General features: G+C 46.2%; 10 protein-coding genes, 1 long non-coding RNA gene and 1 other non-coding gene across 18 annotated transcripts; 7 read left to right on the top strand and 5 right to left on the bottom strand.

The window, feature by feature from the left end:
* Positions 1-23,224: 23,224 nt before the first annotated feature.
* Positions 23,225-31,921, top strand: LOC106866241. Of its 2 annotated transcripts, none has more exons than XR_001406328.2 (4): positions 23,225-23,997; positions 24,084-24,173; positions 31,438-31,492; positions 31,587-31,921. It is a non-coding gene; the product is annotated as an uncharacterized LOC106866241 (long non-coding RNA). The 2 variants fall into 2 exon arrangements; XR_001406327.2 differs by having other exon boundaries at positions 31,402-31,492.
* Positions 31,922-33,108: 1,187 nt separating this feature from the next.
* Positions 33,109-35,794, bottom strand: LOC104582673 (protein FAR1-RELATED SEQUENCE 5). The gene is made up of 2 exons (XM_010233124.3): positions 35,652-35,794; positions 33,109-35,318 (listed from the first exon to the last, which is right to left on the bottom strand). Exon 2 carries the CDS (start codon positions 35,299-35,301, stop codon positions 34,084-34,086), a length of 1,218 nt encoding a protein of 405 aa, XP_010231426.1. The 5' UTR covers positions 35,302-35,318; positions 35,652-35,794; the 3' UTR covers positions 33,109-34,083.
* A 26,850-nt stretch (positions 35,795-62,644) lies between these two features.
* On the bottom strand, positions 62,645-69,795 carry LOC100830204 (UPF0261 protein RA0729). The gene is made up of 9 exons (XM_003568472.2): positions 69,573-69,795; positions 68,194-68,844; positions 67,764-67,970; positions 66,732-66,947; positions 66,427-66,649; positions 63,738-63,985; positions 63,477-63,655; positions 63,055-63,308; positions 62,645-62,954 (listed from the first exon to the last, which is right to left on the bottom strand). Exons 1-9 carry the CDS (start codon positions 69,684-69,686, stop codon positions 62,803-62,805), a joined length of 2,244 nt encoding a protein of 747 aa, XP_003568520.1. The 5' UTR covers positions 69,687-69,795; the 3' UTR covers positions 62,645-62,802.
* An 8,822-nt stretch (positions 69,796-78,617) lies between these two features.
* Positions 78,618-79,124, top strand: LOC104583169. Its single transcript, XM_010234935.1, has one exon. It carries the CDS (start codon positions 78,618-78,620, stop codon positions 79,122-79,124), a length of 507 nt encoding a protein of 168 aa, XP_010233237.1.
* A 4,052-nt stretch (positions 79,125-83,176) lies between these two features.
* LOC100829901 (preprotein translocase subunit SCY2, chloroplastic) lies at positions 83,177-109,006 on the top strand. 3 transcript variants are annotated; one of them, XM_003568471.4, is made up of 15 exons: positions 83,177-83,338; positions 83,435-83,567; positions 96,720-97,393; positions 97,500-97,588; positions 98,008-98,087; positions 98,196-98,285; positions 98,948-99,039; positions 100,767-100,850; positions 101,581-101,722; positions 102,578-102,697; positions 102,764-102,893; positions 106,999-107,122; positions 107,375-107,481; positions 108,298-108,432; positions 108,589-109,006. In XM_003568471.4, exons 2-14 carry the CDS (start codon positions 83,437-83,439, stop codon positions 108,385-108,387), a joined length of 1,953 nt encoding a protein of 650 aa, XP_003568519.2. In that variant the 5' UTR covers positions 83,177-83,338; positions 83,435-83,436; the 3' UTR covers positions 108,388-108,432; positions 108,589-109,006. The 3 variants fall into 3 exon arrangements, with proteins under 3 accessions (XP_003568519.2, XP_014755286.1, XP_014755285.1); XM_014899800.2 differs by lacking the exons at positions 83,177-83,338; positions 83,435-83,567 and having other exon boundaries at positions 96,828-97,393; positions 101,578-101,722; positions 108,560-109,006; XM_014899799.2 differs by lacking the exons at positions 83,177-83,338; positions 83,435-83,567 and having other exon boundaries at positions 96,829-97,393; positions 101,578-101,722.
* LOC100827263 (MADS-box protein JOINTLESS-like) lies at positions 84,466-85,529 on the bottom strand. Its single transcript, NM_001317867.1, has 2 exons — positions 85,039-85,529; positions 84,466-84,919 (listed from the first exon to the last, which is right to left on the bottom strand). Exons 1-2 carry the CDS (start codon positions 85,527-85,529, stop codon positions 84,466-84,468), a joined length of 945 nt encoding a protein of 314 aa, NP_001304796.1.
* On the bottom strand, positions 86,705-88,007 carry LOC104582672. The gene is made up of 4 exons (XM_010233122.2): positions 87,918-88,007; positions 87,585-87,814; positions 87,402-87,474; positions 86,705-87,247 (listed from the first exon to the last, which is right to left on the bottom strand). Exons 1-4 carry the CDS (start codon positions 87,948-87,950, stop codon positions 87,104-87,106), a joined length of 480 nt encoding a protein of 159 aa, XP_010231424.1. The 5' UTR covers positions 87,951-88,007; the 3' UTR covers positions 86,705-87,103.
* A 148-nt stretch (positions 109,007-109,154) lies between the features above and the next one.
* Positions 109,155-110,466, top strand: LOC106866275 (chromatin assembly factor 1 subunit FSM-like). The gene is made up of 2 exons (XM_014899802.2): positions 109,155-109,724; positions 109,897-110,466. The coding sequence occupies exons 1-2, from the start codon at positions 109,569-109,571 to the stop codon at positions 110,092-110,094; spliced, it is 354 nt and encodes a 117-aa protein (XP_014755288.1). The 5' UTR covers positions 109,155-109,568; the 3' UTR covers positions 110,095-110,466.
* Positions 110,467-112,817: 2,351 nt separating this feature from the next.
* Positions 112,818-124,119, top strand: LOC100829592 (mitochondrial proton/calcium exchanger protein). Of its 2 annotated transcripts, none has more exons than XM_003568470.4 (15): positions 112,818-112,974; positions 114,210-114,863; positions 114,982-115,294; positions 115,610-115,756; positions 115,859-115,947; positions 116,031-116,123; positions 116,834-116,960; positions 117,335-117,399; positions 117,488-117,659; positions 120,794-121,009; positions 121,094-121,141; positions 121,265-121,411; positions 122,370-122,452; positions 123,404-123,519; positions 123,618-124,119. In XM_003568470.4, exons 2-15 carry the CDS (start codon positions 114,271-114,273, stop codon positions 123,701-123,703), a joined length of 2,295 nt encoding a protein of 764 aa, XP_003568518.1. In that variant the 5' UTR covers positions 112,818-112,974; positions 114,210-114,270; the 3' UTR covers positions 123,704-124,119. The 2 variants fall into 2 exon arrangements, with proteins under 2 accessions (XP_003568518.1, XP_010231423.1); XM_010233121.3 differs by having other exon boundaries at positions 112,851-112,980.
* Positions 124,120-126,807: 2,688 nt separating this feature from the next.
* MIR1135 (microRNA MIR1135) lies at positions 126,808-126,945 on the bottom strand. Its single transcript, NR_126836.1, has one exon. It is a non-coding gene; the product is annotated as a microRNA MIR1135 (primary transcript).
* Positions 126,946-128,719: 1,774 nt separating this feature from the next.
* Positions 128,720-135,975, top strand: LOC100829291 (probable E3 ubiquitin-protein ligase LUL4). Of its 3 annotated transcripts, none has more exons than XM_014899532.2 (4): positions 128,720-129,371; positions 130,274-130,766; positions 130,866-130,993; positions 132,670-133,065. In XM_014899532.2, exons 1-3 carry the CDS (start codon positions 128,914-128,916, stop codon positions 130,977-130,979), a joined length of 1,065 nt encoding a protein of 354 aa, XP_014755018.1. In that variant the 5' UTR covers positions 128,720-128,913; the 3' UTR covers positions 130,980-130,993; positions 132,670-133,065. The 3 variants fall into 3 exon arrangements, with proteins under 3 accessions (XP_014755018.1, XP_014755021.1, XP_014755020.1); XM_014899535.2 differs by lacking the exons at positions 128,720-129,371; positions 130,274-130,766 and adding exons at positions 134,917-135,062; positions 135,286-135,975 and having other exon boundaries at positions 130,970-130,993; positions 132,670-133,710; XM_014899534.2 differs by lacking the exons at positions 128,720-129,371; positions 130,274-130,766 and adding exons at positions 134,917-135,062; positions 135,283-135,975 and having other exon boundaries at positions 130,970-130,993; positions 132,670-133,710.
* Positions 135,976-137,723: 1,748 nt separating this feature from the next.
* On the top strand, positions 137,724-140,712 carry LOC100828992. Its single transcript, XM_003568468.3, has 2 exons — positions 137,724-138,015; positions 139,996-140,712. The coding sequence occupies exons 1-2, from the start codon at positions 137,884-137,886 to the stop codon at positions 140,347-140,349; spliced, it is 486 nt and encodes a 161-aa protein (XP_003568516.1). The 5' UTR covers positions 137,724-137,883; the 3' UTR covers positions 140,350-140,712.
* Positions 140,713-141,128: the final 416 nt, after the last annotated feature.

Genomic DNA, 141,128 nt, shown 5'->3' with positions numbered 1-141,128 from the left:
GGTTTTTCCACCTCAGTGCTAGTCATCGGCGGTGGAAGAATTTTGTGACGCAGTTGACTTCGGAAGGGGCTGTTTTGACGAAACATGCGGACAAGGCCAATGCTGCAGATTATTTCTTTGAAAATCTGCTGGGCACGGGAGTGGTGAGGCAGTTTGGCCTTAAAGTTGATACTCTGAACATTGGAACCTTGGATCTGAGATCTCTGGAGGAGGACTTTTCCTGCGAGGAAGTCTGGGAGGCTATCAAGTCCTTGCCGCAAGATAGGAGCCTTGGGCCAGACGGTTTTACTGGGAAATTCTTTTCTTCTTGCTGGCAGATTATTTGTGGTGATGTTATGGACTGCTTTCAGGCGTTAACTCGCCTGGATGCAAGGGGACTAGGGGCTGTTAACCAAGCTTTAATCTGCCTTCTGCCCAAGCGACCGGATGCTAAGGAACTCAAGGACTTTCGGCCTGTAAGTCTGATTCACAGTTTGGGGAAGTTGATTGCGAAGGTTCTAGCTTCCTGACTTGCTCCTAAACTCCCTGATCTTGTGGGGGCCCACCAAAGCGCTTTCGTGAAGGGACGATGCTTGCATGATAATTTTCTAATGGTGCAAGGTGCCGCGAGGAGGCTTCATTCCAACCGACATGCTTCCATCCTCCTGAAGTTAGATATCACCAAGGCATTTGATTCTCTTAATTGGGGCTTCCTGTTCGAAGTTCTTATTAAGAGGGGTTTCGGAAGGAAGTGGATGTCTTGGATTGGAGGCTTGTTGGGCTCAGCCGCGACTATGGTGTTGATGAATGTCATTCCGGGGAGGCTCATCTTCATCAAACGTGGATTGAGGCAAGGGGATCCACTATCCCCAATGCTGTTTGTGGTGGCGATGGATGTGCCTAATGACCTCTTGATGCATGCTTCAAACTTAGGCGTTCTCTCTGATTGTGGTCTAAGGAATCGTACTTCCATTTTCGCGGACGATGTGGTGATGTTTCTGAACCCTAGGCAGGAGGACCTCCAGGCTTGCTCTGCGTTGCTTGCCGATTTTGGCGAGGCTTCAGGACTTCATGTAAATCTGGCTAAGTGTTCGGCGCACCCTATTCGGTGTTCGTCTGATCAGTTAGAGGTGGTGGCGAGTGAGATGTAGTGTCAGGTTGCCGGCTTTCCTTGCACATATCTTGGGCTCCCCCTTGGCTTGTGGAAGGTTTCGGCAACGCAACTTCAGGGGCTAGTCGACAAGGTCGGGAACAAGCTTCAAGGTTGGCGAGCTTCTTTGCTTTCCACCGACGGTCGTCTCACTCTGGTGAAGTCCACTCTCTGTGCACTTCTTGTCTACTCCATGATTTCCTTGGATCTTCCTGTTAAAACCACGTATCTGTCGAGGGTTCTTATGGAAAGGGAGAAAGGAGGCTAAGGGGGGACATTGCTTGGTTGCTTGGAGTTTTGTCTGTATGCCTAAATGGTTGGGTGGTTTGGGCATTCCAAATCTTTGCCTTCTGAATATTGCGCTAAGGACGAGATGGGGCTGGCTTCAGAAAACTGAGCGCTGGAGACCGTGGGCCGATCTTGGTATACAAATCTCAAATGCTTCACGTGATCTCTTTGATGCTGCTATCATGGTGCAGATTGGTGATGGTAAGGGAGCTTTATTTTGGGATGACCCTTGGTTGAACGGCGTCAGACCGCGGGACTTCGGCGCCTTTAATCTATAATGCTTGCGGCAACAACTTCAGGACCATGTCGGTCGCTACTGGTCTGCAGAACCAGGCCTGGGCGAGAGGTGTTAACCTCAACCTCGACGAGGCGGGTCTCTGGCAATTTCTGCTGCTTTGTGACTCGCTTCAGGGAGTGACGTTGGGAGAGGAACAGGATATGTTCCGTTGGAAGTGGTCTAGGTCTGGCATCTTCTCGACAAAGTCAGCCCATAAGGCTTTCTTTGAAGGACGAGAGGAAATGGCAGCAGTGGACCTCATGTGGAACTCCGATGCGCCGGCAAAGTGCAAATTTTTCATGTGGCTAGCGTGTCGAAATAGATGTTGGACGGCGGACAGGCTGGAGCGACGGGGGATGGATATCCAGACAGTTGTCCCTTGTGTGATCAAGAGCCGGAGACGATTTCACATTTGCTACTCGGATGTGTGGTGGCAGGACAGATTTGGTGGGAGATCCTTTGCAGATGGGGTGCTATTCAGTGGCTGCCGGATGAGCACTCCACCATCGCCGAGTGGTGGGAAGATATCCATTTGTGAGGGAAGGCCAGGCGAAACCTTGCGACAAGCGTTACATTGGTTCTTTGGGCGATTTGGAAGCATAGAAACATGATCGTTTTTGAAGGCGATTCTCCTAACTATAATAGAGTTCTTTCGAACATTAGTGAGGAAGGTAGAGCTTGGAGCGATGCGGGGCTACTTGGGGAGAGCTTCGGTTGTTTCCCTACGGTGGATCATGTTGATGTAACGGGAGTGGGTTGAGTTGTATTTTCCGCCCAAAAATCCAGCAAGGATGAAAAAGAAAAAAGCAGTGCATCTCTTAGAGATACCATACAGCTAGCTAGCTAGAGGGGATGACGTCATCCTCGCTCTCGCTCCTTGGCGATTGTGATGGCGATTTCCGGGCGAATGGACTTCTCCACAGAGAGATCTCGATTTGTCAGATCTCTTCAAAGGGGAAGTCACCTGGAGATCACTGCATGATCATCGGGAGTGTTTTGGTTGGGGCGGCGGCCCTCGGCGGTGCTTTCGAGATAGATCTGGAGGTCAAAAAGTTGGAGGACCAAAAGGCGGTGGTGGGGATGGGGGATCTGCATCGACCACGTGTTGCGGTTCGATGGCGATCCTTCCTTTTAGAGGCGGGGTTTTTTAGGTAGTATCTGGTAAGACCGCTCCCTCTTCGTTGTGGTTTTCAGATCTGAGTCGACCGACACCTAGAAGGAGAAGGAAACACCTTGGGGTGGAGAGCGATTCCATAGATTTGAGGGCGAGGTGGCGGAGGGGGAAAGTTCGGGGGTGTGCCTAGGGTTGGTTGATTTACTCACTGGTGCAGTGCTCGACTCTGCTCATGGCGTGGAGAGGTAACTACGGTGGTGGTGGTTTTGGGCGGTTTGGTGATGGTAGAGGGCATGGGATGGATGGAGGTTGGCAGAATTGGCAGGAGGGACAGGGCAGGGGTTGGCAAGGCCCGCCGTAGTTTTGGGGCAGAGATTATGCAGGAGGACCGCAGTTCTATCCTTCGGGTGGCCAAGAGATGTTGCCCCAGATGCAGTTTCAGAACCAGATGCAAGGTATGTTTCAAGGAGGGATAAGGCCTGTAGCTTTCAGGGTCAGTTGCCGTCGGCCGGGTCACAACCGTCTTCGGTGGGGGGACAGACGACGACGACGACGGGGCAGTCATCTCAGGAAAAGGGGGGCGGCTTCGAGCTGATACATCGGCGGCAGCCAAGATGTCTGATAATTCCATGTCTTCGGTACAGAATCAGAATCTACCTGCTAAGAAGATGATATGTCAGAAGTGTGATGTTGAGGGGCATGTTAGCGAAGACTGCAAAGTAGAAGTTGTATGTGATGTGTGTGGGAAATCCAGTCATGCGACGTACAAGTGTGTTTGGCCATTCCAGCCGAAGCCTATGGCTCGATTAGTGCGTTATTCTGCTGATGGTTTAATTGTCTTTCAGGCTCAGAATTTGAGGAAGGGGAGTGGAGGACATGTGCTTTGTTTTCTAGCAATTCTGGTTATGGAAAAGGGGAAGTTGACTGCAGATCAGGCTGCTGCAGGGCTTGCTGATACTTATCTTTGGAATTGGGAGTGGCAAGTGAAAGATCTGGGCAATGGTAGGATGACGGTAAGATTCCCATCTGCAGCAAGGGTTGAGGAATCTAGATGCTATCCTGCCTTTCTACTAAAGGGACAGAAGCTCTAGTTTCAGTCAAAAGATGGTCATCTGAAGCAATTGTTAAAGAAAAACTTCACTCCCTTTGGGTTAGGGTGGGTGGTGTTCCTGATAACAGTGGCGGGCTTTGTGAGGTGGGCTCAATGCTGGGTGTTGTGGTGGAAGTTGGTATGGGCATTTTCAGGCACTAGTATAGAAAAGCCCATTACTGTCGGACGAAAAATGATATTAGTGGCGGGCGACCCACCTGTCAATGATGAGTACCGACCCATCATTGGCTGTCAAGTAGCACGACCGACACTGATACGATTTTGACAATTCAAAAAAAATAAGCAGGCCAATGGCCTGCACATTTCCATCGCTCCCGAATCTACAAATCCCAAATCATCTAAACAAAAAAAACAAATCCCAAATTACAGATCGCATCAACGATACAATAGGAAAAATCGCAAAAGAAAATCGCCGACGCTCCTCGATCTGCTTCTACACAACGACAGGGAAGTTGGCGCCGGGGCTGCAGGGGTCGGATCTATCGGCGGCGAAGCCCGCAACGGCGGCGGAACGAGGCAGCCCACCAACAATCTGTGAGACGGTGAGAGAGAGATAGAATGAGAGATGGAGAGAGAGGAGATGCATTTCGGAGAGAGTTAAGCGGTTTCTGGCGGATGCCGTGTCTTTTCTTCCCCCGTCTAGGCGACTCCGAAAAACTCCATTCTCGAGGCCTCCGCCGCCGGTGAACCTTTGCCGCCGGTCTCGCCCGACTCAGCCCACGCTCTCCACTCCTCGTCACCATGAACTTACCTCACTCAGCACAACAACATTCCACTCCTCCGCCTCAAGACCCACATATCCCAGCCTCCACAATGGATCCACTGTATCCACCCGATGCAGACCTCCCTCCCATTCTATCTGCCCCATTCCGCAATCACTCTCAAGAACAAGATCCTCTTCAGGGTGTTACGAAGCTCCGACAAGCCGGAGATATGCTGGCGCAGGTCAGCATCCAAGAACAGCCTACCGTAGGAGGAAAGAGGATCAATCAGAAAACAGAGCAAGAGATGGTGGAGCAGATTCAATATGCAGAGCAGCATAGACATGTGAAATTTGCCCAAGATACAAGATTTCAGGTAGATAATACAGATAATACTGGAGAAGAAGAGCAGTCCCCTGAAGCAACTCCAAGCTATGCTCAACAGGTGCAAGATCTTAACCTTATTGCAGTAATGCAGAGTTTACAAATAGCTGTACCGGAGGATCCAGAAATCCCATATCAAGGAGATGTAAGTACCCAACCTGAGAAGAACTCGCCCTATCAGCTACTCATGAAAGTTGGATGTTCAAGTGGAACTCCTAGAAACCTTCCTCTGCAGCCCCTTAATGAAGCAATGGCAACAGCTTGGGGAAAAAATTATTGGGTGATTGATCAGGTGAAACATGCCATGTACAAGGCCTACTTTAGAAATGAAGAAGCTATGGATTCAGTTATCAGAAGGTAGCCTTGGTCGCTTGATAAGGATAACCTGTTGATTGAGTGGATCACCCAAGGAATCCAAACAAAGATGTAGATGAGTACAAGTTTAACACCATCTATGTGCCTATTAGAGTTTTTGGTGTGCCTGAAAGATTTAGAGTGCAACATATGATGAGATATGTCATAGAAAAAATAGCACAAACTTCAGATATCCATTCCCCTCCAGAGATATCTATGAAGATTACAAGTGATTTTGTGGAAGCTTATGCTAAAATGGATATCAGGATGCCAGTCAAAGATAAAGTGAAGTACTTTGTTGGACCGAATGAATATATACTCTTGTATATCAACTATGGTAAAATTAAGAGAATCTGTACTTTTTGCAGCGTCATGTTTCACACCGTGGATTTCTATCCTAACAGAAGAAAACTCATCCATGACCTTATTAGCATTGGAGCCATTGGACTGTGGACTTCACAGGTTTCTAAGATCCCTGAAATAGCTTTCGAGCAATCAAACGTAATGGGAGGATTGTCATCAGAATTTAGAAGATACATGAAAGTGGATAGATCTATAGAGTCAACACTGCTACCGCTGTCGAAATATACTTTGGCTGATAGCAGCTCAAGCCACAAAATGATAGAAGGGAGGGAAAATCAATCTCAAAAAGGCTCAATACAAATCAGAGCTAACCTTCTTGCTTCTGCTTCTAAGCCCCAAGAAGGCCTGCCTGGAAGACATAGTTTACTTGGGCCACCACTCTCTATACAAAATACTATTCAAGTTCAGTCTCAATCTCAACACATTAATGAGCCTCTTCAGCTTTCAGAGTTTAATAAACAAAAGCAGATAGAACACTCCACACAGGCCACGGTCAAGAGGCATCAGATGTCAGGTTCCATGATCTCTCAGCACAGACACAAGAGGCAAGCTACAGAAGACCCACCTAGAGAAAAAGATCTAAACGATTTTGGCGATCAAGAACAAGTCCGATTCAGATCGATGCCTCCCTCGTCTCCACAGTACTCTGGAACTGCATCATCACACCCTCGCTCATCAGACAGGACTGCTGCTTACCAACTTCCAAAAGCAAGATATGGCAGTGATGAACTTAGTTCTTTGGACCTTGGAATTGGTTTTCAAGTTGGTAAAAATACTTATCAAAAGGGGCAAGGTTGCAGGCACTACTCAGTTAAAAGAAGCCATCAACATTCCAGGGAAAGGAAGACATACCATCCCAGGAGCCACACTCGTTGGGATGACATGCCAGATCGAAGGAAACATCATGGCTCTTATACTGGAGTTTCTAATCATATCGCTGACAGCCACTTTGCAGGAGCTTTACAACAGGTTCAGCAATTAGCTTCTCAATTGCGGGCTGGCCACAATGATGGAATTGACCCCATACCTGATAGGCACACCACTCATACTGCTCCTAGTTCACCGGCTAAGCTTCAAAGTATACAAGATCCCAATCAGTATAGGGAATGGCTGGAAAATGTGGCTGCATCAACAATGGGTGCTACATCACAGAATGATCAACACTGGGGTTTGCAACCTACTCATTTGGGCTTGGATGACAATCACAACATTGTTGAAACAAACAACGAAACTACAATGAAAGCTTCCACTTCAGCCAGGGATTTAGACAATACTCATACAGATCACATGGAAGGTGTTGAGCAAGTTATGGAACCTAAGGACGGACGGGCAGCGGCGCCAGCCTCTAAGGCGCCACTGGCGCCATGAGTCTTATATCATGGAACTGTCGAGGAGTGGGCAAGAGCCTCGACAGTAACAAAATGGTCTATCTTGCCAGGTTGATCCATTCAACGAATTCCAAGGTAATCTTCCTCTCTGAGACCAAATCATCTAAATTTTCTAAGGTTCAATTGACTAATCGGTTTAATATTGATAATAGCTATGTGGTTCCCCCTAAGGGGCGTTCTGGAGGGCTGTGGCTTTTGTGGGATAGCGACATCGACTTGAACATCATCTCCACTTCTCGTAGTTTAATCTTAGCTTCTCTTGTTAATACCGCTACCAATGAAGCTTTCAACCTAGTTTGTATGTATGGCGATCCAACCCACTCTATGACCAAGGAACTGTGGAATGAGGTTTCCTCTTTTGCTTGTGTAAATATGGGAAAACCTTTGCTTTGTATGGGTGACTTTAATAGCATGATGTACCCCTGTGACAAAAGTAATGCAAGTTGTGTTAATCATGGTCGCATGCGCTCTTTCTGTAGTTATGTTAAAAAATTGTGGTTTGATCGATTTGGGTTTTAGTGGTCCGGCCTACACTTGGACTAATAGGAGATTTTCCACTTCCCCTCTTTATGAAAGATTGGATAGATTCTTTGCGAACCCTGAATGGTCTGACATGTTTCCCAATGCGAATGTTTACAATTTACCTATTATGCTTAGTGATCATGCTCCCGTGCTTGCGGTGCTTCACTCTAAATTTAAAAAAACCTAATTACCAATTTAAATTTGAGAACTGGTGGTTGCTAGAGGAAGATTTTCAGGAAACTGCGATTCAAGCTTGGAGAAGTTCTCAGAATCAATCTTTCCCTTCAAGAACTAAACACTTAACAGGAGCTCTTAAGATATGGCGCAAAAAGAAGAAGCCTTTGCAACAGGAGTTACAAGACCTTGAACAAAAAATATCAGAGATTCAAGCACAGCCTATTCAGGTACAAGATCATGTTACAGAAGAGAACCTAATTATTAGGTATGAAGGTACGATGACTAAACTTACTCAATACTACAAGCAGAGAGCTAAAAAGCATTGGGCGACTCAAGGTGATCATAATACTAAATACTTCCATACTTCTGTTCTCAAAAGAAGAATAAAAAATAGAATTGTTTCTCTAAAAAAGTCCAATGATCAAATCACGCTAGATCCAGAGGAAATTGCTGACGGTTTTATTTCTTACTTTAAGAATATTTTCAAGTTGACTACTCAGGTCAATGTACACACCATGCAAGATCGTCCTGGAAGCATCACCGATGAATTCACCAACTCAGTCCCTCAAAAGGAGGAAATTTGGGAAATCCTCAGGAACATGAGAAGTGATGCTTCTCCGGGCCCTGACGGGCTTAATGCTGCTTTCTATAAGGCTGCGTGGAGTTGGATTGGAGATGATATCACCAAATTGGTTCAGAATTTCTACTATTATGGTACGTTGCCTCCTCAACTTAATGAAACTTCCATTGCTCTTGTTCCTAAGAAAAATATTTCCATCCAACCTCAGGACTTCAGGCCCATAAGCCTTTGTAATGTCATATATAAAATTATCGCGAAAACTCTTGCTAACTGTATCAAGCCTCATCTTCCCAACAAAATCCTAGATACTCAACAGGCTTTTATTGAAGGGAGAAGAGTAGCTAACAATGTCATAATTGCCCAAGAAATAACTCACTCTTTTAGTCTGTCCTCTTGGAAGCAGCAAGCTTTCATGCTTAAAATTGATCTTGCGAAAGCCTTTGATAGAGTTGAGTGGAGTTTTCTCATGAATGCTCTCCATAAGCAAGGTTTCTCTGATCATTTCACTGATTTAATCAAAGCTTGCATCTCTAATTCTAAATTTGATGTGCTTATTAATGGCAATCTTCATGGGAGCTTCAAAGCTTCTAGAGGCATCAGACAAGGATGTTCTCTTTCTCCTTACTTATTCATTATTGCTATCAATGAGTTAGCTACATGCTTGCAGGAGGAGTTGCAAAAAAGAAATTTGAACGGCATTGTGCTTGGGCCAAACTCGCCTCCTGTTTACTCTCTCATGTTTGCAGATGACTTAATAGTCTGTGGACAAACCACAAGGGAAGAAGCAACGACCATTTGGAGCACTTTGCAACATTTTTGTTCTCTTTCAGGTCAAACTCCTAATCGGGCCAAGTCTTCGGTTTTGTTTAGTAAGAATGTGGTGGATGCGCAGAGGGACATCATCAAAGGTATTTTTAGAGTGGTAGATATGAAACCTGAATCCTTCCATTTAGGCCATCCTCTTATATTGCCTGCCAAAAATAGAGCTACTGCTTATGATTTTGTCTTAAACAAGTTAAAAAGTAAACTTAATGGTTACAAAGCTAACAAGATTTCTTATGCGGGCAGACTTGTTCTAATCAAATCAGTTTTAGCCACTCTTCCTGTGTACTATATGTCTAATATTTGTTTTCCAAGAAAATGTTGGCTAGAATGAATGCTGTGATAAGAGACTTCTGGTGGACTGGTGTTCAAGCGGAGAATCAAAAGAAGCCCCTCTACCTCAAGGCTTGGGCTGAGATTTGTAAATCCAAAAAAGAAAGTGGTCTAGGAATTAGAAATTTAGAAGCTCTCAACAAAGCTATTCTAGTTAATTCTGCTTGGAAAATTTTCACCACTAATCATAGCACTACAGCAAGGATCTTAAAATCTAAATATTTTCCCTATACCTCTTTCTGGAAAGCGCCCACTAATATTCCTAAGTCCGCTTTCTGGTCTTCAATTCTTAAGGTGAGGGAACCTCTTATCAATGCTGTTACTTTGCAAATATCCAAAGGTAATACTTGCATTTGGTCTAGTCCTTGGTGTCCTTTTTGGAATAACATTCACGATAGTCTTTTTATCCAGAATTATGGTTTCCTTTATCCTGCTACGATTAAAGATCTTTGGATTCCTAATACAAAAGTTTGGAATATGCAACTTTTAGTTACTCTCTTTGGTCAACAAAAAGCTAATATTGTTTCCCAGATTCCTATAAATGCTAGTGACAATGAAGACATCTTAATCTGGAAACACACACCTTCAGGAATTTGTACTTCAAAGAGTGCTTACCAGATTTTTAGTCCAGGCTTTCATGGCCTTAATGCAGGTCCTCATCAAATCCTCTCCGAAAAATCAAGACATATCATTCACGCGATTTGGTTAAACAAGGATATGCCTCCAAGAGTCCAAGTTTTTGGCTGGAGGCTTATGAGACAGGCCATTTCTTCAGGATGTAGAGCTGCAGCAAGATCTTTTCACATTGATAAAAAATGTTGCAGGTGTGGAGCCGATGAAAACGACTTCCATTTGTTTTTCTCTCGTCATTTTGTTCATGCAGTTTGGTTTGCGTCGCCGTTGGGTTTGAGAATGGAAGGTTTGATTGCTCAAGGTGTGCATGAAATTGAAGATGCTCTGCACATCATCATGATGACCTACAAAACAGAGCACTCCATTCCCCTTGTTTTAAATATTCTTTGGTCTATTTGGAAGGTGAGGAATGACCTCCTGTTCAACAAGATTAATAGCTCTCCTATGCAGATTCTTTATGCAGCAAAAGCCTTAACTTATGTAGGTCAAGAGAATCATAAAGAAAGAGGAGATGGACATGCTCAGTTGAGGCATAACACGGAACCAAGTCATAGCAACTTCACCATTTCATCTCCCCTTGACAGTAGCAGAATATCTTCAGGGCCTACCTTCTTCACGAATGATTCCTCGAAGAATACTTCTACAAATGTGTCTCCAATTTCCTTTCAGCTTCACAAGTGTCGCATGGCTGAAGGACCTAACATTTTTACTGATGCTTCTTGGAAGCCCCCAGCTTCAAATGTGTCTCCAAATGTGTCTTTTCTTGCAGGTACAAAGAGTAAAGCAAGCATTGGCATCTTTATGCATCGGATTGGAGAACAAAAGTATTCTGTTTTTGTGGAGGCTTCCTCATTTGCAGGTTCAGCACTTGAAGCGGAGGCTCAAGCTCTGGAGCTAGCAACACAGATTGGAACAGCCATGGGAGTACATCAACCTAATTTCTTAACTGCCAGCAATGTTCTTGCTGAAGCTGTGGTAAAGAGAGACCCAATCAAGCATCCAGGACATTGGTCTATAAGGCCAAATCTACACCAGATTCTCTCCTATATTCAAAACTTGGATGCAAGAGTTATCAAAATTAGAAGAGAAAACAACAAGATAGCTCATAGGCAAGCTCAGGATGCTTACAAGCTCCATAATGTTCAAGCTTGCTTTTATAGTTGTGCAGGGTTAGCACATAATCCATCATCTTGCCCTGTAAAAGCTGTTATCAGCTCTCTAAATGTGCAGGTTTGCACATTATTGTTAGTGTCATGTTTATGAAGTAATAAAATCTCCTTTCGCCAAAAAAAAGAGAGATGGAGAGAGAGAGAGATAGAATGAGAGATGGAGAGAGAGAGAGATAGAATGAGAGATGGAGAGAGAGAGAGAGACATACCTGCGGCGGCGGGAGAGGCAGAATCCGGACGCCGGGGAGATCGACCTGGCCGAATCAGGCATTGATGGCGGGGGGCGGTAGCACCTGCAGGAGAGAGAGAGAGAGAGAGAGAGAGGTTGCATGAGGGGAGGGGAGGTGAGTGGACGCGTCGCGCGGCCGGCGGATCCAGTGCGGGAACGACGGACCCGGCTGCGGACTGGGTCGGGGACGGCGTACCCTACACAGCGGGGTGGGGTGAGAGGGAGAGGTGTGGTGCGGCAGTTGATGGAGGAAGAAAGGAGGTGGGGGCGGGGGCGGCGGCCTGGTGATGGAGCGAGGAGGGAGGGCGGCGGGGCACGCAGCCGGTGGCCGGCAGTGGCCGCCGCTGCATCTCGGCGGGGCAGGTGGTGCGGGGGAGAGAGAGGAGAGCCCAAGCGGGAGAAGAGAGCATAGGGAGAGGAGAAGTGTGGCGGCGGCGGCAGGGAAGGATAAGAATGGGGGAAATTAGCTTAGCTTAGGTTTTATATAGGGCAAGGCACCCGAATGGGCTGTTGGGCCCAAAAACAACTATTGATCTTAAATACTCACTCCGTCCAACAAAGAATGTCTCAACTTTGACTAAATTTGAATGCATCTATTAACTAACTCATGTCTATATACATCCAAATTTTGACAAACTTGAGACATCTCTTGTTGGACGGAGGTAGTATGATATTTTCATTTCGAAATTGCAAAATAATATTTTAAAACTTAGCATTTATAAATCTCTTTGGCAATATTTTTTGTCATGACAAGATGCACTATTGGGCAAAAATGGATACATTAACATGACTATGACGTAGAATTGGACAAACTTTGGTCATTTGGCTTAAAATATAAACTTCAACTATGGGAAATAACCAGTTTGAACTACATAGGTCAATTTTGAAATGTTAACATCTGATATTATTGTTCCACTATATTAAGAAAGAAAAGGTAAAACTTTAGCAAAAAGAATCACATTTTTCTGATATTTTATGAATTAGTTATGATTTTTTTCAATCTTCAAAGGTCTCCAGGGGTCATCAGTGGCGGACCTAAATGTAAAGCCCGCCACTGATGTGTGTTTTTGTGTCGGATCACGGGTCTCCGGCACCGGGGATGCTGGGCACCCCCTTGTTGTTCGGTGAGGGGCGAGGCGAGCGCTCCGGCGATCGCCGGCGTGACGTAAGACACGAAGTGTCGACACTTGGATTTACCCAGGTTCGGGCCACCCGGAGGTGTAACACCGTACGTCCTGCTTAGAGTCGTATTCACGAAATGTGTGTTTTCTTAAAGATTGCCCCGGGGAGTTCCCGGGTGAGCTACTTGATCTTCTAAGGGATTCTACTATGAATGGGAGCACTACTGCCTGCCACTAGCTGTGGTTCCAACCTTTTGACCGATGGCATTGGTCCTCCTTTTATAGTTAAGGGGATAGCACAGGTGCCGATGCTTGCAGCGTTACCCGTTTAATGCAGCGCCCAGGCCACTGTGCATTGTAAACAAAGCAGCTCTTAGGGTAGCTGCTCTAGACTTGTTGGGCAAGACTAGCCCTGCCGATGTGACTCATGTCGGTGCATTTAATGCACTGCACCCGCTGTGTGGTCTTGTCTCTGCTGTTCCGTCGGCCCCACCTGCAACCCCCGAAGCCCCGGTACCCGAAGGCTCCCCGGTACCGTTGCCCAGCAAGTTGCGGGGGAGCGAACTGATAGCTTCCCGGGTTCGCCCCTCCCGAGAAGCCAGCCTAGCGGGATCTTATCAGTTGCGACCCACGCGTCCCGTGCCAGTGGGGCCCCGTGGGCCAGTGGTAAGACATTTTGTGATTTTTGGAATTTTTTGCATTTGGCCGTTAGTGGCAGGCTTTCCGTGCCCGTCACTAATGAGGGTTTATTCAGTGACGGGCGTGGTACACCCGCCAGTGATGAGGGGTCATGAGTGATGGGTTTTGTGCGCCCGTCACTGATGAGGGGTCATCAGTGGTGGGCGTGATACGCCCGTTACTGATGAGGTTCATCAGTGGCGGGCGGATAAGGCCCGTCACTGATGACCCGTCACATATGTTGTGTTTTGTAGTAGTGAGGAGACAAGATATTGTCAGGATTCTTGTGGGAGTGAATGATGTGAAACTCATTCCACCAGTGGCTGAACTAGTAGTTGAGTTACTTCTGTTAGATATCTTTTTTGAAGTAGAGAAAGTGCTTGAGGGTGGTGGGTACTTTGCTGCTGGTTTGAAAAGAGGTGATGGTGCTAATGATGATCAGCTCGACAAGGATAAGGTGGACCTAGGCAATGGTGGAGGAGGACATAAGCAAGTCTCTAACACTGTCATGGCCTTAGGGGAAGCATCATCCTGAGGGGGACCGGGAGACTTTGGGAGAATGGTGCGGTTGGAAGTGGAAAGAAAAGTGTCTCTTATTCTGCAAGTCAGAGAGGAAGCTGCGTTAAGAGAGAGACTCCTGTTGCATCAGAGAGGTTTTGCAGTGGGTGTGGGTGTTGAGGCTGGAGGCAACAGTGGAACTGGCAATAACTTTTCGGTATCTGAGGACTCTCTTGGTGACAAGGAGCTTGGGGACCAGGTTAAGATAATGCTGAAGTTTCAGAGGAGTCTTTTTCAACTAGAGTTCAAGGTATTCAAAATAGACCTTTGATCCTTCCCACTATGTCCATTGAAGAGGATGGAGAGATGAAGGGCTTGAAGATATCTGATAAGACTGGGGGCTCGGTGTGATCAGAGGTTTGTGGTGGTGGGATTGGAATGGATAAGGAGGCTGCTTTGAGGATAAGTTTGTGGTTGGAGACTCAAGGGGTGCCTGATGATCGTGTGGAAGATAGAGCTGTTCACAACACCAAAGTGAAGAATCTAGAAATTCCAAAAGGTACTTCTACAATCCCTTCTGTTCTTTCTTCTTCCATAGATGAGTTGCTTGGGGTAGCGAAACAGTTAGATGTTTCGTTTGGGGAACCTAATGCTGATGTCTCTTCTTTAGCTGTTATTAGGCAGTTAGAACAAAGTAGATTACATATGTATGTTAAACTTAATGCTAAGACTGTTCCATTTACTCCTCCTGATATAGCATTAGAGCAGATTGTGGCTGCAACTGAATGCTTTTAGGAACCAGTGGAATCAGTAGATGATTTGTCCTTGGATGATGATGATATGGATTTGTCCCCTAGAATTTTTCTGAGAAATGAGAGAAAGAAGAAAAAGAATGACTCACCTGAATGCTTCAGTGTGAAGCCTGTTGCTAAAGTAGGGAGGCGCATAGCTAAAAAACTGTAATTATGAAGGGTCTTGTATAGAACTGTCATGGAATTGGGGGCTCTCACAAGAGGAAGTTTGTTAAGGAATTGATTAGTGAGCATAAATTAGATTTTGTAGGTCGGCAAGAAACTATTAAGGCTGATTCTCTGCCTCTTTCCTGAATTCTATCCAAGGGGGAGCACATTTTGTTAGGGACTAGTTGCCACCTCAGGGTAGATCAGGTTGGATTTTATTTGGGATTAGATCTGTAGAATTTGATTTAATTGAGGTAGTTAAAGGGGATTGTATTCTTAAGGCTGAAGTCTTTCATAAAATGAGCCAAACATTATTGTATGTGCTTATTGTATATGGGAATGCTCAACCTGAAGGCAAAGAGAGCTTTTTACTTGAATTAGTTACTTTCTGTAGAAGGTTCCAGGGACCTTACCTTGTTGGTGGGGATTTCAATATTATTAGGAATGCCAATGAAAGAAATATACCTGGAGGAATAGGTAGATGTACTAATTTGTTTAATGTTGTTATTGAAAGTCTAGGTCTGCTTGAATTAGAGTTAGGAAATAGACTGTACACTTGGGCTAATGATCATGAAGATCATTTGTTTCAAAAATTGGATAGATTTTTAATGAGTAATCATTGGGGTGCCCTTTATCCTCTAGCTACGGTGGCAGCACTGGAGAGGGGGATTTTCTGATGATGCTCCTCTGTTATTAGATTCTGGACATCTAGTAGTTGCTAATCCTCCTTTTAAGGGTGGATTTAGAGACTCTAGTGCGGAACATTAATGTTGGGGACTTGAGTAGTAATGATGAGTGACAATTTAGACATAAACTGATGAGGAAAAAGTTGAAGGTTTGGAATAGGAATGTAGAAAAGTGCCTATAGAAAGGAGAAGAAAGAGTTGTTGCCGCAAATTGATACTATTGATAAAGCTTGTGAAATTTGGGGTTTACATGCTGCTGAGTGGGCATAGAGGGAGGCCTTCTTAAGCAGAGATTGAAAACTATTGTGAGAGAAGATGATGTTAATGGTGGCAGAGAGCTAGGGAGCAGAACTTGTTATTTGGAGATGGGAACACTAAGTTCTTTATGGCCAAAGCAAGTAGTAGAATGCGGCAAAATAGAATAGTGGGTTTAATGGATGGAGAGAATTTGATATCTGAGGAGAAAGCTCTCACTAAACACATAACTGACTTTTATAAGCAGTTATTTGGTAGTGGGGCTAAATCCAACATTTCTATGTCTTTTAATTTTAACAGACTAGTCAGTGCTGAGGAAAATAGAATGCTATTGCAAGAGTTCTCTTTGGATGAAATTGAAAAAGTAATCTTTTCCATGGAGAAGAACAAGGCGCCAGGGCGAGATGGGTTCCCTGTGGAGTTCTATCAAAGGTTCTGGCACACTGTTAAGTTCTCCATTAAGAGATTGTTTGATGATTTGGTGGTAGAGAAGTTGGATGTAACTAGATTGAACTATGGGGTGATAACTTTGATTCCTAAGATGAAGCTGATGTGATTCAAAAATTTCGCCCTATTTGTCTTCTTACTGTTATTCTGAAAGTGTCGACTAAGGCTGGTAATGGGAGGTTAGCTAGTTTGGCTGATGAGATTATAGACAGTGCTCAGACTGCTTTTATTCAAATTAGATATATCTTAGATGGTGTGCTGATTATTCATGAGATTCTGAATGAGGTCTAATAGCTCTGATATTGTTTTTAAGGTAGACTTTGAGAAGGCTTATGATAAAGTCAACTGGAATTTCCTCAGATCTGTGATGCAACAAAAAGTTTTTCACGGAACTGGATAAATTGCATGATGAACTTTGTCAGTGGGGGTAGAGTTGTTGTTAAAGTAAATGACAAGATAGGACCTTTCTTTAAAACTTATCAAGGGGTTAGGCAACGGGACCCTTTGTCTCCTTTAATTTTCTATTTAATCTAGCTATTGATGCTCTTGCTGCTTTAGTTCATAAGGCTCAGCAGCAGGGAATGGTTAAAGGACTTGCTTCACGCTTAGTGCCAGGGGGGTGTGCCATTCTGCAATATGCAGATGACACAATTTTTCTCTTGGAACCTGATTTGGTGACAACAAGGAATTTAAAGCTCGTGTTATGCCTCTTTGAGCAGATGTCAGGGCTCAAAATTAACTTCCACAAAAGTGATTTATATTGCTTTGGAGTTGCACATAGTTTAGGTGGTAGAATAGAGGAGATTTTTACTTGTAAGCAGGGGGATTTCCCTTTTAGATACTTGAGGGGTTCCTCTTCATTTCAGACGTTTAGCTAAGAAAGACTGGAAATATGTTGAAGACGGAGTGGAAGGTTTGACTTGGTAGTTGGCAAGGCAAGTTGTTTTCTAGTGGTGGTAGGCTGGTTTTAATTAAGGGTTTTTTATTTCTGTGGCTCTCTTTCCTTAGCTGTACTCAGTTATACCCGAGGCTAGAAACAGTCATCGCTGCTACACTTGTTCGTTTTGCGATTTCTCGCAAATGCCCTCACGGAGCACCTGCTAACGGTCAAGCCCCTTTGACCGTTTGGTTCTGACGGGTGGGCCGCGGGGAGTGCTGACAGGTGGGCCTGGAGCCGCGTTACTGGCATGTGGGGCTGCGAGGAGATAGTGCGAGCGGGCAGGTCTTAACGGGTCTGGTTACCTTACATGCTGGCCATGTCCTGACAGGTGGGGTCGATCCACTTAACTTACATGTGGGGCTCCAAAAAAAATGATAGGTGGGTCCGTCGCCTATCTCTCTCATCCCTTTCCCAAATACGCCGCCGCCCCCGCCAACTACGCCTCCGTGCTCGTCCTGGCTACGACGCCGCTAGATACGCCTCCGTGGGCTTGCTAGCAAGACTTGCAAAAGGAAGCATGTGTCTCTCATCCCTTTCCCAAATACGCCACCGCCCTTGCCAAATACGCCTCCATGCTCGCCCTGGCAACGACGCCGCCAGAGACGTCTCCGTGGGCTCGCCGGCGAGACTTGCGAAGGGAAGCCTATCTCTCCCATCCATTTCCCAAATACGCCGCCGCCCCCGCCAAATACGCTTCTGTGCTCGCCCTGGCAACGGGGCCGCCAGATACGCCTCCGTGGGCTCATCGACGAGACTTGCGAAGGGAAGCGGCGTCTACATAGCCTAATCGAAGAAAGCAAATTCTACCAGAGGCTACACTTGTTATGGAAGCGATCACATCACACGCAGTTCAATAAAGCGGTTCATCATCATCGAACAATTCATCATCATAGAACATGCAGTGCAAATTCTAACAATTAACGACATTCATATAAAACGATGCGGCCGATCACTCCTGGCCGCCGGCTTCCTCCACCGCTGCCACGCCAGGCTCGGCAGGTGCCACCTCCGACACGACGGACGGGATGCCGTGCATCTGGCCGGCGTGGGGGGAACGTGTTCGCCATGTTCGTGTACACGTTGTACAGCGTGAATGCGATAAACTCGCATCTACACCAGTACACGCGGCCAAGGAGGTACTCGGCATCGTGGCTGTTGGTGAGGTGCACTACGATGGCCGTGTCGACGCCATCCTCTCCGAGCTGCTCCACGCGGTACATTGGAGGGCCTACGGCCTCCCGATGTAAGAAACCGGTGAGGAGGGAGTCCCTGACCAGCGCCATCGGGCTCCTGCTGCGTGACATCGCCCACACCTGGAGCGTACGGTCCACAAGCACGCCCGGTGGGAACAACCGCTCCTCCGTGAGGGGCGGTGCGGCCTTGGAACGCCAGTGCCCGTCGATTAACCGCACAGAAGAAGTGGAGAGAGGTCAAGATGTGTACAAGAAGGAGAAGAATAGAAAGAAGTAGTTCCATGGCGCCGGGTTAAATAGCGATGGTAAGGGGAAGGGGAGTGGTTTCCGGTGATGAGTGTTGGGTGGTGGGCTTTGAAAGCGGTTTGCATGAATGCTCGGGGACTACGCCGGAGCGGTTTGACTTGCGGAGGCATGCGCGGCGGCCTTGCATGGGAAACTGGCGTGCGTGGGCAGTTGCAGGGACTTGCATGGGAAACTGATGTGTTCCAGCACGTGCTCTGGCCTTCAATATTCCTTAATTAATAGGGAGCTTGACTTGCGGAGGCGTGCGGAAGTCTCTCGAAAGAACTCTGTGCCTATATATTCCGTGCCATCATTACGGCCTTACATCTAGCCTTCTTCCCTCATACCAAAGATCCAACGACATGGCGCGGTGGTCTGGGGACTCCTTCCAGTGCTCCTCCATTGAAGCACCGAATAGGGAGCTCGACGAAGAGAGTCCGTACCGACGGACGACATTCTTGACTTCATCGGACGAAGATGAAGTCTGTAGTAGGCGGCGCTGCACTGGCCGCCGTGGTCGTGGACACCGCCGGTCTCCACCACCGCGTCGAACTTTGACGCTGCCTCCGCCTCCACCTAAGTCTAGCGTCAAGCGAGGCGGCCGTAAAAGGAAGGCAGTGTCTCCATCGCCGGCCCAGCCTGCTCCTCCGCCGGTGGTACGTCAACCGGCCCCGCAACCTGCAACACAGCCACCGCCTCCTCCACCGCCGGAGCCTCCAGCAGCTCCTATGACCCTGCCGTCGCGCCGTGCGTCGCCGCCCCCGCGGTCGCCACCGCCACCGCCACCCTCGCACCTCCGCCGCCGCCGCCGACGGTACAAGTCTCCGTGGAAGTGCTCCGATCGTTGATCGGTACACTGGAGACATGTACCAAGGCCTTGGAGAAGATCACCAGGAGCGTGGAATAAAATTCCATATGTATTTTTCTTTTTAGATATATTTCTATATGTAATGCTGGAGAGATGAACTATGTATGTATGTATGTATGTATGTATGTATGTATGTATGTATGTATGTATGTATGTATGTATGTATGTATGTATGTATGTATGTATGTATGTATGTATGTATGTATGTATGTATGTATGTATGTATGTATGTATGTATTTTCAAGATCCATTCGAATTTTTATATGACCCGCAAGAATCGTTGATAATGCAATAACACTGAAAATAATAATGCAAAAACAGTGAAAATAATAATACAACAAACACTGAAGAGGCACTGACATGTGAGGTTGTCAGGCATGAGGCCCACCTGCCAGTGACCAAACTGCAGGGTAACGTACGTCAGGGGATCCATGCTCGAACCGGCCATAACTATCATTCGAGTGCCTGGCTTACATCAATGGCGGGCTTTTCTTGACCCGCCACTGATAGAGTTTCATCCAATTTTCAAGTGTTGGGTCCATAACGTTTGTAAATAAAGGTTTAGAACATATAAGAATTTTTGTGAGGTAACCTTACATGTTATTTGTTCTTCTCAAAGAATTTCAGAATCAATTTTACTATATTTCATACATATTTTGGATTTTCAGCACATTTCGGCATTAAATGAAAAATCACTTTTTTCAATACATTTACGACAAGAAATTAATTTAAGAAAGGTCCATTGGACCCATTGTGACCTATTAGAACGCAAACACATAGGTTTCAATGAAAATTAAATGTTTTATACCTTGATTATTGTGATTTACACTTAACTCAATAGTATAATAATGTTAATAATATGAAATATTTGTCCGAAAATTATGATTTTCTACAAGTGTCAATATTTAATGATACATTCATCACGTAAAAAAAATCAGAGCATTATCTAAATTTCACAATGTACTTCATGTACATTGCACCACATCTCCCTGAGGTGTTTCTGAAACACCTCAGGGAGATGTTGGAGAAATGAACTCATTTTGACATTTGGATTTAAAACTTTGTCCAAATCTTGTAAAATTTGGCACACTAAGCACATTTGGTATGTATCGCATGTATGCAAAAGCATTTTCAATTTGGACGTGTTTTCATATTTTCTGAATTTCAAATTCAGTTAAATTTGTTGTGTTTGGGCCAAAATGATACGACATACATGATTTGAAGTTGTGGAACAGCTATTGGAAGTATGCAAACATTGTTAGTATTTGACTCCTCGAAGAAAAGTTCAAAAAAACTCTTTACTTTTGCAGATGTGAATGGATTTTAGTGGATTTAAATCCTGGTTAACGCTAAGTCAATTTCTCAAATGGGTTTGAAATTTCACCGGTGTTCTTAACTTTTGATGTACTTTCTATTGGTGCAATCAGAAAAGAATTTGGAGAATGTCGAATCTTAGGGGTTCTTCCAACTGCAGCCATTTTGGTGTGCTGGGATAGCGAAATGTGGCTATTTTTTTCCTGGTCAACTAAAGTCAACCTTCACAAAACAAGTTGAAATTTGATCATCTTGCGTAACTTTCCATTCGGATTCCATTTGTGTAGTCAGAAATCAATTTGGAGGAAGTAAAATTGCGAAAGAAATTCATTGAAAATGATAAGTGCCGATAACAGTGTATGCCCAGGTTCAGATAAAGAGCCACAACCTGCTCTTGATCAGTACAAATAGGTAGTTTTCGAACAACATACATCAAAATCAACATGGATTAAACATAACACAACATCAACATGGATTAACCCTCCTTTTGGAGGACCTGAGCCATCTATAGCGCCAGCAAAACAGGGGAACTCATGGAGGCGAGTGAGATCTCCTCGCAGTATTTCAGAACCACCATAGTCCAGATAAGCTTCATCATCTGAAGAAGAATCAGAGTAGTCCCTATTGTTGTGGTCAGAACCATGAGTAAGAAGATGAAACCTATCGACCACTTCATGGACGTGGACGATGACCCCGAACGACACAGCACGTCTGGTTTCGGGTTCCGACCCCGCTACAATTGAATCATCAATGAGCTCATCAGCATATTCAGGAGCTGGTTGTGTGGCCGAACAAGGCACTTTCATCAGTAACCGCTTCGGGATGGCACAAGGATCACGCATCCATGTCCTGAGCTTCACGCAGCGCGGATCAGTCCTAAGCAGAATTGCCACGAACTCGCCTCCTAGCTGATTAATCAAATTCTTCACAAATTTAAGCTCTTGCGCATCCTCCATCAATCCATCCAAGCTAAGAACACAGCTAAAAGGCAGTTTTGATTCCTCTCCACGGAAGATGGAGCTCCAGGGGCGAAACGAGATGTCACCGTTAGGGCACCTGATGCACATCAATTGCATCACCGCTGCCGTGCAATCATCACTCGAATCAAAGCGAATCATAAAGTTGCTGGGCGCAGTACATACCGTGATGCGCACTCCCTTTTTGAAGTTGCAGCGCTGTTTGAGAGCTGCCATGACCTCTTCAGCCAAAGTGGCCGGCGGATTGAGTGCTGATCCTATATGGATGGTAGCAACGATGGATTTACCTCGCAGCCTCGCTGCCTTCTCTTCCATTCCAGAGATGCGGGAAATCACTATCTCGGCCACAACGGGCCGGATATCAGGCTCCCCGCGGCAAAATATCTCCTCCTCGAATCGGCGACAGCGACCGACGTTGTGGTACGGAGGTGGGTTAGTGCTCGCCATCGCCGCCTCCCATTCGTTTCTACACACCTACTAGCCGCAGCGCCGCCGTCCTCCGCCGATTTAGGGTTCTGGTCAGGATTTGGGTGAGAGTAAAGGAGAGCAAGTAGGCTCCACATGTAAGGAAAGATGACACTGGCCCCGCCTGTCATCTGAAGCCTCGTCCCACCTGTCATCCTTTGGCTCGGCCCACCTGTTATCCTCTGACCTGGCCCCAGCGGTCCGCCTTTCCTCGGCCCACCTGTCATTAACGATGACCGCCCCACCTATCAGGACGCACGGATGTGGCCCGCATGTAAGGTAACCAGACCCATTAAAACTGCGCGCTTGCACTGTCTCCTCGCAGCCCCACACGCCAGAAACGCGGCTCCGGCCCCACCTGTCAGCACTCCCCGCGGCCCACCCGTCGGAAGCAAACGGTCAAAGGGGCTTGTCCGTTAGCAGGTGCTCCGTGAGGGCATTTGCGAGGAATCAGAAAGCGAACAGGTCTAGAAGCGAGCATAGTTTTGAGGCCTGGGTATTCTTGAGTACAGCTAAGGGACGAAGGGCACAGAAATAAAAAACCCTTTAATTAATTCCTGTCTTAGTTCTATCCCTTTGTTTATGTTGTCGTTTTTAGAAATGCCTAAGGGTGTAGTTAAGACTTTAGATTTGTATAGAAAAATAATGTTTTGGCAAGAGGGAGATGGAAAGAGGAAAATGCATCTGGTTAATTGGCCAGCAATATGTCAGCCAAAAGGTCAGGGGGGCATAGGGATAGCTGACTTGGATGTTATGAATATTTGTTGAGCTCTTTTACGGTATCCCGGATTTAATATGAACCGTTTATTTGTCCCGATCTAATGACTATCATTGCTTGGTACTTCATCTCAATCCCACGGAGTACTGGGTGGAAAAACCAGGGAGTACCCCGAATTGGATGGCAAACTTGTAATTACGTTTGAACCTGACGTCCTTGTGATTTTGATTTGCAATTAAGAAAAAAAAAAGAAAAATGGTTATTCGGTCTTCCTTCTCGATCTCGATCTGGCGGAGGGGACGAGGGGCGGCCGCGCCGGCTGAGGGATGGAGGGGCGAGGGGCGGCCGCCAGAGCTCGATGTCGCCCCGCTCCTCCATGCCGCGCCTTTCCCCGCCCCCGACGAGCCGCAGCGAGTGCTCCCAGAGCTCCGCCTGCACCCCTGCCCGACCTGCCCGCCGCCGTGCTCGAAGAAGATGGCCGGCTCTGCCGAGTGCCGCTGGCTGCCCCATGCTCCGCCCCGACGAAGCCTCCCGCCATGGCCTTCGTCTCAGGGCTGTCGTCTCCATGGCCGTGGTCTGCATCGAGCCTGCCATGCCCTCCCCGCGCCGCACCAGATGCCGCCTAGCCCCCAGCAGCTAACCTCGCCCTCCACGCCGTCCGGCGTCGCCGCTTCCTCTGCCCCGCCCTTGCACGCGCCGCCCGCTGATCTGCTGCCCGTGCCCCACGCCCGCCCATGGTCTTCTTGGATGTGGATCGGGATGTGCAGGAGCGCGAGCATGGCGGCGGCGTGGGCGCGGCCCGTGGACTCGGCGGTGAGGTGCGTACCGAGCCAGAGCCGCTTGCTTGCCGTGTGCGCCCGGGACGCGCACCTCGCACACCCAACGGCCCGCGGCGCCGCGGTGGCGCACGCAGCGGTACACCGGGTGGCGCGTCTCCTTGAACTTGGTGCGCCCCGCCGGGTGCTTCGACCACACCGCTAAGCCTTCTTGCCTGCCGTCGTCGTGCGACGAGGAAGAAGGTGAGCTGTCTGGGATTGCTCGCTCGCCACTTCGGTGCATGAGGTGAGAGTGTATGTTCTTAGTCTGATGGTTAGGTGAAATGCAGGAAGTTCGCAGTATACGAAATGAGTGATGGGCTGTGACCTGTAAGGACCGTGAAGGTGACAAGTCTTTTTGCGCTGGCTTCTTGAAACAGGTTAGCTAATATTGGATCATGTCACTTCTGTACAAATATGGCATTCCTTCTGTGATCATGGTCATTATCTGCAATTGGTTAATTTTAAAGTAGCGTGTATGTGTTGCCGCATGACATTTGTTGGTATGGAAGTAATTTCTTATGCCCTTTGTATTTGAAACTGAGATTCTATGAGGTGCAGAGTATGTCAAATTTCCTAGAATTTTGGTGTATGCATAATTAATGTCCTGATTAAGCAAGGTCAGAAGATGGAAAACGAAATCTGGTCCATAGTTTGAGAAATATAATGCATCCACTGTCAGTTCTGACTTCGTTGCAGAGTGAAATATGACCATACTCACTGAACTCCCATTCTATAATTTGATACCATGGACTAAATTTTAGTCAGCAAAATTTGGATGGCATGAATTAAGTTAGCTCAATATCCTGGTCACCACGTGTAAAACCAGATTGAAAAATTCTCACCACGTGGCATGAATTAAGTTAGCTTCTCCAAGTGGAAAGAATGAACTTGTGAAGCACTAGACCGAAATATTGCACAACTTTATGCACATGATTAGATGAAAATGACAAAGATATGAAAATAATACTGTAACACCAGCAGGCAATGATTCGAAATGTTTAGGTCTACATTGAAGAATAATTATGGAGTCTAACAGCACCGGACAAATATGATAAAAGAAGGAGACGAACTATATTTATGGCCTAACAGAAATATAGGACTACTTGCTATAACAGACGCATATCTATGATTCAGAACTATCACTGCAGACTGGAATTTCTTCTTCACTTTCTCGCATTTGCATATCCCTGATCTTGATTTTGTTCAGCACACTGTAGAGGATGTCACATGGTAGCTGCCTCCTGAAAATTTCCATATCTTTCTGCATATGTATAGTAAAGTAGTTAAACATGGATCCAAGGATGAAATTTACAGTGCATGGAGGAATAATATTTGAATCTTCACCTGTGAAAATCTCTTGGACAGCTTGGATCCCGACCATAGTTGTATGTACTTGATGACAAAAAGGCCACATGATGTCCTGAATGAATTAATTAGGATTTTATTCGTTGAATCTATAAAAAGAAGATTAGACATTGGCGATGAATGTACATACCCGTCTTTCTGCCTTGGCACATGGTTGATATTTACGTGCTCCCATGAATTAACATTTAAGTCTGGCCACCTATTAAATCTGTCCACTTCCTTGGAACTATCTTTGGCCATCCTTAAATACATCTTCATCCCTTCCAGCTGATAATGGTTTGTTCAAGTGGTTAATGTACAATGTTAAGTGTGTGTGTGGGTGGGGTGGGGGGGGGGGCAAATAATAAGTTTACAGTATCTCGTAGTTCCTTATTTGGGCCATGACCTTTTATTGAGTTCAGTATCTGAATTTGTCTTCTTCGTGCATTCACGACCGCTAGGTACCAATGTAACCCCGCGTTAAGAGGCAGGAATATCTGCATGAAGATTGACGTGAGTCTCGAGAGGAAATAAATATATATATATATATATATAGACACATAAATATGTATGGAATAGGAATTCTGTTGTACCATGTCATGCAACAGCCATTCAATTGCCAAATCTATATAGCGGCGTCTTTCAGTCCGTCCCATGGATGAGTCATAATGTTTTTTATCTGAAGACAGTTTTCGCACAATATGAGTAATCTCCACGAGGACTCTTCCGTCATCCCTTTCATCGATCATGTTCTGAGACCGATGATGAAAGATGGCCACATCAATGATCTAGTATTTGATGCAAGACAATACAAGTTAGAATATGTCATAATCCAGAATTAAGAAAAAAAATATACAACTCTTACGTCGTCACCCAGATATTTCTTCACAGAATCTGTTGGATAATGTACAGTTAGGCATTCTAGTAATTTCTTTGTAATTGTGACACTCTCTATGATGGCCAAAGCCCGGGTATCTCTTTGCTTGTTTACCCAAGAAAGTGTCTCATCCACATCATCTGCATTACGGATATGAAGAACAATTACAAGTTATAGAATGTGTTATGATTTGAAACAAGGTATTTGCCAGATAGTAGTACACACCATTTTTTTCCTTTTCTTTGCGGCGTTCCTTCTTGGCGTGATCATAGTAGCAAAATTCTGTTTTTTTGAAGGACGATGTTGATTTCCTCCCTGATGGGCCACGCAGCCGCTTGGCAATACTGTTGCCTTTGCCTTCACCATCTTCGTCCCTTTCCTCGTCGTCATCTTTGTCCGTCTCATCATGGATATTCGTGCTGTGAGGACCTGTGTGCCATTTACACTCGTCCCCGACTTGACAATATGTTTTCTATAATACAATAGAATCGCAGGTTAATCTGTAACATATGGAAACTGGTAGAATTAATGACTTGTAAATTTACCTCAGTCTGTGTGAAGGGAATATCAGGGAAAACAAAACCCTTATCCTGCATAGAAAATAATTGTTGCTTGTAGCCATATGAAGATGTTTAAGATAATAATTGCATTATATATGTTCATAAGTGTGTGAATAGGATAGACCTCCAAGCCGTGGAGCAAACGGAGTACTAAATTCCCTAGCTGCTTCACATTGTGTTCAGTGTCGGCCATACTATGTACAAGTGGCTCGAACCACTTGTTTTCATAAACGTAGTCATTGTGAATGTATTTATTCTCCAAAGCTCCTAGGCGATGAAGAATTTGTTTAAGTATACTTTGATCCTACATAAACTTATAAAGATGAGTCATAATACAATTTGTATTTGTAATATGCAAAGCGTAGGTTCTCAGGTTCTTCCAGTTGTGCATACATGAACATGGTTGGTGCTGTAGACGGGTCTGTGCAGCACATATTCTGCATCACTTGTAATATCTTGGATAATCTAATATGAAATAAAAAATTAATGGTTAGTTTGTGCAAATAACGAACGATCATATGATATATACTTGCAATGAACATTTAGCAAATCGTTTGCATACATCTCCATCTCCGAAGTTGGCCTTCGTTCTCTGTGCCACCTTTGCTTCAGTCCAATGTCGAATCAGTGGTTTTTCACGCTGAGAATAATTGACCTCTATCCCATGTTTTGCTATGTTGACATAAATTTTTTCCCAGTACCAGACATGCAATGCACCAGAAGGAAAAAATCAGATATGTAGCAACACTTGTTATAAAATGAACTTAGTACTGATTTGTTCTTACTTGTAGTAGAGATAGGCTGCCGCAGAGGTTTGTTTGTCTTTTCGTCTTGTATTGCCTAATGTTCTCCATGAGATGATTTAGTGTCAGCCTAGCCCAATTCACTTGTTTGATGTCGTTGACATCCAACATGAGCTTTAAATAGTCAGAGCTCACAGTTGCTTTTGTGGTTGGGCACATGTGCCGGCATATGGCGCACAAAAGAAATCTTCTAACGAAATGTTCGTCCGTGCTTCCTTTGTTTTCTTTAATTTGTTCCACGAGTCCTTTGAAAGTTATCGACCCTGTTGTAACATCCCAATTTTCAAAATCCTTCATATGCATTGCATATCATAAGCATCATGTCACCCTTGCATTTGAACACCTTGAAAACCCAAGTTTTTGCCCAGAAAACCCTTTTAGAGAAATGCCTTTATTTGATTTTGGTCGTTGATCTTGCTCTTGAGTATTTGCATTTTAACCCATGAGGTATTGCGATAAAAAGGGATTTAATGCATATATAGAACTATCCCATAAAATGGCTTTTGAAAGTATTTTGAAAAATAATTTGTTTCGATAGCCTAAGGGCCATTTTATAGGCAAATGTATTTTTAAATATTTTATTTTGAGAAAATTATTGTTCCAAAAGTTAGATCATATGAAAATATGATTTTACAAATTTTGTTGCATTTTAGTTGGAGTGATTTAGAGCTTCGAGTCAATTTTAAGGTTCAAAAACAGAAAATAAATAAAAGAAAAGGAAAAACCGAAGAAAACCGGTCAAACGGGACCGAACCGGCCGAACCGGTCGAACCGGACCGGACCGACCGGCGCAGCCCAGCCCGAGCCGCTCGCTTACACTGACCGGTGGGACCCACGCGTCATCTTCAACCTCCGTCCGAGAAATCCGGCCACGCACGTCCGCGAACTTCCCAAGACTCCACCTCCGTTTTCTTCGCGCACAAACCACCAAATCCGAAACCCCGCCCGTCAAATCGAAGCCCTCGAACTCCTCTTCCACTTTTCCCAAACCCCACGTCCAATTTCGCACCGGTTAGAAAGTAATTGCTCGCCGGAGTTCATTGCTGCCACCGCCGTTCTTCGCGTTTCTCCGCCGTTCCGGTGAGATTCTCCCCGCGCCACTCCCCTAGCCTCTCTCCTCTCCCCGTCCCAAACGCCGTGACGCGCTCGCCTTTGCGTTTGGCCGCCACCGCCGCCTCCGGCCGCCCGCGCCGGCCATCTTCCTCAGCGCCGGCCGCCGCCCGCTCGTCGCGCCGCCTCCCGTCGCCGCCCGCGCCCGGCGGCCCCGCGAGCGCCGCCCTCGCGCCCCGCCCGCCTCCGCCTCCCGCTCCGCCTGGCCGCGTCGCCACACCGCCCGCGCGACCCGCCTGGCCGCGCCCCGCGCTCGCGCCGCCGCCCCGCGCGACCCGCCCGCGCCGCTCCGCCCGCCCGCGCCGCCCGCCGCCGCCGTCCGGCGAGCTAACCCCGCCGGCCGAAACCCTAGGTGCCGGCCAATCGCTTGCTGCCACGTGGCGAGATTTTTTTATTGTTATTTATTTTATTTTAATTCGGTCGAATTAGATAATGCACTTTTGCAGAAAAGCCCCTGCAACTTCAAAGCATCATATCTTTCAAACCGTTTGTCCAAAAATTGTGTTCCGCACCTTTCTGGAATCGTCACAACGTGTAGAATATTTTAGCACTGTTTAAATTCAGTTTTGAACAACTTAGACAGTAGCTATTTTCAGAATGGTTGAATATGGTTTAAATTTCAAATGAATTGTTTGAAAATAGTTTTGAGCATGTTAGCTTGCTATAAAATTATTTAAACTTGTTCTCTGTCCATTAAGACCAGAGAAGAAATTATTTTGTGTATAATCATGGCATACAAGTTAAATATTGCTTTATGTTGCAAAAGCCACACAATCTTTTAATTTAAACCCTACCCTTGTTTCACGCATAGTATTTACCTCTTGGATGTTGTATACTCTGTCCAAATCATTTGAAAAAAAATTCAAAACCGAAACGAAACTTTGTACTTTAGAAGTAACCTTTGTGTGCCTCATCATAGCATATGCATCATGGCATGGCTTTTGTATTGAATGTTGTGTTTATTGTGTGTGTTCCTTTTATTTTAGATTGTGTGGAGTGTATTCCTTGTTGTTGCGAAGAGTGCGAGAATTACCACAACCTTGGACGAGGCAAGTTCACTTTGATCATACCCCATTATTATTGTTGTTTTAAAATACTTATGCATTAGTGTTGTTGGTAGAGATGCATTGATAGGACTATTACTCGTACCTCTATGCTAGCTATAAATCCCAGGTAGTATAGTTTACCCTCGCCATTGCCTTACTACCAAATTGCCATCGATTGTAGTTGAATGCTAAGTTATGGTAGTATCGTGGGGGAAATAACTACACTATGATATTGTTATGCCTTTGGCTATATGAAAAGTTTTTGTTAGATGTAAGGCAAAACAACTAATTCAATGAACCATCCTGGGTGGGCTGCTTTGAGGATTTTGAGGATTAGCGGCGTCAGGTCCATTTCTATGGGTCCCTCTGAGTCGAGTTCCTGTGGATTCAGGAATGGATCGTCCATGGACGTCTCTCCCGTGGATTCGGGGAGCGCCTACGTTGCAAATGTGGAATGCCACCTGGGGTAACCGAGACTGGACTAGTTTCCTATTTAGAAGCTTCTAGTACAACCACAATGCTATGTGGGCTCTGGCGAGACAAGAGTAAGTTGTATGAACCTAAACCCGAAGAATTGTACTGAGGTAGCCGTGTAGGGGGAGCGTGATTCTCTCGTGATTTAGGGAATTACCTCTTAAAATCTCGTAATCGATGCCGTTGCTACTCTACCCTGAGGACAGCAAGGGATTAACACGTCGGTTTCTTGTGGGAAATGTGTACAAACTCTCGAGAGCATCAAAACTAAGTACTTAGCCGTGTCCCCGGCAACGGACAATTTGAGCAACTAGATGTGGAGCTGTAAGGAAAGTCTCACTCATTCCAATTTCTTAAATAAAATGAATGGTTTGAACAGGGTAGGAGCACTTGAAGAATCCACTTCAATGTACTCTAGGTTAATAGAAGCATGGGTGTGTCTACCCCGTGTCCATCAGTTAACATTGCTATAACATTCCTTTGTAGTAGGATAATTTATGTTCTGCTTCCACGCAAACACCCTGAACTCCACTTTGCCACATTATGCATATACTTGATAGGCTCTGTTATAACTCCTGGTGAATTTTGCCAATACATTCAATGTATTGACCCTAGTGGCTGCATCGTTTAATAATGCAGGAAGCTCCGACGACGAGTAAGATGTACGTTCTGCTTGTTTGGGTTACAGGCTTACATTCCAACACGCTCTCACAGTGGTGTTGATGTGCCTTTGTATCTTCCGTTTTCCGCTGCTAAACAGTTCTTTTATTTCCAGCTAACCCTTGAGGTTATGCAAGTTGTAAGTACCTTTAATTTCTGGATGATTCGTTGTAATATTGAGACCTTTGTTCTATGATATTACATCTTGAAACTGTGTGTGCTAGTGAGTCGATCCAGAGACTAGCACTAAAGCACAGAGATCGAACCCTTGTACGGGGGCGGTCGCTTCACCTGTGGTATCTTTGTAAGTATTAAATAGTTCCTGCTGTTTTTTTCTTCTTTGAGCCTCAACCTTCTCGTCTTTATGTTTGGCTTTCACATCTGGGGTCTCTCCCTCATCTGGAAGGTCTAGGATGTGTACTACATCCTTTAACACCATCCTTATCTTAGTGTCGTTGATGATGAATGCATCATCTTCAACACTGTAGCTATCTGCCACCTCCATGCAGGCTTTCCTGCGAATTTGGACATTCGGTATTTGTAAAAGCCCTCCCAGATTGTAGCTTGCAATTTCATCTTTCTGTTTCTTGTCCAAGCTATCGATCACTTCATACATGGCTGTTGGACTACAAGCCACTGTTTCCTGCAGAACAAGGGATTACGCATATAAGATTTTCACATATATATGATTTGTAATGACTAGTGATGTATGATATGAACCTTGGCTTTAGATATTGTTTTGCTTAACGCGGGAGTTTTGGGCTCAGATGAGGGAGATTGGTCACTGGAGGGAGATGGATCCTGATGGAAGACAAAACACAGGTCAGAAAAACACAGAGCAAATATATTTTATACTGTTCATGTACTGGTTTTGAAGTTAAAATTCGGATCATGCTGACCTTGTTTGTTGTTGCAGATTTCTTGCTCTTCGTCGGAGGGAAAAAGTTGGTCTCCATTGGCGGCGGCGGCCGGGAACAGAACGAAAGATTAGCTACGAGGCGGCGGCGGCCGGGAACAGAACGAAGATTAGCTAGATGGCGGCGGCCGGAAAGAGAACTCAAGATTCATTTGCTGCCCGGATCAGAACTAAAGATTGTATATATATAGAGACCGGAATACCAGATTTGATGTATCGTAACTGCCTAATATATGGTGCAACTTAGAAAAATAGCATGTCACGTATACTGGCCCTTTGGTGTTGGAAAAATATCTTATATTTTCGGGCGCGGGGGCTATACTCGTCACGTACTCTGGGCTTGTTGTATCTGTTCCTGCCTATATGCTTTTGTGGCTAGCTTGTAGATAGACGCCTGCACATCAAGAGATAATGGTTCGTGGCGCACGAGGGTCTCTGGCGGCCGCCGCCGCTCGTGCTGCCGGAGAAGAAGGCTTTCGTGCCTGTATATCAACTATATGCAGGAGGATATGAATGTATTACTGGAATTGTTATTGCATCGAAAGAGAAACTCTGTATAAACAGCCAAGTCAGAGGGAATTAAAAACTGCTGGTTCACTCTGCTCTCAAACGAATGAAGAAATCATTAGAAGCTGCGCCTATCAATTATGTAATGTCTTTTGCTCGAGAACTGACAATCTGTCGACGCATTACATTCATATCCTGCTGCATACAACCGACAAATAATTAAACCAAAAATGGATAACTTCATTCATTACAGACAAAGATGCATGTTCCTGCTTTAATCTCATAAGTTTTACAATCAATACTTGGGCGTATACATGATGTATTTTCTACTCTAGGGGGCTACAAAACTTGGTGCATAGTGTTTCAGTCCCTGCCATAGCATCAACCTGTTCATCTGTCATGTTCTCAGTATACTGTACATTTGCCATTTGCTGAATCAGTTCCTGCATGGTTTATCATTTTAAAACATCAGATTCATGCAATTCCTAGGCACCAAGGTAGTTTCAAAGTAGCCAACAAATCTCCAGTACAACAAGCTCAGTGCCCAATCCTTTCTTCAGTTGATTAACAATGTATTGGAAAAGGCATTTTACCTCCATGCAAAGATGCTTCTGCAGCTGTTAAAATCTACTCGTTCAGAATAGGAGCATAGAGAAAGGTGTATTGCAGTAGAAGAAATTACTTCCATTTTCAAAACATAGTTGGGATTTATTCAAAGAGTAACTATCGGTCTATCAAAGTTCAGGTTCAGCTATGATTAACAACAGAAACAAATAAATGGAGTATTGGTAAATTTGTGATATCTTTGTTATATGATTTTTTTTCTCGGATGCCATGTCAATATGAGCAAACAAAAATTAATCCTTCAAATATTTAGGTTATAAATCAGTGCTCGCCATCCTGAACCAATAGCTACGCCTGCAACCAGCAAGAATATGCAGTGCAGAGCTTAGCACCTCTCGTCCTATGAACTAGCTGGGTAAAAAAACATGTCAGGTCAGGTTCAAACTTGCCTTGCCCGACGAGAAGAGCAGCACGATCTGGTCGTTGTAGGCGAGGACCAACCACCAGAATAACTATTTCAGTTTTGGACAAGTGCGCCTGTCATGTGTGAAATCGCCACATTCGCCGCACGATATGTTTTGCCTCTTCTGCCCATTCGACTACCTCAATGTCTCATGAAATGGCTTCATTCTTTTCTTTGATCAAGGACTTTCTCCCCAAAAACATTGCATGAGGCAGAATAATGGGATGGTATAGGACCAAAAGCTGTCTCATCTGGGGTCCCATCATTCTCAACGGGGCCATCGAGAATGCTTTGCAAAAAATCCATCACCTACTGCGAACGCTCTTCGCTCTTCGAAACTTTGAATAGAGCAACACTAGCCTTGTTTCGCATTTGCCGGTAACGACCCATCTCTTCTGACCACACATGTGTATTGCCATTTGTCTCCGACACGAATGCGGCCTTGGCTTGCATTGTCCACCTAATCCAAACACAACACAGAGGAATGGTCTCTACACCCAGGAAACTCAGAACAGAAAAAATGTGTGAACATGGGACACCTTCGCACTCCAATTTGCGGCAACCACAGAAGATGCCATTCATTGAAGAGCCATGAAATGAACACTCTACAAAGAAGACATGTCTGCTCCCTCCTTCGGCTCCTTCTTTTAATGCATCTCTATAGGTGACCAACCCATCTCTCTCTGTATGCTCCTCAATCTCCCATGCAGATGATCTGCGAATGCAATATCTAAACTTCTTGAACATCTTTGGTGTGTAAATACGGGCAGCATTTTTCTCTAATGGATTAGCATCTATTCTAGTGAAAGGGACTGAATTTGCAGCTTTTGCATCCAACTCGTCCTCATTTCTGCGGATACGTGACATACAGTGCTCGCTATGCTCCACCAAGTCAACCAACGACATTTTCCGGTCTAGGTGATTATGGAGCCTAGAGTTAAGACTCTCGCTACGCTGATTGCTCTACATGCCCAAAAAATATCTTCCGTTTGTATAAGCCGCAGACCACCTCTTCCTAAGTTTGTACATTCTGGACATCCATGCAGACTGCTCTGTGATCTCATACTTTTCCTTGAACTGAGCCCAAGATCTCTCAAACTCATATACTCCCATCTTACGATATATGAGTTTTCTGAAGTCCCGAAGCATTGGATTACGCAGGTGGCGTATCATGTTCTGCTCAATGTGCCAACTGCATAGTCGATGGTCTGTCCTCGGCATAACCTTCTTAATGGCTTTCCTCATGGCGGCGTCTCCATCAGTGATCACAGATCTCGGGTTCTTATGGCTCATCACCTCAAGAAATGACTGCAGTAGCCACTCGTACGACGAGACAGTCTCGTCTGAAACAATACCAACACCAAAAACAATTGTACTGCGATGATGGTCCACCCCAATAAATGGAACAAATGGGAGATTATACCGATTGACCCGATATGTGCTGTCAAACACAACTAGGTCACCGAATGCTTCATAATCAATCTGAGATTGTGAATCTGCCCAGAATATATTTCGAAGATGTCCTTCATCATCCGTACTATATTTGAAGAAAAATTCAGCATCTCGTTCAACTTGGGCTCTCATGTGGTTCAAGACAAATTCAGCATCCCTTCCTAAGATTCTTTTCTTCTTGTACTTGGCGAAGAAATTATAGAGGTCCCGGGAAACAAACCCAACCTGATCATACCCACCATGGTGCTTCTCCATAACTTCCATGATTTCGCACGTACGAAGGCCACCAAGACCATATTCTACGGCATCAGCTTTCTGAGCGTTGTTTAAACGGCGATGTGACCGTAGAAAAGGAGACTGCTTGGGGTCAAGTGGATGGTTGTGGACATCAACAAAATTCTTGACAAACCAAAGACCCGTTCCAGGTTCTCGCTGGATCTCAAGCATAGCTTTACATCCACAACGGGTGAGCGCCCGTGGCTCCCTTATTTGATCTTTTGCTACAAAGTACTTCTCCAAACGGTACCCTTCCTTACTGCAGCAGAAACGTCTTCTTTTCAATTCCGTGGTGCCACTAATGTACTCCTTATCGTCCAATCTCACATTAAACCCTTTAGATTTTGCATAGCTGTTGTAGTGCTCGTAACCTTCTTCAACGCTTCCAAACATCTGACTCACCATCATGTGATATTCTTCCATCTCCTCCATGCTGGCATTATAACCATCCATCTCAGAAACTGACAAACCTGACATTATGAAACACCATCATCAAATTAGCACCTTTGTTCAATTATCTTTCCTCTCAATAACAAAATTCAATTCTTTTTCTGCCCAAATGGGCAGCCATGGTGAGCTTTCATCTCCCACTTATGGGATTATTAGGTTAAGTGCTCGTTGCAAGTGGTGATTAAAGTACAGTAATCATGCTGTCAAAAGTATTAGCCTAGGTTTGTTCACATTTCAAAATCAGTGCTTGTTACCCTACATGGTTCTCTGCAAATTGCACAGGGTACAAGATGACAGGGCAAGAGCAGAGGGGACGGAGGAGGAGGAGGAGAAGGGGGACATGAGACACTCACAGGAGCGCGGCGACGAAGGAGTACTTGACCGCGGCAGCGAAGATGGAGGCGGAGATGAGCACGAGCTGCAGCAGCAGCGACGCGCCAGCCCAGACCAGCGCGCCCGTCAGAGCCACGGCCGCGGCGGCGGCGCTCAGGCGGCGGGGTGGCGGCGCACCGGGGGGCGGCGGCGCTAGGGCAGGGGGAGAATCGGTCAGGTGGCGGCGGCGCTCAGGCGGCAGGGTGGCGACGCACTGGGGGGCGGCGCAGGGGCGGATGGGGGTGGCGGCGGGGTGGAGGCGCACTTGGGCGGAGTGGCGGCGGCGCTCCGGCTAGGGGTGGCGGCGCACTGGGGGGCGTCGGGGTGGCGGGTGCAGGGGCGGATGGGGGTGGCGGCGGGGTGGAGGCGCACGGGGGCGGAGTGGTGGCGGCGCTCCGGCGGGGGGTGGCGGCGCATTGGGGGGCGTCGGGGTGGCGGCTGCGCGGAGGCGAAGCACGGGAGGTCTCTGTGATAATCCGATTAAGAGATGAAAAGACCAATGTATCCTTTTGATATCAGCCGTTGATGCTTTTGGTACTCCCATGTATGTTTTTGGAGTACCGGGGTACCGTAAATTTTCTCTATTTGTTTGCTGTGCAAATGGATATGGAAGCTTGGAAATTCAGATGGAACTTGATAAAAACTACTGCGTAGGAAATACTGCAGGGGTGCGTCACTTGTTGCCAGGAGTGGGGATTCCCATTTTTTGTCAGGGATACTGAAACAATAAGAGACACCTTTCTCAGTTTCTGTAGACGTATGGTAGGAAATGGGAAAAGAACCAGATGATGATTGGATTGGAGGGAAGCCTCTAGCCTTACAATTCCAACGTCTTTACAATCTGATATTTAGTGTAGAGGTGACAGTTGCCCAGGTCCTGACTGAGGGGTGGTTCTTTTTTGAGATTTCGCAGAACTTTAGTGGGTGAATCGCTGATGCAGTGGGAACAACTGAAATTTTTGTGTGCCACGGTCAGGCTGGCTGATCGAGAGGATAAGCTGTACTGGAAGCCGGACGCTAGAGGTCGTTTCTCTGTTGGATCGATGTATGGAACTTTGAAGAGATCCCAGCTCCCTTTTCCCTACGCTTTTCTCTGGAAAGTTAAAATCCCTTTAAAGATCAAAGTGTTTCTGTGGCTTGTCTCTGAAGGAAGCATTCTTACTAGGGATGTATTAAAGGATAGGGGATGGGAGGGAGAGGAATGCTGCGTGTTTTGTTCCAGGAACGAAACCATAGATCATTTGTTCTTTACCTGTTTGCTAGCAAGATACGTCTGGGGTGTTGTTCAAGTGTGTTTCGATTTTGCAATAACTCCGACCTCCTCTAGGGATCTGTTAGATTGCTGGTTAAGTAGTTTCAGCAAGAAAAATAGAACCCTGGTGGTAGTAGGAGTTGTAGCTGTGCTTTGGTCCCTTTGAAAAACGCGGAATTATGACGCGTGTTTTAAGCATAAGATGCGGGCGCTGCCATCGTCAGCCCCGATCGAACGGAGCCTCACCTCCCAGATCCGCCGCAAGGACATGAGAGAAGCAAGAGGACGCCGGGGAAGACGCACCACCCAACGGATCCATCGCTGCCTGTCTTGCCTCGTCGGAATCCAACCCGCCGCAGCCCTAGGGGAGCCAAGCCGCAGGAGATAACTGCCATACCGGCCTTTTAAGGATGACGAGAAGTCTCCAAAAAAGACCAGATTGCACACAAACAATGGAAAGCAATCGACGGATTCCAAAAGCATACGTTAGACATAAACCTAATATGTCGAGTCCCTCATATAGAAGGGAGATCTCAAGGGATCGTCATGTTAAGTTCTAGGAGAAGGATCATGGAAGGAACTCGTCCTCGCTGAGATTATCGTGCTTGCACGCGAATCACAGATCGGTTTGTCAAGCACAACGTACCAAACAGGCAAGAGGGAGGACATAGAGGATATGATGCCTTGTCAGCATCAACATCGGCATGGCAGGTAAGGCCAACACGTAGAGGTACGAGTAGATGTCAAGTCGGCACCATGCATGTTACTCTCTCCGTCCCATATTAAAGGCCAGTTTTTTTAGCTTACTGAACCGGCTTCTCCAAGAAGCTGCCCTGCTCTAGCTTCCTGGAGAAGCCGCCATCTAAATTTGATTACGTTACCAAACTAGGTTGGTCTAAACTAGTTTGGATGCCTAACTAAATCTGAGATGCGGCTTCTGCAGGAAGCTAGGTGAGGGCAGCTTATAGGAGGAGCCGGTTCTAGAAGCCGAAAAGAACGCAGCCTAAGTGACTCAAATTTGCCTAAATATAAATGTATCTATAACTAAAAAGAGTCTAGATACATGTAATAGAAAGTCATCTAATATGGGACGGAGAGAGTATGTAACAATCTGATCCGGTCGAGCAGGATTCGTCAACATACTTAAATTTGGTAAAACTATTGAGTGTTAAATTCGGTCATGCGCACAAAAGGTTATTCTTCTTTGTTTGGAGTTAAGCAGAATGAGAATCGATTGGAGAGGAATGCATGTGCATGGAAGTGTACTGGGATTTGAACTCGTGCACCGGTGATGACATGCGCACGAAACCAATATATGGCCAACACGCAGAAGTAGAGTAAGGTTTCAGAATGCGCGACGACTTGCAAAAGGATTTCGATGACTGTAGATTACGTCGGATGAAGGAAAGGAACGAGTGGATTCCGTTGTATCGATGTATATCCTCAGATCATGCATGCATGCATGCGTTGACTTACGCATCAACTTCCATATCCAAACACCAACTTAACAGCTCGATCGCGCGCGCAGCCAATTACATATCACGGAGCGGCGCCGATAGCATCATGTCCAAGCACCCAGAAATTAACACGCGTAACATATGGAGAGAGCTCAGAGGACCTCCCATTCCCATATAGGGAGGTCTGGGATGTGAGAGAGAGAGGACCTCCTCAGTGGCGTCGGCTAGCTAGCTGCATCGCAAATTAATCCCCTCTACGCAAATGTGACTCGGCACTTCACCAGACCCTGTACGTGCGACGTTCCACTATGTCCATATACAATTCAACTTGACCGGGAAAAGAAAACGCTACACTACAAACGCTTGGATTATAAATGCACGTAGGAGCTGTAGCTCATCATCTAAGCCTAGATTCCATTAGCCGTAGAAACACAGAGCTGCATTAGCCCTTCGCAGGGAAAGCTAAGCAAGACAGAGAGCTGCATTAGCCATGAAGTACTGATGTGCTTGTGTGTCCTAATCGTTCTCGCCGTGGGCGTCGCCTCGTCTCCCGTCCCACTCTCTGGCGACCGTCCACTGACTCTGCTGGGCCGGCGTGGGCTGCAGGACGTTGTGGTCATCGGCGGCAGCCCGCCGGCGCCAGCGAGCACGGCAGGGACGTGGCCGCGTGACACGCCAGACATATCGTATGATAGGTCGAAGCGGCTCAGCCCCGGGGGCGCCGGCTCTAACCCCCAGCATCACTGATCTCATCATCCATCCATCGCGGTTGATCATCGGTTGCATGTCTGCATGCTTGTCTTGCTCTGTCGTTTGTCAACATTTCTCTACCCCGATTTGCCGAAACCAATTTTATAACATCATCGAATTGCTGGTCTGAACTCCTTGTAAACGTACGACACAAGGTATTGTAATAAAGATTAAAAGAGAAACGGTTTTCTTGAACTTCTCTCCAACTGTATTTTTTTTTCCTTTGTGGGGACATTGTTCTCACTTTTGGTGTTATTTGGTGGTAGTCTATAACATGAAGGGTGACATGGATATTGGACCACTACCTCCTTGTTATTTGGTGGTACTCTATAACATGAAGGGTGACATGGATATTGGACCACTACCTCCTTGTTATTTGGTGGTAGTCTATAACATGAAGGGTGACTTTTGGTGTTATTTGGTGGTAGTCTCTACCCCCTTGTGCACTTTACATATATCCTAAATGGGTTAGACAAAAACATCACACGAGTAGGGTTTGATCCTATTTTCTACATGGTCTCATAGCTAGTTTTGTCGAAAAGGATGGTCTCATAGGTAGTAGACAAACATCGATAGATCTTAGACTCCACCACCACTTCTCCATACCACCCTCGAGGGGATCGACATACATATCTCTTCTGGGACACAAGGAGGTGAGGTGATGACGCAAGTCGTCAAACTGGAGACACCTATGAGGTGTGTGGGAGGCACTAGAGCACTACGCCAGAATGGGTTTGTTGTTGTTCTGGACAACAATTAGAGTAAGGGGTGCCAATGCTCGATGGCACAAGTGCGGGCATAAAGTAGGACGTGTACGCCGGCCTTATAGCGAAGGTCGTCGTACACTTAGACAAGTTGACACGTCGATATTTTTTGAATAGGTTCGGTTGACCCTGCGGATGCGACTTAATCCTATGTTAGGAAAGACTTCGAGGGGGTTGTAGCCAAGGGCTTGGGCCGAGCGGATCTTCCCAAGACACCTTTTGGTGAGAGGTTCGTCGGGGCCACCTCGTACTTGGACCGAACGCGTATTTCCAAGTATCGAGGTTAGGATACCCTCGGAACTCTAACCCAACCCCTTCTCCTTCGAGTTCGGGGCGAACGCGTCTTTCCGGATCTCGAAACTAGAGCTCTTTACAAGAGGTTCTAGCTCTCTCCCCTTGAGTTTATTCAAGTTGAGAGTGAGTGATACATGCCCCCATGGGGGGTATTTATAGCCTAGGGGTCCATGACTGTCGTTGCACGGGGCTCCGACACCGGGGGCGTGCTGACACACCCCCTTTTTAGGTTCGGCAGGGGCGTCGGGGATCGCTCCAGCGATCGCCGGCGTGGCCAATGGTGTATGTAACATTCGAAGAGGTGCTCCCAGAATGCATGCAAGCTAGGAACACATGCACGCGCGTTTTTACCCAGGTTCGGGCCACCCGGAGGTGCAAAACCCTACGTCCTGCTTGTCTGAGCTCGTATTATCACAAAAAACAAGTGTTTACAGATTGCCGGGTGAGTTCCCGGGTACTCTCTCCTTTTTGGCTAAGTGTTCCTTACTATTCTCCGCTAACGCTAGAGGCTAACTGCGAGCTGATTGAACTGAACCCAACGAACCACCTACTGAAGCTAACTGGAATCCGAGCCCTTTGACCGTCGGCGGGGGTCCTCCTTTTATAGCCAAGGGGATACCACAGGTGCCATGGTGCATGCATTACAAGTGGCGGGCAGGGAGATAGGGCAACTCCCCCTCGGTGCGCTAGTGGGCGTGCATGAATGCCAACTCCGCCGCTAGGGGTCTAGAGCACTACAAGTAGGATTGGACAGCCATTGTTTACCTGACTAGACGGGTAATTTCCCTCCTGTCGGCTCATTTAATGCGCCGTGCGCCTCACTCCTCGCCCTGGTGAGATTGCGCACTGGGCGCCTAGCACGCGCCCACGTGGCGATGTTGCTCCGCCTGCTGGGCCCCACCCTCGTGGTGGGAGCTTGTGCCCGGGAACCCCTCCTCCCGGCAAGTGACTTCTCGAGAGGCGCCCAGGCCTGACCGCACCCAAGAACCACCCTCCTGGCAAGTGGCTTCCCGGGAGGTGTCCAGGCGGGAATATCCCCCGAAGCCCCGCTAGCCCTTCCAGGCTGGTAGCTTGCCAGGATGCTTGTGGTTGCCGTCCAGGATGGGATCCTCCCGGGAACCCGGTGATGGGGCCCACGCGTCGTGCAACGGTGGTACCCCGGGTGCCACTGGTGCGACAGTAACCCCCGGGCGTGAGCCGGCAACACCTATTCCCGGACGAGCTTTCCCTAGGTCGGTTGCCGGGCTACGCCCCAACCGATGCGTGGGCCCCGATCCGCCACGGGCCCGCGTCTCTTCGCTGCCCCACGTATCTTGCCGTTATGGACGGAGAAGTGGGTGCGTGATTTCCGCCATAACCTCCCCCTTAAACAGGGAAGTTAAGGCCACTCTCCGCATTCCTCTTTGATTAGGAGTTATCCCCGCACACCCGTAGGGTGCGGGACCGGCCGTTACCAAACGGCCGGGCGCTATAAAGTTTTTACTGCTGCTGCAAGGGGAAACACTTTGCTCCCCACAGCCCTTGTCTTCAACCTCCTTCACATCTTGCGCCCAAGTGTTTTTGCTAGCCCCCGCCCCCGTTCCCCATGGCGCCCCCCACCACCAGGAAGGGAAAAGAGGTGCAGGTCCCGAAGAAGGCGGCGGCCAGCAAAAGCGAGGCAGCCGCCAAGGCCGCCGCCGACAGGGATCAGAGGAAGCGGGCGATGAGGGCCACGCTCGCCTTCTACCGGCCCGGCTACAACGGCAAGGCGCTGGACAAGATCCGGCACGCCGTCGCCTCCAGGTTCAATGAGCACGGGGAGACCCTGATCTTCCCCGCGGGCGCCGAGCACCAGGACAAAGACTTCGGGGTGTTCGGGCACTGCCGACCCTGGCGCCACTGGGGCCCGTAGCGCCGCCATCGCACCCGCCGGCGACCCAACTCCAATGGAGGTGGTGCCGGCGACAGGTACGGCTCCAGCCTATCTCCTTTGCTGCGTTTCCGATTGTTAGTTAATCACACAACCATACCTTTTCTTTCCACAGGTGGCACTTCGCCCGCGGCAAGCCTCTCGGAGGCTCCCGCCGGGACGGATGAGGCGGGGGAAGCTCCCCCCGCAAGTCCAACGGCCTTGCAAGGTAACCACCCTGATCCCCTTCCTCTCGTTTCCGACTACTCTTTCGCTCGTCGATTCTCACACTTCTTGTTGCTGCAGGCCCAAGTGTGCTCGCACCGGGAGTGGGCGCTGCCGTGGTTGATCTCGACCCAGATGTCGAGATCACGGGGGTGGCGGAGGAGCCAGCATCGGCTCCCGGACCAAGCCCTACAGCAAAAATCAGGGGCCCTGCGGGCCTCTCCGAAAATTCTAGGGTCTTATTTGCAATTTCTCCAAAAACTTGGGCTTTTCTGCAAGGTTTTCGAACTCAGCCGGCCCCTCATGGGCCGGCTGGGCCATCTTCGGGGGTGCAGGATCACGCCGGGCCAGCACCTGGGCCGTCCCTGGGCACGCGGCCCCCATTTCCTTTTTTTTTCATTCCGGCCGACTTCCTGGGCCATTACTGGGCCGCGGCCTAGTTAGAGCCCGGTACCGGTTCAAGACTAAGGGGGCGATCCGACGGTTCGCAGGCGGCTTGGCACCCTAGATCGGACGGCCTTTCGCCTTTGCCGGCGACGCCCGCCACCGGAGGTGACGCCGGCACGGCCGGGACGCGGGGCCCGGGCGGGGGCCGCCCCTCTTCGGCCAGGCCGGCCTCCTTTTAGGAAAAGGCAAAGCTTCTCTTGCTTCTTTCTTCCTCTCCTTGTCTTGTTCCTTGGGATGAAGGACGGCAAGGTGTCGCCGCCGCATTGGCCCTACCCGGACGTCTAGGAGCTCCGATAGCCTATAAAATGGAACCCCCATCCACTAGAGAAGCCTACACCATGCTTGTTTGATTTGTCCGGCGTCGAAGACGAGTTCGGCGGCGCCCGACATCTCTTTGAGAGGTTGGTGTATTGTAGGTGCCTCGTAGGGGCATTAGCCACTTCCCGCTCATGACGGAGGTTGCGTTGGTCGCCGAGGTGTTGCCGCGGAAGCTCTCCATCTCCGAGTCTTCATGGGGACACGGGGTGCGACCGCGGCCGCTCGGAGATAGGTGTCGAACGTGTCTTCAAGTCATTCCGGGGGATCTTCGTCGTCGGCCACGCCCCTCTTGCTCATGTGAAGGTGAGGAAGCTTCATTACGTGAGTCTTGGCGCCTTTGGTAGCCGGGGGTCCTTGCGGAACATCGGTCGAACACCCTTGGTGCACCGAGCGGGCGGCGTGGCTGGGGACAGGCCGCGGGGTCATGGGCGCAGCCACGGCGGGGCCGAGAGAGGGCGCGGCGAGGGCGCGGCTTGGGCACGGTATTGCCGTGGGCGCGCGCGCAGCGAGGAGTCGGCGCAGCCTAGGCATGCGGCGGCAACGCGCAGGCGCGGCATGGGCGCAAGCGCGGTATGGTGTCGGCGTGGGCGGGGGCGCGGCGCGGCGCAAGCATGGGCGCAGCCCTACGCGGCACGGCGCGGGCGCAGGCCCGGCACGGCAGGTTGCGGGCGGGAGTGCGGCAAGGTGTGTGTGTGGCGCGAGCGTAGGCAGGGGTGTGGCGCGGCGCGACAGGGCGCGAGCGCGGGCACGGTCCTGCGCGGCACGGCGCGAGCGTAGGCGCGGCACGGCAGGGTGCGGGCACGCACACAGGCGCGAGGGCGGCAGGGTGCGGGCGGGGGCGCGAGCGTGGGCGCAGCACGGCGTGGCAAGGCGTGGGTGCGGGCGCAGCAAAGCTCCGGCACGCGCGCGGACGCGGGCGGCCGAGCGCGGGCGCGGGCGCACGCGGCAGAGCGTGGGCGCGGTGGCAGAGCGCGGGCGAGGGCGCGGGCACGGGCACGGTGACGGAGCGCGGGCGCGGGCGGCAGAGCACGGGCGCGGGCGCGGCACAGCGCGACCGCTCGACGTGGCTTGACGCGTGGGCGGGCAGGGGCGGCAGAGCACGGGCATGGCGCGACTGCTTGGTGTGGCTAGGTGCACGCGCAGGCGCTGGCGGCAGAGAGCGAGCATTCTGCCGGGCATCTTGCGGGCAAGAATTGCAGCATCCCTGCTGCCCCTCCTTTTCCCTTCCTTTCTTGATTCCTTTTGAGGTTTCCCGCAGTTTGCTAATTCTTGGCGCGTCTTTTCGCAGGTGAGATGGCGGGACTCGACGTCGAGCGTCCAGTGGGCGAGCCAGCGAGGGGATCTCCAGCGGCGCAGCTCGTGGTGAACGGACCGTCGTAGAAGAAGAAGGTCTCCTTCCGTCCTCGCGGTGGCCCTGCCTTGGTTCCGACAGCACCGGTGGACGGGGGAGGTTGGGCGCATGACCACCTTCTTCCTTCGTCGATGAGCCCCGAGGACCTTGCCCAGCTGGAGGAGGCGGGGTACTTTCCAAAAGGGGATGGTATCCTGCCCGATGGCGAGGAGGTGAGGCTTGACCAACGACGGTGTCCGAGATGCATCGTGGCGTTCTCAGCCTAGTTTCATGCCGGTCTGTGCGTGCCCGTTCACCCCTTCCTGTTGGAGTTCTTGGAGACGTACGGCATCGAGCTGGCCTAGCTTCACCCGTCGGCGATCGTGAGGTTGAACGATTTCAGGTGGCTGTGTGAGACAGCGCTTCACGAGGAGCTTTTGATGAAGCTTCTGCTGTTCTACTTCACCGTGGAGGTGAGGGAGTTGCTCACCCCGGACGGCTTTGCCTTGAGCGCCTTTGGTTCGGTGAACCTGAGGCTTCGCTCCGCTTTTGGGGACGACTTCCTGCTCATGCCGGGGAAGAGCGCGGAGAAGTTGTTCATCAAGTGGGAGTCCCAGTGGTTTCTTCTTCCGCCTTCGAAGACTCGTCTTCGGCACACGGGTGATCTCCCCCGGCACTTTGGGGCCGGAGGTCTCAGGGAGGTGTCCCACCCCGGTGATCCTTGGTCAACTGACCTCTGGAAGGTGGCCAAGATCAAGGAGGTGTCTGCCAAGAGGAGCTTTCGTGACCTCATGGAGGAGATGGTGATGGCAGGACGCTTCATGATGAGGAGTCGTCCGAGGTCCGAGATTGGGATCCCTCGATCATTCCGTCCTCCAGAGCTCATCACCGCACGTGAGTGGCGCTCCTCTCCCCTTCGCGCCCTGATTGTTTTCCCTTATGAAGGTACTTAACAATTTTGGGCTGGTCTTTTTCAGCGACGTTTTCCGAGGAGACGGCGGCGTTGTGGGCCACGCAGCTGATAGGTCCGTATGGTGGGCCAGAGCACCACGACTACGAGGCCAAGATCAGCGAGGGGGGATGTCACAACATCATCGCGAGGTGCTTCGGGAAGAGCTTGGTCGCCTTCTTCGAGTGGGCGATCGCTACTCCCGCTTAGCTACACCGTCGATGTTGGCGGTGGGGTCCAAGCTGCGGGATTCCTGTGGGAAGGCAAAGGTGGGAGCGGCGGTGCCTGTCGCGCCAGTCACCAAGATACTTCGTCCGTCGAGTGGATGCAAGAGGAAAGCTCCCCCGACTTCTCCTTCTCTTGACTACGCCCCGGCGGATTCGGCGGATCCTGTCGTGGGCGAGTCGAGGTCCCCCATGAGGGTGACCTTGGACCTGCACATGAAGGGGAAGATTGGACTCGAGCAAGTTCTTCCTTTCACTCGTGAGACGGGGCTTCGGCTTCGGAGCGACTGAGTGGTGGAGTTGTCGACCGGAGCCAGCGGTGCGGGCGTCCGGGTGTTCTCCATTGGTCGCGAGTGCCCTGAGGAGGATGCTCCTACCTCGGGTGAGTGCCGTTCTCTTTTGTTCACGTCATTCTTTTTTAGAATGATTTTGACATGATCTTCCTAGCTTGTTTTTAGGTGCAAGGGCCGCGAAGCCCGGAGTTCTTGAGGGCGAGCCCCTGACTCAGGCGAGGGGTGGAGTGCTTCCGATGTCCGAGGATGGAGTGAGAGACCCTTTCGTGACACTGGAGCTGGTGAGCATCCGTGATGTATCTCCCTTTGCCCGTTGGGTTAGCTTTGTGCTAACTTCCTCTTTTTTGCAGGTGAGAGGCTTGGTCGAGGCCGTGGGTGCCCTTCCTGCCCTCAAGACTCAGGTGGGGGCGCTTTTCGCTGCTTTGGACGTGGAGATGTCCAAGTCTACCCTTGCCTTGAGTGAGTTGGCTTCAGAGAGGGGGCGACACGAGGCCGTGGAGGCTGAGCTCTCCCGCATTTCGGCGGAGCTCGCGGCCGCGGAGACCAGGGCTCGACTCGCTAAGGAGCGCCAGAAGGACGAGATCGCGAGGACCCGTTGAGTTGAGGAGGACTTGGTGGTGGCCAACCTTGATAGGGAGCACACCCGCGCGGAGGCAGCTTCCCTCAAGGTGGAGTTAGCGGCAGCGGGTGACGGCCTGATGCTTGCTCCTCGTGCTCGTCCTCTACCGGATCGTCGTCCCGAGGTGGTTTCGCTTTTGCTTGCCCAGGCCACCGAGATTCGGGAGACGATGACTTGCCTGAGGAGTGTTCCCCAGCCGGATCTTCCCAGGTGGAGCTCATTGAGCCTACCGTGAAGAAGTGCCTCCTGAGTACGGGTGCCCGACTTGTTTCGTCAGCGGTTGCGGCAGTCCTTGACGGCGGTGCCGGGATGAGCGGGCTTGAGGGTGAGATGTCTCATGGGGCGAAGAAGTTTTTGGCGGACCAAGGTGCTCCTCTTCGCGCTCAGGCTCGACGCTTCGTGCGTTACCTTGAGCCCGCTCTTCAGGAGGGTGACGGTGAGGCTTGAGCCTCGTCGCCCTTGGAGGTGGTGATGTACCTCACCTGCTTACTTATGCGATGTTGCATATCCCCACTTGACTTAACCTCATGTCTAGCATGCTTAGGCTCTTAGTCGTAGAGATCGTAAGGCAGCTTTTTTGTTGTGTTTCATGCTTTATTAGGTAGTCAACATTATCGGAAATGTTAACCTACCTTGGCATGTATTTATCATGTTTCACCATGTAGTCGACATTATCGGAAATGTTAACTTGGCTCGACATGTGTTTTTTGGAGTACTATATATCCTTCTTGTGAAGTACTATATTTCCTTATTTTATACAGCTCGCGATCGTTCGCTATGATTGCACTTTTGTGCCATCAATTGCTGTCGCCGTTGGGATACGACTTGGCTTCGGCGCCTTAGGCCATGGTTACGAGCCATGGGTCCTAGTACCCTTGTGAGGGTCGCTATCGATATGCTGGTAGTGATCCGGACACTTCGACCTGCCGTTCGGGAAATTTCATGCGGAATTTTCCATCTTCGGACTTCAGGAAGCTATGCTTTCCCACGATTATTATGGAGCCTTAGCCCGGTTACTATCATGCAGGCCCGTGCGCGACGTCTCGCATACAAGTAGCACGGTTCACCGAGGTAAGTATGCTCATGCATAACTCGCTTATTTACGGTTCTCCTTAAATGCGTTTTAAGGAGCTTCCGGCCCTCAGGGGACTTGGCTCTACTTGGCGGATGGCCTCGAGGCACGCTAGGATCCACCAAGGAACAAGTCGCTAGTAGCGACCTATGTCCATGGACATTTTTACAGGATGCTTAGGCCAACGGAGGCCTTTTCGCGTTCCTCGTCGAGCGGCACAGGGGCAGCGGCTCTTTTACGACGATGAGTCGTGTGAGTGTCTCGTGTCACTCTTAATTTCTCCTTAAGGACTTTGTTTTATTGATCCTTGCTTTCTTGTCTTAAGGTATGGCCCGATGGGCACTTACAAGCCTTATGTAGACGTGGCCTCGTTGGCGCTTATGATCACTCGAAGTTTCGCAGGGAAGAGGCCGGTTAGGCGCTGATGGTCTCCTTTGGGAGCGGCAAGGATTGCCCTTGAAGGTTCTCCTTGGGCGTAGAAATGCCGGAGCTTGTCGCTGTTCCAGGCATGGACAAGGTTTTGCCCTTTCATGTTCTCGAGGTGGTATGCACCATTTCCCAATACTGCGGCGATGCGGTATGGTCCTTCCCATTTAGAGTCGAGTTTGCGCTGGAGCTTTGGGTCGACATTTTTTTTCAGCACGAGATCTCCTTGGGAGAAGGCTCGTTCCCGCACTCTTGTGTTGTAGAAGCGTGTGGCGCTTTGCTCGTAGACAGCGTGCCTTATGAGGGCTTTGTCACGAGCTTCTTCCACAAGATCGATGACCGTCTTGTGGTGCTCTTCATTTTCGATGAAGGCAATTGGAGTATCTTCTTGGAGCCTTTCGACCCGAGGTGAGCGGAACTCGACCTCGGCGGGAAGAACTGCTTCGGCTCCATACACCAAAGAGAATAGTGTTCGGCCCGTGGAACGGCTTATGGAGGTGCGTATGCCCCAAACCACACTAGCGAGTTCATCTCCCCATGCTCTCCTTGCTTTGCTAACCGTGTTCTCTACCCTTCGGCGGAGTCCTTGGAGGATTAATCCATTTGCCCTTTCACAAGCGCCGTTGCTCTTTGGGTAAGCAACGGGTGCGAAGTGCAGTTTGATCTCAAGGCATTCGCAGAATTTGATGAATTCCGCACAATCAAATTGTTTGTCATTGTCCACGGTTAGCTCTCACGGGACGCCATATCGGCATATGATGATTTCCCAGAAAAAAATTTGAACGGCCTGTGACGTGATTTTGCCGAGTGGCGCTCTTCTATCCATTTGGAGAAGTAATCAATCATCACCACGAGGTACTTGCAGCCCCCGTTGCATGCGGGGAAAGGCCCAAGAAGGTCCATTCCCCAGCGTGCAAATGGCCATGTTATCGGGATATTCTTCAGAGAAGTCACAGGCGCATGGATTGACTTAGCCATTTTCTGGCAAGCTTCGCATTTCCGCAATATGGTGATTGCGTCTTGCACCATGGTGGGCCAATAGAATCACTGTCGTAAGGCTTTCACCGTGGTGGCTCTTGGTGCGAGATGGTGGCCGCATATTCCCGAATGGATTTCCAAGAGGAGCTCGGCTCCCCGGTCAGGAGTAATGCACATAAGCAATGCGGCCGCCCCTTTCTTCTATAGGATGCCGTCGAGGAGTACGTACATCTTGGCTTTTGTGAGCAGAGTTTTGGCGCTTGGGCCTTCTGCTTCTCTGTCCACCTCTCCTTTCAAGGCGGGGGTAATCGGTGTCATCCAAGAGGGTGGAGCGTTGATGGCCATGCTGGTCTTTAAAGCTTCGTCAAGGGCGTCGGCTTCTTCCTTTATGGATGGGGTGCGAATCACTTCGAAAAATGCGCCGGGTGGCAGCGGTTCTTTGGAACCGGCCGTTCGGGCTAACCTGTCGGCCAGGTGATTTTCTCCTCGGGGAATGCGTCGCGCCTCCATACCCAGGAAATACCGTTCCATCTTGCAAACTTCTTCGATATATTTCTTCATCCTTTCATCAAGGCATTGATATGACTTGTCCATTTGGTTTATCACCAGTTGGGAGTCTCCTTGGATGAGAAGGCGTCGGACTCCCATGGCCTTCGGGTGGGGCTAGTGGAGCATGCCACTCGGCCACAAAGTGAGCCAGGACTTGGGATTTTATGGCCGTTCTCGCCGTGAGCTCTAGCAAGAAAGGGGCCAATTCCGTTGCCCATTTGGCGATTCTTCCGGTGGCTTCCTTATTGCCGAAGACTTCCTTGAGTGGGAAGGTGGTTGGCACCATGATGGTGTGGCCCATGAAGTAATGACGGAGTTTTCGAGAGGCCATGAGGAGGGCGTAAGCGATCTTCTCGATCTGGGTGTATCGACCCTTTGCTCCTCCCAAGGCTTCGCTCACGTAATATACCGAGCATTGTGACCCGTCTTCCTCCTTCACGAGTGCTGCGCTCACGGCGACCGGGGTCGCGGCAAGGTACAGGAGCAAGGGCTCCCCCTGCTTTGGGCTCGTGAGAAGTGGAGGGGTCGACAAATAGGTCTTGAGTTCTTCGAAGGCCCTTTGAGCTTCATCGGTCCACTCAAAGTTGTCGAGGCTTCTCAAGGCTTTAAAAAAGGAAGACCCTTCTGGGCTGATCGGGCGACGAATCGTCCCAAGGCCGCCATTCTTCCCGCTAGGCGCTGCACATCTTTGACGGAGCGAGGAGGCTCCATTTCCATGATGGCCCTAATTTTCTCAGGGTTAGCCTCGATCCCTCGTTGAGAGACGAGGAGCTCCGGAGTTTTCCTCCTCGAACTCTGAATGCGCACTTCTCCGGATTGAGCTTTACGCCGTACTTGCGGAGATTGTCGAAGGTTTCCTGCACGTCCTTGGAATGAGTTCCTGCAATTTGACTTTTGATGACGGCGTCATCCGCGTATACTTCGGCGTTTCTACCTAATTGTTCTTTGAGGATGAGGCTGACGAGGCGTTGGAAGGTCGTGCCGGCGTTCCTCAATCCAAAGGGCATTCTGCGATAGCAGAAGGTGCCGACGGGAGTAATGAAGCTGGTCTTTTCCTCGTCTTCCTTGGCCATGTGGACTTGGTGATATCCCGAATAGGCGTCCAAGAAGCTCAACCTCTCGCATCCCGCCGTGGAGTCGACCAGTTGGTCGATCCGAGGGAGCGGGTAGTCGTCCTTGGGGCATGCTTTGTTCAGGTCGGTGAAGTCGACACACATTCGCCACTTGCCGTTGGCCTTTTTCACCAAGACAGGATTGGCTAGCCACTCGGGATAAGCCCAGCGTTGGAGAGTTTAGCGATTTCTTGTTTGATGACTTCGCTTCGCTCGGTGGAGAGTTTCCGAAGCTTCTGCTTCACGGGAGCCTTGTCAGGTCTCACGGCGAGGCGATGTTCTATGACGTCACGCGGGACTCCTCCCATGTCGGAAGGTGACCAAGCGAAGAGGTCGGAATTCTTCCGGAGCAGGCCGACAAGTTCTTCCTCGAGTTTACTCGGGAGGTCGGCTCCAATCTTCACCGTGCGTGTGGCGTCATCTTGGGAGATGCGTACTTCCTTGAGTTCTCCCTCGAGGAGAGGTTTGAGGATGTAGCGCTCCCGTGCTCGAAAGCAAGTTAATACTTTTGGATGATTCTCCCTTTTCGGCGCACTTGGTCTCGTGGCGGTAAAGTGTCTTCCTGTCGGAAGATTGCTCGTCGCGGACCATTATCACGCCCTTCCGGCCTAGGATCTTCATGCACAAGAAATTGTGGTGGACAGCGGCACAAAGACGGTTTAGCGTCGTCCTCCCGAGGATGGCGTTGAAGGAGGCCTCCATATCCACCATGTCGAAGCGTACGAGCTCGGTTCGATGATTTGTGGCGTCTTCGAAGGTCGTGAGGAGCTCAACTTGTCCGAGCGGCTGAATGGACTTCCTTGGTACGAAACCGGTGAGGGGATAAAGGGATGGCTGAAGCGAGCCGTTCTTGTATCCCCCCTATGGCTCCATCAGCTTCTTTAATGTGCTCAGATATAGGATGTCGGCGGAGCTTCCGCCGTCCACAAGAATCTTCTTGAGCTCACAATTGGCGACGATCGCCGTCACAAAGAGGGCGTCGTCATGTGGGAAGCGTATCCCCTTAGCGTCTTCTTCGGTGAAGGCAATTGGCACGCTCGCCCACTTAGGTGGTGGTGTCGGGGTGAAGGCTCCCACGACATTGACTTCGCGAGCGTACTCCTTGCGTTGTCGCTTTGATCCTCGTCCCGTTGCGAAGCCCCCGAGTATCACTCCGACGTGATGTGCTGTGTTTGTGAATATTTTTGTTTGTACATGTATACGGGCCATCGTGCCGTTTGTGTTCACATGTGGGTGTGGGTGGGTGTTTATTTGGAAAAAAATTGCAAAATTTGGAAATTTTATAGCAAAGGTCATGCCGAAATTTTGTGTGATGCTATATTTAACTTGATTTATGTTTATTTATCGTGTTTTAGCTCGATGAGCCGTGCTTGGATGTACGAGGAGACAAGAATTGCGAAGAGTGGATAAGAAAACTGAAGGACTTTACTGATGTCGCCACGGAACATATGCTGAGAAAAGGGGACGACATGACATGTTGTCCATGTAGCAATTGTCGTAACACAATGATGCTTCTGCCAAGCGATGTGGAGTTGCACTTGCTCCTACACAGTTTTGTGTTGGGTTATTCACGTGGACTTGTCACGGTGAGAATGCCATTGAAGTTGAAAGCGACCCAGAAATGGAGAACATGGAGCATGATGATCCATCCGACGAACCATGCCGTGGCGAACATCAAGAAGTTCCGCAAGGCAGGGTGGCTGAAATGCTAGATGATGTGCACCTGCGTAAACAGTTAGATGACGCTAACGATGAGTTAGTGTCCCGTAAATTCCAGAAGCTGAGGGAGGACGCAGAGACGCCGTTCTATGAAAATGCAGGGCCGGACAAAAGTGTGCTGGAAGTAACGCTCGAACTTCTCCAAATGAAGGAAAAATATAACATCGTGGACTCAGGAATCACGGATATTTTGAGTTACCTTTCTACAGTTCTTCCTGCGGGCAACATGTTGCCTAAGAGCACGTACGAAGCGAAGAAGGTTGCACGTCCCCTCGGGTTAGAGGTTGTCAGATACCATGCTTGTCTGTTGGACTGCATCATATACAAGAGTGACTACAAAGACATGCACAGCTGTCCAGTATGCAAAACATCCCGATACAAGAAGAAAGACCCCAATCCTGAGGGCCTCCCGGAGGAAGAAGTGACTCGTGGTCCAGCGGAGAAGACGGTATGGTACCTCCCGTGTGGTAGCCGGCTGGAGCGTTGGTTTCAAAACGAGAAGGAGGCCAGGTGGTTCATCTTCCACGACGCGACTCAGAAGGATATCGATCCTGATGGGGTGTACCGTAACGACAATGGTGTAGTTAGACACCACGCCAATGCGGCTCAATGGAGGACCCTGGACGAGGAGTTTCCAGACTTCGGCGCAGAGCCCAGGAACATCAGGTTCGGGATGAGTACGGACGGAATCAATCCGTTCGGAAACATGAGCAGCAAACACAGCACATGGCCGGTGATCCTGTTCATATACAACCTTCCTCCGTGGCTTTATGAAGAGGAAGTACATCCACCTATCCATGCTCATACAAGGCCCTAAGCAACCGGGAGCTGATCTACACGTGTATCTGGAGCTACGGAAAGATGAACTTGCGGAACTTTGGAGTACGGGCCGAAAGGTTTGGGACGCTCACAAGGAGGAGTTCACCCTTCGGGCAGCTCTGCTGACATGTGTGCATGACTACCCTGCGAACGGGAACTCATCTTGCCACTGCACACATGGGTACAAAGCGTGTACAAAGTGCGGGAATGAAACGAACTCACAGAGGCTGCCAGTTTCACAGAAGATTGTGTACATGGGACACCGAAAGTGGTTGCAACGCGATGACCCATGGAGGAAGGACAAGAAAAACTTCAATGGGAGGACAGAGCCTCGCCCGAAGCCCAGGGAAAAGACTGGGCACGAAATCTATGATATTGTTAGGAACTTGGAAGTTGTTGCCGGGAAAGCAAATTGGCAAGCGAAAGAGAAGGATGGCGATGGACCTGTGTGGAAAAGGAGGTCGGTGTTTTGGGACCTGCCTTACTGGAAATTCGTACAAAGCCATCACACCATAGATGTCATGCACATCGAGAAGAACGTGTGCAACAGCTTGTTGGGCTTGCTAATGAACAATGCAGATAAGACAAAAGATAGGCCAAATGCACGGAAGGACCTGGAGTTCTTGGGCATAAGGAAGAAGCTGTGGGCGGTAGAGGAAGAGTCACCGGAAGACCACAAAGGTGAAGTCACGATAACGACACAATGTAAACCTGCGTGTTACACCTTGAGCAAAGCCGAGTTACACAGAATGTGCCAGTGTCTCCACAGCATAAAAGTTCCATCCAACTACTCGTCCAGCATCAAGAGACTCGTTGACATGAATAGTCACAAGCTTGTTGGCATGAAGTCTCATGAATGCCACGTGATTATCACGCAGTTACTTCCAGTTGCAATAAGAGGTGCCATGGAGCCAAGGGTCAGGGAGACGGTGATGAAGCTTTGTGACTTCTTTGACACAATCGGGCAAAAATCCATCACGGTGGAACGCAGGATTCAATGATACAAATTTTGTGTGAATGTAAGCTGTTCTTCCCTCCAACATTCTTCAATATCATGGTACATCTGATGGTCCATATCACCGACGAGATAATCCTACTAGGGCCCTCCTTTATGCACAACATGTATGGGCCTGAACGATACAACGGGGTGCTGAAGCGGTATGTTCGTAACAGAGGGCATCCGGAAGGTAGCATCATGCAAGGCTACCATGCAGAAGAGTGTGTGGAGTACGCCACTGATTGGTTGGCGGATTGCAAACCCATAGGAGTACCCGAATCACGACATAAGGGCAAACTAGAAGGTGAAGGTGGGCTTGGCCGGAAGGTTCTGGATGTGTATTCATCGAGGAGAGAGGACGACTATATGAGAGCACATACAATGGTGCTGCAACATATGTACGAGGTCCAGCCTTTCATCGACATGCATATGGAAGAACTTGAAAACCGGTACCCTAACAGGAGTGTTGATTGGATACACAAGACCCACAATGCAACATTTGCCATGTGGCTCAAGAGTTTTTGGTATGCCAGGGTGGCGGCAAATGAAGAAGAAAGGACCGCTCAAAAGTTTTCGCGGCTACCCGACGGCTGCATAGTGTGAGTTACCAGTCGTACGCAATGAACGAGTATACGTACTACACCAAGGATCAATATCGTAAGAGCAGTTACCAAAATAGCGGTATAGTGCTGGTTGCTGAGACTAGTTCTGATAACCAAGACACTATCGAAGCGTACTATGGCGTGATCGAAGAGATCTAGGAGCTTCACTACACCTTCACCTCCATCCCCATGTTCCGTGTCAGATGGGCATGTGATGTCAGAGATGAAGATCATAGATTCACAACAATGACCCTGCCTCGTGAGGTTCCTCGTCATAAAGTGGATGTGAAGAAAATCCCAGCAAGATGGGAACCATGGCAGTTTGCTACAAAATGCAAACAAGTTTTCTTCATCGACGACCCGACAAGCAAGAACCGTGTTGTCGTAAGGAGAGGGAAAAGAAGCATAGTTGGCGTCGACGGAGTTACTTCACAACAAGACTATGAAGGTTTTCTTGATCCAACGTTAAAGCAAGAAGAAGAAGAAGCATCATGGACAATCCAGACAAGGAAGAAGTCAAGACCTAAGGCAAGAGAGGAGGCATACGCTAGAAGCGGCCACAGCGAGACGCTAACATATAAGAGGAAGGAGAAGACCAGAAAGAAGAAGGACAAGATTGTTGAATACTTGAATATTTGTGTATCTTTTCGTAGTTGATGTTTAACGATGCTTTTGAATGGAAAATTATAACTTGTATCATGTCAAATTTGAAATCAAAAGTCTTAAATATGTTCTGAATTTGAAATAACTTGTTCAAATTTGAAATCAAAAATATGTTCTGAATTTGAAATAACTTGATCAAATTTGAACTGAATTGTATTAAATAACTTGTTCAAATTTCAAATCAACTATATAAAATAACTACTTGTTCAAATTTGAAATCAAAAATATGTTCTGAATTTCAAATAACTTGTTCAAATTTGAAATCAAAATGCCTTAAATAACTTGTTCAAATTCAAATAAAATTTCTTAAATATGTTCTGAATTTGAAGAAACTTGATCAAATTTGAAATCAATTGTATTAAATAACTTGTTCAAATTGGAAAAAAATTAGCCCACCCAGTCAACACAGCTTTTCGGGTTCGGGCCCAGCCCGGCGAACCAGGGAGCCGCCTACTACCTACTAGGGCAGGTTTGACCGGGCCCACAGGGCTTTGACCGAGCCCACCAAGTTTCGGAACGACAACCGGGCCCACAGGCCAGGAAGACAGGACAACCTGGCCCGCCGGCCAGGAAGAGATGTGATTCAGAAGTGAGACTGCAGGTGGAGAAGGCTATTTATGCTGGTCAGATCCTATGTAAACTACTGAGGTTGGACTAAAACTCCCAACCCACTGCGCGAAAGCTCGCTCTGAGGAGCACTAGTGGCGGTGAAAACGAACGAACCGCCACTAGCAAGAAGCACTAGTGGCGGTGAAGACGCAGCAAACCGCCACCAGTGCTCGCGCAAAAATTCCCCTCGTGCGGAGGAGCACTCCTGGCGGTGAAAACGCAGCAAACCGCCACCAATGCTCGCGCAAAAATTCCCCTCGCGCGGAGGAGCACTCGTGACGATGACTACGACTAGCATGGAGCACTAGTGGCGGTGCTTGCAAAGAAACCCGCCACTGGTATGATATGCAGGAGCATTGGAGACCCTAAGTTTGGGTACTGCATATCAGTGGCGGTTCTCACAACAAAAACCGCCACTGGTGACGAATTTCCAATAAGCTATTAAATTCATAATATATTCTCTGGGTTTTAAATAAATGCACCACCTATTATTTTATGTGTATAATAAGATTGTTTATTCTCAATAAACTTTTGAACCATAAATTCAAATGTTATATACCCTAATTTCTATGATTAAGTGTCATTATATGTGGCTTTTGTGCTATAAAAATTCTATAAAATTCAATTTTTCTCAAAACATTGTCAAATTTGGTGTGGACACTTCCCTATTACTATAGAACAATCATAAAAAAATTCAAGTTCAAACAAAAAAACATGTCACATTTGATTCATGGGGTTGGATGGTTTCTGAGAGATCTACCCTATATGGTTCCAAAATGAAGATGCAATGTGAAAAAAAATGAAGAACCAAGGTGCATTATGTTGAATTTCTGGACCAAAATTTATATGTAAGATTGTTTATTGATAGAAACATTCCATGCAAAATTTCAGGTCATTTTGAGAAAAATTCAATTTTATAGCAATTAATAACTTGAATATGAACAACATAATCATATAAATGGTTGATGATATTTCTGTATTTAGGTTTCAAACTTTGCATGGGACATGATATTAGTAGTTTACACTCAAAAGGACAAGTGTTTTAATTTTTGGATGTACACAGAATTTAATATGAATTTAAAACTTGATTCAGAAATCAGTATCAGTGGCGGTTTTGCGGTCTAACCGCCACTAGTGCTGGATCCAGGAGCACTGGTGCAGCACCAGTGGCCGTTTTTGCGAATAGACCGCCACCCGTGCTCGCCCCAGTGCTACAGGCACTGAGGAGCACTGGTGGCGGTTGGTGGCATAAATCGGCCACGAGTGCTGGATCCAGGAGCACTGGTGCCGCACCAGTGGCCGGTTTTGCGATTGGACCGCCACCATTGCTCGCCCCGGTGCTATAGGCACTGAGGAGCACTGGTGGCGGTTGGTGGAATAAACCGGCCACTAGTGCTGGATCCAGGAGCACTGGTGCAGCACCAGTGGCCGATTTTGCGATTGGACCGCCACCCGTGCTTGCTCCAGTGCTATAGGCACTGAGGAGCACCGGTGGCGGTTGGTGGCATAAACCGTCAACTCGTGCTGGATCCAGGAGCAGTGGTGCAGCACCAGTGGCCGGTTTATGCTTCGGACCGCCGCTAGTGCTACCTTGGTATAAATAGATCGCGACGGGATCCTTAGCGAAATTTAGAACCAATCGCCCGCGCGTCTCTCACAGACCAGCAGCGGCACAGCGAAACCCTAACGCGGGCGAAGCCCTGCCCCGCCGCCGACTCGCCGCCGTTCCCCGACCCCACCGCTGTTCCTCTTCCCCGACCCGCCGCTGCCGTTCCCCTTCTCCTCCCCGACCCGCACGCCGCCGTTCCCTTTCATCTTCCCCGACCCGCCGCGGTCGTTCTCCTCTCCTCCCCGACCCGCCATGGTGCGCACACGAGGCATTCGTGATGGAGAAAACCCTGAGGACTCACCTCAGGGTTCTTCGCCGTCGGGCAGCCCAATAGCCCATAGCCAAGACGACGAGCCTGAACACGGCGGCAGTGATCTTTCGGGCTTCAACGCCGGCTCTGAGGCTACCACGTCGCAGGCTACTTCTAAGAAGATGAAGAAGGCGCCGCGTGGGTCTAACAAGCCGATGAAGGAGAAATTCATCGTCACTGCCACTGACGACATGGGGAAACCCAAATCACCGAAGAGGGCCGCGTCATGTTTCGCCAACACTTGCAATGCAATCATTCGCGAGTTCACGAACATCAACCAAAGATGGACCGAGGTGCCGCAGAGCGTAAAGGAAGATTGTTACGCCAAGGCATGGGAGAGGTTCGAGGTGCCTGATCCCGCGCTCCGTGAAGAAGTATTCGGAGCGATGAAGACCCCAATGCGTAGGGGTCAGAGCAATTGGGGTACCAAGGCTAGAAAATTTTTGAACGAAGATTGGGAGACGGTGATCCATAAGAAATGGCCGAGGATCACAGAGGAGGAATGGGAGGAGTTCAAAGAGAAGGAAAAGGATCCAAACTTCAAAGCAACCCAAGAGTGGTACGTGGCGCTACGTGCCAAGAGGAAGTTTAACCACCGCCTTGGCAGTCGTGGTATCGAGGGAAAGAAGCCGGTCTGGGAGAAGGAAGACCGCGAGCTTGCGGCAAGAGGGATAGTCTCTCCTGTCCCAACAATGCTCCATCATGACCGGTCCACCACCTTCGTGCGGAGTACCATGACAAAAGAACAGTGGGCGGGCCTGAAACCTATCCGCGATGACCAGAAAGTTTTAATCGTAAGGCCTCAACCGCCACTTCTTTTTCAGTTTAGATTCTAACACACTCACTTATAAATTGGCACCGACTTTGTCTTATTTCAGGACAAGGTCGCCGAGTTCGAGTCGGAAGGCTCCCACGACGAGCTCCGTGCACAGTGGGATTCACCACTAAGCTATGCTCTAGGAAGAAATGAGCACGGGGGGCATATTCGATCCTTTTGAACGGGGGCCCTTCGCCGCAAAGTCTTTCCTCAGGAGAAAGAAGCCCGGAGCCGTAAAAGAAAGGCCGAGAAACACGAAGAAATAATAGAGGTGGCGAAAAGGGCGGCGAGGGAGGAGTTTTTCGCTTGCTTGAAAAAAGCAAGGGACTCCAGCCAGACTATGGAGGAGTTCGTTGCTACATATGATGGCAACCGGGGCGCGACACTGAGGCCACCCACTCCGCATGATCATCAATCGACTCCGAATCCTTCGCCGATCGTATAAGAGCAGTGCTGGCTCCGGCACTGAACTCCCGAGTGACCCTGATGGCCCATCTGATGACATCCCGGTAAGCTCCTTACTGGTACCATAGTGTATATATATACTCAATTACGTCATTCTTCACACCATAACACTAACGTACGCATGTTAATTTGTTTGTCACGCACAGAAGAGTATTAAGTGCCGGATATTGATGCCATCCACCGGGAATCCGTTAGGCGCGCGTGGTCTGCTGATGCCAAGAATGCCGGTCGTGCACAACACGCCCATGGCCCCGGATCATGTCAGGGTGCAGGTGGACTCCGTGCTCCCAGAATTTGACAAGACGCCGGTCCCTTATCCTCCAGAGGAGGAATCAGTGACTCTAGGGCAATGCCGGGGCACATACATCTAGTGGCCCAGGAGGTTGGTTGCCCTCTCTACCCAACCTTCTCCCTCTCCGTCGTGTCCCGGAGCGTCTCCACCGGCTTCCGCTCGACGACTTCCCTCTCCATCGCCCCTTGGCCCATCCCCAAATAAGCCGGCACGTCCGGATTCACCAACATTGGGGCAAGGAGGCTTCGATTTGAACCAGCGCAAGACTGCAGCGATGATGACGCTGCACCGGCTCATGTGCCGCCGCCTAATCCGTCGCCGCCCCATCGTAAAGACAGCCAACCCTCACAACCACCACGACCTGCACCCGTGCCACGGAAATCTGTGGCGGGCGTGCTGGAGTACGCGTCTGGCAAGCAGGTCTCCCAGACCTTAAAGGATCAAGAGGAGGCTGAGTTTTTGAAACGCCGGCGCACCAATAAGAGGGGGTCCAAAATCAGCAAGAGATCTAGTGACTCGAAGAGTAAAGAGTTGGACTCAACGAGCAAGCAACCCAGCAATTCGCCAATAATCGAAGGGAATTGGGAACATCGGCCAGATATTTTGAATATGAAGCCCCCCCCCCCCCTCTAGCTGGTGATTTAGTCGGCGGAGCCTACTTCGTGGCCAGGGAATTCGAAAAAGTGCTGATGTTCTAGCCTGGACAACCGATGGTCAGCCTTAAGGACCTAAGGAGCTTGCCGCGAGAGATGCAAGAGCTACATGGCTACTACATGGCAGCATCAGCTAATTCTGCACAACATGGCCAACAGATGAATGTAGAAGTGTCAGAGCATTATGGCTTCTACGATGCCAAAACGGGAGACCTGCAGACAAAGGATTTTACCTTCGGCGTGGACTTCCTTGACTTGTTTCACGTCTTTAACCAGAAGTGCTTAGACAACAACATGTTAAGACTCTGGTGTGTATACTTCACAAGGAGTCCTTCCGCCTGAAAGAACCACACGTTGCCATCGCCGATCTTCTCCTGTTCAGCAAAGCAACCATCGGTCTAGAAGAATGGAAACGGGGTTCGAGAGAGAAGGCAACTTCATACCTGGCTAAGTTCTTCGCAATGCACAAGCAACGCCGTTATGTTCTTACACTCTACCATTTAGAGTAAGTTGTTCTCACGACCTTTGCTTTCTTTCTCGTTCCACTAAGTTGTTCTCTTTTCGGTTATAAATGTGTGTTCTTTTTGTAAATAGCGAACATTGGGTGGTGGTGGCCTTCTCTTTCGAAGAAGCGTCGATGACGTATCTTGATCCACTCCGACGGAAGAAAGGCTATGAGTCGCGCGACTTCAAAGCCGTCAGAACACTCTTCGAAGAGGCATGGATAAAGGCGGTGAATGACTATGAGGTGCCAAGCTACGGCAGGAAGAAAATGACCTATCACAAAAACTTCGCATGCATACAATAGCCGCAAGGGACGGTCTTCTGTGGATACTACTGCACGTACATCATCCGCAATTGGGTCACCTCTTTCAAGCCCAAGACGAAGACGACCTACCAGCAGATGGCGGATTACTTCAAGACGGAATCAGAATATGGACACAACCCAGTTGTTCTTGTGTTCGATATTCAGAGGGAGATAGCCACCATTCTCAACAAAGAGGTCCTGAAGGAAAACGGTGATTTTTATGCAGGCGGGGTTGTGCCGATGTATTGAAACTTGATGTACAATGTTAAATATTGAATATCTATCATGGATGTAATAAGATGTTATCTTCATGGATGCATGATTTTCTCGTATATATTGCTGTTATCTACTGCTGTGCTGTGATATATTGCTGTTACAGGAATGTTCTAATATAAAAAAGAATTAAAAACCGAAAAGAACAGTGGATGTTCATGTTCACCGCCACTGGTGCTACGAAAGCATACTAGTGACGGTGAGACATAACGGCCACTGGTATACCACCAGTGGCGGTGGGTAAGCACCACCACTGTAATGTACCAGTGGCGGTTACAGTGGCGGTGCTTACCCACCGGTGCACTTCCCAAACTCCCCTACGGATTAACAGCGGTGGTTGTGCAAACCGCCACGGGTGCTGGCTAGCACCGGTGGCGGTGATCGTTAGCACCAGTGGCGCAGGCTTAGTGGCGGTCCGGGTTACTGCCACCGGTGTGTAATCCGGACCGCCGCTGCTAACCTTTTCCGGAGCAGTGGAGGCAATGTTTTCTCAATCTTGATCTCGAATAAACAGTCTAAGAATCCAGCTTTCCAATGCTCATGAAGGGCATCATGACGGCAGCAATTTACTTATCTAAGATGAATATTCTTGGCCACGAGTTAGCTGCTGGTAGAAGAATGCTTGAGCAGGATGAGATGGTGTCATACACACTAGGGAGTCTCGACCCCAACTAGTGTAACCTAGTACATGTCCACCATTGATGCCAGGACAAAGCCCATCTCACTAGGCGATCTCTATGCATAGATGTCCAACTTCGACACCCGCCAAGATCCGCTGCAAGGCTCCGGCCATGGTTGTTGGTTGTCAATCATCTGCCAATTCCTCGCGTGCAAAGACGTGGAGACTTCTTCCAGCGATGCCATGGAGGCTCCACGCGGACGTGTCGCGGTAATAACCGCTGCGACCACACCAACAACCAGAACAAGGGCGCGGCTACATCAAACAAATGTGGGAACAATGTGCAATGAACCCCGTCCCACCTGCCATATCTTGTTCAAGAAAAGTCACACTGCCTTGGAGTGCTGGTGGGGATTTGATGAAGATTACTACATGCAAGAGAGACGGACGATGAACACTACCTACCACTCCAGCAATCACTCTTAGGGCATCGACACATCCACTGGGTGGTTCAGATTGACATGGGCAAGTGGACGACAAGACTTATCAAATTATTCCATACCACAAGCTTAGGCCCAATCAAAGCCCTCGGGGATTCAATCTTTGGAGTAGTCCCCTACGGTTTCATGGGGTATAGATAATTATAGGCGATACACATGAGTCGTTCTGCGACAAGAAAATGAGTTGGACCCATATGCATCCATACCAACACAAATCGTACACCGCTCGTGTGCGTCTCGCACAAGTTTGTACTGTGTCCGACACGGAAACAAATCGAATTGCTTTCTAAAAGACGATATATTATATCACATATAATGGTTTTGTCGGTATCTTTCATTATTGTTTAAACGCAGAAGGTACATCTGGTAACAATTTACATATATGTGACAACAAACTGGGCTTCATCTGCACACTTCTAAGCTACCATCCTCATTTTAGAGAAATGCATTTGTACTTCCTCATGGTGTTTGTGATGGCTTCCTCAACTGGCAATCTTTCCATGCTTGACGCACCGTAGAATCCATGGACCCGCTTTGTGTTCTTGAGGATAAATTCCGCCTCTCGCGGCCCTGATATGGGACCTGATGGAATTGTGCATAATCATTACATGATTTGCATTATGAAATAGAGTATTAAGACACCATCTGTTACTAGAGACATGTAGAATTTAGAATTAAATACCTCCATGGCAGAGAATAATAATGTCAGGATTGAGACCAATTGCAGCATCGGCGATGGCTTGAACACGGAGAACACTGTCATCTAAAGTAGCAGCTGTCTTTGCACCGATTGATCCAGCTGTTGTTAGACCCATATGTGCCACTATGATATGAGCTCCGGCCTTAGCCATCGCAGCACCTTCTGCTGGATTGAAAGCATACGGAGTTGTGAGGAAACCCATGTTGCGAGCTCTTGAGATCATGTCCACTTCCATGCTGCCAAAGGACAACATCAAGTTAACAAAAAATTTAACATGCTAATCTTACCCAAAGGATAAGAATCAAAGCTAACCCAAATGAAGTCATTAAAACAACTACCGTGTTATTCTGATGTTCATTCCATTATATGATGATTTTCCAAAATAAGCATGTTATGAATTATACCTGTAGCCCATTCCAGTGTCTTCCAAGTTCTGTCGGAAATTCCCATCGTACAGACCAACTGTAGGGAAATTTTGGACACCACAAAATCCAATGGCTTCTAGCTGTTTAAGAAAGTAATCCATTCTACGAAATGGATCAGTCGCGCAAACCCCAGCAAGAACAGGAACTTCTTTAACAACCTAAATTACCATGCCATTAACTTACAGCTTTATTCAGTCAGCTGTCAGGAAAAATACTGAAATCGGTTTCAAGAAAACTCACAGGCAACACTTCATTGGCCATCTCAAGTACAATGGCATTTGCATCAGCAAATGGTAGGAGGCCTGCTAATGAGCCCCTTCCAGCCATTCGAAACCTCCCAGAATTGTATAGCACAATCAGATCAACCCCACCTACCTCTTCAAACTTTGCAGATATGCCTGTGCCAGCACCAGCTCCAATAACAGGAGTACCCTCACAAATTTGTTGCTTTAACTTATATAGTATCGAATTTGTCTTTTGCAAAGTTTCTGTCAACATAGAAGAGCAGGCCATAAGAACCATTAGGGTGCACAATTGTGTCAGTACATCTCAAGTCCCAAAACAGATGAAGATAAACTAAAAAGTAAAATGATTAGATTTATGGAACCCAAGGAGCTATGGATTATCTGTTGTCATGATTGGAATCAAACAAGACTGAAAGGTGCAAAATGGTCAATATGCCTGAATCCAACACCAGCTTTCTTAGCTTTTATAGTCTGCCTTCATACAGCAAATGATTGTTTAAGCTTTTTAATGAGGAAGGAGTTTGGCAGGATTTATTGAAGAACAAATACTTGTACTGGAAGTCACTCTCCAGGTTGAGAGTAAACCAAGGGACTCCCCGTTTTATGAAGGTGAAAAGCACCTTCCTTTGTTTTGATACATTTTAGGTGAATGACGGATCTCAGACGCGTTTTTGGGAGGACATTTGGATTGTGGGCACGCCACTCAAGGCCAATACCCCATTTTGCATAATGTCGCAAGGAATCGAGATGCAAAGGTTGCCAATGTAGTGGGGACTATTCCCGCGAACATTGAGTTCCGGAGGGCCCTGAGCCCCTGACTGGACTAAACTTGTGGCATGGCAAAATTTGATTGAATCGAAGAGCAGATGTGTTCCGATGGAATTTGCACACATATGGTATTTTTTTCGATTAGCTTGATGTACACAGCATTGGTGCGGGTTGTCAATCTGCCATACAAAAATCTGGAAACTTAAAATATCCTTAAAGATAAGATTTTTGTGTGGTACCTTTGCAGAAGGCGGGGGATTCTACAAAGGAAAACTTAGCCAAACGTCAGTGGCAAGAGCAGTAAGCCGTGCGCCTTCTGTACAAAGGACGAGTCCTTCATCAGCTTTTTTTCCGAGTGCTTGTTTACAAGCTGGTGGTGGGGCTACATAAATATTTAAGGGCACTTATTTCAGTGGGTACATGTGTTGTAGTTGTTCTATATGGCACTGTCGAAATGTTATTGTTTTTGCGGAAAGTTTCAAAAACTTTGTAGACTATTCATCTTGCTAATCACTAGATCTGTACTTGCTGCCCACTTCAGCAAGCAGAGGTGCAGGATTCTTTGGCTACTGGGTCCAGCCGATTGGATGGTAGCTCGGGATCTGTTCAACCAGTTTGGGTGGCATGCTATTAATAGATTTATGGTGCTTGAGTTGCACCGCTTGATGCAGAAGCCGAGGGATCTCTCTCCTTTTCAAAAAGAAATAGCTTGTGGGAAGGGGAGGGTGGTTGAGAGGGAGAGAAAAACTGAAGGAGTTTGGTTTTATATAGCTTATGGCAGATTTCTTGTACTTTACCTCAAATCTAGAGGTACTGTGAGTGGGGGAGGCCGGGAGGGGAAGGGGACTGCAGAAGCTCGCTACCTGCTACTGATAGGAAAATGAGTAGGCTATTTTTAAGCTTCGCCTTTTTTAACCATATTATGGCTTATTTGAATCTATAATCCAGGCCATAAGCTGTTTCAAACCCACCCTTGTCATTACCTAACCTTTTGGATGTATGTATAACATCCTTTGTACTGTCAATAGAGTAAAACTTACTGCACTTAATAACAACTTAAATTAATCCTAATTCACTAGAAACATGTGAGGAAAGACTGAAGAGTTCTGATATTGCACTGGAGAAACATGTTTCTAGTCAAGATCACAAAGGATAGGTAGGTAACCCAAGCTCATCCCTGTGTATGCTGAGCTTCTCCCCACTTATGAGGAGGCTCTAAAACCAGGTGTTTCATGGGAAAGGAACATTGTTGCTTGATTCCTTTGAAAAACAGTGGAATCTATTTGAATACAGATTTCCAAACAATTGTATCTAAACATAACTGATTGGAAGAACTTATCCCTTGACAGTTCGATCACTTACCAAATCTATCTCTTCGGGAGATTTCCAAATCAACATAAATCCTTACATGCTAATGTTCCATTGGCGTTCCGTTTTCAGGTCAGAACTGTGCCTAAGACCATTGTTGTTTGCCGCGTCCTTCGACCGCTGCCTGAGCTATGTCCATCCCTAACTAGCTAACCACTCTGCTTTGCTACGGATAAAAAAATTAGATTATTTAACACGTTAAGTTGTTGTTGCTATGCTTTGAAAAGTTTTGGCAGATATCAAGAAAGTCAGAAGACGGTGGACGAAACGCCCCCACAGATTCACATCTTTATAAGAGTAAAGAAACAAGCCCACCAAAATGTAATGATATTAGAGAATAGAGAAAGGAGGACAACGTCAACTGTTGAAACCGACTATTTTTTGAAGCACGACCCAAAAATGTAGCAACTCACAGCTACCTTTTTTTGACCTTTTGGACCATCAGAACTCTTTGTTGAGAAGATAAAACAAGTGTTTCAGCCAATACCCTGTCCGTGCGGGCATAAAAAATTTGGGGCCAATGAGATGCAAATAGAATCACCACTAACCTGGTTTTGCATCAGGAAAATCCATAGGAGGACTCCATATGATAGAATTATCGGAAGCCCTCTGTTCTGAACTAGATCCTTGTTTATTTGCATCTTGCTTAGGTAGGATCAAGTTACTTTTCTGAGTTAAAGCAATAGAGGCCTTTATATCCATACTCAGGAATGCATCCACCAAGGCGTTGGCAAATTCAGGATCGTTTATGTGATAAGGAAGCAGCTTCAGCTGTCAATAAGCCAACCAGCTTAGTTTATCTTTATAGTCTCTACTGATACAATGCATTGAAAATTAGGTATCATGAAGAAACCTGTCTATTGTCAGTTTTGACTATACGAGTGTTTAACTCATCCAGGAGTGCAGATGTGGCCTCAGGATCAAAAAATGGCATTCCGGGTGCATCTATTGCAGAGACACCCTTCTGTGGCAGGCAAACAGTAACTCTTGATGAAGATTTGTTCAGCTTTTCAGCAATAAACTGAGCACATTTCTTATTCTCTTCTACAGTAGTACGCATCAATGAAATCTGAAAGAATTACATGGTCTTTTACTCAGGCAAGAAAAATAAGAAATGTGAAGTCCTCATAAATAATGGAACAGAAAGTGCATACTCCTATGGTAGCAATCACAGCTTGCATGTCAATGATGGATTTGCTCAACAGACAGATAAGATTAATGTTGAATATGACGAATCTAATCCTAAACTTACCAGGACGCAAGCATGGCACCAATACCAAAGTTTCTGGAGAAACCTTAATAGGACAAGGAGTCATACTTGCTTTAGAGGATTACAAGGGGGAATAAATATCTCGAAGTAGGCAATCAAGTAATCGCAATAAGATGCAAGCATGAGAGATTAGATGTGATGATTTTATAGCACTAGATTCTTATACAGGGACTCTTATCCTACGTATCTCTATAGATCTATCCCCAAGTTGTGTCAGTTGTAATGTTTGTCCGACGACCATTGGTCGTGCTCTTGTCTTGAATTCTTGGTTGTTTCAGCCTTGTCTTGGGCTTGTAACTATGTTCTTTCTATCAATGCATTGGGGCGCAAGCTTTGCGATTTCTCGAAAAAAATAGATCTATCCCCAAGTTTTACTCTTCTAGCATGAATAAAGTTTCATCACACATCACATGATGCTTAAGATTATCTTAGTACCTCAATAGCGTAATCTGTAATAATATCCTAGCGTATTAGTCTGATAACAGAATATTGTGCTAGCGCAAAGCAGCCATTTCAATTTTCATAGTGGATACATATACATCAAAAAGGAAGTTTGGCAAAAACCATATAATAACTTTAGGTAACAATGTAATGTGAAAGATTCATAAGTGTAACCTGTTCATTATGCACATGGATCTTTCTGTCTGAGAAAGCAGGAGGTATTGTATCATGAGCTCCAAAGTTGACCATATCCAAGGCCCCGACACTGACAACGAGAGGTATATTGTTATCTATAGCTGCATCAAACCTGGTCTCATCACAAGCCATGATACCGCCAACAATGTAATCCGCAACTTCTGTTGTTGTTATGTCTAACACACCCTATATGCAACCAAATGGAAGTAAGATGAGATACTCTACAGACAGAAATTAACATAGGTAGAGTTGGTATCTGATAATGAGTACACCATAAATATTCATGAACTGATAAACATAACCTCCAGAAGAACAAAACCAAATGCAGTCTTATGCTGGCTGGACAGGATCTTACACCAAAATAGGCAAGGCAAGGAAATAAGGGTACAGAACCACATGAAGGCATTACCTGTATGAAACCACTTCTAACTAGTTCTTCCATTGCTTTGCCTCCAACACCAGTGGCATGGAATACAAGTGTTTCATACCCTTCTTTGTTCAGTCTATCTTTGACAGCATTTGCACAAGGTGTAGTAACACCAAACATTGTAATACCAACAGTCAGCTTTGTGTCTGTTTCATCAGATTTACTGGAAGCCATTAATATTCCATGTACCATTCCAGCAACAGCTGAAGCAGCATTAGACAATATAACACGGCTGACACTGTTTATGCCACATATGTCAACAACTGAAGGAAACAATACCAAGTCAGATGTTCCAACATATGGTGCAGTATGGCCACTAGCAACAGTAGATACAATAAGCTTAGGCACTCCGAGAGGCAGGGATCTTAGAGCAGGAGCAATTAGTGCAGTTCCACCACTTCCTCCTAAGCCAACAGCTCCCACCAGGGTACCACCCTTATATTTGTTTTTCAGAAAACTCTGAAGAGCCTTTGACATATATGCAATTGCTTCACCTCTGTCATCTGGAAGATCTTGTTGGTTGGCATCTGGATAACATGAGAGAACTGTGTCTCTCGCAATAACTGAAATGTCTTTAGTATCCTGTGTCGGTATTGTTTTAGTCGTGGAGACATCCACTATGCTTACTTGAACCTGCCATTTCAATAGACCACAAATTATGCAAGAGCTAATTAAGAAATAGACAAATCTAAAGGACAACTCCAAGGGCATGCACTACACATCAAGATGTGGCATGTGTCAGTAGTTTGGTTGCTCTAATGTAATACATGTTTGGTATCACTTGTTGATACTTTGCAAAGGATTGTCTTTAACTGACAGTATACTGTCCAAGAGTATTGTATATGGCAACTACAAATGAATGTAGGACTCATGTACTCGAAGCTTTAGGCAAAAGAATTACTTTGGTGAAACATTAGACAATGGCATATACTTCCATCTGTTCAATGAGAAACCTGTAGGAATTTCCAGGCTAAAAAAACAGCACGATTGCTAAGCTGACAGAACATATATGATACATATCACAAGGTTTCGTTCTAGACTTGTAAACTTGTACAAAATCTAGAAGCTTTGTTTACTTTAACATGTGACAATATAGAGGTCTCCCGTTTAAGTGCGATGTGATTAAGCACCTAGTCACCTACAGGCAGAGAAGGAACTCTGAACTCTGTCTCTCACAAAACTGGGCTACTGTTCTAAACTAGGTAACGCGGGCCAGAATCAACCCAATCAATAACGGTCCCCCTAACCCTTTGGGATTCAGAACCGACCTTCGTATAAAGCATAGGAGTAGAAATGAAATTGCGCATTACCACCTACTTGCATCGGGGGGACAAGAATATACGCGGAAAGTGTAGTAATACCTTGGGGATGGAGGCGCAGGCGGGGAGGGTGGAGCGGAGGCGGGCGGCGAGGTAGAGAAGCTCCTCCAGTTTGGTATCGGCCGTCCCGATGCAGAGCACCTCCATTTCCGTCATCTGGGAGCAGAGATCGGGTAGGTGTTTAGGTGGGACGAAAAGAGCTCCTTTGGAATAGGAGTACCTGCGTTGGGAAGACTTTCAACGATGTAACGTGGATTTCTGTGCCGGTGCCAGGTTTTGGCATCGGATCAGCTGGCGGTGCCTGATTTTGGATCGGGTTATTTTAAATTTTAAAACAGACATCGGATTCCGTTTTTTATCACTGCAAATAAGATCATGATCATCAGGCAATCGACCTTCAACGCAAAGGGCAAGATACAGCAGGGAAACTTTATTCAAACATAAAAAATACAGAGAGTCAGTACCCGGTACTCCAAACTTTAAAAAGTACCACACGTTTGTTTATCTTTTAAATTTAACAACTCTATCTACCAATTTTTAACTTTAAAAGTGCGTGCGACTTAAATGTTTGATAAGATGATGTGAAGTAGTAATTATCAAGGATGAATATACAAACAACAAGAGCATCTTAACGGCAATACTTGACTCGATTTTTTGTTATGATTCATTATTCCTTTTGCCGCAATCCTTGTTGACCTTCTCTTTTACCCTATCAAGAGTTAATGAGCAAATATTTAGCAACAAAAAAACACGAAAGGACTAACTTTTACAAATTGAACATGAGGATGCCATCAGAAATCTTAAAATCAAAATCTCTAGCTTTGTCTGACAACTATGCTAAATGAAAGGAAAATATGATAGGACAATGAAATATCTTTCGAAAAAAGAAGCAAGAGAACAGACCCGTGTCGAAATCGATTTGCAGGTCTCTAAAGTACGTTTCCTCGATGACAGCAATTATGCAGTTGCACATGTGTTTGGGGTCAAGCGATCTCCGACGGGAAATGGACCGAAGGGGTGCAAAAAAGCAATTGTTCTGTAGTAACGTGCCCTTTTTCACGACGGAGATTTAGCTAAATAATAGGCCTAGGCATGGTGGCATCATTTGCTTGCGAGGCTGCCAGTTGTGATTTGTAGTTATTACCCTGAGCCCTGAGAGCTACAATATAATGCCATCATACACACTGGCATGGCCCCCTGAACTTTGGGTGGGGGGTGGGGGCAGAGAGGTAGCTCTACCAACTTTGCCCTATGCTTGGTTCTGCTTCGACATGGCTATCTTAGGATCTTGGGCCTTGAAGAGAGATTGGATTGGTATCCTCCAACCACAACAAAAATTAGCATAACCTTTGAACCATGCGGCTATCTTCTATTTCTCCTTTACACAATTACACTACAAGAACATTCAAACACACTACCACACCTACACATTATTTCCAAGAATATGCTAAAACACTAAGTATGACCCATGATGATACACATTTTGTATCTATTTATCATGCTACAAATGAGATTATTAGACAAATTATGTCAACTGTGTTTGAAAAAAAAATGTTGAATATAGTTTAAAGACATTGTGTCTACAAACATACAAAGTGTCTGAAAGTGAGAAATATATATCTTCCTACTCAATCAATAACTAAACTACAATATCCCACTTTCAAAAAAATTAACTAAACTAAAATATGGAAAACACTAATAGCAAAGACTAGTATTTCAAAGTGAGGAATATATATTTTCTTCTTCAATCACTACAAAATTAAAACATAGAAAAAGCACTAATAGTAAGTCTGTTTTGTATACTATCGGCAATGGATTGCTCTAAATGTCCTTTGGCGACCGAAAATAATAAGATTATGTCTCATTTATAATCACATAAGCACAACCATGCATAATGTTGGAGTCACCATGAGATTGCCTTTCCTCCAATATTTGTTTCAGCCTCTATCTTCCCCGTTATCACCGATGAGGCACCAATGGCCATCTCCTTATGGTGGAACGATAGTATCAGATACTAGATGTTTACAAGGGCCTTGCTATTTGTTCTTTCAAGAATGGATCTTCTATTCTTTTCTCGCATGATAAGTAGCAAGAGGATATACTCTCATAGAAATGGCCTCATCTCTTTTCATTTGCCATCGATAAAGAGCTCTCTTCCATGGTGGTGATTCAAGCAAATGATGTTGGATCGTCTTTGTTCCACTTACCTCTGTCCACTCTGGCTCATGAGCAGTTCCTGCATTTTCAGAATCTTCTTGAAATATTCTCTCCAAGAACAAGACTTATGGTCCTACATATCGCAGAAACTTGATTTTATCCTTCAAAGGTATGTTTGTCCTTGTTTTGTAATCTTGAGATGCCATCCTCCTTTCGGGAGTCCTGTTATTAGCTCAAGCATACATTTTTCGTATGGCTCTTGTTGATTAATTGCCTAGACACCAGAGGACTGCTTCAGAAAAAGAGGTTCCATCTGCCATCTTATGATTGTGTTCTTTGCAATCATCTCCGGCTGGAAACTAGGGACCATCTTTTTCTTTATGCTCACTTGCAATGGTTTCCTTTAATTCCTCTTGCACCTTCCCCTGTTTAGTTCTTGACCTATTTTTTTCTCTCTCAAAAAATAAAAAACTTATTGCGGTGAAGAGAAAACCAAAAGAAAACACCAAATCGTGAACCCCCAATATGCATAATGCAAGAAGAGAAAATACATAGAACCAGAGAAACACAACATTACCAAATGGAGAGTAGAAAGAAGGAAATACAGAATTGAACAAATTTATATCCAAGAAAGGCACAACGGTAATATGCTTCTATGTTGTATATTGACACTAACAACATGGTCAGAGTAATTTATTTATTTTAAGGGGAACTAGGGCGGGCATAGCCAGCCTGCACCATTTTAATTAAATAAAAAAATTGAGATACAAACAAGTGCAACATCAACATTTGCCAAAATAAACACGAGAAAGAAAAACCTAGGCTCTCGAAAGATGCCTCCAGTGAAAACCATGCACAACAAGGAGCACCAACGATGCATTCGAAAAGCGTTGATCAGCTGAGTCCACCCATGACACTGTGTCATCGACGTAGTAGTGTCGAAGGGGAAGCATGTAGCCGAGGTCGCACCACGACACTTAAGTAGCCGACATAGTCAAAGGCTCATGGCGCCACATCGAATTGCCGCCGATGAACTCGAAGGGCGACTCACAACCGAGATCATACCCACACCACTTGTGCCATCGGCCAAACGGAAAGGTCACACGACACCTATGTGCTGGCAGAGAAGACGAAAGGCATCCACGTCAAGACCACACCAAAGAGAAAATAAATTAAACACACTATCCCACCAGACACAAACCGACAACCTAAGGGAAACAAGAATCAAGAAGATAAACCACCTAACCTCGAGGAAAATCAAGACGATATGCCCCCCATAGAACCAAGCACACCCCTAGGTGCCACTAATAGTCATAGACTCCGTGGCGACACCACCATGGAGGTTGTTGCCCAATTCGACCAAAGACAGATTTTAGGTTTTCACCCAGAGATCTCAAGACATATATAATAGTAAAGGGATGGAAAACTCCTTGATGATGCATCCAAAAAGGAAAACGACGCAACCAGTGGCTCCATCATCAGCAAAGACCAAGGTCCCTTGAGGTTTTCACTTGGAGCAAACATCCTAAACACCTAACCATGGAAGCCACGAGTGCCCGACCCGAAAGCGGCAGCCAAAGAGCATGAAGACCTCAACCAACACCAAGAAACACAACAGCACCATGCAGAAACGCCACCATATTGGCCTATGATGGCTAGGAACCCTACTTAGCCCTATTCCAAACCAGGTCCTTACCCGCTGCGCGCCGCGAGGCGCGAGCCCATTGCGAAACCATGCCGCCGTTCTATGAAGCCAGATGTTGATACGACCTAGTCGGGCCAGATCCAACGGAGTCATCTATCGCCCTGAACCAGATCTCTTCGGCCCGCAACAGAATGGCTTGGCCCACGTTATATTGAAGGTCCGCAGCAAAACAGATATAGCTTGAGTACATTACTGCAAATTAACAAATAAATTAAATCAAGTAATACCATGGCAATTTTGCTCAAAAGGAATTTTCATCTCCAACATGGAAATTGAGACTAGAGACCACTGTTCTTCGCATGCCCGTTTGCTCTCTCATGCTGGAGATATCCGTGTCCTAATTTTGATCCTAACCCTTCGATCCACTGCAACATTGAAGTCGTCAAGAGAGAACTCAATGTACATTTTCACATGGAAATCACTACATTGGTAACATGGAGCATTTGGAAGATTCGACCGCATATTCCAAGCTAGCTATTATACCAAACTTATATAGATGCGGGAAGATTTTTAAAGATGAGTTAAACCTTGTACTTCATAGAGCTAAAAGAAAGCGCTATGTGATAATGAGGGGCTGGATAGAGTCATTTAGATAGCATCTAGTAACATTTTTTTCCATTTTTGTACAAACATATTTTCATTAATATATTGATGGAGGCTTTTGGCCTACTGCTTTTCCTAGAAAAAATCAAGTAATATTGTTTTCGATCACAGAATTACCACTACACATATTGACACGTAGGAGAAGTAAAGTGAAGGGGGAACATGTGTGCCGCGTAGTTGATGAGATAATTTAGTGCAGAGAGGACACGTGTGGAACCGTCGACATGGGTCCGTCCTATTGAAATTTTCTTTTAATTTCTTTTTTGGCGAGAAAGACAAAGCCATATTTTAAAGTAAAAAATACACGCAAGTTCTTGTAGATAAATGTGGTTGTCTTCTTCCTGCACTCGCCAGCGATGCACCGTGAGCGAAGCTCGCTGCTGCCAATAAACCTTCGAACCACGTCGAAGTCAGAAAAACGTTGTTAACGTAGCAGCTGAAAAGTCACCGGTTAGAATCAGAAAACGCCGGCAACAGTGATCGGAGAAACATACAACCGTCCTAGAGAAGAAGGCGATGATAGAGTTGGATGATTATTACCGAACTCCAGAAGTATGTGGCGTTTGGGAACTCCAGAAGTCCGGCCTTTGGGAACTCCAGAAGTCCGGCCACCCATGTTGGTCGACTCGTGATCCATGCATGCAAGTGTGTATCAAGATCATCATTTATCGGTTTGATCTTGATATGCTCAAACCTGCTAGTCGCAGATCAGAGAATAGTGACGTGACAACGCAGCTCTTTGCCTCTTTCCCGTCTTCTTATCGGCACACCACGTAGGCATCGCATCAAGCATGAGAAGTACCTAACGGATTAGTCCCACTAAACCGAGTCCAAAGAAACATATCAGGACCCTACCACCATGCATCCGTACAGTGTAGATCACATATTGTGTGCACATTCTCAAGTAAAACGGTACAATGGTGATCAATAAATCAACAAATCGAGTCTCGGTCGATCGATTTCTACAGATCACGTACAGTGTAGATCAACAAATCGGTAGGTAGGATAATGAACCAATTTTATTGTATGCACAAGTATCAGACGGATTTCTACCGGTTGGGGTTGGAACGTTTGGATTTCTACGTGTTGTAGTAAAATAAAAAATTATATTGGCCGGGCCGTAAATCTTACGTGACGACGACTAAGTCAACATTTCTCAGCGTGAATTAAAATGCCCACGTGACGTATTCAATCCTACGTGGTCAAAGAAGACAAGTCAACAAGTCAATTCTTTGATGCCATGGTCAAAGGGTGTAATGAGGTAGAGTAGGTGGCAAGAAAGGTGTGAGGATGAAACTTTTAATCCATGGTGGACCATAGACTAACCCTCGAATCCTTTCCTAACATAGGATTAAGTCGTACCCGCAGGGTCAACTGAACCTATTCAAAAAATATCGACGTGTCAAGTTGTCCAAGTGTACGATGACCTTCGTTATAAGGCCGTCATACATGCCCTACTTTTATACTCGCACTTGTGCCATCGAGCATTGGCACCCTTTACTCTAATTGTTGTCGAGAATTACAACAGTGGCGCCAACCGTGACGAATGACGTGGTTATGACTAACCACATACTCGACTCGAGTATACCTGGTACAGCCTAGCTGGGGGCCCACAAGGAAGCTTACTACGACTCCATGAGTCTATATACCAAATCTTGCGGTTCAAGATAAGCAAGATTGATTAGAGTGTATTTTTTCATTGTAACCAACTTGGACTCTACCTTAGATCTGGGTTCCTACATATATAAAGGACCAGGAGGGGGAGCCAAGAGGACACCCCCAACTTAGATAGAAGTCGCCAAGAAGCACTCATCGAGTCTGTGCATCTAACTTCTGCGGCACCCCATTGTAATCGACTCAGCAATACATATCAGACAAGCAGGACGTAGGGGTATTACCTCATCGAGGGCCCTGAACCTGGGTAAATCGTGTCCCATGTGTCCTTGTTAGCCGACAAGTTCGCCAACACACACTCGAAATATTTCCTAGATACAAGTTCATCAACATGGACATTGTCGAAGTAACATCTTCATCATTAGCGCCGTTTGTGGGAAAGACGTGTGTTTGAAACATGACCTTGGCGGTTGCAGATTCCTTAAACCCGTCATCGACTCAGGCGGAGTCGATGACCTTCGGGTCCTTCCACTTTACCGCTCACCTCCAGCCAGCCACAGGGTATTCAACGCGCTTAATGTTGGCGTGGATCTCGTGTTTGGGGAGTTCCATCTTCGAGCCGACCGAACTGGTATCCTTCGACTGCCAGATCTGACTGCTCCGAGTATGGAGAAGTCGCTCCCTCCTTCACCTTCAGGAAAGATCCCGCCGACAGATTCGGCGGAACCACTCGACAAAGCAGAGAAAGTCTCCCACAGGACTCCCTCTGGAGTCGAAGCAAATCTGCCTTGTTGTGCAGAAAGCCTCGTCCCAAGCGACGCTGGCGACTGTTCGGAACAAGAAAGTTGCCATAGCAGCAGCGATCTTGCGCCCAAGCACGTCATCGCCCAAGTCTTCATGACAAATCCCGTCACCGCAACTCCTCCGGCTGCGGATACGATCGTAAACCCGCAAGGTGGACATTCAGCAGCTGAAAAGTCGCGGGTTCAAGCAGCCCTCGACTCGGGAGTCCTCATTAATGACCCAACTCCTGTAGAGTTGAAATTTTATGCGAACTCCTTGGCCAGGAATCGCTTCAACTTGGTCAAAGAAAAAGATGAGTTTGTTAAGCAGAAGAATCATGAAGCCGACAAACTTAAGAAGATAGAAGAGGAACTTCAAGCGTCTGTAAAGGCTCGGCCGAAATCATCCGACACTTCGGACAGGAGCGCTCCCCCTCTTCGAAATGCCCATCGGGGGTCCTGTTTCTATAAACTGCCCGAGAAAGACAGAACCCACGCGGTTCGCAATCTCTCCTCGAGTTTCCTGCCAGCAGATAATCGCAACGATGCGACGCTTGGGATTATTGAAGAGGCACTCCGTGCAGCGAGTACTTATCTACAATCAATCCCACTGCGCGACAATGACCCAAGCTGGCGCGTCCGCGAGCAAATCCTTAAAGAATTAGCTAAAGCGGGGGCTTCGTGCATCAAGCAAAACCCGACCGCTCTGCCTCATGAGGATGGCGAGCCTCAGCATGGTCGACGACTGCCCGACTCGGGGCAAAACAAGCACGAGCGAAGCCCTCGCAGAAGGAGTCAATTTCCTCGTCGAGTCGTTAGCCGCCTAGCCGGCTACAGGGAGGACTCTCCTGAATCAGACCACGAAACATGTGGAGCACCATGTTTCAGTTGTCGGATTCGCCGAACCGGGATGCCAAGAAACTTCAAGCCGCCAGCTGACCTGGTCAAATATGATGGCACGCAGGAGCCCACAACCAGGTTGGAGGATTACCTCACCGGGACTCGATGCCAGGGTGGAACTCGAACCACCACAATGTAGTGTCTTCAACTCCAGCTCAGGGGTTCGACTCGCACCTGGTTGAACAGCTTGCGCGATGGCGAGCTCACTTCATGGGATGAGCTAGTACAAGCTTTTACGCGCAATTTCAAAGCTACGTATAAGCGACGAGTATCTCTCGAACAACTTCAATCGTGCGCTCAGCGTGAGGGAGAGTCTATCCGCTCCTATATCCAGCGATGGACCAACTCGAAGCACGCCTCTAAAGAAATCTCAGATGAAAGCACCATAGACGCATTCAAACGAGGTCTTTGTCGAGTCGAGCTCAAAGAAGAATTGGGTCGCGTTCGACCTTCCACCATCAGTTCTCTGATGGAAATCGCCAACCGATGGGCTGATGGGAAGGACTCAGTTCGCAACGAATGAGGTCAATCCCTAGCCAGTAGAGCAGATCGCCCCTTCGAGAGACGGAGGAAGCGCAAGGGTCACACATACGAGGAACCAACCTCGCTTGATTTTGTCGCAACCACCTCTCGAGTGGAAGGTGACCGTAGTGGCGAAATTCGCGAGCCTGAACCTCAGTGGCGACGCAAGGGAGGCCAGCTTACACTCTCTCAGCAGTTGGCGGCTTCTTGCCCATTGCATGTTTACAAAGACGAACAGGGCAACATCAATCCTAGCCATCCCCTGAGGGAGTGCAGGCGTTTTAAGTAGTTACATCTCGAGTTTGCCAGAGCACAGCAAACAGCCATACAAATGAGTTATCCCCATTACCCTAGCAATGGAGTCGCCATGCTACCACCGGCTCAGCTTCCGGCGACTCTGGCCATCGGAGCCTCATCGGCTTGCTTGCTCCAAACCAAACTGGTCGAGGTAGCGAACCACTCTTCAGAGCAAACACCTGCTGCTGTCAAGTCATATCCTGCCCCAGCAAGTCATGTTTGCATGATTCAGAAGGGCAGGCCAACGAACCGGGTCCAGAAACTAATAACCAGGCAAGTACATATGGCCGTGGCCATGCCACCAGCCATGCCACAATACCTTGATTGGTCTGAAACAGAAATCAGTTTCCCTCGAGAAGATCACCCTCCCAGAGTCCCACGGCCTGGACATGCCGCTCTAGTACTCGTGGCACAGATCGGCGGGTACATGATGAACAAAGTATTTGTCGAAGGCGGAAGCGGTCTCAACCTTATTTAGCTGACACCCTCCGGGGGATGAACCGTTCCATGACAAAGCTTCCTGCAACGGACACAACCTTCCACGGCATCATACCGGGCAAAGCAGCCACGCTGCTAGGAAGAATCAGCCTGGACGTGGTATTCGGCTCATCCGGCAATTTTCGGCGTGAAAGACTCGACTTCAAAGTAGTCGACTGGCCTTCACAATACCACGTGGTGCTGAGCCGAGTCGCGCTGGCTCGCTTCATGGCGGTACCGCATTATGCTTATCTCAAGCTAAAAATGCCAGGGCCCAACGGCGTGATCACCGTTTCAGGAAACTTCACACGTTCAGACAGCTGCGACAAGGAGTTTCATAAAATCTCTGAGTCCTTTGGTATGCATGAAGAATTCGAGCAGCTAAAAGCCTCAACCGGATTCGAGCAAACACCAGTCTCCAAGAAACCGGCTTATCAGTCCGAGTTCAACAAGAAAGCGGACACCAAGGAGGTTCAGGTCCATCCGACTGACCCCAGCAAAACCGCTGTCATATCAACAAGCCTTCCTCCTGCATAGGAAAGCACGCTCGTCGAGTTCCTCCGTGAGCGTTGGAAAATCTTTGCCTAGGTGCCAGCTGACATGCCAGGAATTCCCAGTGAACTTGCCGAGCACGCATTTAAAGTGGACGAGAACGCAAAGCCGGTATGACAACCCATGCGGCGTTTCTCGGAGCCAAAACGCAAAGCCATCGGGGAAGATGTTAAACAACTCCTCGAAGCTAAATTCATCAGGGAGATAAAACAAGCGACCTGGGTAGCAAACCCCATCCTTGTTCCCAAGAAGAATACCACAGTCCTGCGTATGTGCGTCGACTTTACGTCGCTTAATAAGCACTGCCCAAAGGATCACTTCCCTTGGCCGCGGATCGACCAGATCGTCGACTCAACCGCCGGCTGCGAACGACTGTCCTTCTTGGACACCTACTCAGGTTACAACCAGATTCGACTCAAGGTCGAAGACAAAGAGAAGACAACATTTGTCACTACATACGGAGTTTTCTGTTACACAACAATGCCCTTCGGGCTCAAAAACGCAGATGCCACCTATCAGCGCTGCATGCAGGCATGCCTTGAGCCTCAACTAGGAAACAACGTCCAAGTCTATATCGATGATATCATCGTCAAAACGAAGAAAGAAGCAACGCTTCTCGACGACATACGGGAGACATTCGACAACCTTGACAAGTACAAAATCAAGTTGAACCCCACCAAGTGCACCTTCAGGGTACCCGCCGGGCAACTCCTTGGATACTTTCTGTCGGCTCTTGGCATTGAGGCAAACCCGACAAAAATCAGAGCCATCCTAACCATGAAGGAGCCGACTAGAATTCATGAGCTTCAGCAGCTCACAGGTCGAGTCGCGGCTCTGAGCCGATTCATTGGTAGGCTAGGCGAAAAAGCTTTGCCCTTCTACAATCTTCTGAAAAAGAAAAAGGACGACTTCGCGTGGACACTAGAGGCCAGCGCTGCTTTCGGAGACTTAAAGCGCCTGCTGTCAACATCGCCGATTCTCGTCGCCCCACAAGAAGATGAGCAGCTCCTAATGTACATCACACCCACCACCCAGGTGGTCAGCACAGCGATCGTAGTTGAGCGAGCCGAAGATGGCAAGACCCACGGTGTTCAGCGCCCAATATACTACATCAGCGAGGTCCTCTCGCCTAGAAAGCAGCGCTATCCCCACTATCAAAAGCTTGCGTATGGGGTATTCCTAACAGCATGCAAGCTAAGACATTACTTTCAACAACACACAGTTGTGGTTGTTAGTGAGGCTCCTCTCGCCAACATTCTGAACAACTCAGAAGCGACTGGGCGATTCGCCGAGTGGGGAATCGAGCTCTCGGCTCGCAACATAACTTACGAGCGACGGAAGTCGATCAAATCGCAAGTGCTCCCTGACTTCATCGCCTAGTGGACCAAGGTTCAGACTCCGGGCCCGCCCGACATGTCAAGCTCATAAATGATGTACTTCGACGGGTCGAAGCGACACCAATATGTCGGCGCAGGTGTCGTGCTTATTTCACCCAAAGGTGACAGACTCCGCTACGTGCTTCAGATGCATTTTCACATCCCTTCTAACAATGAAGCCGAGTACGAGGCCCTCCTGCATGGCATGCGCATGGCCAAAACCTACGGGGCCACGAGGCTCATGATATACGGCGACTCCTATCTCGTCGTACAGCAAACGATGAAGTCATGTGATGCCATCTCCGACTCCATCATGGCCTATCGCGATCTTTACAATATACTGGAAGGCCAGTTTGAGGGATACGAGTTGCGTCACATTGGCCGAAACAACAATGATGAGGCTGACAGTCTGGCCAACATCGGCTCGACTCGTTCCCCAATCCCGTCCGGAGTATTCCTAGAGATCATCCACCAGAGATCCATCAAAGAAAAGAATACTTTGCATCCCAAGAAGTCGATATCGATCGACGGTGAGCAAAAACTTCTCGACCCTGACTCACCAGACGACCCCGCAATCATAACCGATGAAGAAGAACCCGATGAGGTGCTCATGGTCGAGCCGACTTGGATGCAACCTTTTCTTGCGTACATGATGCGCAAAGAACTACCTACAGACTTCGCAGAAGCACGCCGAATCGCCCGGCAGTCTAAAGCTTTTACCGTCATTGAAGGCGAGCTCGACAAACGAAGCGTCTCCAGCGTCCTGCAGCGGTGCATCCCACCCGAGGAAGGACGGGAGATTTTGATCGACATACATCAAGGCACACACAGTCACCACGTTCAGGTGTTGTAGCACATCGTTCGGCACAGCCGCATGGATGGCCATCAACGCCAGGCGATCAATGCGATAGTTCGCCGCTCCTTTGGCGTACGTGTCGCCGCCGGGGTCGACTGCGTCCCAGATCTCTTGAGATTCCATAGCCACCTCCATCTTCATTGCCCACATGCTATAGTCGCTGCGATCGAGCCTCGAAAACGTCGCCGGTGCTGAGTTCCTTCCAGTCGCGGCTTCCGACGTCCCTGCATCCGTCGGCATAGTTCCCGTGTACTAGGGACCGTTTTGCCGGATTAACCTTGACTCTGATACCAAATGTTGAAACTCAGGCCTAACTTCTCTCACGCAAGCAACAACAACGATTAGCAAGCTGATTGTTTTTCGGCAAGACGCGCACGTATAGCAAACTCGCAAATCGTTTAAGCTAGCAGTAGTACTCACACCAAGCCACACACGAAGATCGATTGATGGCCACAGTCACGTATCGTGCCTGCTGTTTTTTTTTTTTCTATTTTCTGGGATTAAGGATTACAGGGCACAAGTACCCGTATATTTATACATGGCCGGAGGCCAGACCGAACACGACTAGACATCAACTCCTAAACCCACTAGAACTAGATATGAACCAGAAATAAACCTTTTCGAATTTGACCTTACGCTTACAAAGTTGACTTTGTTTAGCACCTTTGATGATTTCGGTGGTCCAGAGTAGTGGTGTCAAGTGAAGCAGCATAAGGAGGTGCCTCCACTCAAGGTGCCAAATAGCTGTGGGGATCGGAGATGCCAGTTCATGATGGGTACGTGGCCGTGGTGTCAGTGTGTGTGATGTCTGTGGAGTCAAGAATAAATCTCATCTTGGATCTTTCCTGATGTGTCCTCAATTATGCATTGCAAGCAAGCAATTGTGCCTCCATTCCACGGTCAAGATTAATGTTTGATCCGTCTAGCATCTTCATGCATGTCTTGCCAATCTTGTGTGATGATTTTATTTCCGAGGCATTCTGTTTTCTCCGTTCATCGCAATGCTGGATGTGTGGTCGATTCTTTGCTATGAAAATGGCAGTTTAATTACTTGCTTGTTGTTTGCAGATTGTGGGATGTGACTTGTGACTGACAAATACGAAATGTCAACCCGAGTTTTGTGACGTGGTGAAGAAAAATGCCAATCCGGCCCCACTTCCCCCTTGATCGGATGGTTTGGGAAGACGACAGGGACTAGGATAAGATTCCCAAATAATCCATGGATTATTTTAACCATAGCCACCCAAAAAAAAATCTAACAGAGACGACTTTCTAGCCGTCAGATCTCGATCAACAAAACCCACACCCACCCCGTGCCCCGCCATGCATAGACGTCTAATCTTAATCCGACGGCTATCTAGATGAGCATCATGATTGCTATATATAGAAACCTGCCAAAACCCTAACACGACCAACACCCATCTCGTGCCCCGCCACACATAGCCGTCTGATCTCGATCCAACAACCATCTAGATGAGCCTCGTGATTTCTATGTATAGAAACCCACCCAAATTAAACCCTAACACGACCCATACCCACCCCATGCGCCGCCACGCATAGCCTTCAAATGTCGATACAACCATCTCCGCACAAACCCTGACACGACCCACACGGACACACCCAGCCCACACCGCCATGCATAGCCATCCGATCACGATCGAACCATCTCCGCGCAAACCCTAACACGACCCACACCCACCCCGCCCGCCTCCACGCACACAGCCTCAAGATCTTGATCCAACTATCTAGAGGGCATTGTGGTTCCTATATATATAAACCTGCCAACACGAACCAACACCCACCCTGCGCCGCCGCCATCACTAACCTCTTGTGGCGCCCTCCTCCCAAACACTAACACGACCCGACACCCACCCCATGCGCTGCCACACAATAACAAGCTCTTGCGGCACCCACCTCCTTTCCCTCTCCTCCTTCCTTGCGTGTTCCATACGAATCTTCTTCTCCCGGTAAGCTTATCATTGTCTCCGGCGACGGATTTCAAGTTTCTTATTCCCTCGGTTTTCTCCAAATCATGGTGTGAAGATGGATTTTGTTTAAACCAGGGATGTTGGAGGGAGACGCATATCTGGTGACGGCTGGGGCTTTGACTAGAGTCAATCCGCCGCATGCGGCAATCATGTCACAACCTTGCGCTGACGGGAGGAAGATGGACTGGAGATATAGCGACATCGTACAGTAAATAATGTTTACCTTATTTTGAACTTCTGTGATTAGGAGTTTTCCTTCCATGAGTCGCAAGAATATTTTAAGATAATAGTTGTGTTAAGTGATTGTGAGCATTGGTAAAAAAAAAAGTGATTGTGAGCTATTGAATTGCTTCTGCTAGTATACCATCGTTCTACCTTTCTCATGGGTGCACAAGAAAAAATCTGTCCTCGTGACTGGAGACAGTTTTGGGTGGGGTGTGGTCAAGGTGGATACACGGCCACACCGGGACAGGAACGTGTATAAGGACTAGCCAATATTGGTTTTCTTTCCTAGCTTGCCGCCCATGCATAATCTCAAGATAAGGTGATTAGTTTTTGGTAGATAAGAAATTAATTTATAAAAATATATGTCTCAAATTCTGGACAAATATATGGAATTGGTATAAGGATCTCTCTATCCTGATCTGCATAATCTCATATTAATTGTCTAAATAATATCGAATTTGAAAAAGAAGGAAATATTTTAATTAATAAGACAGCACGCATTGCATCATACTCCTTCCATATATAGTAGTTCAAAATTTGAGGCACGTGTCTTTATAAATTAAAAATCGTCTTAATTATATCTCCATTGCCATTTAACACAAATATTGGTCTTCCATAAATGGAAGGAGACACAACCTTGACTGCAGTACACGATAATAACTTGCATGATGTGCATACCATAAGCTAGTACTCCTGCTGAATAATGACTTGCCTAAAAAGACACAAATAGATAAGCCGACGGACAAGCCGACTGACGAAATAACAGAAATTAAAGATACACGATCGATCTCGCTGTCCATGCATGCATGCAGGGAGACGAAGACTCCGACTCGGACTCACGACTTAGTACTCAGGATAGATGGATAGTTCTTCTTTCTTCTTCAGTAGGGTGGTGGGCCGAAGAAGCCATCGCCAGGGAGGAAGAAGCCGCCATCCGGGCCTAATTCCGGCAGCGGAAGGTACATGGTCCCCGGGAACGGAGAAAGCTGGCCCATTCCCGGCGGTGGCGGAAGGTCCATGGTCTCCAGGAACGGTGGAATCTGGCCCATCCCCACCGGAGGTGGTGGAGGAATCTGGCCCATTCCCGGAGGCGGCAGAGGACGAATCTGGCCCATGAGATACAACTGCTGCATCATCTCCTCCATCGCCGCCGCTCCGCCATTGTTGTTGCCGACGGAAGAACCGCCGACCTCGTAGACACTGTTAGCGAATCCACCATTGTTGTTGCCGCCGGAAGAACCGCTGACCTCATATATGTTGTTAGCGAATCCGCCATTGTTGTTGCCGCCAGAAGAACCGCCGACCTCATAGACGCTGTTAGCGAATCTGCGTGGCCTGGGCATGGGTATGGCGAGAGGCGGAGGAGCAGGAGCAGCAGCAACGGCCATGGCGCGCGCGGCGGCAAGGGTCTCCCAGAGCATGGCGGTGGTGTGGAGGTCGACGGCGTGCTTCACCTCCAGTACTGCCACCTGGAGCGCTCCCTCTTCATCTCCTCCTCCGCGCGCTCCTTGCGGCGCTTCTCCTCCTCCATCATCGCCCTTAGCTCTTCATACACCTTGTTCAGCTCCACCAGCGCCTCCGCCGCTGGAGCTGAAGACGAACCTCGTCCACCGCCGGTGGCCGCCGGAGCCGAAGAAGACGAACCAGCTCCTCCGCCGCCGGCAGCAGCAGGAGCAGTGTTGGCATTGTTGTTGTTGGCGAAGAAGGTGGCGATGAGGCGGTTGATGACGGCATCAACGGAAGGGCTGCCGAAGGAGAAAGCCTTGCCGCCGGGCGAGAAGATGACGGCAGCGAGCTCCACGCCGCAGAGGACGGAGAGCGAGCTCGCCTTTTTAAAAAGCCCAAAACGGCGCTTCGAGAAAGTCACCTGGCGGGCCTGCTGGTTTTCGATTCGCTTCGTCTCGATCTTTTGCCAGCCCAGGTTCGGCCTGCGACGCGGCGGCATTGTTAAAAAAAAATTCTCACTTGATTTCCTCTCGAGCTAGGCTAGCTACTTCCTTTCCTTCGGTGCTGCTTTGCGTGTTTTGGCCTCCTTGTTATAGGCACTGCAGTGGGGTAGGCGTCATTGGGGTAGGCGTTAATGACGCATTAACTGCGTGATATTTTCGAGGATCTTCTGGTTTATCGGATCACCGTCCGTTCGTGTATCCGACGGTCGATCTGAGATACGCAGGATCCAAAAGATCGCAAAACATATTAATGCCTATTTATGTGTCCAGATTCGTATCTGTATATATGGACGTATACGTATATATGATATGTAAGGTCATTATGAGCTTCCGCTTGGGCTGGCGTAAATGCTTGCGTATGCGTGGTTAATATATTCTGGCACGCGGTATTAGCTAGCTATAGTAACAAGGTAATTCCCAAACCGGCCTGTGACTAATAACACACGTGCGAGGATTAACTGCCATTAGCCCATCGGCAGCTCGCAGCGACCACTCGTATATATCATACGTAGTTACGTATGTATACGTATCTAGAGTACGTATATTCTAGACACATACGTAGATTGTTTGTAACTTTTTGGATCCTAGATATATATACCATGTTGGAATAATCTTGCCTAATAAAAAATAAATTAAGTACATGGAATAGCTAGTACAGGGGTGGCTAATCAGCGGAGCTCCGCCAGATCCCGTACCGGCGGACGAGTTGAGACCAGCTTCCCGCGCTCGTTCCCGCGTCGTTTCCCCAGTGCTTTCTTCCATGCTCGTGCTCGGCCGCGTGATGGGCCTTCTGCTAGAGCCCAACGACCACAGGTTCAGCCTTTTCCTCTTTTCCCGTTTTTCCTTTTTCTATTTCAGAAAAGTGCTGCTGCTGGGCTTTTTTTCTCACCTTTTCCCTTTCTGGGAGAGTGGTTTTAGGGAATTAAACGAGTGGGAAATAGCACTTTCAATCAAAAAGACTGGGCGCTTTCAATCAAGAAGAATAGACGCTTTCAATCAAAAAGACTAGGTGCTTTTAATCATAATGATATTTACAAAATCACATTGGAAAGGTTTATATGCCAAATTTTTATGTCTTCCCTGACAGATATTCAAACTTTTTTGAGAACTGACATAGAACTTCCAGATTTATAAGGGCAAACCCTGCTGTTTTGAGAGAGAAACAAACAGACACATCGCAAAGTATTTGATGGTTTCTACCGAAAAGAAATAAAAATCTGACATATGAAAAAGGGATCCGCATGTGTTTTGCCATGAATCATAAGCTATGTTAACCCATATCAGTAATAAAATTTTGCAATGTCTAGGAACTGAATGTGCTATCTCCGACCCTTTAGTTTCTCAAAAGGTTTGACTTCATAAAAAATAATTGTTCAGTAAAATAATTGTCATAAAAAACAGTATGGAAAAAAATGAATTGAAATAAGTGTATGTAAACATCGAAGTTCCCATTTACAAAAAAAAAATACCTTGTAATCAAAAGGAACATTGTGCAGGGGTGTAATCAAGAGAACAAAAAAGAACGAAGAGTTAGCCAATTTTGTAAAGGAAAACCTTTGAAAATGAATTGCTAAATAGAATACACAAAAAAAAGGAGGCATGTGAGACTTACATGCTTAGACAGGATTTCCTTTGTTTCTGGCATCAAACACTCATTACATGGATGCACAATCAGGTAATATGTTCGCATTTCCCGTAATGCCTTTGCCTTTTCCTGCCAGAAGGAAAAGGAGAGTTCTAACGAGTATTTGAACTGGCTGCAGTTCCACCGTAGTTTGCGGAAGAAAACCGAGTCTATCCCAGCTGCCCTATACTTTTTGTTTAATTGAATATGTTGTAAGCAATTAAGAAGAAAAAATTGAACTTACTGGCTCAAAACATAAAATAGTATCTCCATCATGGCTTTGGATAAGTTTCAAGACAAAAATACCGCTATCAGCCCTGTAAACAAAATAAAAGGATAAAAAATAATAACAAAAGTTAGAAGATTTTTATACACAGAGAAATGACCGGATTAAAAAAACTGAACACCCAAACGAATGGATAATTACTCTTTTATTGAGTATGAAACACTGCGGAACTTTGTGTCCATGTCAAAAACATTGACTTGAGCTCTTGGGTTGGCTATGCTAAAAGCGTTCTTGAAGTTCCTAACAACCGTGTTTGCTTCGTCACAAATGAGATCAATCTTGTTATTTGGGTGCAAAATCTCAAAGACCTTTTTCCTGAAGTTTGCAACCATGAGATACCAAAAGCCATATGTAGACAGTGGTAGTAGTATCTGTTTCGGAACAAGTCATAATAAAAGAACAAAACATGCTTTAATGACGCAGCCAACAATGTAAAACTATAACAAAGCTGTGTATATTTTTGATAATATGTACCATATCAATGCCGCCAAGTCGATACCCCGTCATACGTTCAGTCAGATGTATGGACAATGCAGCTGGATTTTCAAAAGCCTTCTGGAACAAAGCCTGAGTATTGATATTGAAGAAAAAGAAATTGAGAAATTTGTTAAGACACTATAAAGGTTTATCAGTAACGGTCGAAAAACAACATCAGTAACGGTCAGAACTGTCGTTGCTAACTTCGTGTTACTGATGATGGGTATCATCAGTAACGGTTGCTACGACCGTTACTGATGTGCCATCATAAGTAACGGTCGCAGTGACCGTTACTGATGTATATATATGTATATATACATCAGTGGCGGGCGGGATGACACGACCGTTACTGATGATAGCGACCGACACTGATACATTTTCGGCATTTAAAAAAATAATTAAAACCACAGAAAATACACGGGAAATACATAGAATTGTATATAAAGCACAGCACATAAAAATACATATAAAGCCACATCACAGCACAACACAGCACATTATTTAAACCATACAAATGTATATAAAGCCGCATCATTTAAAGCATATAAAGAATACAAAAGTATCTCACTTCACGATATTGATTACAAAGTGTCAAAATTTCATAGAAACATATAAAGAATACAAATGTATCTCATTTCAAGCTAGTTCCTAATGTTGTGGGTGAATCCTAGACACCACTTGTTCCACGCTTTCGTAGAAGTCCCCACTAGGCTTGATGACCTCATTGTTGATGAGATGGGCGAACTCCCTTTGAATGTTATACACGACCCATTTAGGTCGGTGTCTCATTGTCATTCGGGGCCGCCAGTACTTTTCCATCGCCGCGACTGACCCCTTCCACTCAGGCTGGAACATGCTGGCATTCTCCATAAGGATGTGACAGCAGTAGTAGCCACAGAACACACTGCCTGGCGGCTGTTGCTGGCAAGGGAACCTGTGGTTGTGGTGAGGCTCGTCTTTATAGCCTTTACGAGCTAGTTTTCCCCTGGTCGCCACTTTCCAAACAGTGTTAATGAGTGATTTGGTGGTTTTCCAGAACCTACCTCGAACACCCTCGGAAGTAGTGAATTGAAGTAGTACACCACGGACCAAGACAAACAAATGAGTAGTGTGACCCAATGGTCTCTGTTTTCAAAAGAAACAAATTTTAGTATCTAAGGGTGTATAAGAAAGACTGAATTAGAAAAAACAGACGGTTCCATATATAAAATTGAACTTACTCCAAATTAAGAAAGAAGAGGATAAAGTCGTGGTCCGCGTATTTCTCGAGACATACCACCAAGTATTTAGATGCAAAGGTTCTTGAGGCATCCTTTTCTGGCTCAAGACCGATGTCACCGTAGTTGAACATCGCGGGGTCTAGAATGGCTACTTTTTTACCTTCATTCGCCGCAGTTCTCTTATTTGGTAGGTAGACCACAGCCTTAAGAGGTTGATATCAAGGTTTTGGCGGTTGAAGAGGTGGAACAGTTTGTTGAACTCCACACCAAAGGTGATAGCACGTTCCTGAATATTCCCGGTTTCTTGGTCAAAGAAGCCATAGTCTTTCTTGGTCAAAGAACCACTGGCCTTGAAGGGGGTTCTTCATGAGAATGTCAGGCCTATTGTCCTCCCAGACTCCAGTTATATCAGGCACATAGTGCATCTCATCTTGAGTGACATTGGAGAACTCCTTGATGGTCTTGCCGCCGCGCCCCTCTTTTTATGCCTCCTCTTATTGTCCCATGGCTTCTGCTCCTCTGCCTTGTACTTGTCATCGATCTTGCGGCCACCCATGGACTCAGCGGCACCCAAGAGAGAGAAGGTAGGAGGGACGCTTCCAACCTGTGCCGACCCTGTGGTCTGGCTATTTTTGAGCTGTGCAGGCATCGACATTGCCCACTCTTCATCTCCGCCGGCATCGACAGGAGGAAGTATCCTAGGGGAAAGGCCCAGCAGCGAATGAGAAGTACCTTTGTGGGCGGAGGGAGATGGAGTCATAGAGGACCGGCGCTGGTTGTAGAGAGATACCAAGCTCCTAGGCCACATAATGCGGTAGTTTGGACAACCGCCTAGGATATCCATGCCTTCCTCCAAAGGTAGCGGGATAGCATAATCCCGATGCTCCTCGACGACGGAGTCCACCATCACACTCACTTGTGCGTCGTTCATAAGAATGCCGTGCACCAGTGGCGGTGATTGTCTGGGCATCAGGCGGCCAATGGAGCCTACAGGCTTCCCAGGCTTGTCAACGTGGATACAGCACTTCACCGGTGCCTGCGCGTAATAAGAAGAAGGCATATGTGTGTAAGATCTTTATTCATGAAGGTAAGGAGTGAAAAAGAGTTTGACAAGTATGCTTACAAGGATGTTGTCGCTCGGACCCGGATCGTTATCCCGGATGCCCTCGCTTGGGTCCGGTTGGCTAGCGGGGGGATTGTCCATGCTAGGAGCCGGGCTGTAACCTAGGGTGTAGGTGTCTTCGTCGTCCGTACGTGTGTCGGAGGCGGCGCTGCTCTTCAACGGGGTGCTCTTTCGCGGGAGAAGAGGAGGAAGGAGGTTCCTCAAACCTTCCACTCCTCCCCCGAGTATGGCATCAAGGGCGGGGTGGTCTTTGGCCAATGCCGACACCAAATGATGGATGGCTTGCACTGCATATTCCCGCGACACCTCTTGAGACACGATAGATGCCTGCTCTCGCGCCTCCGCCTTAGCTTGTTCTATTATTTCAGCAGAAGCGGAGAACTTTTTCTAGACCCTGCTTCGCTTCGGAGCAGGCGGCAAATAATCATCCCAGCAGGCCCCTTCGCCTTCCCCTAGAACACGGCTCGTGTGCTTCACCTTATGCAAGCTGGCGGTCACAGCCGTTGATCGCATATGATTGCCAAGCAGAGACGTGGTAAGCAAGTTTCGTGACAAACATGCAACCGTCTCTTCTGATACATTGGTCGTCTCCCTGCCGTACCAATAATTCTCCAGCCACGTTGCGAATGTTTTATTGTGCTCCCAGTGGATCCAGACTTCTCCTCTTTTCAAGTTTTCATTTCACAGCTGTTTCATGTGCATTTCCTGATAAGGCCGGCAGCAATCGACAGTTTGCAACACAACCGAATGTGCTCTTTCAAAGTCAGCTTCCCTTCCTCTTCCATAGACATTAAGGTATGTATGTCCAAGGCCACCTTCGCCATCGAGCTTGTCCTTGTGCCGTGATTCAGGAACACCTATTGATTTCTGGTCGGCCAACCAATCCGTGCAGAACTCGATGCACTCTTCTGCCCTAAAGCCTTCCACGATGCTACCTTCCGGACGTGATCTGTTACGAACATAGCGCTTTAGAACCCCGTTGTATCGTTCAGGACCATACATGTTATGCAGGAACGAGGGCCCTAGGGACAAGATCTCATCGCATATGTGGATCATTAGATGGACCATGATATCAAAGAATGATGGAGGGAAGAACATCTCGAGCTCGCACAGAATCTGTATCATACTATCCTTCAGTATCTGGGATCGTCTAACGGTGATTGACTTCTGCGAGATGCTGTCAAAGAAGTCCGAAAGCTTCATAATTGTCTCCCTTACGTGCGGCTCCATGATACCTCTGATTGCGACTGAAAGTAACTGAGTGAGTATGACATGGTTGTCGTGAGATTTCATGCCAGATAGCTTGTGACTCTTCATGACAACTAGATGCTTGATGCTCGATGAGTAGTTTGATGGGACTTTAATGCCCTGCAGGCACTGGCGCATCCTATGCAACTCATCTTTGTATAGGTTGTAACATGCAAGACGACACCGCGTGGTCACCATCATGAAACCATTCTTGTCGGCTGCCGACACTTGATCTTTGCCCCACAACTCTTTTCTGATAGACATGAGTTCCAGGTCCTTCCGTGCATTGGGTCCATCTTTCGTCTTCTCTGAAATGTTCATCAGCAACCCCAGCACGGTGTCGCATACATTTTTCTCCACGTGCATGACATCTATGATGTGGCGGCATTCTAAATGTGCCCAGTACTCCAGGTCCCAGAATACGGACCTCCTTTTCCACACGACGCCTTCAGGTTCCTTATATTTCTCCGCAGCAATCTTTCTGAGGACAACTTCAAGATCGTTCACAATTTCGAGGATTTGCGTACCAGACTTCTCCTTCGGCCCTGTCCCGTGCTCCGTCTTCCCATTGAACCTTTCCTTGTCATCACTCCAAGGGTCTTTAGCATCCAACCACTTTCCATGGCCCATGTAAACAATTTTGGATGAAACGGGCAACTTCTCTGATGTCGTGTTTTCCCCGCACTTTGTACAGGCCTTGTAGCTATGTGTCACCTGGCATGAAGTATTTCCATTCGCGGGGTAGTCATGCACGCAGCTCAGAAGCGCTGCTCTCATCGTGAAGTACTCCCTCCTGTCTGCGTCTCAAACCACTCTGCCAGGGTTCTAAAGTTGCTTCAGCTCATCCTTCACTAGCTGCAGATACACATTTAGGTCAACTCCCGGCTGCTTTGGACCCTGTATGAGCATGCACATGTGGATGTACTTTCTCTTCATGATTAACCATGGAGGAAGGTTGTAGACAAACAAGATCACTGGCCATGTGATGTGCTTGTTGTTCAAGTTTCCGAAAGAATTTATCCCGTCAGTGCTGAGACCGAGCCTCAGGTTTCTAGGCTCTGCCGTGAAATCAGGAAATGCCGTGTCGAAGTTCCTCCACTGAGTCCCATCGGCAAGGTGTCTTAGGACCCCGGCTTCCTCCACATGGTAGTGCCCGTCAGCATCGAATGCAGCCAGCGCCAGATCGTGATAGACGAGATACCTCGCGTCCTTAACGTTCTGCATCCAACGTTCAACTCGGCCGCCTACCGTAAGATACCAGACAGTCTTTGCCAGCCTGCCCTTCATCACTTCTTCCCCATCGTCTTCGCCAGCTCTGGCGTTTTTCTTCTTGTATCTCGATGCACCGCATATGTGACAGCTCTCATGGTTCTCGTACTCTCCAATGTATATACCATGCAGTCGTTTGGACATGAATGATGTTTCACGCAATCTAATCCAAGCGGGCATGTAATCTTCTTCGCCTCGTATGTGCTCTTGGGTAACTTGTTTGGCTGTGAAAAAACCGAAGCAAGGTAACTCAACAAGTCCATGAAGCCCTTTTCTGACCAGCATGATGCTGCCTTCAGCCTCAAAAGTTCGAGCGTCACTTAGCACGTTGTTTTCTTCGCCAGCTCCATCATACAAGGGTGTGTTTGCGTCCTCCAGCAACTTTTTGAACTGAGCAGACTCTGCCTCATCTTCGGGGTCCTCCTGCTGCTCCCGTAGGTACGGGTCATCTAGCATTTCGGCAATCCTGCCACGTGGAGCTCCTTCACCTTCCACATTAGTCTCCTCATCGACCCTTGTTTCTTCCTCGGAATCATTCGCCAGATCATACCGCAGGATATCATCATCTTCGCTACCGCTACCGACATCAACCGCATCCTCCCCGTGACATCAGGTAAACACCCAAAAAAATCTACCCATCCTCTCATCATCCGCCTATCTAGCTTAGCTATTTCGCTTCCCAAAGCACCATCTCTTCTATTTCTAGTGATTCATTCGTCCAGGTTTATTTTGCTTGTCAACATGAAACTACCCGAGGTTCAGCAAATGCTAACTCACTGTTCAGTCATTCACAAATTACTGTTTGCTCTATTGCAACCATAAAAATTGAATCTAAAAATAATAGAAAATCCAAACCACAAAACAGTTATGGCTATAATTTCTAATGTTACTAGTTCCAACAGAATCACTTATCGCTGGGATAAAAAGAACTTGTTGCTGGATGCTGCTAGTCCCAGCATGCAAAAAAATTAGTTATCTGAAACCAACAGAGAAGTCACTTGCAGTTTGATTCCAGGTAAACAACAGAGCCTAAACTGAAACATAAGCACTTGCAACAGCAGTAAACTTAGAATAGACAATTTATTCAGAGTTCACTGACGCCACAGGAAAAACACACACAAGAATCACAACAAAAACACACAGGGTAAGAAATTTGTATCATTCTACACCAAACATCCGGAGTCATGTATCGTAACTGAAAACTATTGTAATTTGTGTTGGAACTTTCGCACTCATTCTACCGGAGTTTCGCATTCTACCCAAAAAAACACTCATGTTGTATCATCCCGATTTATTCAGATGTCAGTCATATCATAGGTGAAAGGAGTGTAAAACCGAGTGTATGTAAAACACCAGTGACGCAGTAGCTATTGAAAAAGGGAAGGTTCCCAGTACTTGACCTTGGAATGACCGGGCCGGAGAAAATCCGGCGAGGAGAAGCTCCGCGAATCCAGAAACCTAGAACCCCCCCGACGTGATGATGAGGACTCGGTCCGCTCTTGGAATCGCGGAGTCAGCAGCCACCCACGCCGGCGACTCGCCTGAACGATTGAAAAAATCCCCAACGCCGCCTCCCACCAGTGCCACCGATAAAACCTCACGGATGGAAGAAGGCAGCCTCCGTCCACAGCGCCGAGGATTTGGAAGACCTGTGGAGAGAATCTGCGATGGAAGAGAGCGGCGGAGTTGAGGAGGCGAGGAGGAACAAGGCAGCTGCGGAGTCGATGGGGGATGAAGCCGATACGAATTTTTTTGAGAAAAAGGGAAAAGGGGAAGCCTACCTTCACAGCGTCGAGGATTTGGACGACCTGTGGAGAGAATCTGCCATGGAAGAGAGCGACGGAGTTGAAGAATCTGCCATGGAAGAGAGCGGCGGAGTTGAGGAGGCGAGGATGAACGAGGCAGCTGCGGAGTCGATGGGGAAAGAAGCCGATACAAAAAAATTTGAAAAAAAGGAAAAAGGGGAAGGGGGGAAGAGACACGGCTCGCGCCCCGGGGGGAGGGAGATATTTCGGAAACGAGACAGAAAAGGAAACGGCACGGAAGAGAGATGATGTGGGTGTGGGTGGCCCGATCTTTCGATGAGATTAATAACTCTCGATTTGTGTAAGAGGTGACGTTAACGATCCGACTACGGCCTAGGAGGCAGCGCCTTAGCTATCGATACACCAACTCCAGAGGGTTATTGATCACGCGGGAGCACGATCAACCTGACCACGAAGGTCTTTATTCCTGCAAGCAATCGAAGAACAAGCAAGAACAAGATAAATAGCGGATGCAATCTAAAATTGTGAGTATACTATATCAAACCAATGTCTCAACGAGACGATAAGTTGGGGTTCCGAAAGCGGTAAAATAGGTGGTCTAACCGACACACGCGATTACACGAAGTAGTAGCGATGGCTAACTTTTAACTAAACAAAACCCAAGGCTCCTTAGGGGGGCTCATGGGGTATATAAAGGAGGAGGAAGAGATATTTTCGTCCACCTTGAGTAAGGAGGCCGAAATCCAACTCTATCTCTAACTTTCCTAACAAACTACAACTCTTTAGGAAACAGAAAAACAGATCCGTTCGCTTGTTTTGTCCGCCACGGTCAGCACGAGTCGAATCTCTTGATGGGGCCAGATCCGTTCGAAAGGTCTTGTAATTACCTTTCCAACAAGTACTTGTTTGCTTGATTTGGACTCCGTATGCGGCCTGAGTGATTAAAACAAATTCGGATCTCCTGACAGCTCGGACCCGAATCGGATTCAACTTTAATTCGTGATATCTTTCTCTAACAAGCTCCGAATCATGTGCCGTTTGATTTGTTGGAAAGTAGACTTGATAGGCTTCACTTTGAATCTCCCTTTGCAGGCTATCACACTTCATCTTCACTTTGGACTTGTAAAGTTCAATAAGATGCCTACATAATAACATTACACAAGATAGTAGCTCCGCCTCTTTGCAAGTAACATATTGAAAACATTTTGTAATTGAATTCACCTGATTATAATTATTAGATACACCAACAATTAGGGTTCTAATGATCGTATCCATGCATATCATCCTCCCTTTCTTGAAAGGAAAGCCGTCCTCGGCGTCGTTTATGCTGAAAATATGCTAACAAAATAGACAAAGTGTGTGCATGGTATATGTATATGTCATCAATTTTAACTCCACTCCCATGCTGCACATTCGATGTTTCACATAAATAAAACTCATAATAGTGCAAAAGATTAATAGTCATATTCCAACGGCAAGCATCACATTTTAATTTGTAATTCTCATCAGTAAACCATCCTAATGTAGGTGAACAATAATTCAAAATTCCCAAATGGCGAGCTACAATATGCGTCAATGTGCAATCATGCCACAAGTTATTTGTCATACAACTATCACCAATATTAGAGGTCATATCAAAATGATTAAGCATACGCAAAATATTGTTGTCTCTCAAATCAAGAAAGTTATCAGAAGCACTGCAAATCTGATGCACCAAAAATTTATTGTTCACATCATGCTCTCTAATTAATTGAATAGTCTATCCATAAGCACTAGCAGAAGATTTTGAAATTGTTAACTCGAAAACTTTGTCCATTGTATGTGACAAATATATAAGTGCATCAAGTTTAATAGAACACAAAGAATTAATAGGCAGAACCATAGCAAACACTTCTTCATGTTTAATTAATTCAACGCAACATAAATCAAATTTAATCATCGCATCACAAGTCTCTTCATAATCAGTAGGTAAATCCTCACATAAATCATTATCATTTGAATCAATGTGTGTGCTCAAATCAGCAAGTAAATCAACAATTTTACAAGGGTCGGCATGTTCATCAGATATCTCATTTATTCCAACACTCGTTATATTTAGTTCATCAACAAAATCTTTTGTATCGTTACCTTGTGGGCTCGACTCATTTGTAGTGGACCTTCGTTGTAATTTCAGCTCAACTTCACGAGCAAGATTAAGCAAACACAATATGAAGTCGTACATTCCGGCGGTGTGTTTTGGCAAAAGGCACAAAATGAAAATAAAGGTGTACTCGGGCAAATTTCCCCTCAACCCAAACGAGAGCCTGCGAGCTTGCCCGTCGGAATTTCCGAAACCAATCCCGTCATTGCGAACTGCCGCCGCGCGACGGCACGGAGGCGGCACGCGGCTGCCGGCCACCATGTCCTCCTCTCTCGCGCTCCCGCTCCGACCCCGGCGCGCACTCCCCACCCCGTCCCTTCGCCTCGCCCCCAAGCACCCGTCTCTTCGCGCCCACCAGTGCCGCCTCCTCGTCCGCACGCCCAAGCGTGCGCTCCCCGCGACTCGCCGCCTCCTCCTCGCCCCTAGGGCTTCCCTGTCAGCCACATCCCCCGGCGAGCCGGCGCGTGAGGGTAGCGCGGTGGCACGGAAGGCGGGCGGGTACCGGAACAGGTTCCTGGACCTGGCGCGACTCGGGGCGGTGGCAGAGGGCGTGGCGGAGACGTTCTTCCGCAGCGAGATCCGGCGGCGGCTGGCCGTGACGGCCGTGCTCATCGTGCTCAGCCGCGTTGGCTACTTCGTCCCGCTCCCCGGGTTCGACCGCCGCCTCATCCCCGACTCTTATCTCAGCTTCGCCCCGCTCCCTGCAGGTCTCGTCCCCCTAAATATCCGTTCGCTACATGTCGTGATTTGGAGTTTTAGCAAACTACTCCGTACTTCAAGATTGTAATTTGGAATGCGCTTTCCTCTGTGCAGATGACCTCGTTGATTTTTCATCTGAACTGAAGCTGTCATTTTTCCAGTTGGGAATCAGTCACCAGATATCAGCGTCTATTGTAATGCAGGTTTGATATTCTTATCCTTTGTCCTGTCACGTGCTTCTATTTTCCGTTGGCAAAACTTGGATGCTTTTTTGGGAATGAAGGAGACCAGAACACCTCCTAGCCCATATTCCTCCACTTACAGAAAACCAGAATTCTAGCAAGCATCCAATGATAAAAAATATCCACAACTGAGGGGACATACACATATATTCCCCCCCCCCTCCCCCCCTGTGCTGTCGAGGATCACTAGAAATGAAATGTTTTTCAATTAATCATTTATTCATTTTATTCTTTATACATGATCCATTTTTAGATTCTATCGATTTCCCTAAGGAGCTCCTTAAGTATGACCATGTAACAACAAAAATCACTCAAAGTCTACCTGGATAACTTCAGAGCGTCTTTAGACTAACCCATTATTATTACAATATCTGTTTTAGGTTCTTTGCCATGTTCTTCCATCACTTGAAAAGATCCGCAAGGAAGGATTAGACGGGCATGAGAAGATCAAAGGCTATATGTGTGTTTAGTTGTCTATTTTTAACAGTGAGATTGAATTCTTTTGGTAACTGTTTCATTTTCTGCAAGCCATTTCATCTAGTTTGAGTCCCTTCATTTTGATGTTTAGATGGTGGCTGTCATTGGGTTTTGCAATTGTGGCTGCTTGTACTGTGTCATGCTATTCTCTACAGTATTCGATATATGCTGCAAGTTACAGGTAAATTTCCGGGTTTTTTTGGATTCTATACTATATTCTTACTTTGATTTTTCAAACCAACTTCTTCACCATTTTCCACGTCGCCCGTTCCCTTGGTTTTCGCTTTAAGATTAGAGTAGAGCCAGTACAAATTTACGCAGTGACCAGAGTTTTCATCGAACTAGATGATGCCCCGCACGTTGTTGCGGAAATTTTTAATTAACATACGTGAGCCCACATCGTTGAGAACATACATGAGTGAAAAGTAGCAACCAAAGAGTATCCAATGAAAATGTATAATGGAATTGTATGATAGAATCAAAGTAGCAACCAAAGAGTATCCAGTGAAAATGTATAATGGAATTGTGTGATAGATTATAGATTCTTCACTTAGTGGAAATAGCTTGATGAAAAGTAGCATGCATGCATGTACAAAAAATATGAGTTTTCCACTAAATAGGTGTGAACAAATTAATGGTCTGATGATGTGGCATGCTTGCATGTTGAGAGAAATCAAGTAGTGGGTTTCTCCTACTTAGATATAGAAGATTTATCATTTAGAATGCCATGTCATGACCCATTTATAGAGGGGCCAACATTGTTCGTAGTCCTAATTTGCTTGAAATGGTCGGATCATCTTTTAATTTGAGTTGCTCTATTTATTTTACTTTCATCTGTCTCAGGGTTAAGCATGTCGTATTAACAAGCTTTCTACTGGTACTGGGTGCAATGTCAACAACATGGATCTGTGACACCATATCTGAATCTGGATTTGGTAGTACTCTTATCCCATCTAATTTTTGTTTTTAGCATCATCTGTTGCATGCATTGACTATTTTGTGTTAAAATTTGTTGTACTAAGAAATATTCTGTCTTATATATGCTGTACTGAAACTTGAATGGTTGCTCAGAAGAGTCTCTTTTGAGTCACTTTTTTCATAGGACTAGTGTAGTATATGCTTATGCATCATATCTGTAAGTTGTAATTGCTTGATTGTTGTTTTTGTATGAATGATATATTTTTCTTCTGCATGATTTTGGACTTTTGGCACCAAATAAACTGACCTTGTAAGGGCAAGTCTTTATGTTTCACGCGCAACAGCAGTAACAGGTTAAGTGTGGCAAGCTGGCAGCTACAGTCAGCACGTAAGGAGGCCCTGCGGCCATTCATGGTACCAAGCGTCCAGCGGAATAGTGGCAAAACCTAGTGGTTATCTTAGGCTGTTATCCTTGAGATAAACATGTTCTAGGTGGACAACAATAGTTGTGTTGTCATTCCATCTGTAATTAGATTTGCTTGCTAGGTAGCCCCCCCCCCCCACCCCCACCCCCACCCAAACCCCTATTTAGGGGTGAGAAGACCTGCAAGTTGGATGTATAATAATAATGAATTAGTCTCAGTCCTCAAATCGCTCTCCCTAATCTAGTCCCTCTCTGCCCTAGGCCCTAGCAGGAGCCTTCTCCATTAGTTGTCGTTATTCGAACCGTCACAGTTGGTTTCCTTTGTAGAATGTCTAGATGTGGTATTTGGTGCCCTAAGGGCATCTCCAACAATCCGCCTGATCCTATCAATGATGTGGATGTGACAAGAAGAGGAAAGAGAAGAAACAATTTCTCCCTAGAGAAACTGGTACTACATGCATACCAAAGACCAATAAACAACTAACACCGTTGTTGGAGAATGGGTTGTTACTTCCATCATGTTTTTTTGGGACCAACCATAATAAAATAGGAATACTAGTCTTAGGGTGTGTTTGGTTGGTGCCAAATCTAGCCCTACCAAATGTGGGCAAGAATTGGCTTGCCAATTTTTTGGCCAACAATTTGACAACTCTCACTTTGCCAACTATTTGGCAAGAATATGAGTGAGAAGTAGTACTTCACATTGGCAACCAAATTTTTGGCAACAAACCAAACAAGAGCCAAAAAATCATTGGTTGCCAATTATTTGGCATGGCTAGTGTTGGCTCCCAACCAAACACACCCTTAGTAACAAGGTGAAGAAACTATTTGTTGGAGAGGTCGTTACTTTGTCTATTCTCTCTCCTCTTAGCAACAAGCTTTGTAATGTATTGTTGGGGATGCTAGGTTGACGAGCAACATGGAACAGCAATTAGCCTAGTTATTAATAATTGAGATGGGACTATTATACTCTTTTCATTGGGTTTGGTGGAAGCAGGAAAATCTAGGATGACGAGCAATATGGAACTGAGAGAGCAACTGGTTTGGGTCCGAACTAATGTGACTTCTGGTTCTGTGGCTCTTGAGAACAATAAGATAGGAATTTAAAACTGTGGCTTCTGTCGGGTTCTACTTCACCTTTCATCTGCTAATTACAAACTGTGTGATGAGTAGGATTTTGGTGTATATGAAAAAATCATTTCTGCAATTGTTTGTGTCGAATGACCTGGTGAGGTAAAACTTTACCATGTTTATTGGCACGTGTATTGTTCTTGGCTAGCACTTGCATGCTTACTGCTGCTTGTGTGTTTCGCCGTCCAGGGCATGGCTCATCTTTGATTATCTGTGTGGGAATATTGACTGGTTACACAGATACACTGCACAAGATGCTAACTCAATTTTCAGGTAATGTATCTTAACTTTAGTTTGTCAAGTCATTAGTTTCTTTTATATATTTTAGAATTGGCAATTCTGCGGTTGGTAAATTTGTCAATAGTGATTTGCATAAGGTTGCTTATTTGTTATCGCGTCCTTCCTTACCTGCTTATTTGGGGACCGCCCTTCATGCTTGCAATGAAAAGTCATGGTTGAAATGCTGGATTCTTAAATCTTAACCTTCCTTGGAAGATCAGTTTATCATTACGTTCTGTCAATTTTACTGGAATAAGCAAAAAATAATATCCTTGAAGTTATCTTTGGCGTCTTTTAGTTAATTAAGACTGGGTAAATCTTGCATTGAAACTTGCAATTAAATTCTAGGAAAGTGTCAGTATCTTTACTAACTACGCCATCAGATCTACTGGAGCTCTGTCTCTCGAGCTGAACATAAAGATAATTCCATGCATCATAGTTCCACCCAGCATCATGTGCGCGACTGGGCTGTGATCAGTTAGCGCCCATTTAATCTTGACCTGTTTTATCATGCATGGTGCTTGTCTATTGCCTGCGTTAATTTATGTAGTAAAATAACTGTCAACTAGTTTTATTAGATGGATCGAATAGTCTTTGAGAGAGAAAAGGGACCAAAGGTGTATCTAAATTTTCTCTGTGTTGTGCTGTATATATGCAGGCAAGTGACACGCTTACGGTTCTGCTTCATATTGTTTCTCTTATGTGAACTTACCTTTCGAAGCAGGAAACATGTACAAGTGTTGGCCCTACATCTTGGGAGTAGCTGGAATTTTTATGATGGTTACCATGGGGGCGGTGCTGGTGACTGAAGGATGTAGGAAGATAAAGCTTCAGTACTATGGATTTAAATTGGCTTCTGGGGCAAGGTAATAATCTAGTTTGATTCTGCATTCATTGTTTGTTGCAACATAACTTTTATTTACATGAATATTTTGTTCCTTCAACTTCACAAAAAAATGACATATAAAAATAACTGCAAAACATGTTACACACAAGCTAGAAGTGCTTACCTGTTAGTTCTTTCTTATGCTTCGCTTAACATTGTATTTCTCTGAAGAAATGCACTAGTACTCTTGTTTCATCTTTGCAAAAATTATCAGGTCACACTAGAACATTATCTGCACAAGATGGAGTGGTTAACTGTTAGTGCTTTCTTATGCTTTGCCTAAACATTGTATTTAACTATTTATAGAAAAGTGTTGCATTACTTGCATCATATGCTGCTGTTTCTTATGTTGTGTAGGATACTATGCATTTAGCTCATGAATACTCCCTCCGTTCCATAATTCTTGTCGAAATATTACAAGTATCTAGACGCTTTTTAGGAATAGATACATCCATTTTTAAGCAAATTTGAGACAAGAATTATGGAACGGAGGTAGTACCTTTTTATACTGCCATCTTTCATCATGTATTTGGCTAGGCAACACTTAATTTGTAGAAAGAAAGGTTGTGCTAGAGCCAGACAATGAACTTTAAAGTATATGGTACATTTTTTTTGCCTTAATCGTGAGTGCAGTGTTTTGGCTCCCTGGATGAACAGTAATAACTGTTTTAACTCCACCATGGTATGTCATGATGAGATGGTTGAATGCATTTTGACCCAACAGAAATTACTTGGTAGTTACGATCATATTTTCATCCAATGCAAAATTTGCAAATATTAGTTTGCATTTTCTAAAAGCCTTCTATTTCTCTTCCATTTCATTCTTCTTTTGTAGGAATGAAAATTCTCCTGCTACAGAGGTTGAGCCATACATCCCCTTCAATATAAACCCAACAGGGATGCAGCCTTTGCTTACAACCTCGTACCTACTTGCTTTTCCAAGCATTATGGCCAGGTAATCCATCGTGTGCGGGTGTGTTTGTGTTCACTTTTCATATGATGATTTGGAATTTTCCTGCAGCATTTTTGGTTCGCCATTTTGGGGAAACTTGAAGGAAATTTTGAATCCAAGGACTTCAGTTGGAGGTAGTCCTTGGGTTTATTATTTGACCTATGCATTTTTGGTATTCGTCTTCAACATTTTTGACATTGTAAGTTTATTCTTCAGACCTCTGTTTTAATCAATTTTAATTTTTAAATAGCGTACACAATTAGTGAGCAGCCAGCCCCAACCACCCTGCCTTGAACTGCAATTGTGGAAAGTAGCCTTGAAAGTGGCCTAACCATTAAAAACAATAGAAAAATTTATGTGACGTTGAATTATAGAGAATGCACACAAATAAAAAGTGAGTTCTAAATTTATCATACTATTCCGTCCCATATTAAGTGACTCAAATTTGTCCAAATATAGATGTATCTATGCCTAAAAAGTGTCTAGATACATGCAATAGAAAATCACTTAATATGGGACGGAGGGAGTATATTTTTCGTATAGGAAGGGTTTCATTAACTGGCTTGAACTTTGAAATGATGGAAGGGACTAAGTACTAACATTAAAAAAGAACCTGCTAACACTGTAACCTACAATGCACCACACAGAAATGAGCAATGACATGTAAGTGCGTAAAACAGTGTCTGTACTTATTTTATCCAAGAAATAAGTCCATTTTACCCCCCTGAAAATATCGCAAAGTCCAAAAAACACCCTGAACTCTGAAACCGGGTATTTAACCCCCCCTAAACTTTCAAAACCGTGCACCCGACCCCCCTCTGCCTGTTTGAAGCTGTTTTGCTATGTTGAAGGGTGGTTTCGACCCAGCATCTTCCTCCTCTCCTTCCTCTTCTCTCTCTTGAGCCACCCTCTCGCGCACCGCTCTGCTCCTCCTCTGGCGCCGCCTCTGCTATTGCCTTTCACGCAGCCCCCTCTGCTCCTCCCTCTCGCTCACCCCCTCTGCTCCCCCTCTCAAGGAAGATCTGCCACGAGCTGCTGGAGGCGGCGCCGGCCTGGAGGCGGGTCTTGACGGCGTCGATCGGGAGCAGCGCCATGTAGGTCAAGGCCCTCGCTGTGGCGCCCACGCAGGCCCTGATGGCCGCGCACGCGAGTGGGTTTGGCACCTGTGCCTCCGCCTGCGCGGAGTTGCAGGGATGGAGAGTGAGGAGAAGGAGACGGTGGCTTGGGAGGAAGAGGCAGGCGTGTGGTCGAGGAGCGAGGTCAGGTCGACGGAAAGGGAGGGGAAGTCCTGGGAGCAGCCGCCGGAGGAAGGGAGCGCGAGGTCGGCTTGGACGATGGCATCTCCAGTCGCCACCGGTACCGGCGCCGCCCACGTGCTGAGAATAAGAGAGGAGTCAGGCTCGGGGAGGGGGATACATGGACGACTTGTGCCAGCGTGGCAGTCAACGGGTCAAACCCACCTTCAACACAGCAAAACAGCCAAATACAAGGCAGAGGGGGCTCGGGTGCCTGGTTTTGAAAGTTCAGGGGGCTAAAATGCCCGGTTTTAGAGTTCAGGGTGTATTTTGGACTTATTTCTTTGTCCAATTCCACTTCCATAAAATACAAGACTGCAAAAGTGTTCCTTTCCTTTTGTCCCCCATAAAGACCTAGATAACACTTGAGGGTTTGGTACCTTAAATTTTCTCACTGTGCATGCACCATGAAGGTAGTAGACCTCAGGTTGCGCATAAACAAACCGGAACCTAAACCAAAATTTGGGTGTTTCCGGTTTTCGGTTTCGGTTACAGTTCACAAAACAACTAACCATAGTTCAGTTAAACCAAACAAAACCGAAAAATCATATGGCCTAGTGTCATAACAGGCTTGGTTTGGGCACGCACCTGTCTCATTAAAAACGCGAGCCTGTAGCATTCACAAACGCACCACTAGGGGTGGGCATATTAGCCGAGAACCAAAATACTGAACCGAATAAACCGGAACCGAAACTGTTTAAACCGAAACCGAGAATTTCGGTACATAATTCGGTTACCATTCTTAGAAAACCGAACTTTATTCGGTCTATTCGGGTCTGACCCTTGGTTACCCGAATTAACCGAAGGAACCGAACTATATACATGGAAATAGAAAGAAGAAGAAAAGGCAATTCCAATCCAGCCCCGTGACTGGGGAGGTCGATCTCCTCGTGTCCTCCCGTCCCGTGCCGTCCCGTTCTCCTATCTCTCTCTTGTAGCCCAATAGCCCAGGTGGGAACCAAATCGACTGTCTATTTGATCGATCTCCTGAGTCTCCTGAGACCTACCCGCCAAGCTCATGTGCGCTGCGACGTCTCTGATTCGATCCAATCCTGACTCCAACAACCGCGGCCGACAGACCTCACCTCCCTTTTCTCTCCTCTCTGGCCCTCCACTCCCACTCCGGCCGTGCGGTGGCAGCGATGCTGCAGGGCTGTAGCCTTTCAGTCTGGTGGCTGGATTCCATACTCCGGCGGCGGCCTTTGTTCGTAGGGGGCAGCAGCGCTTCCATCACGGCCGGCGCCGGCTTGTACGACGGGGTGACGGTTATTTCGGTCAAAAAACCGAACCGAACCGAAAGTTTCGGTTCTTAAAAAATTCGGTTCCTCCTTTCCTCAAGAACCGGTCGATTAGTATTTTTGAATAACCGAATTTCCTAAATACCTGAGGAACCGAATAGTTCGGTTGAACCGAATGCCCAGGCCTCCGCACCACGGCTCCTTTTGAAGACATCTGTTCCGTGCTGCTTGTTACCTCTGATCGATGTGGGACTTTAATGTTTGCTTGCCTGTGTATAGTGTACCGTGACTCCGCGCTACCACGGGCGCCGAGCGCGCGGGCCTAGCTATTCGGAACCTGGCACAAACATTCAGGCCATATGGACTTAAGGTGGCCCATAACAGTTTTCTACGTACAGTTCAGTCGCGGGTAGGCAGCCGGTGTCGTGGATCGAACACCGACACAACAGGACTAGATCAGAGCAGAGAGGTGAGAGGAAACGTGGCACCTCATGGAAACAACCAAACCAAAATTGCTTCAATGGAGTACCATGGATCAATTAATTGTGCATTTTGTACCGGATGCGGGACGTGACTGCTACACAGAGTCTGGAGTCGGTGCATCGTGCTTTCAGTAGAGTAGCAGTATGCCTAATACTTATAATCAGTTTCTGACTCTGTACGTGTAGTGGCCGGAGCATGGAGAAGGAACAAAATATATTTTTTATTTTGGCTGGTCTTGAAATAAGATGCATCGTTTATTTTGCATGATACAAGTATAATACACACTAATATTTGATTATCTTTCAGTAGTTCAATTAGACTAAACTGAAAATGGAAGCATGTGCACCGAAAAATTTGCGTGCCGCTAAAAAATTCGTGTCAACTTTGGCTGATTTGGTTATTACCGAGACAAACGGAAATCAAATGGCTATTAAGTTATAACAACTGTATTTTTATACAAAACCGTATTTAGCGAAGTATACAAACCATATAAACCGAACCGAGAAACCAAACGCACACCCTGAAGTAGACCTACCCTATACCTTAATAGCGTTCGCTATCAAGGTCAGGAAGGCTACTATTTAGAGCATTGACTTTAATCATAAGACGGTACTTCTGTGCTTTCTGTCTAGAGTTTAATCATGAAGTGTCGCTTACTTTTACCACTATATGTCATTTTGTTTTGAAATATTGCTTGTTCTTCTGAACTGTTCTACACTGCAAGTTTTGCTTGTCAATTCTTTCATCTACCTATATTATACATATCTTTTTTATATGTAACCTAACATTGCATCAAAAGAAAATCATTCATCTTATTGTATTATTCCTAGTCCATTTGAATTTTAAAATTTACCTTTGATTCCAATGATGCTATTCTTTCTATGATTTACCTGAGGACCACATACTTTTAGTTGTTGTGTGCCTCATTTCTCATAGGAGATCAATATCTTGAAGCAAATGCTTAGTGCATGCAAAGATTGAGTATTAGTGCATTTTGTTTCTCAGGACAAACTTGTGCCCTGATGTTTTATTACTGTTATTTGATTGTTGTATTTATACTCTGATTATGAAACCAAATACCACATGTGAAAATGAGTATGATGTCAAACATGACAGCAACTTATGATCTTCACTCTTATAATTTGATAGTGGGAGTGTGTCCTTACCAATTTATCATTCATTCGGATTTTGGAACATGACATCCTTTTTCATTTATGATTGTGATGCACACTTATGTTTGCACATGCGCTGTCAAAACACACCTTAATCTAGAAACTGTTCACTGCAGGCCAACTTACCAAAAGAGATATCTGACTACTTGAATAAGATGAGTGCCAGAGTACCAAAGATAAAGCCTGGAAGAGCAACAGTAGATTATCTTACAAAGATACAAACATCGACACGTTTTTGGGGTAGGTTCACATAGGGGTGCAACATGCTGACCCTCAGGGTACCCTTTGACCCTCCTTAGTTCAAACAAATGAACTAGTTTTCTAAAAAGATGTGTCATTTTGAATTTTAGTTCATTTGGTTGAACTGAAGAGGGTCAATGGGTACCCTGAGGGTCACAATTTTGCAGGTCTAGGTTCACATGGTGAAAATTTTGTTTGATTTTACCTCCTGCACATTTGTCATTTTGTTTATTATCTACCTCTTGTGTTCAGGAGGTCTACTGCTGAGCTTGCTGGCAACTTCCTCGTTGTTACTTGACAGATATCTCAGACAAGTAAATGAGGGGTTTTCTATAGGTTTCACATCGGTCTTGATTATTGTGAGTACATCTCAAGCATATTCTTCACCATAATTTGACATCACAACAAAAAATTGGTTGTCTAATTGCAACTTTATGCTGACTTCATCCGCTATTTTGGCTAACATTGACCTTCTAGATGTAGTGATGCCAAATCAGATCTAGATGCCTGGATCTAAATTCTTCTTTCTTTCCTTTTTTGCGAGAAGCCTGGATCTAAATTCTAAAGGACTTCCAATTACAAGTGGATTAAACTTGCCCAAGTGCTTATACGGATTTCAGTTATAGTTTTACAATTCTAGTGATGGCATGCTGTGTGTTCTATTTTTCATGCTCCTCTCTCATTAAGTTCGAAATAAAATACTTAAATGGACGTGCTGCTTTTTGGAGAATGGGCTTAATTCCGTTGAGTCCATCAATAATTTATTGATGTTTCATCTTCTAGAAATTGGAAAACTTTTGCAGTATCCTAGAGCTAATTTTCGGGAAACAGCAAATTGCTTGACTACTGAATAACTGCCAGTTTCATCAGATGTCACTGGAAGATTCCCACTTCATCGATACCACTCACTTTCTAAACTTCGTCAGTGTTTGGCACCATCATTAATGGTTGTTACTGTTAGCATCCTTTGTTGAAGTGTAAATGTGTCTTATTTTTAAACCTACTCCCTAGTATGCCATGGGTCGACATGGATGGCCCTTGAGTGATATATAAGCAATTGCGCTACTTCGACTTACTATTGGGCGTTACATACTAATTTTGGTGTTGACTTAATGTGAGATCTACATCACTACATATATTTAGGATGATGAAATTATAACATAATGATCATTCAGGTGGGCTCAATTATTGAACTGAGAAGGTCCTATCAAGCATATAATGTGATGCCAGCACTAAGCAAAGTTTTGAAGAGATATGGTGCTTAAGGTTATGTAAGCACATATGGTGGTCATCATGGTGCGATCCAGGAGGTACTTTTTTTTGTTGCTTTACTTTACCGTATTCCAAGTTAATCCTAGTTTCTAGACAAGGAGCATTCTTTGGAAAAAAAATCAGGGGTTACAGGCTTGCCGCTGTAAACCCGTCTCTGTGTTGCAGACCTTTTGAGTGAATATTGTTCTCAACAGCTCGTAGTACCTCACAAGCTGCTGTGGGGCTTGGATTGGAATGACTGGGAATTGGTTATGGATCGGTCTTTCAAGGACATAACTTAAGACGAAGGGTCAATGAAGGTATCCAACTATTCTTAGTACAGCGAGGATGAAGGAGCTGAGCCGTTGTGCTTTTGGTTGATAGCTTGACATACCGGGGACAAAAATAATTGGATGCAAGGTTTATCCTGTTGTATAGGTTGGCGATAATCAAATTGATAGACTGCTAACTGGAAGTTAGATTTATACTGACTGGTTTTTTGAAGGCTAGATGCCTAGATGCGGAGGCGCATTGGACGATCTCTGAAAGCCCGACAAAGATCGGATAGATTTGTATTACAGAGTATATTTTTGTATGAGGACAAATTAGTTAAATTTGCAGTTCATTATTCAATCATACGAAGCTGACGAAGAGGGTCCGCACTTCAATACGGAACAACAAATATATTCCTAATGGCTAGATGGTGCAGCTGCACTTTTTGCTTCCAACGAGCGCGCGCGACCGTGCGATCGGGCGCAGCGCAACGTACGGCCCAGCCACGTCCCGACCAGGTGATTGTTTATTTTGTTCGCTTGCCCACCCCCGATCCCTTTCTTCCCACGCGCGTGCATCTGCTTGAGATCAAGGCCGCCCTCGCCCGCCGCCATCGCTGCCTCGTGAGCCATCGTTGCCGCTGCATGGGGAAGGCTGGTGATGCCGCTCAAGATCGAGAAGCACCCAGAGGAAGACGTCCACGGCGGCGATGGAGCCAAGCCGTCCTTGCCGCCGCCACCGCAGCCTCGTGGCGCATCGTTGGAGCGGCCCGGGAAGACAGGTGATGCTGCTCGAGACCGAGAAGCACGCGGAGTAAGACGTCCATGGCGTCCACGACGGCGATGGAGCCGCCTCATCCTCACCAGCCGCCACCGCCGCCTCTGCCTCGTGTGCCATCGCTACCGCGGACTGAGGAAGACCGATGATGTCAGTGCTGCAGAAGTATGCGGGAAGAGCTGCGGTGGTGTCGAGGAAGGCGAAGGTGTTTGGTCCGCTGGCGCCCGACTGCGGGAAGCTGCCGTTCGGGCGGGCGCTACTGCCCGAGCTGTCCGACCGCATCGTCACGGTCCAGTTGCAGGTACGCGCCACGACGCCCTCTCCTCCTCCTCCTCCTCTGCCTCCTCCGATGTCGTCTCCTCGCAGTCGCCGACAATTAGTGGCCTCTTGCGCAACGCACTCGTTGCTGCCGCGTGCGACGTGTTTGATGAAATGCCGAACCCACCATACTAGACCGGTGATTGCTGACGCAGAATCAATTGAAGCGAAAGAGGGCTTCAAACTGTCCGGTGAATGCTGCCGCAGAGAAGGATGCTCTTGTGATCTTGTCGCTAGGTGCACGAGAGGAGCTTGCAGCCGCAGGCTGGTTCGAGTACTACAAGGAGGTTTCTGTTTACAGGCTGCAGCTCGATGGTAGCAAGCAGTCAAGTGTCAAGCAACGCATGCAATGATTAAGTGCTAGCTTGAGGAGAGCAAGCTTAGACTATCGAGGGACCAAGGTGATGGATGAGATATATGAGAAGCTCGTGGAAAAAGATGCCATCAGTAGTCTGCTAGAAGCCTAGAATTATTTCACATTTATTTATGTTGAAATGGCTTATTCTGTGCAGATGGTCGGCAATATCAAATACTAGTTCCTTACTATTTCATGGGAAGCTCATGAAATAGTTGCTAAAGCTTGGGAAACAGGTGAAATAGTTACTTACTATTTCATCTGTATAATTTGTTTCTTGATTTAAGTAGAAAGTTGGTTCCAAATTTCATCATAATGTGTTTTTTTTTTGCAATTAATTGCTACATCTTAATGACAGGGTTGCTCAACATGACCAAATTTGTTGCCGCACCTCACACAAAGTTAGTGTTGTGCCTGAATAAAAAGTTGTTAAAATTTGTAGATAGTTGCAAAAATAAGTTAAATAACCCCTCAATATTGATCCAAAGTTGCTGGACCCACAAAGGTATGATCGTGCCAAAATAAAAAAGTTGCTAAAATTTGTGGTTGTAGAAATAGGCCAAACATTTGCTTAATGTTGATCCAAAGTTGTTGCAACTCATCCAAAGATATGATCGTGGCTTGATACATATTTGCTAAAATTTATAATTAGTTGCAAAATATGCCAAATAGTTGCTTAATGATCAAAAGTTGTTGCACCCCACATAAAATAGAATCATTCCTTAATTCAAATTTGCTAAAATTTGAAGTTACTTTCTAAAATATGCCAAATAGTTGCTTAATGTTGATCTGAAGTTGTTGCACCCCACACAAAAGTATGATTGTGATTGAATAAGAAGTTGTTAAAATTTGTACTTAGTTGCAAAACTAGGTTAGATAGTTGCTTAATGTTGATACAAAGTTGCCGCACTCCACAAAATATATGGTCGTACCTAAAAAAACGTTGTTAAAATTTGTAGTTAGTTGGAAAAATAGGCCAATTAGTCGCTTAAGGTTGATCAAAAGTTGCTACACGCCACGCAAAGATATGATCATGTCTGAATACAAAGTTGCTAAAATTTATAATTAGTTGCAAACATATCCCAAATAGTTGCTGAATGTTGATGCACCCCACACTAAGTAGGATCATGTCTGAATACAAAATTTGCTAAAAATTGTAGTTTGTTCCTATAATATGCTAAATAGTTGCTTAATGTTAATCTGAAGTTGTTGCAGCTCATAGAAAGGTAGGATCGTGATTGAAAGTTGCATTCTTTAACATAAAAGTTGCTTCCAAAAGTTGCAAATGCGAAAGACAAACTTGCTATTATGTGAGCCAAAGTTGATAGTATAAGAGAAAAAAATTGTTCTCAAGGAAGTCAAAATTGTCAATATATAAGCCAAAATTGCCGGTATAGGAACTTTTTCAAGGTTGCGAAAGTGGAGCAAAAACAGTTCCCGACGCAGGAGCAAAAGTTGCTAGTATGAGAGTAAAAATTACTTTATGTGAGTCAAATTTGACATAATAGAAGAGAAAGTTGCAACCACAAAGGATAAAGTTGCAATCACCTTAATGAAATTTGCCACCCAACATACCAAGGTTGTCTGCGACGGAACAAAAGTTCCCAGAGGGCAACAAAACTGCCACATGTGTGGGACAAAAGGTGCGAACGTACATGGCAAAGTTACAAGTGTTGAGGCAAGTTACTGGGTTGTCTGCGATGAAGTCAAAGTTGCTAATATAGAAGCCAAAGTTACCGGTATCGAATCCAAAGTTGCAACTTTGCGTGTACTACAAGCAAGTGTGACTCATTTTATCTTCTTTATAACAACTTTCGCTTCAACGTAGCGCTGCAAACAAAGTTGCAAAAAAGTACAAAAAGTGATATTGTTTAACACAAAAGTTGCTTTTTAAAAAAAAAATATGGTCAAAATTACCCAATCAAGATCTAGTTTTGAAGATCTCACCGCGATAAAGCCAATGGTGAAAACGGATCATAATTACGATGCTCCATTTGACAGTTGTGACATTTTGAAAAAAAAACCACAAATTAAAAGCAAGCATGCGCATGCGCATGCTTACGCAGTGGGCAGTGGGCTTCCTACGCAGAATTCACGGGTGTTCACACCTTCACGAGCATCCAACCACGTACTGTTTTTTCTTTCCTTTTTTCGTCGATCGAGTGGACACGTCCTTTCCAAACTGGGTTTGGCTCGCAGTGCTTAACCAGCCGCCGGCCGCTCCGTAGTCACGTCCAAAATATATACCTACAAATTTTCATGAAGAAATACGTAATGTGCAATATGTACAAAAATAACAAATTTGTATGTTACTATCCGAAATTTACAATTTTTTATTTTTAGAAATTGCAAATTAACGTATTTCCTCACGAAAATTTGTAGGTATATACTCCAATTTTCATCAATGTTTGCACTGGAAAAAATCATTTTTGAAAAACTTATAAAGATGATTTATTTTTTCAAATAAAGGAATCCTTAGATCCCAGGAGCCAAAACTTCATGTTCGGCACCAGGTGGTCTTCTCAAATTTCTTCACTAGAACCAAACAACCGGATGTTACTTGCGCCGCCGGGAGCTGCAGATCGCTTGCTAGAGGATAAAGCTTCATTCCTCTCTTATTAATTTTTTTTGTTCTTTTGAGAGGATGAGAGGATCCTCTCTCTATTTTTTTTTTAGGGGACTCTCTGTTTGGTGGGCTGCACCTGCACGGGTACAGCCTGGCCCACGCTGTGCAACCCGGCCTGCACCCGCGCATGTGGCCCAACCGATTCCACTCTCATTTGCGCCGCCGCTCTCACCTCTCTCCCCGTCGTGCCTTCCCCAACTACGCAGGTAGGTCCGGCGAACGGCGGTCCGGTGCTCATCTTGGTCTTTGGAGGTAAAGGTTCTGTCCCTCCCCCTCCCTCTCCCTTCTCCCCCCTCCCCACGGTTCTGTTTCCCCACGTTTATGGTCGCCTTTTGCCGTTGTTTTCTTCAATTTGTGTGACCAATCTGAGATGCTAGACTTACTTCGGCCACTATTTGGGTGGGAATTGGAGGATAGGGTTTGGAACCTTTTCGTACGCATTCTCGCGCGGGTGAAGTCTGAGGTGCCGACTGCTTGATGTGTAGGGTTTTGGCTAAGTTTGTGAGCATGCTCGTGCGGGTAAAACGTTGCAGATGCCTAGTTGTTGTCATGCCCGGCTTGACCATGTTAACAAATTGTTTGCTCGGTTTGGCCATGATTATTCGTCTAACCTAAACGAAAGTCTAACATGAATAGCAAGTGATCATCATTTCGTGGGGTTTTGGAGGACCGCTGCTTTACATTTAGTGCAGATTATTCTTTTGATCTCTGGGTAGCCCTGAGATTCGTTGCTGTAGTAAGTTCAATTAGGGTTTCAAATGGAGAAATGATCTTCTGTTCATTATAGTCTATCTGTCATGTCTTTTCTTTATTATTATATTTATCATTAGAATTGCAAGTTAAAAGAATAGTGTTATTCTCCTCAATGGACCTGTGTCCAAACCGGATTTAATGTTCATCCTTGATTGCTTCTGAATCTTTTCCTCGAACCGTTAATGATTATCATAGTTAATAACTAGAGTTGCAAAATTGTAAATCTAAGGTGAGGACTGAAGAATATAGATGATTCTCATGGAACCTTCTTACCAACACCTGTGAATATGCTTACCGTCAGTGCTGAATCGGTGAATCCTGTTTGCCAAAATCGCAAATGCACAACTGTATAATTTTTTGTTGTGCTGACTATTGGTTGGAAATTGCTAAGGTTGCTTATACACCTGGACCAGAGGTGATTCTGTTACAGCTAGGCCATACTCACTATGTATGTACATACTCACTGTTCTGGAATCTTAAACCATTATATTTGACAAAAATCTTAGATAATTGCATATTATTTGCTTTTAATCAGAACAAGTATCTGGGCTTTGCTGCAAAAAATTGACTAGTGTATGTGGTGTTTGTTTCTATTGTGATTGTTGAATATTATTCTCACTGTTTACAAAAAAATAAAAAATCTGATCATGTACTTTTTTTATGTGTTGTTACTATCCCTGTTTTACGTGTTGATCTACATTTGTGCTTATGTTTTGTAAATTGAATGAATTCAGGTTCTACTTGAAAAAGACATGATCTTTACCTTTCTATCGGGAAGGTGAAGAGCAACAAGGCATGGCTTTAAGGGCGATCATTAGGAGAAGAAAGCATCTTTTGGATCAAGTTAACTCACCTATTCTCTCATCTTCGTCCTCTACCTTCCATCATGGGACATTTGGTTTCAAGGTGAAGCCAAGAATAGCTCAAAGATATCCTGAGCAAAGCTTAGAGGACTCAAAATCTGGGGAGGATAAGGAGCAGTATAGTGTGAATTTGAGTAAGACGGATCTGCTAGGTCTTGGTGATGGGTTTTTGCGACGTCCAGCTCACGTGATTTCCCTTTCTCATTATCGAACTGGAAGTGATGTGTTGTCTCTGGGAGCTAGAGGCTTGTTGCAGTCAGTTCGCAGAGCATCAACTGCAGCTGCTGGACAACCTAAGTTGGATATTGAAGATCAGAATGAGGTTCGGAACCAGAATAAAAAGAAAAAAGAGGCATCCCCAGAAGAATGTGATCAGGCTGTGGAAGGCCTAAGCACAGCAAAAGCTAAAGCCAAATCCAAGCAGGTGCAAGATTCTCTAAAGGTTGACCAATCAATCGTACAGAAATTGTGCGCAAGGCTTCTGGGTATTGGCCCTGCTCTCCGAGCTGTTGCTTCAATGAGCAGGTCTAAATTTTTTTTCTCTGTACTCAAACTAATAGTTTTATGACAAGTTTTTTTTTCTGCCGCATTTCCTTGATGTTTTAAATATTTAATACTTACCTTGTTTTGTGTGTTTTTGTAGAGCTGATTGGGCTGTGAAATTGAAGCATTGGAAAGATGAATTTATCTCCACACTGCAACATTACTGGCTAGGAACAAAGCTACTCTGGGCAGATGTTAGGATTTCATCAAGATTGCTGGTGAAGCTTGCTGGTGGAAAGAGCCTGTCAAGAAGAGAGAGACAACAGCTCACCCGTACAACAGCAGATATCTTCAGGCTGGTACCTGTTGCTGTGTTTATTGTTGTTCCATTCATGGAATTCCTACTGCCGGTGTTTCTCAAGTTGTTTCCAAATATGCTGCCATCAACTTTCCAAGACAAGATGAAAGAAGAGGTTTGTGATGTAGCCACTTGAATTACTAAATGTGGTTAGTAACTTAGTATGATCATAGTATTTGTCTGCTCTGGTGTCATTTTTCATCATGCTGTCATGCTACTGGTGGTGGTTCCTTTCCTTCCCCTGTTCTTGCACCAGTACCTGGGCAACCCGGTATAATTGCAATTCCATGGTTTGTTTACCTGCTGTATTCCTACACACTTTTGTATATCATTATTGAATCGGCCTCCTAGTTCCATTTGTGTAGCAACCACCAGTATTATTACTTTGCAAATTGATCGTCTCAAGAATGTAGCTTACTTTCGTGTGCAGGAAACTTTGAAAAGGAAACTGAAAGCAAGGATGGAGTATGCAAGGTTTTTGCAAGATACTGCAAAAGAAATGGCAAAGGAAGTTCAAACATCACGTAGTGGAGAAACAAAACAGACAGCTGAAGATCTGGACGAATTTTTAAACAAGGTATCACTATCAATCCTATATAATTCCATTTGTCAATAAATTTGAAAATGTATACTATGAATTCCTTCTGTTCCTGGATAATTTACTTTAAACTGCAATCAGGTTAGGAAAGGTGAACGGGTATCCAATGATGAAATCTTAAGCTTTGCAAAGCTGTTTAATGATGAATTGACTTTGGATAACATGAGCAGGTTGGACATCATTGGATTTTTTTTTTGATATCCTCGTATGTCAGGATCAAATTATACCAGAGCTGACCAATATTTTTCTGCAGAGCACGATTGGTAAATATGTGCAAATATATGGGTATTCGGCCTTTTGGTACAGACCATTACTTGAGATTCATGCTTCGCAAAAAATTACGAGAGTAAGTATTTAATTGTTGTTTTTCTTGAAAATGTTCATTTTCTCACTCTGCTATTGGTGAACTTCAAGTGACATGTATCGATTTATGAACCTTATAACTAGAGAATTGATTAGGTTGCATCTGTTGCACCTAACTACCTAAGCATTGTTTTGTATTGTACATAAATACAACTGAAATGCCAATATTAAAAAATTGTGGTGATTAGCTTACGCCTAGTTACTACCATTTTTCCGAAAGCTCACCAGTCAATCACCCAGATTAGAATTTCAAGTAGGTATTTTAATCTTATTGTAACATGAGTATAAAAAGGGAGAGTTGTCTATTTGATTTCTAATTGTAAAATAAATGAAGTAATTTCAGCCAATACTTCATTGTCAATTCATACGCGAAGAGAATATAAGTGGTTTGCTTGATGTAGAAGCGACATCGGAGATCATGTCAGTTTGATCTATGTTTGGGACTCTTCGTTTGAGTAGATTTAACATATGCTTGACTCAAAGTCTCAAACTGTACTTGACATTCCGCACCTATGTTTATTTACTGTATATATAAAACAGTCTTGATAGCTCTTTCTTTATTGGATGGTGGTATTTGTGCTTTGTATTGCTACTGCTAATTAGCACTTCAATCCCATGTGACATTTATCTTTCTCAAATCACGGTGCAAAATATCAGCTTGTTTTCTTGGTAATGGTACTCTTATCTGTGCAGCATTAAGAATGATGATAAAATGATTCAAGCCGAGGGTGTTGAGTCTCTTTCTGAAGACGAACTCCGCCAAGCCTGCCGCGAACGTGGTCATCTTGGTCTGCGGTCAACAGAAGAAATGCGACAACAGGTTTCCTAGCATTATTCCGTTGATATGCACACAATTTCAGAAGAATAGATGTCGTTTCTTAACTTTTTCCTAACTGTGTACCTCAAAGTGCTATTTGGTGCACGGTTACTCAATACTTTTCCTAGTTGTTAGCCTTTTCTTTGTCTATTATAATTTACTATTAGTTCCCAACTTCTCATTTTGTATGATCTCATTATATTTGTTTATCTGATGTACTGTTGAAGGAAAACTACAGTCATCACCTCCGCTTCCACTTAGAATTAAACATGCTGAAGTTAGATTGCATTTCTTTTCACTGCAACTTTTTTGTATTCAATTTTTTTAAACTGCCACCCTATAAATCGTAATATCTCACAACTTTATTTACTGTTCAGCTACGAGACTGGTTGGATCTCTCACTTAATCATGCCGTCCCATCTTCTCTTCTCATACTTTCAAGGTAAATTTGGTTGACATATTTCTCACTGACTACAATAGCTCTCTCTGGTCTTGCGTCCTTATTCATCTTTTCTAATAAATACTGCCAGAGCTTTTACCCTATCTGGGAGAATGAAACCTGAGGACGCTGTTGTAGCAACTTTGTCTTCTTTACCAGATGAAGTTGTGGATACAGTTGGGACAGTATTGCCATCAGAAGACCCAGTTTCTGAGAGGAGGAGAAAACTGGAATTCCTTGAGATGCAGGAAGAACTTATCAAGGTACACATACATGAATGGGATGGTTTTAAGTGTTATATAATTTTAAAATTATGCAATATTTTGCATTGTTTGCTAATACAACCATGCTTCATGGCGTCTGGTAAGCTACGACGAACTGCTCTCTATTGAATTTATAATTTGTACCATGTGTCCCTGTGCTTCTTTATTTGTATTTTTAGTGAGTGACGCATGTAGTACAGTAGTAGCCTTTAGTTTTATTAGTTTTCCCTTAGTTTAAAAACTCGATTCATCTTATGCACTTTTTCTTGACACCCCATGGCATGTATGCTCTCTTCATTGCCCCAGATTTCATGATGTGTGAACGATAGTGCAATATCAGGCCTTGGCCTTCTCTCATGATTGAACCTGTATAGCCTCGCCTGTTCATGCCCTCACACACAGTAGATGTATTAGGAACCTGAACATTCTTTATGGATAGAGCACGCAACTGAAATGTCAAAGTTGTGGCTGTGTAAAAATGTCTAAAATGCACTTAAGGTTCTGATAGCCTCTTTATATACAAATTTAACATTCTCTTGCTTTTTTATATGATTAAGCTATGATGGTTCTGGTTTAACGACAATCACCTGATTTTCTGCTGATTAGTCTACACGACAGTTATATTCAGTTTACAATTATCATTAGTTCTTCAGTTAATTTTCTGCCCCAAAAAAGTTTTGGGGCTAATCTAGCAAAATGACCTGTTTTCGAGCAATTCATCCGATAGAAAGTTAAGATATAAGAAACAAAGATGGTGCAGTTCAAAACATTACAGTATATGTTCGGTCAACTCTGTTGTCCAAAATTCCAAGTTCCAACAAGCAATTCATCTCTGCCCGTACATATCTGAAGGTTCATCTGTGCTTCCATACAATCATTCTGCAGCTATGCAAAAGTACTCCATGACACGCAAAAGTACACATATGCATAATCACAAGAATTGACGCCTAACAAGGAACACATGGATCTGGAAAAATTGCAATCGCACTTTCCTTGTCTCTGAACCTTAATCAAATGCATCAAATTGCACAGGCAGCAGTATGATTTTAGTAACAGATACTGTTTATTTCCTTGTTTATACAACAAAATTGATCCAGAGCTCAAGAAAAATGAGAATGAAACAAAGAAAGAAGACCCCTAATAACCTATTTTACTCGAGGTATCATTTCGACCGCACATATTAATGTGTGGTTCACATATGCGTCCAGAGTGAGCAACTGATCCAACTTCATATGCACCGGATGAAGAAGAAAATAGTGGCTTCGTTTGGATGTCGGTATTGGGAGTCTTGGAATTGAATTGGGCTGAATACCAAATCAGCTTGGTATTGAAATGAGCCATAATTCCAATTCCATTGTTTGGGTGCACAACGTATTGCTAGTTGGAATCGAGAGAGCAGACAATTCCAATTTCTTGTTTGGGTGTACAGTACCAAGCATTGAATCGTATCTTCTAGTACTACTCTTCTTCCTCCTCCCCAGGTTGCAGCGCACGTAGTAGTTTCTTGCGTAGAAGCATCTCGCCGCCTCCAGTTTCCCAGGTTGGCGTCCATCTCCGGCTGCACGCTGCCGACCCCCATCAGCAACAGATCCATGGATTTCTCCCGGCGGTCAACCATCTCCCCGACGGCGCTGCAGCTCCGACCTATTCCTCTGGCGGTTGACCTCCTCCTGCGGACGACCTCCTCCAGCCTATTCCCCCGGCGGCTAACCTCCTCCTAGGTGGCCCAGCTCCTCCGGCCTATTTCCTCGGCGGCAGACCTCCTCCGGTCTATTCCCGCGGCGCCCGACCTCCTCCCCGACAGGGCTGCAGCTCCGGCCTAGTCTTCGTGCGGCCAACCCCTTCCCCAGCGGAAGAACTCGTCCCCGACGCCGGAGATGGAGAAGATGAGCTAAGGGAGGAAGATGACACCGCTCCACCGGCGGCAGCGGGCGGCGGCCGAACTCCGGCGGCGATGGCACCCGTGTCTGGCATTGGCCAGCCAGTGGCGAACTGGCGATGAAGAAGTCAGCAGCGAACCAAAGGGAGGAGACGAGCCAGTTCAACTCAATTCGGAGGGGTGGGGCTCGGTATTGAGGACGGGGTCTTTTAGTCGTGGTTCAATACCATGGTATTGGCCCTCAATTCCGTCTCCCAATTCCCGAAACATCCAAACAGCAGAATTGGGAAAACCCAATTCCAATTCTGAATTCTGCCCTCCAATGCCAACATCCAAACGTACTGTAAGGGAACTTGATCACTCCTTCTCAATGTGAATGCGATGATGTCCTCTCCATGGGATGGTGCTTGCCCCTGGATCTGCTCAATGGTGGCTTCCTTGGAGATATGCAACAGCATCGTGCGCCTCCTCAGCCATTGGCTTGGCTGTAGTCCGATGGCACCTGGGGAGCCAACGCCCTACAGTCCAATGACAGTGATGCTGCCCTTAGGACGTGCTGCTGCAAGAGTAACAATGTTGGGGGAAGGATGGTGTTTTGATGGCTCCTTGTCTGGGTGAACAGGGCAGCCAGATTTCCAGATCTAGAAGTCAGAGCCATGACGGGAAATTGATGCGAACAGATGAGGAGGGGTCAAGCAGGTGGAGAAAGGGTCAACTTAGTTTTCATTGGCACAGTACGGGTGAATAACAGCCAAGTCCGTGGGTAATTTCAGAAGGGGTGCGCACCAAAGCCATGTTAAAGCACCTCCTGGCCAGCTTTGTATGATATAACAGGAGGGGAGTTATAGACAAGCGTGTTTGCAAGTCCTCTCTTTTGGTTGGATTTTTCATATTTTGGTGGAGAGCCATCCAATAAGTCCAGCCAAAAATGTCCTTAGTTTAGTATTTTGTATATTAGGCCATTCATGTTAAACTTGGTCAATGTATTGATGGGATCTGTTAGCCAGTTTTGTAGGATTGGAAATTTAATTTTTGCATAAACCCAATTATTTTATTTTCAGCATAATACTGCTAACATTGAATTGATACACATTTGTTTGAGCATAATGCTCGTAACCAATTATGTTATTTTCAGCATAATACTGCACTGCTGCAAACAATGAATCGTTACCTGTTTCTTTTAACTTTAGCGTACTGCTTCTAACAATGAACTACAATCCAGTTACTTTAATGCTTTGTGTACAAAAATATTCAGGAGGAAGAAAAGAAGAAAGAGAAAGAAGAAAAGGCGAAACAAAAAAAGGAAGAGAAGGCGAGGCTCAAAGAACCAGAGGCTGCTGAAGAAGATTTGGCTTTGAAAGAAATGACTGAGGCTACTGCTAGGGAAGAAGAACTGATAAAAGCAAAACAGCATGACAATGAAAAGTTCTGCAATATCAGTCGAGCATTGGCTGTGTTATCATCTGCATCAGTATGATCCTAGTCCATCTATATTTTCTATTGGTACTTTATTTACATACTCTGAGTAATTGTGTCATAATTGTTTATACTGCAGTCTGTTAGCAAGGAGCGTCAAGAGTTCCTGAGCCTTGTCAACAAGGAGGTAATATGTGAATTTGTGAAGTGGAATTAGAAGGACAATTATTCATGCAGATTTTTTTTTCTATGTATATATGTACTATTGTGTTTTGGAGGTTTAGTAGGACTTAATTGTTGTGGACTGCAGATAGAACTGTATCACTCCATGCTTGAAAAGGAAGGCACCGAGGGTAAAGAAGAAGCTAAGAAGGCATATATGGCTGCTAGAGAGGAGTCAGATGATGCTTCTGAGGTTGCTACAGAAGAAAAGGTCTCGTCAGCACTGATTGACAAGGTAAGTCCTCTCATGCATGTAAAAGCCAAAAATCATAACTCTCTGGGGAAAATTGGTACACATTTGCTCTAGTTCGCTGTAAGTTAATCGCTCCTTGCCTGACTTCTTTCTATTGACAACGATAGTTTGAGAAGTAGAAACAGTCACATTACTCGAAGACAGTTTTTTCAGTTAATGGTCTTCATTCTTTTTCAGTTTCAGGATATAGTTACAGCTTAAATAGTTTTCTTAACATTTCCAAAAAGAATTGTTATTCGATGGATTGTTTGTCGGAGATAATAAATAGGGCAAGTGGATCTCTTATTTGTACCGTCATTTTCTCTCAACATTTTGAAGCCTCAAACAGAAGCAGACATCGTTAGATTCTCTTGATGTATCACTTTCTGATAATTTTCAATTAAGTATGTAATATGGGTTTATAAGAAAGTTAACCCAGCCACAAGCTGGGTAATTTGTTACAACATCTGCCCTCTTCCGAACCAAACATTTGAAAAGTACCCCATGAATCTCTTGTTTTCTGACAAGAGTTATTTACGCAATACTGGTAAACAATAACAAGTGCTATGGCAAATGCGAATCTGCAATAATACATAGGAGTTGTTTACATCAAGTTTTTCTTAATTGTACGCTGCCTTTTTTGTTACATGATTCTACTTCGCCATAAACTGTCAACTTTGATCGGATTCTAGCCTGCATATGCTGCTTACATCTGCTTGATTGCATTTCCACCTTTATATTTTTGTTGTTTTGGAAACATAATGCTGAACTGACATATCAGCATATCAACTTCGATTACAATATATCGTTTTATAACTGATTTTTGTACCTACTTTTACCATCTTTTTTTTTGAGGCCAAACCTACTTTTGCCATCTACCATCTATATTTGTCATCTCTAGTTATGTTGAATAATCTTTGGATTAGTTGTTCACGTTGACATCTATTTTGCTTTACTTTAGGTTGATGCTATGCTTCAAGAATTAGAAAAGGAGATCGATGATGTGGATGCGAAAATTGGGAACCGCTTGCAACTACTTGATAGGTATGTCAATTGCATGTGTATTGAAGTCATTTCATATTACATACTAAGCTAGTGCATTGTGCTGCTGGTGAATTTTCCCTTGTAATTGAAACTTCATTAGGGTTTGTTTGGATAGGGAGGGTTTAGACCCAAAACTGTTGTACAATTCTCTATCCATCCATAGGTTTTAATCGGATCGTGTATCAAAACAAGCCCTTGAGTGGTTGTTTTGTTGCCCGTCACAGTTATTTGCTATCTATTTTTTATATTTTGCTCTGACATGGATTTGTGAACTTGTGTCGGCCCTACACTGATCCAGGGATTTGCCATTTTCCAGAAAATGCTGATACATCAATACGTATAACCATCTTTAGTCAATTATCATGGTTTTCAGTAGTACAGAGACAGAGGTAGAATAACGGACTCTACCTCTCCAAATAAGTGCCCCTACCGTGACAGATAACACAGACATGTGGAAAAATTGTCTCTACCTCTCCGGTGACAATAATAGTAGTATACACAGGACACATCCATGTAAACCTATTATACACATAGCTCAGGACTTTTTCGTTACCAAAATCCTGTGAAAAATGTAGCTTTGCCACAGGACCCCATGTCAATGATGTACCGGGAGCAAAAGTATTTTCCTTGGTTATTTAATCCTACGAACGTCCTACTCCTTGCTCGATATGTCGGCTGCACAACAACCAATAGTTTACAGGGAAGTCAAAGTTGAGCTGATTCATATGGCTTGATATCAAGAGGATATGCGAGAAATATTCCTAGCTTGGACTCTTTCTCCAATTTAGTCATCATCTGCATTGGTGCCTCTCTTGCATGGTTATACGACATAATACAGTGAGCTTGGTGTTTATTCAATGTTACATAATATTCCATTATGGACCAAGACTTTGGGCTGTACTTGGAGTGCATTTGGTCAACGTGCTGATCTCATTTGCACCTTGTTTGCAGGGATCATGATGGCAAAGTGACTCCTGAGGAAGTAGCGGCGGCGGCGGCTTATCTCAAGGATACCATAGCGAAGGAAGGCGTCCAAGAGCTGGTCAACCAACTTTCTAAAGACAAAGGTGCTTTGCACCCTTGATGCCCCATTCTGTTCATGATAGCACATGTCCAGTTTTTCCCACTGTTGTTTGTTGTCTGACCTGATTTATTGTGCCTGCAGAAGGAAAGATCCGTGTGGAAGACATCGTGAAGCTGGCGTCTCAAACAGAGGAAAACAATGAAGATGATGAAGGAGCACGGCATTAATCTGCTTGTTGAGATGGGCTACCCATGTGCATTTGATTTCAGGAAAGATCTTCAGCTGCTTCATGGCAACGCTGTGTGTATATCTTAAAAGTCAGGACAGCCATTTTTTGCGCCTCTCTGCACTGGCTACTTCTCAGATGGAACAACCAGTGAATCTGAAGGAAAACTAGTGGTGATGATATATACATATATAGTTAGGTTTGGTGTTATGGATTGGCTGGTAAAGGGCAACCGAGATTTCAACAGGTTGCTGTGAAAGCGGAAATACAGTTCGGTTGGACTTTGGACTTGGGACGGTGTACCCAACAATGGCAGAATTTTAATTTTGTTCCAAATTCTGAGATAGATATTGAATGGATTCGTGGTTAACACATGGTGAATGAGTACGTTTTAAGGGGGTTTGACACGTTTTAAAACGAAAAGCCCATTTGGGATCAGTGTGTCGTCCGCCTGCCGTTATCATCTTGTTGTCATTGTGTTCCTGCCCGTTACCACTGTCAGTTTTGTTGTAGGCTGGCACCGTCATCGCTTGTCGCGTGCCTTTGCCATTAGCACATTTTTCTTGAAGCTAAGCGAGCACTTTATTCATCCGATAAAAGAGTTACATCAGAAATCAGAGGCTGAGTAACACAAGGGGGCGGGTTTTCCAGCCAAGTCCCTGGCGTAGCAAATTTCGCCAACTTAGCAAGCTCATGACACCATTAGCTTCGCGGGGACAGTGCTCGAAAGCAAGTTTGACAAACTCTGACCCAAGATGATAGCAGTCGTCATACACAGCTGCGGCAATCGTCGAAGAAACGCTGCCATTCTTCATGGTGTCCATAACCTCCATGTTGTCAGCGTTGACAATCACACGGAAGCAGCCCACATACAGGGCCAAATTCAAAACAAATCGGAGTGCCAAGGCTTGAGCAACCAAAACATCCGCACACCAAGGGATCTTCTCATTTGCGCCGGCGATGAAATTGCCAGCCTCATCTCGCAGAACAGCTCCCATAGTGCCCGAGAGGCTATCATGATCAAACGAAGCATCAACATTTAATTTAATTAAGCCAGCAGGAGGCTTAGTCCAGCCATGACGTTTCGGGGCTGCATTCGGAAGGCAAGCCTTTGTGTAATTAGAGATAAGAGCGCGGATATTCGACACTGAAACCTCCGGCTTTTGCAATTTATGTTCGTGCACAAGCTGGCAGCTGACCCACCAGATGTACCAGGCGGCAACAGCCACAGATTCAGGCAAAGCACCAAGGCCGAGCACCTTCTTGTTTTGAAACGGCTAGAGGAGCAAGAATTCCAGAACTGAGGAGCCCGCCCGATACAACAGACATGCTTTCTGAATCTCCGGGAGCAGACATAGATCCCGCCACACCTGATTCGCGTATGGGCAGAGGAATATAAGGTGATGTATATCTTCAGATCCCTTCAAACACATCGGACATTGAGCACTGACTTTTATGTGCCTATCCGCAAGCACCGCCCTACCAGGGAGAGCGCCATGAAGAATTTTCCACAGGAAATTTTTTATTTTTGCAGGAACCTTGAGCTTCTAGATGATCTCCCAAATTTTACTATTATGCACAGAGCCTTGCTCGAAGCTCCAAGTCGATCTGCCGGCGAACTGCGCGTTCCATTCCACATGGTAAGCAGACCGCACAGAGAAAGTTCCTGATTTCGTGAACTCCCAGGCCACAAAATCATCTATGTCAAAATTAGGCAGCGGGATTTGCAACACTCTTTCAGCATCCACAGGCCATAAGGTCGTCCTAACCAGGTCTTCATCCCACACTCCAAGAGTTGGATCAATGAGGTCAGACACCTTTGTCAGCAGTTGGTTCTCGCCATTAGCACATTACATGCGTCAAATCCACGCATCACAGCGTCTCGCCTTTTCTCGGCACGGAGAGTTGTTTGATAAGATGAATTTCTCTTACATGCCATGTCTTGCTACTCCCATCATCTTGGCATGGAAATTCTAGATTTCAACAACCAACATGCTTTAATATGGATTTCATCGAATGGTTACCATTTCTAAATCCAATTTTGGTCCGGAGGTTATCATTTGTGTGGAATTTTTCTATCATTTACAAATCTATGCAGTACCCAAACATGACTTTTGTATTCGAAGCTCAAATTCAACCAATTGAAATCATCTACTAGTATTTAATATTTAAGTCCCTCTAAAATTATAGTGTACAAAAATATGTTGCACAACAAGCTACTCTATAGTTGTGAAGCACAACACGGTGACAAGGCATGGTGTTAGTGTCATCTATTGGCCGCAGAAGAATCATCATCCAATCTTTTTTTTTTGAGAAACGTAGTACAAACGCAGACGTTCACACACGCACATACACTCAACCTTATGAAGGTACACACGCACACCCTACCCCTATGAGCACCTCCGAAAGACTGAACCGGTAAATGTGAGCACCCACGTCAAGTTTAGGACTTGAATCTGGGTGGGCCGGTTCCACCACAGCGAACCACACCACTTGAGCTAGGCTCAGTTCACTATCATCCAATCCAATTGTGTAGCAATGATCCATGTTGTAGAAAAAGAAGGTCAGTCTACGGACCCGCATCAGCGATCTCTGAAGATTGTCATTTGATGGCGTCTGATTTCATCACGGTGCGTTTTGGGCATTGACCCCCCGGGCCCTGGGGAGGCAAACATGGGGGCAGGCTGCTTGTCCAGGCATCTAGGGAAGCAAGACATACCATGGTTTATTGGTCGGATCTTGGCTTGATGGTCCACCAATTTTCCTTGTCACTCTAGTTTAATTTGATATGTGCCACTACAGTTTTAGCGAATCTGAAAAATGCCACTACAACTCTCGTCATATGAAAAATGCCACTGCGATCGCATCTTTCAACTCTAGTGGCATTTTTCGAAGAATATGCAAATTTTCAGTGGTAAATTTGAAAAAAAATGAAAATTGCAGCGACATTTCTTGAATTCTTCATTTCCATGTGTAATATGACAATAGTTTTGCCAAAAAAGAGTAGCTGAAATCAAGTCATAGTACATGCTCCTAACCGACTCTTGGGCTCGGAGGCGATGTGAGTAGAGTGCAAGGTTTAAGTTTTAGGGTGAAATATGCTTAATTATGGCACTCCCTCCGGTCGGAATTACTTGTCGAAATATTACATGTATCTAGACACGTTTTACACATAGATACATCCGTATTTGGGCAAATTTGAGACAAGTAATACCGGTCGGAGGAAGTACTAATTATGCTCCTTCTCTGAGTCTAAACGCACATTTATTACGACAAGCTTCTGTGAGATCCATCTTCCTCGGTGGCAGCAAGTTTTGTTTCTCACAGTTGTGTACTCGTTGCGTCCACATGTTTTTGCGAAGTTCATTATTGTCTTTTCAAAAATATAAGACATATAAATTTTGTCGATTGTTCTAGGTGCCAAATCAAGATGATTAATTCCATCATGAAACATATTTGAGTTAATTTAATATTTGACACTGCAATTTTTGTCTACTAAAAAAATCACGACAGTTCTCAATTTTCTAGAAATGCCACTACCCATTGTAGTGGCATTTTTCAAATAATCTGTAAATTTGTGGTGTTGTTTCTTTGTAGATTAAGAATTGTAGTAGCATTTTTTGAATACAAAATAATTGCAATGCAATATATCAAATTAACCCAATATATTTTTATACTATATTGATTTTTTTTACCGAATTTTATACTATATTGATTGAGTGTAGTAGTAGATGTAACTACTTTTGCTATAAGTTTGGTAAATTTGGACCGTAAAAATTTATATCTTTAATATTTTAGAACGGAAGGAGTGTATTATCTTTATTCTTAACCTAATAAATTTTGTAGGGTGCACACGTGAAGCACATGTCTAGACATGGATTTGGGCTGCCATTTGGGTACTTTTGAGCTAATCTATTTCACCAGCTGGATTATAAATGAATCTTTCAGTTCTTTTTTATAAAATATATTTTAACTTTGTTGTGAGTCAAACATCCTAAGTTCTAGAAAAATATACCACTAATTACAATGTCAAATAAGGTCTAGTGCTCCATCTGTCCAGTTTTAAAGCCACTTCTCACTCAAAACCTGATTCATAAATTCAAGACTTTTCTCACATGTATCTTTTTCATTTACATGCATTAATTGCCTTGGTTTCTATTTAAGCATTAACTAGCAAAAGAACCCGTGCGATGCTACGGAACAACGGAAAGTGTATCAAGCACGAGCCGGTGGAGGCGAAGTCTGGACATTTATTTTTCGATTGAATTGATTTCCATACTGAGATTGATACCGAGATTTTTTGTTTGGGTTCGGATTGATTTCCATACTGAGATGCATACGAAGAATTTTGGATTTCATGCTAAGGAGATTGATTTATTTTAGAACTGTTCGTATTATGTTGTGACAAATTTGGACCGTACAATAACTTTCGGTAAATCTAAACCGTAGAATTTCTGCTACTGAAATCGTGAATAAGGCGGGAGGAAAATAAAATAAGGGGCAGTGGCATATTGATTGTAATTTTAACGAAGTTAACCGACCAACACCGACCAACGGCGTCCACCCATCACCACCGATTCCAATTTAATATATTGTAATAGATAATAAATAATAGATTACTTTGCGTGTAGTCATTTTTGCTTTGGTAGTACCGTCATTATACTTTGGTATCGGTGCTTTATCTTGATATCAGTGTCTTTTAATATTAAATCTACATCTATTATCTCTTTCTTTTCTACGTCTTGGTTATACCCTTTTTGAAAAGAGGCTTCTAAACCACCCGACGAAGAGAGTCCGAAGATAAAACTAATTTATAATTTATGAATGTTGATACGTTTTCTTTAAATTCACTCAAATTTAGGTCAGCCAAGTAGTAGTACCGTTTTATCGGGAAAAGAAAGATGGAGCGTTTGCATCCTTGTTGTCCCAATCCGTTACCTATTTGCATCGACGGTGACAACGACGAGAAGGGTTGATCCGTCGTGGGCATTGCCAGGGCAGACAGCTCCCCACTGACGCACCCACCGCGGCGAAATAGTCAATCGGAGTCCGCTCCTTCCCCGCGTCAACTCCGCCGTACGCTCGCACGCACTCCCCCTAAGCAACCACCACACGCGTCAAATCCACCCCACAAAGGCACAACCGCCTCGCCTGCTCCTCCTCGGCTCCTCCTGCTCCAGTGCTCCTCCCACCTCCTCGCACCGGGCGGCCATGGGTGGCTCCTCCTCCAGCCGCCGCCGTCGCGACGACTACTACCCGGCCCCGCCCCTCCACCACTACTCCAACTACCCGCCGCCTCCGCCGCCGCCGCATCACCACCACCACCCGCCTCCCCCGCCGCCGCCACACCACCACCACCACCATGGCCCTCCCCCTCCGCCGCCGCCGCACCACGGGCCCTCCCCCTCCGCCGCGGCGTACTACTACCACCACCACCATCCGCCGCCCCCGCACGCCTACCACGGCCCCTGGCATCCCGCGCCCCAGCCGCCGCAGCCGCAGCGTCCTGCGCTGATAGGGCCCCCGCCGGAGTTCGTGGGGCACCAACAGGCGCTGAAGGTGAAGAACGATATCAACCTGCGGAAGGACACCATCCGGCTCGTGCCTGACGCCAACGACCCTGACCGCCGCCTCGTCTCCTTTACCTTCGACGCGGTCACCGATGGCAGGTGAGGTTGGGTCGCGGTTGCTGTGTGGAACGCTGTGATCAGGGTTAGATTTGTTTGGCAGACCTAAATTTCGTAGGTAGCTACTGCTTACTGGCAGTTGACATGTAGGGCTTGTTTGGATCGTGACCTGACGTGTTTCTAGCCTGGCCTGATGTCAGCCGGACATGTGACGGCAAGATGTTTGGTTTGCATCCATCCAGGCAGCGTGCGCCTGAGTCAGACCAGCAAAATCGGTGGCCTGAGCACGCCTGGCTTGATCGCTGCTAACTCGCCTGACCAGGCAGCAAATTTTGTCAGGCATGTTGTCCAGGACTCCAACCAAACAGCCTCGTAGTGTTCCGTTCACCAAGGAGGGATAGAGATGGGAATTTAGGGAAAACTCTTGTTGGGAATTTAGGGAGTAAAAACTTGGCGATGTGAAGTTCGAACTCGGCTTTGATTCAGTAAATTTTAGATATCAAGCGGTTGCTTAGTATTTACAAGTGGGGAATAGCTTTTCAATCTCGTGAATCAGTGACTTGTTATTCACCTTCATAGCAAACCTGAATCAAAGAGTAAAAAAGGAGGGAGAGATGGGCATTGCTCGAGTAGGAGTTTATGCTAAATCTCAAGTTAAAGCTCTGTAATGGGAGGGGTAATCTAAAGCTTAAGAAATCAAATGCTCCATGGAGGGTTCATAGAAATGTACATCACCTGCAATTTAGTTCCTTTTGATTTTTTAAATTCTGCAGCATAGGTAGACCATATGTATGACAGTAGTTTGAATATGTGCATGACCAATTGTCTAGTTATAAAATTCATTACTAATTTTGGGGTTGTTTTGACCTCCAACCAAGTTGTTTGATTAATTTCCAGCTACCATTATTGTTTAGTGACCATAGCTGAACTTATCCTTGTTGCAGTTTAACTATATATTACTTTGCCAAGGAAGGAAAAGACTGCAGTTTTTCTTCAGTGTATCCAGACTTGCAGGCACCAACAAAGATACCTTTCCAGAAAGGATTGGATCAAAAGTATGTCCAGCCCTCTGGATCTGGTATTGATTTGGGATTCTTTTCTCTGGATGAGCTTTCAGATACTACGGGGGAAGTATTCCCACTGGTAGTTTATGCAGAAGCGTGCCCATCTCAAGAGGAAGGTGATGATCCAGTAAAGTCCACCCGGGCACAAATTACTCTTGCTGTTATAGAGAAACATAACAATGACCTTCAAGTCAAAGTGGTCAAACAAATATTATGGATTGCCGGAGTGAGGTATGAACTAAAAGAAATTTTTGGGATTGTCAACTCCACGGAAGCTGATGTCCCTGATGCTGATGATGATGGAATGGGGAAAGAATGTGTAATTTGCTTGACGGAGCCAAGGGACACTGCTGTTTTTCCTTGCAGGCATTTGGTAACTACATACTTCACTTTAACATATTACCTTTCTCATTTGCCAGATCTCACCTACATTACTTTAACGTTGTTGCCTGTTTGATCCTGTCTTGTACAGTGTATGTGCAGTGAATGTGCACAAGCTCTAAGGCTTCAGTCAAATAAATGCCCCATATGCAGACAGCCTGTTGAGAAGCTAATAGAGATCAAAGTTAGAAGTTCTGAACCATAAAGAAGACTTTGCTGGTACGGTCATTGCTGCATTGTGTCGTTTATTGTCCATATCCTTCAAAATAGCATCGGTCTTCAAAGTGCATTGTTGTGTTGATGGTTGTGATCTAGTAATGAATTGTTAGCGCCATCATTTGACACATGAACAGTGTGTTGATTTTTCTGGTAACTCTCTAGGCGTAGCTATTAACTAGGACGATGTTAGCTGAAACCAACAATTGTCACAGTTTTCGTACCATGCCTTTTGTGAGCTAACTTTAACATTATGCATCTGTTATTCTCAACAACAAAAAAAACATTATGCATCTGTTATGTGTGGTGTTAACTTTATAGTTGTCACGATACACTAGACTTCCGCTGGCCAAGTTTCTGTCCAGTATATCTGGCAGAATAGCCTACTAAATATGAGGGCTCAGCAGTCAGCACATAAGAATAAAGCACAGTTACCTCATTCATCATAACCAACGGCACACAGTTTACTGGATCCGTAGACCTGGATACAATTCATGGAGTGTGGTACACCACCATTATGGAATTTGTAAGAAGTGGCATATTGCAAACCAAGCATATCATGTTAGCTATGGAACAATGGCATCACTATGCTGCTTAGGTTTGTCAGCCCTCACTGAGGTTAATGTAGTGAAAGATGTGTGAAGATCACTTGCAGGCCTGAACCACCTTAATGCTTTAAGGTCATTTATATACTCCCTCCGTTCCTTGAAATATGTCATATTAGCTTTCAATAATACAAGACTTTGACAACAAATTACTATGTTAAGATGTGATTTATATGGCATGAAATTAGTATCGTTAGATTCGTTATCAAAAGTACTTTATATTACTTGTGGTTTCATATCTTACGAGCCACATATTAATAGAGTAATTTTTAGTCAAAGGCTTGTCTTAATGAAAGCTAATATGACACATCTGATGCATTAGTAGATTAATTTTGGCATGGACTTGAAGTTTCGTACCACCTAGTTTTTTTTTTCTTTTGCAAGGATTTGTAACGCCAAGTTGGTGAAAATGTGCAGTAAGTCGATGCGGTATGGCGCATTCCGTGATTACGCGGCTAGTACTTCACATAAAGATGTCAATTAGTTAGGTGGACTGTTTTATGTATTTTGCTGATATGGTCTAAGCTATGGATTTAGAGAGAATGCTTTCCTGAGTGGGAACAAATGCCTGAAATATCTAAACCTGGCAGGACTTGTTATTTTGCTCAATCTGTGGCTTACTTAGATAATGTTTCACTCACATCTTTGAACATACAACATAAGGATTCACGGAAGAGACTACATAATGGAAGTAGTGTGCCTTTTATTGTGCGAGTTAGCAGGGTTAATAAAGGCAGCCAAAATAAGGGTATGTTCGGTTCATGCCAATTCATGCATTATATTCTTGCCAACAATTGGCTAGATTCCTTGGCCTCTCGTTCGCCAAAATTTTGGCATAAGTTATGAAGAGAATGTGGGGGTGTGTGGGCAATATTCCATGGTCAACCAGCCAACATTTTGGCAACCAACCAAGTGGAGGCTTGGCAAGGCAAAGTCTTGGCATCATTTTACATTCCCTACATTGGTACCTCCAAGTATACTAAAGAAACTATCTGGAGTATTTCACATTGTAGAAAAATTAAGTGAATTTCAACCATTCAAAAATAACATCCATTTATTTTTTGTTTATTTCAGCTTGCAAGTTGGGCCGTACTTTGAGGATCTGTGAATAATAAGCTGAAACGGTGGTGTATGGTAAGCCGTAAGCTTCATAAGCTCCTGCTGTTTCTGATGAACCGGGCTTCGGGAAAAAAAATGACAAAAGTGTAATTTGTTGGGGTGTATAAATACGTGAATTGTACAGTCCATGTCCAAAAATCACAATATACATGTTCTGAGCTGTGACACTGAGGTTGCGCATGCAAACATGTATAAGCAGTCTGCTCCGTGTATATAAACTTGGATTTGGCTCAACTACTTGCATCTGCATTCCAGAACATGCAGCTACTTATGCTCAATTCCTTGCTTCAATTGTATCGTGAACTAGAACAAAAATATTGAAATATTTGTATATCATATATGTTCGTACTACTCCCTCTGTCCAGGAAAGGATGTTGCGTGGCCGTTTTTCTGAAAAGCCCCTTCACAAATTCCTGACAAACAGAATACTCCAGCTTCTTCTCCTGTCTCGCCCGTCCCCCTGCCACTCCGCGCCGGCCTCGCTTGCCGGCGCCGCACTTCCCCCACATGCCTCCTCCCGCGGTTCAGACGGCCACCACGCTTGCGCTGCCCTTCTCCCCCGCGCTGCTCCCCCGCGATGTCCATTGAAATCTGCCACCTTTCTCCTCCCGCGATTCGGACGGCCACCGCCTGCACCGCCCTTCTCCCCCATGCCTGTGCCGCCCTTGATCCCCCGCGCTGCTCACCCGTGCTGCTCCCCTGCAATTTCCATCGAAATCTCCACCTTTGTGCTGCAGTGCAACGTGAGGTGGAAGATTTAAATCTTCCACCCTTGTCCTCCATGGCGGGCGGCGGCGCAGATACGAAGCCATGCGCAGAAGCTCGGCCTTACTGCAGGGCTGCCACCGCAGCACCCGATTCGAAGGCTCGGCGTGGCGCAGTTGCAGAGTACAGAGGGCTCGCCGGTCGTGAGCGGCGCGGTTCCAGGTCCACCGGGTGTTCTTCTTCAGAGTTCCATCGGGTGGAGCTGCCCCGGCCTTCTTCCTTCGTCCAATGGTAAGCGTAACTGCCTCATACGGAACTCTGAAACTAGCTAGTGTTCTGTCTGAACAATGTGCAACTCCAAATTGCAGCAATGAGCCTTTTCTACTCCGGGAGTATACATGTTTACGATTAGGGATTTAACATGACAGATTAGTCCAAGGAATAATGTTCTGACAGCTTGTTACTACTCTGTCTAAAATAGCTGGTTGTTTGATTGGTTTTTGTGTTCTGAATCTGCATTAACCTAATGTTTACAAGCCTTTGAAAACTGAATCTGCTGATTGATTATCCTTGTTTTTGTGTGGATGTGGAATTGCATCTTTTTACAAGCCTTTCTATGGCTAGTTTCTGCTGATTGATTATCCCTGTTTTTGTGTGGATGCGGATTTGACATAATTTCTGCTGCATGTCTTAACCGAAAGAATTCTGCCTTTTGAAAACTGAATCATTGATGGGAATAATGTGTTGACGCCAGTGGAAACATTACAGAAACTGAATCATTGTGTGGATGTGGTTTCTGCTGCTGCATCCTTGCTTTTCCTATGGCCAGGGAATAATGTGCTGACAGTATATGGTTTCTTCACCTCTCATTTGCATTTTAATTTCATTTGAGTGATGTCCATTACAGGAATGCCCAAAAATATGTGACACTAGTAGCTGGTATTATATGTCCAGAGTATTTTGTCAACATCCAATTGCAGCATTATCTGCCATCGATGATACATTTCTGATTTAGAAATATAACTCATTTCTGGTGTTGTAGGAGTATAATGCTTTGCACTTTGTGTGGTTACCATTAGCACTTTGTGTGGTTACCATTAGCAAATGTGTACTGTTAGTATGGAGTAAATCAGTTTCATAATTAGATTCAATGTACAGGAAGAAGCTAAATTACCGAGAACATTTCTTCTGTGTGCAGCCCATTTTTGCGGTAGACATATTTCCTTTGCATGAACATAGATTCTTATCTGACATAAAGAAAGGAAAAAGATAGAGAAGTGGGATAAGATATTTCAGAACAAGCTATTCCGGCAATGCTGGAGATATTTCAGAACAAGCTATTTCAGGAGTAAGAAATTTTCTGAACTGGAGATAAGTTGTTGTCTGTTGTCTGTCCAAAATTCAGGGAGTAAGAAATTTTCTGAACTGGAGATGAGTATTGATCTTAATTGACAGTCATGTTCTGAACTGGAGATGAGTATTGATCTTAATTGACAGTAATGTTCAGGTCCTTTTTGGAAGAAGCTACTGTACTCAAAATTCAGTTAGCAGACTAGTCAAAATAAATTCAGTTAGCAGACTACTCAAAATTGAAGCACAATCTGGAAGAGGAACAGGAACAGGAGTAATATCATTCAGTGTCAGTTAAGTAAATCAAATTAAATTCAGTTTGCTGCTATGTTGAGTGTTAACATTGATCTGAACATTGTAAACAGACACCTAGTCCAAAATAAAATTCAGTCAATATTATAAACAGCCATATACTCCTATTATCTGGATTTTCAATTTGTTCTGAATTGTTAATTTCTTCCCCTAAATTCTGACCTCCTTGTACAACTGAATTTGCACTGCTCTGTTCTTCAGCAGGTTCAACAGGTTCAGGAGTAAAAGCAGCAGGTTTTGTAGGTTCCGGCGCACCAGGTCGAGGAGAAGCAGCGGCGAAGCGGAGAAGAGGAGGGCCAGCGGCTCAGCAGGCGGAGCAGCAAGCCGCGCGCGCAGGCAGCCAGTCCGGCGGCGAGGCGCTGTGGAGCAGCAAGGCGCTCGCAGGCAGAGAGCAGGCGAGCGGCGAGGCGTTGTGGAGGATCAGAGGCACAACGGAGCAGAGGGAGGCGACCGCCACGATCCCAGATCACGAGAGCAGCGGGAGGCCGGTGGGAGCGGATGGTTGCGCGAGGGCAGCGGGGGGCCGGCGCGAGCTCGGGCGGCGCGAGGGCAGCGGGAGGCCGGCCGGGCGTGGGCAGCGGGAGGCCGGCGGGAGCTCCAGCCGTGCGAGGCCAGCGCGACGGCGACGGACAGTCAAGATTTCAGTTTGAATTTGAGATATGAATTCAAAATTTCAAATTCAAGGGACATTTTTGCAAATTTTCGTTTGAACTAGAAGGTGGGGTAGTTGCGACATCCTTTCCTATACGGAGAGAGTACATGGTTTACTTGTGCAGCTATGAAGTTGCTCAATCGTTTTGGAAAACAGCACATCCTCTCGAGTTTGGTGCTTCGAACACAATTTCACGTATCTCTGTGTTGAAAAAAGGTTAGATCGAGGGCTTTTCATTGCAAGAAGATGGCACACCTTTTTTCTTGCAATGCTGCTGAAGGCCGGGTGCCGACTGCCGACTGCCCATAGGCGGTGCTGCTACGAAGAGGCCGCAAACACGAACGGTTCGCCCAGGCCAGCGACAGCCTACACAACGTGCACAGCCTCTCTACTTGTCGCTCGTCGGTATCCACGGCGGCGCACGTACGCACGACGTCGCTGTCCGAGTCCAACCAACGGCCGCGCGCCCACAGAGCGCGGGTGACGGCAGCCACACACGCGCACGCGCGCGGGATCACCAGTCGTCCCTCCCGTCCAAAACCAAACTCCCTCAACACGCTCCTCTTTACATACATACATACATACATGCTCGCCGTACACCACCAGCAGCCGTACGTACCCGCCAAACTGCACTGCACACACAAAATGCAGCAGTAGCGATCCATGGGTGCAGGGGGGCGCTAGTGGCCTCGGACTGCTGCCCCACCACACCACCTAGTGGGTCTGTGGGGAAGAGATTAAGGAGCAGGTGGACGTGGAGCGCGGCCAGCCTTTGCTTAGCCCGATCGCGCCATTCGGTGGTTCGTTCATTCGGATAGGAACCGGGGGGCAGCAGAGGCCCCCAGGCCCAGCCCATGATGGGAACCACTGTTCCTATCCTGTACGTGGATGGAAATGGAATGGAAGCACACCGGCTTTGGATTGGATCTCGCATCTCCCTCTCCCATGATTAGCAGCACCACCTCGTCTGGCAACTGAAAAACAGAACAGTAGTAGTACGACACCTAAATGCGCTCTGGCGGGTGTACTTAGTACTGCCTCCGTTTAATAATGCTATCAAGAAAGGAGGAGATATAGCCAGACGTGACATGCGACATGGCCAGCCTTTCGGGAATAGTGCTGCGTTTGGATCAGTACAGCCTGCTGCTGATGCAGATGCAGTCATTCGCAGGTGCAGAGAGAAAAAGGAAAGCGGGTGGGGACAAGGAGCCCCGGGCCCCAGTACGTGCCCCCAGAGAGCTGAAAGCAAGGACGCCGCCCACCCTGGCGGCCATGTGGGCAGGCAGAGCCAGCGGATGATGCGGTGCGCGCGGCCGGACTGGGCTGGGCACCCCAAAAATCGCGATGGCTTCGGTGGCCGACTCCGCGCCGGAGCCTCCTCATCCTTTCTTTCTCTCCCCTCTCTCTCTAGCTAAGGCAAGGGATGGATAACGTCGCGCTTAACAATAACCCGGTCGCTCTCTCGCAAGCAAGCCCAGTGGGGATTAGTTGTGTCCGGTCCTCGTGCACGTCATCGCGTCGTAATTTTCTGGATTCTGATAAACGGCCGTGGATGGATTCTGCGCGTTCGAATGGTTGGTTCGACAACGAAACGATTACGGCTCGGGTTTCGTACTATCCGTCATTTCTGTCGGACCAGAAACGGGTACTAGTACTAGTCTCAGTAGCTTATCGGCAATTGTGATAAGCTCGGAAGCCGGCAGCTCCTCTCTCTGAAACTTGATCCCCACATCTTCTTTTCTCTCTCTGAAACTCGACCCCTACCTTTAGAGAGGGAAGAAAGCTGCACGTGCTGACAGGCGGGCCCCCGTGTTCTCGTGATGTGGGGGCGCACTTCACCACCGCAGAGACCAGATTGGAGAAAGAAATGTGCATTCGTGGGACCCACGACCTTTCCAAGCAGGGATTGGCCAACTGCTCTACCGGTCCCACCCAGCCATCCCCAAACCCCGAACATGCACCAAAAATCTATCTTATTAAAGCGGCTCCTCTGAGTCCGAGCTCAGCAGAGACGCAAACAATCTGTTCCGTTTTTCCCTGCTCCTACTCTCCTCTGCTGGTTGCCACCGCTCTCCAGCTCCCGGCCATCTCAAGCTAGCTCAAACACGCAACGGAGATACAGTAAAAGAGGACGGATTGAGAACAGGAAGATGGAGGTGGAGATGCAGCTGGACGACGACGTCTTCTTCGCGGAGCTCAGCAAGCGGATTTCGCTCCTCATCACCGACGACGACGAGGCCGATTTCGGCTCCGCGCAGTTCCCCGCCTCTCTGCCCGTTCCGGTGAGCCGCCCTTCCCTTTCTCCCTTGCTATATCTGATGCCCATTTTCTCCGCCTGCATGCATGCATGGATGCTTTGTGACTTATGAGCTAGCTATGCTTCTGTAATTAGGTTTCTTGCGGCTTTCTTCGATCTCGGTAGTTAGTTGGTACTAGTACTATAACTACTTGGTTGTTGCAGCACGACCACACACACGCACAGCGCAGGACCAAATCGAATCGAACCAAACCAAACTTCCTTTTCCTTTTAACCCGATTGAAAGCGCAACAGCTGCTGAGGAAGACAAGGCCATCTTGCGAGCAGCAGTCTCTCCATGTTCGTTGGTTGGCTGGTCTTCATGTTAAGATTTCAATTAGTGTTACCAGCTAGCAACCTCATTAATTCGCATCTTGGCACCACGCACAGGCGCTGCGTGTTGTTTGTTCCTTCCGCGCTGTGAATTACTGCTCTGTTCTAAAATACTCTCTCATATAGTATTATTCTTTTTACATGCATAATACATACTCTTATGTTTTTCCATTATATGCGTGGCGTATGGTTCGGAATGGAGGATACTAATCTAATTAATTAGGATGATCGATCGAGTGGCTGCCTGTCGCTTGCCCAGTTGCATGTGCGTACGCGCAGAATTTTTGGAGGATAAGCATCAGCCAGCCAGAAGCTACATGGGCGCCTGTGTATCTTTCATGCACACGTCAGAGGGAGCCGGTGCATTAAGAGGAAACAAAAGACCTTTTGTATGAAATTGACCATTTAGACAAGTTAGCTTTGCTATTGCCAAGGTCTGCTTCGGTGGGCCCCTAAGGCCGGCGAAGGTAGACAAGCTAACACTAATTAATTCCACCAAAATTCTCAAAGAGATATACTTTGATAGATATATACTGTTTCCTTGTGGTAAAGTTTCGTTTGTTCCGGGTCCGATCATGTCCTAATCAAGTCGGCTAGATTGATGAACAAATGACAAAACTAGGTTCATTTAAATGCGTCCACGACTAGGATTACGAGTGTAGCACGTACTTTCCGCCTTCGCCTGCAGTGAGAGCACAGATTTAGAACAACGACTAATTACTCGAACTGCTCTAATCCAGACGCGTAGCTTAGCTACGCAAGGGCCCACCTTACCTTAATATGTGCAGTGGTGCTATTCGATCAGAGATCAGATCAAACCACAACCACGTCCCTCTCATTAGCCATTCCTGAAGTGGAAACTTGCAAGGTACGCCTTCCCCACCACCACTGGATGGCTGTAGACGATCCGCGTCTCTACCGATGTCCCCCTCGCTACGTACGTGTCCTCCGCGTGACAACAGGCGGTGCTTAACCCGTACGTAGATCGACGCTCAAGATCAATTAACCCCCAGGCCGGATGATGCCCTGACAGCTCTAGTAATTAATCCTTGATTGTTTTATTTACCGTCGCCCATACGTACACGGTGCTAATTATATGTGCATGGTCGTCGTCACTCCCCTCGCATGATTGCCAACAATCAAATTGTTTTTTTTTAAACTACCAATCGATGGGAACACTTATCATGTTGCAGACGACCAAGTGATCGATGTTGCTTGGACTTTTGCTTACCCCCTTCCTCAATCCTTATTGCTTGCACACAAACACATCATCATGCCACTCGTACCTCCCATGTTTCTCTTTTTTTTTTTGTCCACTCTAAATATACGATGTTTGTAATATGTTTATTCCTTATATGATTTGCTATGTCAGACAAGATCTGGCGTCAGTGCTGAAATGAAATCTTTGCATGCACGCAAGTTGCCATGAGTTAGCACCTAGGAGCTCGCTAGCTAGCTACAGCTATTATGTGCCGGCGGATTTCAAAATTTCTTTCAAGTAAATAAAGTTTGCGCGCCAAACGCATGCATGTAGATGCATGATCCCACCGCATCACATCATGTGCGCCCCCCTGCATCAGCGCGACCAATTAACGACGCTAACAGCTAGCGATATCTGATTGGAATCACGCAGGGTTTCTCCATGGCGCCCCATGTGCCGCAGGGGGCTTCGATGTTGGCGCCACCGGCCTACACGTTGTTCCACCACGCCGCCAGCTACGGCGCCGCCGCCGCCAACAACAACAACAATAGCGCCGCCGGTGACATTGGCAGAGCGTGGCAGCAGCAACAACAACAACAGTGCGGCAGCAAGGGCACCGGCGTGTTCATCCCCCGGTCCACGTCCGGCTCGGCGCACTCTAAAAGGAAGGGCAGAAACTGGAGCGGCGGATCCAAGGCTGCCGCCCACAAGGCGCGGGCGGCGGCGGCAGCGCAGACGGAGGCCGCCGCTGTCGCAGCAGGCACGTCCGCAAAGAGACGTGCCTGATTGTGACTAGCTACTCATAAAATGATCAAGAAGGCAAAAAAAAAAAAGCAACCGATTAACTAGCTCCAGGTGCAGAGAGTTCTCTAAGGGATTGGATTAATTAATTAATATGCTTAATTATGTAGCATTATTACATTATTATATGGGTAAATAAACATTGTTGCTCCCAGGGTTAAGTGTGTAATGTAAGAGCCCTAGGGAGGCAGGGGAGGAGGAGCCGGGAGCACCACACTAATAAGCTGTTTTTAGAGAGTACTGCCCCTCCCAAATTGAACTGTATGTATAGTATGCTGTCGTCCATGTGGTGCTGCCGTGGTTTTCTTGGCTGTATTAATTAATAAATATTTTTTGTGTTTTTCCTTCTCTCTCTGTTCACTTTTTTTTCCTGTAAGATTGATTGATAATACTAAACGTAGTGCTCATTAGTACTCCTCTATTCTAGTTGTACTGTATTAATTAAAGAATGAAACGGGTAATGATTGATGCGAGTGGATGCCTTGCCTTGCGCTGCGGATGCATTATTTTCTCCGTTGGATTCCGCTGTCGTTCATGGAATGGAATCATAGATGCAGGCCTTGGAACTCGTAGGTAGATCTGGAATCTCCTAGGCCCTTCGTGTAACATGGGGACTGGAGAGATTACGTTTGGGATCTCGCGCGGTGCGGTAGTTGGTGTCCCTCCCACAACTCAGGTTCCGGCCGGCTCAAGGTTTTGTCCATCCAATGCCTGATTAAGGTACCTCCAGCTTGAACTCGGGATGCGCCCTGTCAGCCCTGTGC

This window comes from Brachypodium distachyon, chromosome 2 (assembly GCF_000005505.3).
Source record: "Brachypodium distachyon strain Bd21 chromosome 2, Brachypodium_distachyon_v3.0, whole genome shotgun sequence".
Classification (NCBI taxonomy): Eukaryota; Viridiplantae; Streptophyta; class Magnoliopsida; order Poales; family Poaceae; genus Brachypodium; species Brachypodium distachyon.
Note: the sequence above shows the minus strand (reverse complement) of the source record. Positions and strands in the feature narration are given on the sequence as shown.

Coding starts and splice junctions, on each gene's coding strand:
- LOC100829592 (XM_003568470.4), top strand. CDS start 114,271: ATGGCTTTAAGGGCGATCATTAGGAGAAGAAAGCATCTTTTGGATCAA. Junction 116,124..116,833: donor CTTCGCAAAAAATTACGAGA/GTAAGTATTTAA, acceptor TTATCTGTGCAG/CATTAAGAATGATGATAAAA. Junction 117,660..120,793: donor TGCAGGAAGAACTTATCAAG/GTACACATACAT, acceptor AAAAATATTCAG/GAGGAAGAAAAGAAGAAAGA.
- LOC104583169 (XM_010234935.1), top strand. CDS start 78,618: ATGACAAAGCTTCCTGCAACGGACACAACCTTCCACGGCATCATACCG.
- LOC100827263 (NM_001317867.1), bottom strand. CDS start 85,529: ATGCCGCCGCGTCGCAGGCCGAACCTGGGCTGGCAAAAGATCGAGACG. Junction 84,920..85,038: donor TCCAGGTGGCAGTACTGGAG/GTGAAGCACGCC, acceptor ACCCATGCCCAG/GCCACGCAGATTCGCTAACA.
- LOC100829291 (XM_014899532.2), top strand. CDS start 128,914: ATGGGTGGCTCCTCCTCCAGCCGCCGCCGTCGCGACGACTACTACCCG. Junction 129,372..130,273: donor GACGCGGTCACCGATGGCAG/GTGAGGTTGGGT, acceptor TCCTTGTTGCAG/TTTAACTATATATTACTTTG. Junction 130,767..130,865: donor TTTTTCCTTGCAGGCATTTG/GTAACTACATAC, acceptor TGTCTTGTACAG/TGTATGTGCAGTGAATGTGC.
- LOC100829901 (XM_003568471.4), top strand. CDS start 83,437: ATGTTGGAGGGAGACGCATATCTGGTGACGGCTGGGGCTTTGACTAGA. Junction 102,894..106,998: donor TCTTCAACATTTTTGACATT/GTAAGTTTATTC, acceptor TGTTCACTGCAG/GCCAACTTACCAAAAGAGAT. Junction 107,123..107,374: donor AACATCGACACGTTTTTGGG/GTAGGTTCACAT, acceptor TCTTGTGTTCAG/GAGGTCTACTGCTGAGCTTG.
- LOC106866275 (XM_014899802.2), top strand. CDS start 109,569: ATGATGTCAGTGCTGCAGAAGTATGCGGGAAGAGCTGCGGTGGTGTCG. Junction 109,725..109,896: donor TCGTCACGGTCCAGTTGCAG/GTACGCGCCACG, acceptor TTGCTGACGCAG/AATCAATTGAAGCGAAAGAG.
- LOC100830204 (XM_003568472.2), bottom strand. CDS start 69,686: ATGACGGAAATGGAGGTGCTCTGCATCGGGACGGCCGATACCAAACTG. Junction 68,845..69,572: donor CCTGCGCCTCCATCCCCAAG/GTATTACTACAC, acceptor TTGAAATGGCAG/GTTCAAGTAAGCATAGTGGA. Junction 67,971..68,193: donor TTAGAAGTGGTTTCATACAG/GTAATGCCTTCA, acceptor GGTTGCATATAG/GGTGTGTTAGACATAACAAC.
- LOC104582672 (XM_010233122.2), bottom strand. CDS start 87,950: ATGACGGGGTATCGACTTGGCGGCATTGATATG. Junction 87,815..87,917: donor GACTTGGCGGCATTGATATG/GTACATATTATC, acceptor GTTCCGAAACAG/ATACTACTACCACTGTCTAC. Junction 87,475..87,584: donor GTTTCATACTCAATAAAAGA/GTAATTATCCAT, acceptor TTTTGTTTACAG/GGCTGATAGCGGTATTTTTG.
- LOC100828992 (XM_003568468.3), top strand. CDS start 137,884: ATGGAGGTGGAGATGCAGCTGGACGACGACGTCTTCTTCGCGGAGCTC. Junction 138,016..139,995: donor CCGCCTCTCTGCCCGTTCCG/GTGAGCCGCCCT, acceptor GGAATCACGCAG/GGTTTCTCCATGGCGCCCCA.
- LOC104582673 (XM_010233124.3), bottom strand. CDS start 35,301: ATGGATGGTTATAATGCCAGCATGGAGGAGATGGAAGAATATCACATG.